The sequence below is a fragment of the Manihot esculenta genome, chromosome 15 (genome assembly GCF_001659605.2).
Source record: "Manihot esculenta cultivar AM560-2 chromosome 15, M.esculenta_v8, whole genome shotgun sequence".
NCBI classification, from domain to species: Eukaryota; Viridiplantae; Streptophyta; class Magnoliopsida; order Malpighiales; family Euphorbiaceae; genus Manihot; species Manihot esculenta.
In genome coordinates, this window is record NC_035175.2 from 2,401,260 (window position 1) to 2,521,443 (window position 120,184).

Consider the following 120,184-nt stretch of genomic DNA (forward strand, 5'->3'; position numbering starts at 1 on the left):
GACCCCTGACCATTTTTCCTGTAATACCCGGCTAGACTCCGGTATCGGAATCCCTACCGTCCGGTGGGATCTCGATCGTCGGAAATCTCTAGAAGGGTAAGAACATGTTTTATTAAAATGTTTTCATGTATTTTAATGTTTTAAGTATGAAAGAAAATGAGTTTTTTGCATGAAAATAGCATTGGAGGAAAACCCAGGTTCGGCCGCCGAAAGGCAAGTTCGGCCGCCGAACATGCATGCGTTTTGGAGGCACGTTAGGCCCCCGAAAGCATGAGTGAGGGAAGTCAAGGTTCGGCCGCCGAAAGTCAAGTTCGGCCGCCGAACATTGCATGGATGCGGAGGCACATTCGGCCCCCGAACGTGGCCTGGCCAGCCACCTATAAAAGGGTCCCTTAGCCGAAATGGGCGAGCTTTTTCTCTCCATTTCGGCCAAGGTGAGCATTCCGCCATCTTTCCCCAATCTTGAGTTTTTCCTTCCTTTTTCCATGATCTTTACAAGTTTATAACTTTGGTTTTGAAGATCTTTGAGCTTAGAACGAGTTTTGGAGCTTGGAGACCAAAAGTTGGAACTTCTCCCATCTCCAAGTTTAGATCTCCTCAACCCTTGATCTTCAAGAGGTAAGGGCCGATCTTAAACTCCTTATATGTTTTAAAGAAGTTTTAAGAAGTTTTATGGGATAGAAATGCATGTTTAAGTTAGTTGAGCTATGTTAGGTTTTATGTGATTTTTGAGCAATGTAGCTTGTTTATGTGTTATTGAAATTGTTGTAGTTGGGGTATATGCTTGTTTAAGGCCCCTAGGAGCTTGTATGCATGTTTTGGTTGAGTGGTATGCATGATTTATGGGTTTGGAGGCGAAAATGCACAAAGGAGCCAAGTTTCTGCCCTTTTGGCAGAAACCAGGTTCGGCAGCCGAAGGCACTTTCGGCCGCCGAACATGGCTGGGGAGGCAGGCCTTTCGGTTGCCGAAGTTGCCCCCGAAAAGAGACTTTCGTCTCTGTCTGGGACTTTCGGCCGCCGAAGGTGCCGCCGAACCTACCTGAGTTTCGTCTCTGTCCAGGACTTTCGGCCGCCGAAGGTGCCGCCGAAAGTGCACTGTTCAGCCATTTCTTGCATATTTCTATGTGATATTTTCATGGTGTTCTAGGGGGTTTTTGGGGAGTTTATTAGAGTTATGTTTATGTATGTTTGGTCCCTCATTGGAGTCCACCTGTGTAGGTTCGGACCCGAGGAACCGAGGACCTCAGCAGTGAGATAGCTGCTTCAGAGTCTGTAGAGCTTCAGCCAGAGGTGAGTGGAATGAACCTTAAGTTTTTAAATAAATGAAACATAACTTTTTGGAGCATGTTCATGCATCATATATGCCATGTGATATTCTAGGTTGTTTACATTAGTATTCACGAATATGTTGCATTGCATAATATGATGTGGATGCGGATTGGCTATTGGATGATCCTCTAGTCCTCCTATGGTATGATATGATGATGATGATACGGTATGGATTGCCAGTGAGGCCCATTCTACGCCCCTGGACTATGTTAAGAGAAAGACCAGTGAGGCCCATTCTACGCCCCTGGCATATTGGAATGTTATGTTATGTTATGTATGTAAGAGAAAGACCAGTGAGGCCCATTCTACGCCCCTGGCACGACTGGACTATGTTGAGGACTATAGGTGACAATACCATCCTTATGTGATATGTTTGTGATGTGTTGCATTTCATGGAAGCATGAAATATTTTAATATATGTTTTTTTCTATTCTGCTCACTGGGCTTTATAGCTCACCCCTCTCCCCTAACCCCAGATGTGCAGGTACAGGGTAGACCAGGAGGTTAGCCAGAGTATGAAGTGATGTTATGTAATAGTTAGATTGTGGACATGACAATTGTATTATGATGTAATGTAAAGTGTTTTAAGTTATGTTATGTAATTCGAATATTGAGGATAGAGTTGTGCTTGACCAATACAGAATGTTAATCCCTCTTGTATGTACATGGTCTTTATGATATGAGGTTATGTTTCCACCAAGCTTATGTATGATGAGTTACCCCATTGGAGCTTTTGATGAGGGCTCCAGTGGAGGTTTATGATATGTTTATGTTTATGTACAGGTTGAGCTTGGTTGTTATATGAGAATGTTTACAGGTTTATAAGTTTTGTTGATCATGTATGGGATTTACAGGAGATATGTCAGGCTTGCTACGGGTCCCGGCGGCCTTACGCCGATCTGGATCCTAGCGCCGGTAGCGGTCCGAATTTTCGGGCTGTTACATTTCCTTATTTTGCAGGTCTCATCATCAAACAGAACATTGAGAGGCCCATTTGATGGACTCATATGATGGACCAAAAAGATAACCAGATGTATCATGGAGCCGGAGGAGAAAAAGATTTATCAATTGGCGCCGTCTGTGGGAAACGAAGGAGATCTTTTCATCACCGGAGTCCCTAAATCCACCCATTGAGATCCACATGAAGGTATGAAAGTTTATGCGAAAAGAAAGTTGGAGATTTACAATAACCCAGCTGAAAAGAAAGATCCAGCTGGTTCAAGAATATTTTGATAGTCTTTTAGATAGTTTATTTTAATATTTATTGAATTTTATTACTACTAACTTTTTCTTTGAGATCGGACGAGGTGAAACTTCAGATCGAAATACTTATATATGAGTATAGAATTTTAATCTTTTCTATAAAAAAAAAGAGATTCGGGAGGAAAAATAAAGCATGTCGGATAAATTAGACAGCTCTGGACAACAAACAAGTAAGGTCGGACTGCAAAACAAATGATGAAAAATAGGTGAGCTCGGTCGGACTCCTTAACAAATCTGAGGAAGAACCAGACCTGGCAACCTTTGACAGGTCAGGAGAAAGGCTCAAACTAAAGATCGGTGAAAGAGCTCGGGCTAGTCACTTTTTGAAGATCAGTGAAAAGAATCGAGCATGACGACCTCGATGGACCAACAGAGCGAGTCGGCAAAGGAACTCACCAGGTCGGCTAGCTCGCGAGCTCAACTAGAGCAGGTCCCAATTAACCATGGTCGGCATTAGTTCGTCTGACCGTTGAGAGGACGACTGATCAAGCACCACTGGTAGGACCACCAATGGTTTCGCTGGTCGAAGTATCGAAAGGATGCTCGATTAGAGCATCGAGGGATCTGCATGGTCAAGTCTGCAGGTCGGACACTCAAGAGCTGGACAGGTCGATTAGGTTACCAGGTCGGCAAGCCTTCAACCTCTGATTGAATAGACCAGCTCTAGCATTGGGCGCTTAATCGGATGATGGAGGCCTGTAGCTGTATAGTGGTGGTTTCTTTTTTGTCGGTGGCCGGTGTATTGCGTCCTCTATATCAATTACAAGAGGGTGTCCAGACTTGTGTGGAGGAGTCACTCCCTTGCGTTTTCATGGCCTGTCTTTATCAGGGAATGCCTTCTCTGGATGATCACCAACTCCTATTGATCCATCTAACCCCGACGAAAGACTGCATTCTTTTGCTAAGCCTCAGGATTATCTCTGAAAACCTAGTCTTTACCTTCAAGCTTTTCTCTTCAATTCAGGTCTGCTTCTTTCTCTTTTTCACTTGCTTTTCTTAATTCAATGCGTGCTATTCTTGTCTCCCGATAACCCGGAGGAAATAAAATATAAATTAAAAAAAAAAAACTTTTCCCCCTTGAATTATGTGTTTAGTTGTAATTTTTATATTATTGAAGAGAAGAGAACCAAAATAGGTTGTGTTTGTGATTTGCTTTGGAGTTCAATGCGTGGTTGGTTTTGATTATCGTGTTCACTGAAGTTTTTGGTTTACTGTATACACTTTTGCTTTTGATTTATCTGTTCTTTAATTGAACTTTGAAGCAGTAAATTAAACCTTTGCATTTGTAACCTCATAAGACGAGCTGTTTGAACGTCTCATGTTAATTTGCAAATCTGTTTATAGCCAAAATGGGTTGGAAGAGAAAAATGAACTTTGCAACAGCAAAAAGGATGTTTACTTAATTTCTCTCCATTATGTCTGGTCAAATATCTTGCCACAAATTTCTCTTATGATGTGCCAGTGAATTTTAAAATGAGAAATTATGTTTTCTATGATCTTACCATGAATTGCAGACTATTCTTGCAAGTCTAATGCATTAAAAACATAAACTTGTATGAGTTTTGAAAAATCTTCAGTTATGATAGGAATCGAGTGAAATTTATTATGAGAATTTATGTTGTCCAGTCTAGCTCTAATTTGGAGGCTGTTTTTGTAAGTCATGTCCACTTCAATTGGCGAGTTCTGCTCATTTCGGATTTTACTGATAATGTTTTCATTGCAAGTAGTTAATCGTATATTGCTGAAAAATTATTGTAACTGATTCATTGATATTTGCATGAAAAAGTGTTGAAACACTTGATAACTGTCTTAATTATATGCTTGACGAACATATAAAATGACATTGTAATTCTTCTCTCACAGTGGGAGGAATAAAGTGCTAAATTTTTTAAATTAATTTGTGTAGTTTTTCTCTTAGATCTGTACATCTAAGGTCTGTTATTAACTGAATTTTGGCAATAAAGGCTTTCTGCAAGTGTTCTTAACAAAGCATTAAATTAACGAGAAGGCTCAAAATGAATCAAATGGCCGCCTGGCGTGGAGAGGGGGTCTGACACGTCCGTACGTACGAGTCTGAGTGACATAGACAGGTAGCATAATGGCAGGAACATGGGCAGGTAAAAAAGGGGGGTCTTCTCTTTCAAAAGGGTCTCCTTCTCTTCTCCTTGAGGAACTCCATTTTTTATTTTTCTCTCGGCAACTCTTACCCAAATATACTACTCTAATTCATAAAAACTGACTTGAACGTCGGAGGGTCTCCACCGGAGCATCCCCGGTAGACTCCTTACCATTTTTCCTTATTTTGCAGGTCTCATCATCAAACAGAACATTGAGAGGCCCATTTGATGGACTCATATGATGGACTCATATGATGAATCAAGAAAATAACCAGATCTATCATAGAGTCGGAGGAGAAAAAGATTTATCAGCTCCGTTTTTTCAAGGAGAATAAAGATGGTGTGCTCTGGTTTCAACCCTTTTCAAAACAGAGCTTTTAACGTTTATTTTAATTTAATTTTATTTTTATTTATTTATTTATTTTTAATTTTATTGTAATAATAATTTTTTTATATATATAAATTTATGAATTTTTTTTTTCTTTTTAATGGGCCAGGTATGATAAATTTAGCCTCGGCCCTTCCCAACAACATAGCCACAGGAAGAACAATTAGACCTGTACTGTAGGTTCCCCTTGAGGCGCAGCTGGATAGTGAAGATGATTCTTGGAAATATTGCAGAATATAGTTACTTGGATTGTGGTTTTCTTAAGTCATAGTATCAACTAATGGAATAATGTTTATATAGTTAAATATATAATTAATAATTGATAATATTTTTATTTTTTTAAAATACTTTAAGATTTAACTAATAAAATAATAATCTATATGGCCAAATACCAATATTTAAATTTAGTGAATACTTTTAAAATATATTTTCTTCTTTATATTTCTTCTTTTTTATTTTTTTTTATCTATTTATTTCTTATAAAAAACTCTATTTTAATGACTTAAATCGTGTCCCACGATAAAATTGAAACACAAAAATATTTTATTTCGGTACTCAAAATTGGCGGTTCTTAGTTGGTGAGGGAATTTAATAACTATCACCATATTTGAATGGAAAGAAAATAAAAAAAAAAAAAGAAAATAAGAGCGGAGGATATAAAAATTTTCTTAAAAAAAAAATCATAAGGTCTACAGAATTATGCAGTAATAGACTGATTGTGTGAAGTTTAGTGAAAGGAGGGGATGGTTATGAAATAACTTCCAAATTGATCATATCTTCTGATATGGAGTTGCAATTCGTACACGAAAGATTTTCTTAAATTTGTCAAAATTAAGAAGCTCATCTCAAACAGGAAATTAATACCATTGGATGAATTTGAAACCCCTACAATGATATTAAGTTTAAACTTCTCTGATATGAGCATCTGTCTTCTTTTAAAATCTTTCTTCTTCCGGAATGACTTGACTACTTGAAATACAGCATTCTTAAAGAATACTAGACTTTTTAACGGTACTGTACATGGTTATTGGCAAAGAAAATAGGGACGGTAAGAGATATCTAGATGAGATGATTCTTATTAGCTGAGGTCATAATCATGATATGAATGAAAGGCCACCTGGTCCGAAAGATAATCCACGTAGCTCACCCAAACGACATTGTTACAAACTGGTTAGTTAAGGTTGTTGAGCTTCGAAACCAACAAATCTACCCACGTTTACTTTCACTTCCATACGAAAACTCCTATAAATTCCCTATCTCTCTCCCTCCCAATCCAGTCATCTTCAATTCTTTCTTCAGATTCCACAACTCCTAGCTTACCAAGAAAACCCTCAACCTAAACGCTCTTTTCAATCCCATATGGCCCTTCTCGTGTCTTTCTCAAGAATGGCTCCATTTTTAGCAATAGCTTTGATAGGCTTGATCTACCCTGCTCATGGCCAAATCAATACCCCATGCACGCCTTCGTCGCTTTCCAGCATCTCCCCTTGTATGAATTTTCTTACAAATAGCAGCGGCAATGGCACTTCCCCAAGTCAAAATTGTTGCAATTCACTAAAGAACCTTACAAGTAATGGCATGGGCTGCCTATGTCTCATTGTTACAGGAAGTGTTCCCTTCCAGATTCCAATCAATAGATCTTTAGCCATCTCTCTCCCTCGTGCTTGTAACATGCCGGGCGTCCAAGTTCAATGCAAAGGTAATGAATTTTACGAGTTATTAGCATGAAAGATTCCTTTAGGTCGTCCTTGCATCAAAATACTAATATATTATTGTCTTGCAGCCTCTGTTTCACCAACTCCTGCTCCAGGTATAATTCACTATTCTGAATTTTATCATGATCTTTGAGTTCTGTTTAATTACAACCTATAATGCCAGACAAGTAAAAAAGAATAATTTTCTTTTGAGTCGAGCTGATTACATATACTTTGTCTTCTGCAGGTCCTGCCTCACCTCGTGTTTCTCCCTCTGCTAGTCCTCAAGGTAACTTGCTTCAATCTTGTTTTAGTCGCGTCTATTTCTTTTAAGTTTCAAGACTTCTGATGCTAATACTGAAATTTATATTCCTTGAGCAGCTTCTGTTGTTCCTGAGCCCACTCCATCTACTCTTCCACCAGAATCCAGCACAACTCCATCAGTGCCTACGGTGGATACTGGAGCCCCGACTTCGTCTACCGGGAACCGCCCAGTTGTAAATCCTCCGTCATCGGCTGCTGTCTCCTCTTATAGCTTTTCACCTTCTCTTCTACTATTTGCAATTGGATTTGTATTTGTGAAATACGATTAGATTCTTCTAGCTCCATTTCTGTCATTGTGTTAAGAAATATTCTATTGATTTAGGATTATTCCCATTATAATTCAGACCCATATTGGGTTATCATTTATTAAATAAATATGATATTTCTTTACAATATTATTTTGTAAATTTAAGTTAATTATTATGACTAGATTTCAAAAAGAAAGTTAAATTATTATGACTAAAGAAAACCATAGAAAGTAGAAAAATTAAGACATTTGTGAAAGACTAAGACATGATGTGGGAACTCTCCAAATTTTTAAGTATATGAAAATTTGTAATACTATATAATAGTTGGTAAAAAAATTATTAAATAATTAATTATTTTTTATTAAATAAAAATAGATTAAATAATTATTTAAATCAGTTTAATCCAAATAATTACACACAAAATGGAATTATGCTCTAACTGAAACACGTGGATTATAAAATTATTTTTTGAATGGAAAAAAAGAAGAAGTTATTTTTAAAAATAAATAAACAAAACGAAAGGCCCAAGTACAGGTTCATTTGTGAGCTTGAAAACGGGCCCACACCGTAATTTTCAGCCAGCAGCCAAAGTTAATTTTTTATTAGCCAGCGCAACCATGGTTGAAATTAATTAAAAAATAATTTTTTTCATAAAAAAAAGTTAAATCTCTGATTTTTTTACAGGAAGACTTTTCAAAAGCTTTAAATGAAATATTAAAGGGCGAGAGGCAAAACAACAGATGAGGAAGAAGGATTTGTAAACAGTAAAAAAGGAGATAGAGATAAGAGTTTTTCTTTTTTTATTTTTGTTTTTCAAAATTTAATTATTGGTTTGCATTTTATTTATTTTGATCTCTGCGTTCACTGTTATGAAAGCGTTTCGATAGTTATTTAGATCTGGCGAACGTTTCAGCGCAGTGCAGTCGACACATAATGCTCTGTGAGCATTGATAAAAAAAATTATAATTAGAAAAATATAGATTTTAAAATTTTTTAAACTTAAATATAAAAAGTTATAATTTTTTTTTATATATAAATTCAATTATTTTAAATATTAAAAGACTCTAATTACCTTAAAAAATACTTTCCCACTGTAGAGCTATAAAAAATTGTTAATCCAACCATTGATCTTTCTTTAAAAATAACAATAATACAAATAAAAAAAATAATAGAAAAGTTTATTAAACTCGATCAATTATTAAAAATTTTGATTAAAACATGCTATTATTCGTTCTAGTATTCCTTCTCTAAAAAATAAATAAATAACAATATAAATAAAAATAAAAAATTTAATTAAAACCAATTAAAATAAAAATACATTAACAAGTAAGCATATAATAATAATAATAATAGAAAATCACTTTTAAAAAAGCCAATTCTTGAATATAAAATCTCTTGATTTATAAAAATTTAATTTAGGATACTTTATTCTTGTTTTGAAATTTTTTTAAGAAAATGTATCATTTTAATTGTTATTGATGAAAATAATTTGAAAAAATTATTTTTTTATTTTGACATTTCTTTAAATAAATTTTAGCAAAAATAATTTTAAGTCAAATTTTAACAATTATATTTTTAAAAAAATATATTTTTCTCGATAGTAACTCAATCAACACTGTCAACAAGGCTCCTAAACCAAACCTAATTGGTAATTTCAGCAACCAATTAAAGAAAGATTTTTGGAAATATTTCATTTTTATTATTTCTGAGTTATTTAAGCTGGTTTTGTATTAAGAATTAGCCGTAGAAAAAGTATTTTTCAAAATGTTTAAAAATTATTTTATTATTTTGAATTCTTTACCGTTAAAATATACGGAATTCATTTTAAATTGATTTTAACATTTTAACTAATATATTTAAATTTCATAAATAGTAATTCTAACCATAATAGTTTAGTCAGATAGTTTTAATGTTAGTCAACCTGTGGCTGCTTTGAAATTTCTTTGTTTAATAATGAATTAAGATTAATTCTCCTATTTTATTTTTTTATTTTGTCTCAACCACCTCTCTATATTTTTTAAAATATTAGAGTTTCAATATGTTCTCTTAATTCTATTGTGCATTTTTATTATTTTTTTCAGTTAAATTTCCCGTTCGACTAATCTTATGATTAATAAATTAATAAAATGGAGACTTCCACATCAAACATCTTTTTTACATGTTTTCAGAGTTTTATCTAATTATTTTTAGCTTAATTTTCCTATTTATTATCGTATTTTTACAAAAAAAAAAAGAATAAACTATAATTTAGTCCCTCTGGTTTAGTGAAATGTAACATTTCGTCCCTCTGTTTTAAAAAACCTTCAATTTAGTCACTGTGATTTTTAAAAAACTATACAATTAGTCCCTCCCGTTAGATTTTCAGTTAAATCACCGTTAATTTTAGTTAAAAAGACTAAAATACCCATTTTCTCTCCTTCTCCTTCCCCTTCCTCTTCTTCTTCTTCTCCTTCCCGATCTCCTTCTTCTGCTTTTCTTCTTCTCTTTTCCGATCTTCTTCTTCTTCTTCACTTGTTCCTTTGCCTTTCTTTCCTCTCTTCTTCAACATGTTAATGGTCTCATGCTCAACACAAGCACCGTACTTCTTCTCCAGAAACAATGCAGCCTTGGTAACAAGACAATTAGAAAATGGAGATTTGTCATTGTTCATGACTATTGGCAAAGCTGCTTGTCGTTCTTCTTGAACCGTGTTTCTAGTTTGTTGAGTCTCATGGAATCGTAGCTTTAACCATTGGATAATAGACTCTTTCAGTTCTCTTTCCATTTGGTCATTATCTCCCAACCAACCAATAAGCTCTTCAAACTCTTAATCAGTTTCATATGAAACCCATGGTGAGCATGTAGGAATACTATCATTTGGATTAAACATGAATGGAAAACAAGCTCTTGACCCTTCCGAATCCAAAAAAGTGTTCATGCCAAGTGAAGCAGAATGCTTGAAAATTGAAACATTGTCTGATAGGCCCTTATGATCTGATATTTTCCTGAGCCGCAAAGTCAAACTCCCATCAGCAACAACCCGAGCATGCCCAGCAGGTGTAGCAGAAGCCCAATACAAACGACCTATAGAATCACTGCCCAGAAACTCCCTCCGCGTAGCTTGCTTTAGAAGTTGTGATTCTATGCTGGTAATCAGATTCTGCAGATGAAGAATGTCATCCTTAATGGTGCTCAACTCAGGACAATATGCTTGTGACTCTTTCAAAGCAACAGAAGGCACATTCTCCACATCCTGAATATTTATGTCTGATGAGAGAGAAGGTCCTGGATGATCTAAAGGAGTTGAAGAGTTTTTCCCAACATGTTCTTGCATGTTATTATGGTGGCAAATTTCACCCGTGTGCTCAGTTACTTGTTGCAGCCAGAAATTCTTCCCTACACTTAAGATTTTTCAATTCCATTGATAATGACCGCAATTTCTGCTGCAATTCAGTTGTAGTTTCCACGCACTGCTCAAGGTGCTGACGAACAAGAGCAGAGTTGAGTAATTCATCACAAAGGAACTTAAGAAGAAAGGAGATCGGAAAAGAGAAGAAGAAGGAGATCGGAAAAGAGAAGAAGAAGAAGAAGAAGAAGAGGAAGAAGAAGAAGGAGATCGGAAAGGAGAAGAAGAAGAAGAAGAAAAGGAAGAAGAAAAAGGAGATCGGAAAAGAGAAGAAGATCGGAAAAGAGAAGAAGAAAAATAAGCAGAAGAAGGAGATCGGGAAGGAGAAGAAGAAGAAGAAGAGGAAGGGGAAGGAGAAGGAGAGAGAATGGATATTTTAGTCTTTTTAACTAAAATTAACGGTGATTTAACTGAAAATCTAACGGGAGGGACTAATGGCATAGTTTTTAAAAATCACAGTGACTAAATTGAAGGTTTTTTAAAATAGAGGGACGAAAGGTTACATTTCACTAAACCAGAGGGACTAAATTATAGTTTACCCAAAAAAAAAATCTATAAGTATCCTACCAATTATCATGTACAATAGTTGAATGATTAATTTGGTGATGAAAAATAGGGGTGAGCATTCGGTCGGTTTGGTTTAAAATCGAACCGAACCGAATAAACTGAAAATCGAAATTTTAGTATTTATAAAAATCAAACCGAATCGATTTTAGTCAGAAACCGAACCGAACCGAACCGGTCTGATTCGGTTCGATTCGGTTCGGTTTGATCGGTTTCGATTTTTAATAACTTTTTTATTTTTTACACTTTATTTTTAATATTTTAAAATTTAATTAAAATATTTTAATCTTAATATGATTTAATGTCTCTATATTATTGAAAAAGTATATTATTATCACTAATCGGTTCGGTTCAGTTTTTTCAATTTTTTTCTGATCAAAACTGAACCGAACCGAAATAACCAAAATATCTGAAATTAAAAATCAAACCGAATCGAAATATATAAAAAATCGAACCAAATTTTTAAATCAATTCGGTTCGATCGATTTTTTCAATTTGAACCGAATACGGCGCACCAAAATTACTACTAAATTCATCGACATGACGAAGATTATCTGCTATATAAGGTCAACTTTTGCATAACCAAAAATAGTTGTGGTAATGCGTTTAATAATTTAAAACTTTTTATTTATAGGGTTAGGATTATAATTTTATTTAGATTATTTAAATTTAATATATTTTTTTAGTTATAATTTTTTTTTTTTTTTTAGAAAAAGTATCGTGTGTAAAAAAATGCAACGAGAATCGAATTTATAAATAAAAAAATATCATCACATAGTGTTATTTTTTATTATTGAGAGTGGATTTCATTATAATACATAAGCAAATCTTAATTAATTAAAAATATGTGGTTAGATTGTATTTTAATAAGTTAGATAAAAAATAATAACCATAATTAAAAATGATATAATCCCAATCTCATATGAATTAATGCTTCCAATTATAAAAGTATTTCCTTTTAGAGTGTTAATTTTATTTTCTTTTACAAGTAACTCTCAATCTCATAATGTAAACAATGGAAACATTTAGTGGGTCATCGACTTTAAAGGAATGGATGAATATATATATATATAGAGAATAAAAAATAATTAGGATAATAAGGGCTGGACATAAGTAGGAACAATTTGGCAAGTGGCCACCAATAAAAAAAATATCAACGTTAGCATGGATAAGTGATAAAGCTTAGAAGAAATAAGATAACGTAGTTTTCATTTTTGTCTTTTTTTTTTTTTTTTAATCTAAAGAGTTAACATTGTATATATATATATATATATGTTGTTACGTATATTTAATCCCATATATACATACAGAGATTGGTTAGTTTCGTGTTGGATAAGAAAGGGAAAGTTTGATTGGTGTCTCGCGTGAATTCTCCTGTCCTTAAATTAAGCTGCAATAACATACCATGCAAGGCCTTCAGATTAAATAATTATATTATTTTAATTTTAAATAATTAATTTTTTTAGTGTTATCAGTTAAAAATAATTATTAAATTAGTTTGAAAATACAACTTATTGAAATAAAAATAAACACGTAATAAACTTTCAACACAAACTGCCAGTCCTACTTTGTACATTAAGATAAGAAAATTTTCAAATTTGATAATGTTTTTTTTTCCTCCCCTTTACGTGTGAGATGTTGCGTGCGTAAGTTAGCAAGTGGATATTCAGAGTAGAAAAAATGCAAGTGAATGTATATCCAAATCCACAATTTCAACTGAATGACATGGATAGCTTAGCTACTCTTTATTTTTGACCTACAATTTCAACTAGAAAAAAATGCCCTTTGGCCTCACCGTCAACATTCAACATTGCACTGATGACTTGCTCCCAATTTTTATTTAAAAATAAATTTATATATTTTTATTCTTTTTTTTTTAAAAAAAATTTATATTTTAATTTAATAGTTAAATAAAGTTATTATCTAATATAATATATATTTTTATTTTAAAAGATTTAATAGTTAGAAAAAAGAGCTTTTTGTCATATCCGTTGTTGTCTATTTTGTCCTGACTCGCTAGAGTCCAACCTCATTTGGGGTTGACTCTGCTCCTTTTATAACATCCTCTGTACAGTCTGTACTCAGACTTCTTTCCTGCAATTCTCCAGTCCCGTTTCCGAAATTAATCGGAAAAACTTTTTAAAAGGAGGGAGGGAGAGAGAGTTAATGGCCGGTGGAGGATTTGCAGATGGCGGAACCCTCAAAAGGGCTCATCTCTACGAATATAAGATCACCGGTTACTTCATATTCGCTTGCATGGTTGCAGCTCTTGGAGGATCCCTGTTTGGATATGATCTTGGTGTTTCTGGTTAGTTTTCTTCACTTTGTACCGTCAAAGCTTTTGAATAATGATGATTTTTATTTATGAATTTCATCTGAAGCTATGCTTCTTATTCACCTTTGCAAGCTCCTTAATCAATACTTTGAACGATGCCTCAACTTCTCTTCATATAAACGTCTGCTTCATGATATCATAGATCGGCTATTTATGCGATTAGATCACAATGAGAATATTTTCTTTTATTTAAGTTATCAAACAGGAAATTTTCTAACGCTTTGATTTTTATTTCATTACTACGAGAAGAAAGAGAGAGAAAATTACGGCTTCTTCAATGGAAGATAAATCTTTTGTTGAATTTAAGATTACACATGTTGCGTGCTTATTTCAGGAGGCGTCACTTCCATGGATGATTTCTTGAAGGACTTCTTCCCGAAAGTGTATAGAAGGAAGCAAGAACATCTCCATGAGACAGATTATTGCAAATACGACAGCCAAATCCTCACACTCTTTACATCTTCATTGTACTTTGCTGCTCTTGTATCCACGTTTGGAGCCTCCCATGTTACTAGAAACAAAGGACGAAGAGCCAGCATTATTGTTGGATCAATAAGCTTCTTTCTAGGAGCAGTCCTCAATGCAGCTGCAGTGAACATTTCAATGTTGATCATAGGAAGAATCCTGCTTGGTGTAGGCATTGGATTTGGCAACCAAGTGAGTCCAATTATTTCAAACAAAACAAAAATCCTATGGTAACTTCATTTGTTATGCTGATTCTTTTATTGATGTGATGTTGCAGGCAGTTCCCTTGTATCTTTCAGAAATGGCTCCTGCAAAAGTGCGAGGAGCAGTTAACCAACTGTTCCAACTGACAACCTGTTTGGGAATCCTGATTGCCAACCTCATAAATTATGGAACTGAAAAAATTCATCCATGGGGATGGAGGTTATCTCTTGGTTTAGCCACAGTTCCTGCGACTCTAATGTTTGTTGGGGGAGTTTTCCTCCCTGAGACTCCCAACAGTCTCGTAGAACAAGGCAGATTAGAAGAAGGAAGAAAAGTATTGGAGAAAGTTAGAGGTACAACAAAAGTTGATGCTGAATTTGCTGATCTTATTGATGCAAGCAATGCAGCAAGAGCAATAGAGCACCCATTCAAGAACCTTCTCAAGCGAAAGAATCGCCCTCAATTGATAATAGGGGCTCTAGGAATCCCTGCATTCCAACAACTCACTGGCATGAATTCCATACTCTTCTACGCTCCTGTAATATTTCAGAGTCTGGGTTTTGGTTCTGGAGCATCACTATATTCATCGGTCATAACCAGTGGAGCACTCGTATTTGGCGCCCTCATTTCAATGGCTTTGGTGGACAAATTTGGAAGAAGAGCTTTCTTTCTGGAGGCTGGAACCGAGATGTTCTGCTTCATGGTAACTGCTAAATACTCTATGTGAAGCAATTAAATACTAAATACTGATTAGTCATTATTTCACTGCTTGTTTTCCAGGTGGCTGTGGCTATAACTTTGGCCTTGAAGTTCGGACAAGGGGTAACACTTCCAAAAGGAATCGGCATCTTCCTTGTGGTAATCATTTGCTTGTTTGTCTTGGCGTACGGAAGATCTTGGGGGCCTCTTGGTTGGCTAGTTCCAAGCGAGATCTTCCCACTGGAGACGAGATCAGCTGGGCAGAGTATGGTGGTCTGTGTCAACATGCTCTTCACAGCTCTAATAGCACAGTGTTTCCTGGTGTCCCTCTGCCACCTACGATACGGAATCTTCTTGCTGTTTGCTGGCTTGATTGTGATAATGAGTAGCTTCATATTCTTCCTCCTGCCAGAAACGAAGCAAGTGCCAATTGAGGAGGTATATCTGCTCTGGCAAAATCACTGGTTCTGGAAGCGCATAGTGGGAGATGGGGACCAATTTGAACCAGATGGCAAGACGGGCTCACAGGTTTAAATTATCTTCTCAAACAGGGAAAAGAAAAAAAAAATTTCTGTTTGTGAATTAAAGAGATTACTCAATAGACCAAATCCTTACATAGTTGAAATTTGGCTACAGCAATTATTATTTAGAAATACATTTCTTTCTAGCAGATATTTTCATCAAAATTAATGTTAAGATTCAGATTAAACTTAATAGTAACACCCAGCTTATTACAGTGCCAGCAAATTGCTTGATACATTTCCAATGGCAGGAATTCAGGATTTTAGGCTTTCTTGATACAGCGCATTTCTTATCATATATTTTTCCTTGGAACTGAAAAAAAATCTCCAAATACTAGTTATCGCTTCTCATCCGCATTCTGATTTTATCTGGGAAGATAACCCAGTTCTGCAGCATAAGAAAATTTCTCATAGCAGAATGCACTACCAAAATTTTCGTTTAAGAAATCATACCCAGTCATCTGTATCGAATTAAGTAATTCTTAAATTTAATACACTTCCTGCTTCGGGGTATGGGAAGATCATAAGGTTGTATGGACATTCCAAATCATAAACTCTCAAGAAAATAAGCAATAATATTTAATGGCAAGTACCAAACGCATTAAACTAGTTCTGGGCAGTCGACTACTCGAATGTAGCATTACTGTTGACAACTCAAATTAAACATAAACATGAAACGCTAGTCCAAAGCCAGAAACATTCAGGCTGCTACATCATTTTTGACAGATTCACGCCAGGCATACTCCCTTGCACCATCCTTGTCAACAATCTTGATCAAAAAGTTTGGTGGTGCCACAACCAACCTGGATCGGATCTCCAATATACACTTATCAACCAAATCAATTGCTTCTTCCACAGACATGCCACTGTGGAAGTGTCTGTCCATCATGGAGAGAGCAAAATAGGACCCATACCCAAATGCTCCCTTTTCAACCTTGTGCATGGTAGCAATATAGTCAATGTAATAGAGTGAAGGACCAGTCTCTTTGTCATAGCCAGCCAAAAGAATGTTCACAAAGTATGGGTTCTGAAAAGCCAAACATTGCAATTATATGTTAATAATGAATATGTTATAGTTACTTCAAAGAAGCTTGGTGAATATAGTAATAGCACATGAAAATATGCTAAAGAATGCATTTCAAAATAGACCTGGTGATCCAACAGGCTGAACTGGTTTCTGGTTGGGTCCAATCAATCTGTTTGCCTTGGCCCAATCTCAACCTGTTTGGACCTAGTTAATTTGCTGGGACTGGCCCAGACTAGAACCAGATATATAAAAAAGTTTTATAATTTTATTAATCGTGCTGGCTGCTTCAAGTGAGAATCAAATAAATACAACTACAAATCCTGGCCAATCTCAACAGCCGACCTTACTTGGAATGAGGTATTGGACAAAAACCACTATCCAAGCCAACTTCAATATGACCAATCCTCAGGCTCAATCAGTAGGTCACTTCACAAGCTAGTGACTGTGAACGAGCATGACATAAAATGAGGAACAAGAAACCAAAAACACAAGGGATAACAAGGAAGAAAAGCAACATACATAGTTAAGAATTGGTGCACTAGTCATATTTTTCTTTATTTACTCTCAAAAAAAAAAAAAAAGAAAAAAAAACACAGATTAACATTCATGTGTATTAAGAATCGGTGCACTGCTCATGCATTTAGACTATCTTGCAACAAGGAAGTCACTCATTAAGGAATTTCCCAATATAAAAGAGTTTTTCAGGATTTATAGGGCAGTGATGAAAGTTGAAATGCTTCAACAAGCCTTGGGTTCAATCGAATCCTGATATCTGTAATCAGGCATGCCTCTGCCACAGTACCAAGCCGCTTATGCCTTCTCAAGCCTATATAATATCATCCAAGTGGGCAGATGCAAAGATCCTTGCACATCTGGACAAAGTTGCAAACTCGAAACAGGAAAACCTAGTATATTATCTGAACATATAGGGAACTAGAAAAGCCTAGCCCTTATAGAGCAAAAATGACAAGAACATGCAAGTAGTAGATCTCAGGCTCCATAAAATGCCAAACAGGCATGCCCAAACTTGAGATTCAACCAAAAAGGCTACGCAAGTCTGAATTGAGCAGAAGAGTACAAGCAGTCAGATAATCCACATGAGAAATGTGCATCCAACCATCCTCTAAAGACAAAATTGCAAAGTAGATGTTTCGCCAAGTTGCCTAATAGGGAAATCATGGGAAACTAGTATATGCCTGATGGGGACATAACCCTTGACACAAAAGAAAGATTATCTATTCATTGGAGAAGACAATCCTTTACTAGAAAGCACCTCACTAGAAAACACCTCCCAATTTCCTACAGCTTCTATCCTGGAATCTAAAGTACACTTGTGATTATGTCTAACCGATTTGACATGGCTAGGCAATTACGTCCAAACTATTCACAATAAGCATACAAGCAATAAAACTTAAAAGGAAGTACCTAGGAAAGTTAGTGGTGTTTTGACACCACTGGTTCTAAGGCTTGTTCAGCAGCAAGGCGAGAGAGGCTGCTTTGCCAAAAGCAGAGACATTAAACCAGTTGTTTACAAAGCTGATCAACGAATACACACATTTACTTTTATGTGCTCTCACAGCATTGAAGACTCCTACTTTTTACCAGGCCTCTCAACCAGTTTATGATAGCCACAGATCCAATTCATCAAAATCATGCTTTCAGACAAATCCCAGCAAATGCAAGGTCACAGTGTGTTTCATTGCAAATCTCACAATCCTTAGGCAATGGAAAACACTTTGATGAAAGCAAATGAAAGAAAGAATATAAAACGGCATGAGGGACAGAATTCAATCGCATGATGGGAACTAGTTACTGTCCAAACAATGCGACATTCTTAATATTGTGAACTAGGCCTTCAGTATTATGCCGTGTAAAAACAGCTTACTTCAGAGGAAACACTACCATCGTTAAAAAGAAATGAAGACAAACTATTCTTATCAGACAACCAGGATGCCTAAGCCAAGGAAAAACGAGTCAGCACATGTCAGCATTTCATTTTAATCACCACCCAAAGCAATGTACCACAAAATTCAATCTCTTCAATTCGCATCAATGCACAAATAAAGCAAAAAACCTAACATCGTCTCACTGAAAGCAACGAAAACCCTTAAATTTACCTAACGAATCAAGCATGGTGCGAAACCCTAAACCCCTAAAATCTGCAGCACAAAAGAAAAGCAACAAAATTACCTTCCTCAAAGCGGTAGCGAGCTCGCCTCGAGTAAAGTTGGCAGCAGCTGCAGTGGTCAAAGGAATTCCATTACGGAACTGATATAACGCCACGTTCTTCTGTATGTACTCCGTGAATTGAACTCTGCAACAAATCCAAAAATTTCAATTGATAAAATAGAGTATGAGACTGTTTATAAATGTATACTGTGGTAGTGATTGAGAGACCTGTCGCCAGGCTCGCCGCTAGCGGCGATGAGCTTGTGGGAATCGAGGATCATGATCTTGTCTTCGTTGGACTTGTGTACGAGGATGCTATGTACGGCCGATGTATCAGCCGCTACTATCGCGAAACCATTGCCTACTAGTCCAAACACGCACTCCATTCTTGTTGATCTATTTGCTTCCCTAGCGTGCTTTGATTTTTATTGATTGTATTAACCCTTCTCAGTATTGATTTTGCTCTGGTAATCGAAGAAGATGGCAACGGATGGATGTCTTCTTGAGGAACAAGCATAAGAAATTTTGGACTATGGAGAGGGTAATTTGGTCATTCAATTTCTTCCATTGGGGAATATTTGGTGGATCAAGCCCATATGTCATCTGTAAAAACTATCCGGCCCCGTAAGGCATAGATACTTGTTAAGTATGAAATTTTCATTTTTTAAATAAAAAATTCATTATTTCAAAAAAAAAAATTCCATTATATATTATATATTTAATTTATAATAAAAGGAATTTAAATAAAGATTTTTTTACATGAATTAACTTGTAATAATCTAGGATATGTATCTGTCTAAACAAGAGAACACGTTTTTGTCTATAAAATAATATTACATATTAATTTTTATATATTATAATATTTTCAATTCGATTAAAAATGCAGCCATAAATTACGTCAATCTTGCTATCGTAAATATAGATAGGTCCATTCATATTTCTTGTTATTTATGAAGGATTTTACCAATTAATTAAATTAGTTTAATTATCCAAGCGTAAACACTTGTAAAATGAAAAGTTTGAGGTTTAGTAATTACGGTAAATACTGTTAATTTATGAGTACCAAAGAATTTTTCTGGGAAAATTACAAAAAAGAAAAGAAAAGAAAGGTTAATGTAAAAAATAAATAGAATTCAAAATGAAGTAGCTATCACAGTTCTCCTAAACATAGCTTTATTCTTTCTCATCTCTGAGAAAATTACATAATCTGCCAAACTTTTTTCTTCCCCATTTTTTTATTTTCTCTTTTATTTTTTTGTGATGAGTACAGACAGAGCAGATGCTAAATTAATGAGTAACCGTAAAACTAACATACTGTAGCAGTTTTTTTAAATACAACAAGTCTCAGTATAGTAAATTAGAATATTTTATTTTGATTTTCATGAATAAGTAATAATAGCTTTTTAAAAAAATTAAATAATTTTGGCTGAAATTTAAACTTTATTATTAGGTAAGATTTATTAATTAAAAGTACATGATAATTTCAAATTATCAGCCTTTTTTCTGTTTCATTATACCAAGTATACGGGAAATTGATAAACACGAATGTCAGTTAGGGGGGAGGCTGGTGTGATTGCTGGAGGCTGCAGGAGGAGGCCAAAGTCTGGGGCACCGCGGCGGAGGTAATGGCGGACACGGAGCATTATTGTGAAATGCACAGCGGCATTCCCAGTAAGGAAAAGGTCCATCTGGTCCAACGCAGTAGGCAACGACATGACCGACACCTCTGAAACAAGGCCGGCATGTTTCCAGGCACTGACTTTTGTCTGGGCATCCACCGCCAATGGTGGAGACGTACTGGCACTCACCCTTCGTTTTCCCTGCATGCATGCAACTATTCAGGAAATCACACAACTATATACATCATACACACAAAATAATCACATCGGTAAATGATAAAAAGTGACCTGAGACTGAGAGGAACAGAAGGAAGAACAGAGGCAAGAAGAATAAAGATGCTGAACCCTTTGCCATGGAGGTGGTCATCGGCAAAACTGATCGGTGGTCGGTAATTTTGCAGTGGTCTTTGTGGGTATTTATAAAGCCCACGATTAGTTGTAATTTTTTGTTTTTTCTTGAAATGGTTACGTCATGAAAAAATTATCACATTTATTATTTAGACGGTTTATTTTGGAAGGATCCATATATGGAAGTTAAAACCTTGGTGATATATATCTTTTTTATTTTATTGAGTTTTGATAAAATTGAAGTTGTACGTATAACCATTTTTTTTTCACCTGCCATATATATAATAAAATTTAATAATATTATGATAATTATACAATTTAATAAAGATTTATTCATTTATCAAATATATTAATTATTAATATTTTATATATACTATGGAAATACATTAAAATTTGAAGAGTGAAGCTACAGTTTCCACCCTTAGTTAGATTTTTTCTAATATAGGAATATGTGCATGTTTTAATTTTCGATTAACTTCTTTAGTGATTTTTTCCAATTATAGAATGTATAATAATATAATAGGAAAAAAAAAAAAAAAAGAAAACAACGATACTTTAATCCCACTGTTTCCTGTTCAACAAAACTGAAGTAGTTTTGAGCAGTTTTTGCATATCTGTAAAATAATAATATTTATAAAAAAAATTATAAATATTTAAAATAGGAATAGTGTTACCATAATTTAATATTTTTTAAATATTTAAATAGTTTTAAAAACATCATGAAAGCATTAAATAAAAAATAATAATATTTTAAAATTCCATCACCAATTTTAATTAATAAAAATAGTGTGAATATATTTAAGCTTTATTTAAACAAGAAAAAATATATGAAGATATATATTTCATTTATTTTATTTTATTATATCTTTGAGGTAAAAAAAAAAAAAACTTATGAGCAGAGATTGTATTAAGGCTTCATTTTACGGTATTTATTTATTATATATTTTACAATAAAAAGTCATTAATGAAAGAAGTTATAAAAAAAAATGAAAACCTTAGAATATCCATATTTTAAAAGAGTTAGCCGCATATTTTCAGTATATATATAGAAAGCTTGTTATGAATATGTGCTTTCTGTGGTCTCATCTAAATTTAAAGTTGGGAATTAAGACCCTGTGAGTGGTGAGAGAGAGAGGAGAGCAGACTCGGCATCCGTGTCTGTTAATAATGATACAGTCGATCGAGATATTGTAAATGAAATAGTAGATTATAACACCTTTATTTTTCATTTTCATTTTTTAAACTTTGTTTTGTAGATTGGATTTGGACTATTTATTTTATCATTTCTTTTAATAACTATATTTGTACTAGCATACTAGCCATGATAAAATGCATAATTTTTATATTGGAAAAAAATATAAATTTAAAGTAAGTTTATTTTATTAAAAAAATTCAATTCAAACAAGTTAAGTAAAAAAAAAATTGTACCATAAAAATATAATTATTTCTTAAAATATAAATAATGGATATATTCTACTACATCAAAAATTATTATCATTGTTACTATTATTCTGTTAAACGGAGAGAACGAAGCCATCTCCAATCGAGATTGCATCTTAATAGGCCGAATTTAAAGCCCATTAGCTGAATTGATTTATGGATCTAGCTACATCAGAACCACCACCAAACCAAGTCTCTCTTCTCCACCTTCACTGCCAGGGTCCGATCCAGCACCACTGCGACCCATAGACGCGGCTAGACCCGACCGCTCGTCCAGCACAGCAATTGTAGCGTTCCTAATGGCGGAACTAAAATCGCCGATGGATTGTGCCCTCCTTTCTTGTGTAGAAGCTCTGGTGGATCATCTTGTAAACCAAACATAATAAAGATTCTGACGTTGATTCAAATGCCACACTAAGATAACACAATCCCAAGATGCGAATCACGTCCTTTTAGGGATCCATATCCTATAATAACCTATTTAGTCGCCAACTAATCAAATCCAAACTAAATCAAACTTCCAAAGATCTCTCAAACCTCCCTAAACCCTCATCGTCATTAATATTCATCATCAATTACCCTAACCAAGAATTCTTTTCCCTTCCTCAACAATACTGTTTTAATTTCACTCCCCCAAGATTTAGTATACAAGACAAATCCTAAATGCTAGCTTTTAATTGTCTTCTCTTACCACATTAATCACAAAACCCTAATTAAAACCCAATTAATACTTAATCTATAACGTTCTTCATCAATGTCTTCCAAACGTTCTCGTGATGTTCGGTCGTCCAGTCAGGGAGAGATTGGGATTTTCAATCATATTCAGCCGATTGAATCTCCAGTATCTTTTTTGGAGAGGAAACGCCCTGCTCCCATCACTATCTCCAACTCTACGACGGTTAAAGACTCTTGGCCTCCACTATCGGCAGATAAGCAGCAGTGTCGCATGTTCACGTTTGGATCGCCTGCTACGGAGAAGAATGATGCACTGCCCAAGAACAAGAAGCCTGGTGAAGGGTTTGGAGAGTTTCTAAACGCTTGTTTCTTGTGCAAGAAGAAACTACAAGTTGGCCAGAATCTTTACATGTATGGGTGAGTCTTGATTTCTTTTCTTTCCCTATATATATATATATTTATATATATGCTTCTTTCTTCTCTGTTAGGAGGTGACAGTACCCGTATATAAGATCCAATAGCTTGATCTGCAATCAAGCAGAAATGGGAGAGGATAATCTAAGATCTATACGCCTAAAAACCTCAAATGGTAATCTATTACAGAATTGAAGAATATCTGCTAATTAATTATTTGACTAGCTGATCTATACCTTTTCTTCTCTCCATAGTTTTTCAAATTTTCAGTATCTGCTAGTTAAGAGATGTAGTTTTCTTGGCTGTTGCAATTTCCTTTTCGTCTTCTGGTTACTGGTTAATTCTTTAGTTTTTACACTCAGATTTGGCCTCTGGAGGTCATTTTACCCTTATATGATTTTTCCCTCTTACCCTGGAGGCTGGAAGTCCTCCAACTGATTATAATAGTTCTCTGCAATATATAAAAACCGTATCTTTATTCATTCATTTGATCATTTTGCCTTCAACGTGATGATTTTTATTTTATTTTATTTTTGTGGAGGGGAGATGACTTAATAGCACTGAGCTAAAGCCAATTAGTTCAATATTATTTCTTTGATTGCTGCAGTTACCTAGGTGCATTTTGCTCGCCCGAATGCAGAGAAGATCAGATGGACTTGGATGGGTTTGAGAAAGAAATTGCTAGAGAATCATCAACAAGGTTGAAAACAGCAGGAAAGCTCTTCATAAAATGATGTGTCCAAACTGGGTTTTCGCCGTTAATTAGTAGTTTTAAAGTAATGGAATGAAAGTCCATTTGTTAGTTGCAGAAGTGCATAGCTGTCAGGTTTTTGTGTCCAGCTTTCACTTTTGTTTAGCAAAAGAGCTCTGGGAATATAATTTTCCTAGTAGCTGACATGTAAATTTTTTCAATTTCCTTTTTACGTCACAGACAGATTCTTTTAGGCTCTTCGAGTGGGATTGTACTCAATTTCAAAATACCGCAGATGAATTTTCTTGTTCTTTTAATTTCAACATGGTATTTTAAGTTCTAATAATAACTTCTATAATATCCTTTGCTTGAAATTCTAAGGTTTTTCATTTTCATGTGCATAGTGATTGTATGCAGATGTCATTTTAAAAGAAAAGGAGATGCCTTTTGTCAAGAATCTACTGAAAACAAATAATATTCCTGCTGTTCGTTTGCTTGCCAAATATCATAAAGAAACTAGTTGACAGAGTGAGTTGTTACTGATTTAAGTAGCAGAGAAACAACGCCAATCCTTTGGCATGTTCTGTCTGCAAAGACAAACAGAAAGACTCGTGCTTTTGCCTTTAGTTCTCTATATTTAGCCAATGTTGCTTTCACCTTCCACTGATGAAAAGGGTACAGATGATGTAGACACCCCAACTTTTGTATGCAAATTTATCAGCCCTCAGGTTGTCTAATGCTCATATAGGGATTATTCTAATCATCAAAAACAAAACCATGGTCCAAAATTTGTGGTTAAGATGTGCAGATCTAGTTGGTTATCAGAATATTATATAAGTATTTTTGTTGTGATTTTACCATGTTTCAGTTTACAAAAAGAATTGTCCTTGTTTAACTGAAACAAAGAAACATGTTTAAAAGGCAAGAGATGAAAGTAGAAGTAGCATACATGATGACTTTCCAATTTGTCAGGTTTGTAACCTGTGTTTTACGCTTTTGAAGAACATTTATCACCATTACCTTGCAGATAAAGAAAAGAGAAGAATGCTCCCTTTTTCAGTAAACCACAAGCACAGACAGAGTAAGCATGGGACTGCAGATGTTTATCATAAACTTCAATACATTTTTATGTCCCTCCTGTTGCTTCTGCAATGAGTACAAGTTAAAGCATTTGTGCAGGACTAGCACATTCCATAGAGATGTCAATTCATTTTGCAGAGCCTGATTAAATCAATTTGGTAAGGCAGGAATCAGCTGAATTATGTGGTTATAAACCAAAATGTCATGTGAGAGGTAATCGATTATCCAACAAACTTACTTGAATTCTGCAACCAAAGGATTTGATTTTAGATAATACCAGACATCTAAAAGAAATTGGCAATATATATATATATATATATCACGTGCCAGGGAAAAGCAGAAAAGAGAGAGAGAGATAAAACAGAGGGCATATTCTTCATCAGTTGGTTCATGATAGAAACATGACTGGAACATGACAAAATATTACCCTCAAATGGGGACCATTTGCAATTGACCAGTGAAATAAGGGACCTGCCTGTAATGCAATAGATTCAATTGCCTCTTTTTACTATTTTTGTGAAACATTAATTAAGTTCCATAGTCGTTTCATTTTCTGAGGAATATCCTTGCTTTTTTCTTGTTGTATTCAAATGGGAAGATTGGATTTCTTTTTATTCATAACTATGAGAATGAAATTTGAAAATGATTGGTGACTATCTGATAAAACTCACAGTTGCCGCCCTGTAGTTGGAGACCTGTCTGTTTTTGTGAAGTGAAAGAAATCTATATCCTTGTTCTGGTGTTAATTTTGAGTTTACATATCTGAAACTTAATGAGCTGAGTCTTAAAAACTGATGATTAATTATTTTTCCTATAAAATTATGCTAAGAAAATTGGCTGAAATGATCAATCCAAGGCGTGGCTGAGATGATGACTTACAAAATCTGGATGATTCTGTCACATGACTGACTAAATCAACCAAATTTAGAACTTGCAATATCAGTTAATTAGGCTAATCACATGAAGCTAATAGAGCAGCAGATTTTATAGCTAAAACTCTGTTTAAAAACCAATGTTGTTGGTAATTGGCTGTTTGTTCCTCCTCTAGAATCAGAGGATATTTTGTACACTGGAGGCTAGTTTTGTTTAATGCATTATCAGCATTTCAAAAGAAAAATAAAAAATAAAAAAAGGCTAATCACATGAAGGTAACTAACTGTATAAAAATAATTTATTTTAAAAAATATTTCCCCATAAAATAATTTATTTTTTATTATTTAATTTTAATTTAAAAATAAAATTTATTAACAAATTTACATATAAAAATTTTAATAAAGATCTTTATATATGAAAAAAAAAATCATTCTCTTTAGAATGACTTACGTTTTTATTTAACTATGAAAATATTTTTCATACTAAATTTTTCAAATGTTCTAAATGCCAAAAAATACAAAAAATATTTTCCTAAGTTTGCCGTACTTTGACAGAAAATGTTCTTTCTCCAGTTACTTTCTATAATAGTTATTTCAATGACAGAGATTGCTCCATTATTTTCCATCTTGAAGAAAATAATATGCATTACTTTAAAAAATTCATCCAAGCAGACAGCAGTTCATTTGGAAGCTGCAAGGAGATTTCTACTTTTACAATATCGCTTTGAACATACAATATGAGATCTAAGTTCCACTCTTCTTTTCTTGTGGACTATATTTCAACAGCTGTCTGTGCACAATCTTTCAAATGCAATATGAGATCTGAGAGGCCTCTAGATAAGTCGATATTAGGAAAAAGATGGTGGAATAAACTCATGATCTAGATCAAAATCCAAAAGCATTCTTTAAATCATGGCTCTCAATAAGCCTGCCAAAGCTGTAAAACTGTCTTTTGCTTTTCTAGTTCGTTATTAACACTACAGCGAAAGAAGAAAAAGTAAAGCAGCAGTGAAGCTGTAGATTATCAATACAAACGCCTTTTTCAGTAAAATCATGATCATTGGCAACAACACAGGGCAAAGAGGCATTCTGGAATCTGTCATAAATTTCAATACTTCATATTTCTTCTTTCCATTTTTCTCACTTTAGTAATGAATGTCCATCAAATCTTTACTTGACTTCTCATTTAAATAAAACAAAAAGAAAAATACCCAAATGATTATATTGACCATCATCTCTCTTCTTCTTTCAATCATCAAAAAACCAAAAAGTTCCCTAAACTAAGAAAGAATTTAGTAACTTATTCCCTGGACACCCACTTGGCAGTTCCTGACAGTTACATTCATCCTGCAAAACATATAAATATGTTGTTCACTATGGCTCGGTTAAGCTTCAGTTAAAGAACAAAAGTGAAGACTAATTAATAAGAATACAGTACCTAATCATATCATTGAAGGACTGTGAAATACAGCAGCAAACTTTGCCAGAAAGTCGGGTGTTCATTAATTGGGTTAGTGAATCATGCACCAAACAGAAACTGGTTTGTTAGTGCTAACTACATTTGATTTTTGAAGTTACAATGATTTGATGATGTATGGAGTTGATTGACTGACCAAATTACAAAAATTTACACCTGAGAAGAAGAAAGTGGAGAGAAGTTAGAAAAAGAAACAAAAATGTACTGCAAAGCCCAAGAAAAGTTAAAGAGAGAACACCAACCTTTTTCGGTTAGTGGGCAACAGAATGCCTTTATCACCCTTCAAGGAAAATTTTTCTTCAAAGTGATTACCGCCTGCAATTGGGGACCAAATTAAACATTAGAATAGGAAGAAAGCAAAACATTATCTCAAGAACATTTACCAAGGGAAAGAGAATATCAATGAATCTTATGCAACATAACACTTTAATAATATGCCAAAAAAAATTCTATTTCTAGAGTTGCATTTTCATATAGGTTTATATAAATAAAATCCATGTGTCCAATTACCAAAAGCAGAAATATTAAGTTTCTAGTGAGATATTCCTTTGGCGTCACCTTAATGTTCTTATGGGCTATAATAAAGGACCATTAAAATGATGGACCCTTGCTTGCTAATTCATGTTTTGGTATTCCCCATCTATCAGAGAGGGAAAAGATGGTGAAAAGAGAAAAACATTTTACAGATGAAAAGGTCAATGGGAATTTCCCTGATGGATTATAGACTTGCAGAAAACCACTGGAATCTTCTGAAATGTTCTATTGACATGGTTATAGTGCATGTGAATCAATCAGTCATGGAAAATAGGAATGAATATGCCAATTATATGTTTGAATAATTCTTCTGTGAACTGTTCGAAGAAAAGAGGATGGGGGCACAGGCAAAGCATCTCCAGGCCTAACTAATTAGTCCATGGAAAAAATCTGTGTGTGGCTGCATGAAGGAGCAAGTTTTTACTACATTTGAGTGATAACATGCAAATATAACAGGAAGAGAGAGCATACCTAATGTGGGTCATAGCTATCTCCTTATCCATCAGAAAAAGTTTAGTTCTGTGTACCCATGTGAGTATGGCAAGAGCTCCTCTACCTCAATTCTGGAACTGGAGTAGCTCGTACTTTTCTTTAATTGGCCATGGCTAGACTCAACCTCTGCCCAAAATATGCCATAAACTGGCCTATGATCTGAGAACCTAGATTCCCCACGTACATAAGATAATTGTTGGATGCCTTCTCCATACCATAAAATTCTATCACACCTTCACATAAAATTAGCCAATCAGAAATACAAATTATTATAACTGTCTGACTCCTACATATAACACCATTTAATCACATCCTTCATTTTCTCTTTTTTAACTTCCATTGTTCATTCAAGATTCATAGTAGTAGATGCTCTTACCAAGCTGGAGTTCGACGCTTCTCCTTTGGGTGCATATCATCTCCTGCATATCTGTCTGAATTAGTTGAATATTTATATGTGGGTGGGAAATAAATCTTCCCTTCATTCCACCCTACAAAAACACGACCTCTTCTCTGCTCTATCCTCAACTGTAAAATGACCATCACCAGATCAGATGAAAGCAATATTTCTAACTAATAGAAAATGACATTCAAGGAAGGCGAAATGACGGGTGAAGTTACGTAAACATGCCTGGTCATTCTCCAACAATGCCCTCCAGTTTTGCATCTCAACTAGCGCCTTAGCAGATCGATAAGAAAGGGCAATGCGATAATTCAAATCCCCAAGCCAAATAACTCGGCTACATCAATGTACATCAAATTAGATAAAAGAAAAGAACAAAGGAATAGTGAAGATAAACAGAGGATTAACCATTAAAAGGGTGTTTAGAATTCTCATGCAGATCTTTGGAAAACAAATATATCATTACCAGTGGCCATAAAAAGCACAACATGGTCACTTCATATGCATGAATTAGATCAATTTTCATGTGAAGGGAGACCACTTCTTTTCCATGTCCTTTAGATCCCCATAATTTTCTCATTTATTTTATTATTGGCCACTTTTGCTGGTTGAATATTCTCAACTGAACTTTTGCTGGTTGCAAGTATTTAACAGTTGATAAGAAAAGAATCTTACTCGTGCTGAAGAATTGTTTCTGGGGACTTCTCATCAGCTGCACTGTTAACACGTGGAAATCTTGTCTTCTTCAGAATCTCCATCACATCCGCATTCCTTCTTAGCTCATCACCTTCCTTCTGTCCAGAGGTTAGGTGACTACAGATGAAACAAAAGGTTGTTTCATGCAAGGACATGCTGACGGAAATAGATCCCTGCAATACCGAGCAGAAGGAAAGGTATAATTCTCTTAGTTATCATTAGATCTGAATAACTTGGAGAGCCAACTAATAAAGAAAATGCTAGAACTAAATATTTCACTTGAAAGTTACCTTATTTCCAAGATAACCCATCAAGCCCCTGCCAACACAAGAAACTTTCATGTTGCGAACATGATCTCTCAATTCACTCCGGACCCATATTGTGAGGAATATGCCAACCATTTGCTTACTTGCCACTAAACAGTACCTTGAATACCCTGGCCTCCTATATCCATCTTCCATAGATGTAGACCCACTGCAGGAACCACCATATGACATTGGTGAGTACAATACAGTACTGGGTGAATCCCCTGGGCCATTATCATCATCTGATGAACCCCATCTTGAGTAATCACTAGGTCTGGAGTAGTCACTAGGTCTTGAATAATCACTAGGTCTGTGACCCCATCTATAACTGGGATCGTAGTCACTCGGTCTGTGACCAAATATAACTCGGTCACAAACACTGAATCGCCGATCAAGTCTTGGTTGTGGAATTGAAGGGTCATTGTCCATTCTCCAGCTGTGAGGTGTCTGGAATGATCGCCTATGAAAGAACGACGAGTTCTTCTGCCTAGATGATCCCTCAAAATCTGCATCCATTTCTACAATTGGTTCAGGAATTGGAGATGGCGTATAACACCCACCACTGCCACTAGTTCCTGGAAGATTGTTTAGAGTCTTTCTAATAAGGGCCAGCCATTTTTTGGCCGGGCCATTATCTTCTGCACCAAGAACATTACCGGCATTCAGAGGAACTATCTCTTGAAATCTGAAATGCAAAGGGAACAGACATTTTCCCATTATTGATCATCTATGAGCTAAAGAATTAAGCAACAAAATACGAGAAGATTATAGATGTGGAATCATACCCAAGAACATATATGTCCGCAGGAGGTGAGGCATGAAGCCAGTCATCGAGACTCAAATTACGTGGTGGGGATCTTCCTGCCACATTCCATGTAGCTACAAAAATGCTGCGCCATATTGCAAACAGAATTTCCATTAGTACCTATGAAAGATTTGGGGAAAAAAATAATTTTACGACGAAACACCTGTAGTTTTGCACGTCTATGATTCGAGGATGGTCAAGATTCATTCTTCCCAGCCGGACCTGCTCAGGATTCTTGCTAAATTTCTCTGCATCAAAGTCGGTGTAAATATTAGGAAAATATGCATGAAGGAACTTCAAACTTAAATTGGGGCATATCCTATGACGAAGTTCTCCAATTCGCTGCTGCACCTGTTTTACTTTTCTTGATAGTGCACGGCTCCCTTTCAGAGAAGCTAGTCCTGTATTCCACTTCAACGCCTGAAGAAAGAGAATCAACGCTAAGCGTCAATCTACTGAGACTCAAAAATATGAACATGGGAAACTAAATTAGTACTAAAAAATAAAGAAACAAAACAGCAAGAGAGATGGCATTCGCTAATTTGTTACAAGAGAAAATAAAATTGAGTAAAATAAAATAAGCCCATTGTTAAGAATATGTGGGGATCAAGAAACCAGATTTATGGAAAATCTTATTTTCTTTTACTGGTTGGATGCTTCATGCCTGCAGTTAACTCAGGCTAGCTCTACTACTTCGCAAAAAAGATAAGTGATTGATACTTGAGAATCACAAGATCATTGAGCACCAAGTTCAAAAGCATATTCCTCTTCTTTACTCTATTTTTTCAGCAACCAACCAGGCGTTCAGAAATCTTTAGGTGTATCACATAGAAATAAAATTTGAGCCTTTGATTCTAACAAATCCCAAAAGAAAAAGGCCAACCTCCACAAACATCATCTGCTTGGAAGTCCTCAGTTTTACTCTTGATATTGAACCACTTTCTGACCATTTTTTTGGACCATGAGAGCTTCAGCAAACAAAAAAGAAAACAAAACCCAATTAACACCATCCAAAAATATCACAATTGCTCAATTAAAAAAAAGGAAACAAATTCCATTGATTTACAGGCAAACAAAGTGAAAAGAAAAAAAAACCTTGCTTTTCTTGGAGTTCCCATCTCTCATTTTTCAGCACGACTTCATATAGCACTTCTTGCACTTTCCGCGACTCCCCAGTTTATGGGTTTTATCTAATAATCACCAAAAATTTTCAGAAACTTTAGGAGTAGAATCCCATATCAGAAATTCTCCTTCCCCAATTCCTGGTCTTTGCTACAACAAGTTCTGAAACGAGAAGAGGCCAATAAGCACAGCTCTTTGCTCTATATAGACTCAAGAAACCACCCAATGCAACCAAAACAACAACTCAACCAAGAGACCAATCAACAAATGGGTGTCTTGCTAACGACTGAAAACTCTTGAACCAACCAAAGAAAGCTCTAATAGACCAAAGGAACCAAACAGCCGACTGGTTTTCCCGATTTCCACTTCTAATGCTTATTATGCATACGAAACACTAGGAAGAGCAAAGAAGCAAAAACCCACAAACTATGAGTGTGCAATTAGTCAAGGGAGGCAAACACTTTAATGCGTGGAAGTGAGATGAGATTCCTGAAGTAGAACAAGACAATGTAGCAGACATGGAAAGAGAGAGAGAAAAAAGAAAAAAGGAAAGCAAGTTTTAGACGGAGAAAGCACAGAGACGGAAAGCTTATAAGCCTCTCTCTATCTCTCTATGATCCCCCTTCGAAACAAGGAGCCTTCATTCTCAGAGAACAGCAAAGTATCGAATTTGAACAGAATAAAGTGCAGCGAGAGAGGAGAGAGACACAAGACTCGGTCATAACTCTTTTTTTCCAAATTTCTTTTCAGGATTTTAAGTACCCTTCTTCAGATCTCAAGGCGGGCCCCGCATGCTGGAGCAAACGGGCAGGTCGTTTAGTACTGACACCTTCGCATAAAACGGCAAGGGTCAGATAAGGAAAGCCTGCCCGTGGTCAAGAAAATGCAGGAGATGAGGTCTAATGAGAGATGGTGAGTTGCGTAGCTATGCCCTTGCTCTTGGGCCTTGCCGTCAATTTCCACCCATTCTGGTCTTCCATCAAAGTGAAAAAGCAGTTAAAGAAGGAAAAAGATAAAGGGAATGTATAATAATACTGCTATATTTGTTTCTGTTTCCATCTGTCTCTTTCTCTTTCTCTTTATAATTTCCATGATTTTAATCTTTCTCTTTTGGGTTTTTGTGTTTCTTCTTTTCTTTGGTAAGGAATGTTTTGCACAAGGGTATTGTGTATTTGAGTATTGACAAAGGGATGCCTCTCCTGCATGGACTTTTGGGATTTTGTATTTGTTTAAGCCTTGCTCCTATATTTTGTTTATTATTTAACTCTGCTTTGTAGAGCATTTTGTAGAATTGATTGCATGTGTTGGCAAGGAATGTAGGGAATGTTGTTAACAAATTTGGATGTTCTTTTGGCTCAGCCTAAGAATTGTCCTAGAAAACAAGGGCACTTGTCCCAATTTTAAGGTCTATCTGCCCTGTTGTCCTTAAAGTCTAGCACTATTTTATGGCTCTTGGTTATGTGCGGTTTTGGGTTAGCGTTCTTTTTCAGTAATGAGGAGCTTCATTTTATAGGTGGCGGATCTTTGTTCTGCATAAATAGCATAAAAATGGTTGAGCTTAAATGAGAAAAAAGAAAGAAAAAGAGAGAGAGAGAGATGAGCTCCGCCGCCCGCCGCCAATGCTTCCTCCTTTATGGGTGGCTCCTCCTTAGAGACAGTCAACTCTAATGGCTCCTAAATTAAAAACCATTATAAAAATGTAAACCAAAGAAAGAAAATTAATTGAAATTATTATTGACTAGTCTTATCAATCCAAGTGGGGATGATCTTATATTCGGGTTGTTGCTTATCTCATGATTGTCCTTGATTAAAAGGAAATAAATTAAAAAATCTTGACGGCGGAGCCATTAGCAGTTGCGGTATTATAAGCCAGAAATTGGAACCTCCATATTGCAAATGGAAATACTTTTTATGATCACTAAACCACATCTAAGTATAGTTTTTGGTTGGCATTATTGCCATTTGGTCCCAATTAAAGGTCAGAGGCCCTATAAAGATGTTTTCAATTTCTATTTCATGAAAAAACAAAATATTTCATAAATTTCTATTTAAAATCAATTGGATTTATAAATAAATTTAACAATTATAAGGAGTGGACATTCCAAAACGTTCAAATCAAGGTAATCTAATCAGCAGGAAAGACGAAGATGTTGGGTTAATGTGGGTTTGCTTTTGTATGAAATTAAGAAAGACAAAGAGAAATGGGGTTTTTGATTCATCTAATGTGGGGCTTTAGAAATCATTTCAAGCAATAAGGTGCAAAAAAGTGAAGATTGAATAATACAAAGAAACTTGTAAAGTGGAGACTAGTCTTGTATCAAACCCCAAACACCCACTGGGCCCATCTTCACTTTTATTTATTTATTTTTTTTTTATTACCATTTGACAGGCTTGATGCAGCTGAATGGTACCAAGAGAAACCAATTGTTTCTGGATTCAATTAGGACATTATGAAAAAGTTGAGTTTGGATACTTAATTTCTTCATGCCTCATTGTAAGGAGAGGAAAAAAGAAGCCCATTTCTATGGATTCTGCTGAATGTTCCCTTTTTTTTTATACCGTTAGAGAAAGAAAAAGAAAAAAAAAATACCGGTTTTGAATTTTAAAACTATTTATTATTAATTACAACAAAAAATATTTATTTTTGGATCTATCAACTATATTAAATCTAATTGAATCTTTAATAATTTTTTGGGAGTTTTACAACAGTAAAAGAGAGAGAGAGAGTTGATTTTGTGTAAATGATGACAAAAACTCTATATATCTCCAAAATTTGACTGTTATTAATATTTTGAAAAAAAGTTGGAGTTTGAACTTTTGTGGAGAAATTAGAAGCTGCGAAATGATGGAGCGTTGGTTAACAATAAATTGAGGGCCTACATCTATCTATCTATCTATGAATGAATGAATGAAGGGTAAAGGATTGTCTATTTCTCGGAAACTTTGGTACCCCCATTTCCCATCAACTGCTATCTAATCTCAGGGAACACCACCTTCATCAATTCAACTCCCAAATCATGAATTTCCCTTCTTTTTTTTTTTATTTTTTTTTACCCTTTCTTTCTTAATTTCCATTTCAGTTTCTCCTAAAAAAGGAAAAAATTTTGAGAGAAGGGAAAATCCCAAGTCTAGCTAGTTGAAGCATGATGTGTGTTAATATTCAACGTTGGGCACCTCCTTTCTCATGCAATATGGACCATAGAGCGTTCCATGTCACTTTCAATATCGTGCCCATTTGCAATATAAAGATTTAAAAATATTTATTTAAACCGTATTTAATATATAAAATTTATATAGACTCCATCATATATTTATAATATATGTTAATGTAAATTTGATCTAAATAATAATTATATACAACATCCATGCACATATGCTATTTTATACATGTACACATATACATGACATATACGTGCATGCATGTATACGTGTATGTAAATTAATAATTATTCTTTAAAGATTTTTAATAAATCAATGTGAAAATAAAAATTTGAACATTTATTCAAGAAGTGTAATTGGGTCAGATAGATGATCGCTATTCTTCACCAACAACTATGTACAACTGTATATATAATTATTCAGTGGTCTAGACTTTGGGAGAATGTCTCTAATTAGGACTGTAGCTATAAATATGATCAACAAGGACACCAAGCAAAATCAACCATACCTATTGATTCCCACAAAAATTGCTTCATTTTCATTTGTATATACTTTCATTTTTATTTTGAATGATATAATTAATATTAATGGAGATGGGATAGGATTATTACAGCTGGTTCATACAGCACAAAGGGAACAATCAGAAAATGGGACATAAGAGACGTTCACCACTCACTTACATTGATATCTACTTGTGGTGGTTGATCCTGATTTATTTTTGTAAGGGCATGATATAACCTTTTATATTGGCTATCAAATCATCAAGGTTTTATTTTTTTTTTTGAGTTATTGTCCTCCATGAAGGTGTGCTGAAGCAAGCTTTCTCCTCCAGTTAGCATCTATTGACAACTGATTGATGAAACAGATTTTCAATGGTGGCCATCTCACTATACAGCATAGCCGACTTTTAAAGTTGCCGTGCATCCACATCAGCTGTCTGGGCCAGATGGTAGTTAATTGAGGCTTCTTTGTCATTCTCATGTCAATTTCACAATAATCAAGATCTTGATAATCTTATTTAACTTATCCTTAGGAAACTTTGATTAACTAGAAGATTAATGGTAGGAAAACTCAAACATAAATCTATCAAGCGTGTGAAATGTCTATGGGATCAAATCAAACCAGGTAATAGTAGAATTGATTTTGATATTAATTTTAAAAATAAAATATTAAATTTACAGATTTTAAAACACGAGTCTTTTAATATTTTAAAGTTTAATATTCATATATGTGGAGATTGGGCTTTAATAGATATTTGGTTATGTTTGCACAAGCAGGTTTTAAACGACAATCAATCGAGTATCGTTTTCTCGCGGCTTTGAGAGAAAGTAATCTAAAGGAGGCCCAATTCTGGAAATGGGCTTTGACCTTGGGTCAATCTCACGCCCACACGAACCATCAGTACAGTAAACTATTAATTTCAAGAAAACCTAAAATTTAGGCGCAATTTCTCGGTGCACCTCTTGGCTTGCGCTTTGCCCCGCCTTCAGTTCTTCTGTCTGTGCGTCTGCCTGCCAAGCTGTGGCCTGTACGTTCCTCTCTCTCTCTCTCTCTCTCTCTCTCTCTCTCTCTCTTCCAACTGGCAGATTGGATAATTGTCTCACAAAATTTGGCATGTCTAAATACTATGTAGGCTATAACACAGAAACATCATACCAGCTATATAGGAATTGGTTATTTCAGTTTTTTTTTTCCCTTTCCTTTTTACCAAATTTGCAGACGACGGGATTTCGTTTCAAGTAATTAGGTTGAAGAATTGCATTTAAGAAGTGAAATGATAAAGGTCGAATGATTTTATGGTGATAATGTAAGTGTCTTTATTCCTTCCCTTCTTCATTTGTTCCTTCAAACTAATCCTTTCCTGTTTGAGTTTTAAAGGACTAGTGTGCCAAATAGTTTACTAGTGTGCCATATAGTTTACATTCCATTCATTTGCATAGGAAAAGAATTCAAATAAATTTAATAGGAATGATTTTATCTTCTTTAAAATAATAATTTTTGAATTAAAAAATTAATTTTTTTCATTTTCAATGTGAATTTTGATTGAATGCGAAGTGAAATCATAAAGCTTGAATGATTGTACTGTGACATTTAAGTGTCTTTATTCATGCCCCTCTTCATTTGTTCCTTCAAATCAATCCTTTCATTTTGAGTTCCAAAGGACTAGCGTCCCAAATGGTTTAGGGATTTATTTTGTAAGAAGAAAGTCATATGCATTGAATCATATATGAGTTCATTTCTTTTAAAATAAATGTCTTTTTTTATTTAAATTCTTTGGAATTGATTAAAAAAACTGAATTGAATTCTGGTAAAAATCTTTTCAAAATTCTCTTTTATTTTCTTTCGTATGCACAACTTTTCAAGGAAAACAAAGTAGAAATTTGTTTGAAAGAGTAGGATTCTGTGAAGTGATTTTGTGCAAGATGAAAACAGAAAGGAAATGGCGGTCAAAAAAGTGCTTTTTTTTCATCAGCTCTCTACTATATATACACGATATAAGGAAGAAGAAATGCAAAACTCGTAACTATTTTTCCCGCCTATTGTAACAGCTATACAAACAATAAAACGCCCCTTATGACTTATTGTTTTAACCAACTATTCTTTTTAATATAAAACGCACCGTTTTACTAAAGAATGATGCGCACCATATTACTAATCTCTACAGATTTTTTACCATTAATAAGTGTTGGATAGCAATTCTTTTAAGAATGTCATCCGTTAGTATTAATACAGATGTTCTAACTCTTTTTCCCGTCATGTTATTTGCATTGTCATGATGTGATCAATGTCTTTTAACTTTACCATATGTATTTGATTGCTTGCTACCCGAACTTGTTTTGATGTGGAACAGGGAGTCTGCAGGGTTAAATTGTATGTTCCATGAAGAGAACAATGCCAGGGATTGAGCCGATTGATGTTATATCATCAGATGAATCTTCTTCCTTAGATGGAGATACGAAGATTAATGATGGAGCTGATGCGCAGCAACTGTCTCTTGATAGTACACTTGGTCAACCTATAAAGGAAATGACATTCGAGGGTATACTAGTAATTCCAATTTGGATTTGGATCCTTGTTGTGTCTTATTTTGGATAACACTGTTGTTTGTTCGTTCCCTGGGAAAGCAACTTGGTCAGTGGTCACAGTTTCTTTTAGTAGCTTTAAGGAATTTCTGATCTAGTTGAAAATGTTACAATGTTATGCTCTCTTTCTGGCGTTTCAGCATCTTATCAGTGAAGGGATGGGAACATCATACACTTCCATTTTATATTTGTTTGTGCCCAAATATTCCTCTAGTGCTTTTTAATCTCATAGCATATGTGCTTTACATTCCAGGTGGAGTGATCAGAAGAGCAGAAATGTATCAAGAATATATGAGGCAGCTCCCTATCCCAGCATGTCGTGGCTCTCTCATTCCATTTTCATCATGGGTGGGGTTAGGCCAATCAATTAAGCAATTATATGGCCAACCCTTGCATTACCTCACTAACGTTCTTCTAAGGCAGTGGGATCATCTGAGAATGGGCGGTGAGGATGAACAAAAGCCCTTGGATATCGTGATTCATCCTTCTAAGGCTGAAGCCACCATTTGGCTGGTTGAAGAAGTCCACAGGCGTACCTCATCTCCCCATCATGTAGCTAAACTCTGGCTGTTGGACCCAATGTACCGCCGTTTTATCGACTCCATTTTCCCACAACTTTGACGCAGTATTCCGATGCTCAACCCCCCTTCCCCCCTTCTCCGCAAAAGAAAAAAAGGTATGGGTTTGGAAATGTAGAATCAGTATCAGGAACAATTTGAAACTCTTTGATGGTTGGAAGTCTTGCTCAGATGGTTGTGGTTAATGTAGAAAAACATTGATGTTTTGGAATCAGGAGGTCATTGTATTTATAAGTTTAATTGACATGTTAAATTTGTGATTAATGATTTCTAATTAGAGTAGAATATCTATTTCTCAATGGGTGGTGGCTTTGGATTTCTTAAATTGAATGAGTTTCTTAATTAGATTATGATCGAAATAATTTAATATTTTAAATAGAAATATAATAAAGAAATTATTTGATTTTATCCAATTATAAATACTGATTTTTATTTATTGTAGTGAAGGGTTTTTTTTGTCTATTACAGTGCGAGATTTTTACTTAATTAGAATGGCTTTTGTCTTTTACCTAATGCAGTATAGTTCCATGAGCGAGAAACGTATTTCAGTCTAAAGTGAAGAAAGATTTTGCCAAAGAATTGATTACACATTGTGATGCATAATGTTATCAGTTATTATAAAAAGTTAATTGAATGTATTTAAATTAATAGATAGATCATTTTATGCGTTAAATGCATAAAGATGCAATCTGATATTGAAAGAATGAATGATAAAATTTTACTGTTTGCTTTTATTATTTGTGTATAATTATTAAAATACGGCTTAACTATAATATATATTCGAGACAACATGTACCTATAATATATATTTGATTATGCATTGTCATGTCAGCCTAAACAAAAGCTATTTCTTCACCTTCTTCAATAAGTGATTCACCCAGCAAAATTTCCTCTACTTTCTTGATTTCTCAACATCTCAACCTTCGAAAAGAAAGCAGAAATTCTTATTTCATTTATAAGAGTACAGGACTAAGTTGCATCCACTTGGAGGGACTTCAAAACAGAGATGGCATTGGATTACAAGGCTATTGTTGATTAAAAGACTGATCTCATCAGATCCTCAGACTCGGTTTCATATCATTCAAATCTCCAGTTTAGCTCTTAAAAGGGGATGAGGATTTATTGGAGAGAACTCCGGATATAGCTCTGATAGTATTTGGAGTAGTCCTACAGCATCCACCAAAAAGAGAAGCTCCTGCCTCGTGCCACTTGCCTATGTATGAAACAAAGTCTTCATCTGATACTCCACTTGATTTCTGCAGCAGCAAAATTAGCCCATCGAAACTATATAAATGTTGATCCAAATAAAGGGCATATAGGATTTTCTGAAAAGAACATGTTTCTGGTCTCAATAGCAAATGCTATTGCTCAACTGGACACGACACACAGTAGACACCAAGAAAGAGTCGTAATCATATGAAGGACACAAGGAATCAAGGCAGGAATCTCACCACCCACTCCTTGAGCTGGGCATCGTAAGTTTCACCGCTATTTGGATATATGACAATTGGCTTACTTGTAACCTGCGAGATCAATTTGCCAAGAAGCATTTGTTTTCTTTTAGCTAAGGAGAAGAGGAATAAAGCTGTTGGATGTGAAGGAGGGATTATATACCTTTCTGATGGAGAGAATAAGTCCATGGATAAATCTAGGAGGCGTACAGTTGATCCCAACAGCGGCAACTTGCCTGCAAGAATCTGCAATGGATGCACATTCCAATATCGAATCACCACTAACCACATTTATTCCATCCTTGGAATTGAAAGAAAACCATGCTGGAATATTTATGGCTTCCTCTTCAAGCAGCTCAGCGTATGCCTAACAACAAATTAACATTATCCAATTGGGTCATAGAATCATAAAGTAATTGTTCAACTAATCAATAATGACCGAAAGGAACAAAGAATTTAATTACAGTTAGCTAGTTTCATACCTTTGCTTCAAGCTTATTTGGAATCGTCTCAAATGCAATCAAGTCAGCTCCTGCTTCGGCCAGAATCTGTAATCTTCTCCTGTGAAAATCCTTCAACTTTTGGAGAGTAACCGCATCGCCGTAGTCGCCACTGTAATTTGTAAAAAGACGCAGAAGTTGGACAGTAAATCTCTACCTAGAATAAAGACATTGATCTATGCAACCATGGACAAATAACATAGTTGGAGCTTGACTTTAATTTTACCTATACTCTGAGCCATCAGCCAAATAAGCCCCATAGCTGCCAATGGAAGCAGCAACCAGAACTGGACGCCTTGTTGTATTTCCGTTTTCCACAAGATCCCAAGAACCTTTGGTACAATTGTCATAATAAATTTCCCTTGCCTCACAGGCAATCTCGACACTTCTCCTAAGTAATGATTCCGCTTCTTCTGTAGCCAACCCCTTGGCCTCAAAACCCTGAATGGTAGCCTGTAACGTCGTTTTGAACTAGTTAAATACTATATATTAAAATGGAGACCATATAGGTGTGATTTAAATATCAACATAATAATTAAAAAAAAAATACCTGGTAGGATGCTGTTAATATGATATTTGCCCCAGCGTCTAGATAATCCAGGTGTACCTATCACATGTAAATAAAGTCTAATTTAGTGTGTTAATGAAATCAAAAATTAATTAATTATTATTTCTTCTCCATCTTTTTTTTTATATATATTAAAAAATATAAATTTTTTACTTAATACTATATTTTTACTTAAGACCTTAGTATGATAATCTCTTTCTCCTTGATGGCTGAAATAAAATCTTATTTTAAGATAAGATTTGTTTCACGAAAAATCTTTGCTAGAAAAACATATTCTTTAATTATTTACGTTTGAGGCATTCCTAAAATATAACCAACAAAAAATATTTTTTATATTTTTTAAATCAAAGAAAATATATTTTCTAGCAATAAAATTTATGTATATATTTTATATTTTAAAATTAAAATTAAAATAAAAAATAAATTATTTTATGGAAAATATTTATCATACAAAGCATTTCTTATAAAAAATATTTTCTACACAAAATAATCTAAGGCATGTAAAAAGTATATTTATACATTATACATAAAAAAATTACACAATAAATACAGTATATTATTTTTAAAAATTCACTTTCTATATTTTATAATATTTTAATTGCATGAAAAAGACAAGTGTCGCAAAAACCCCGCATGATACCATAAAAAAAGGGCATAAGCTAGACAAGATAGGCTTTGCCCACGTATTTGTCAGAAGATAACAACGTTCACTTTGCTTACAATACCTGGATTCATCAGTAACTTGTGTTTCGGTTATAATACGACGCAACTTTCGGCATCTTGTATGTATCGGGGGAAAAAAACATACGGAAATTTAGAAAATAGAAAATTTCAATAACCTGAAATATCTACTTCAAATTTATTTTCAAACTCATCAAAAGCTAGAAAAAAAGTTGAAATAAAAAGTAGAATAATACAATAACGCTATGAGCTCATGTTTAAAACTTAATAAACATGAATAAGATGATAAAAGATATGAAAAAAGAGAGAGAGTACCCTTCGGACGAGGTGAGGAGAACTAATAAGGCATTTGGCGCTCCATAGGGGGTCGTTGAGGTTAGCACCGTGTCTCTCGAGTTCAGTGGCAAAGCCGCCGTCGACTACGGCGTAGCCACCGTACTTTTGCACGAAATCTGAAATAAAACAAGACATGTCGGAGCTTTCCAGTCCCATATGTTTGAAGCACAGGTTGAGGTTGGGAAAAGCAGAGAGAAGAGACTTGCTAGTTAGATATACGTCACCGTTACAATTATTTCACACAAAATGTTTTCGGTTTTGAAACTGAAAACACCAAACTGCACTTGCCAAACTTCACCCAAGCATTTTTGGTTTTATAGAGGGAAGGGAAAGGGAGGGACCACCACTCCCAATTTCAACTTGCCAATTTTACCCCCTCAATGTTATTGGGTTAAGGGAAAAGGGTATTAATTATTTAATATTAGGGCTAAACTGGTGAGGTACCTACACTGTGAAACTGGGGGCCACGTAGGATATGAAATGAAGTGAAAGAAAAGAAATTAGGCTATGGATGAAGCAATTGACAATATATAATTATTCTTGGAGACATCTAGGAGTGATAAGATATAGATGGTTAGCTTATTGTAGATGCCATCCCTTTGCCGTGCACAAAATTCCAATCCAATTTCCGAATTCTCGTATGTCACGTAAGTTTCCATTATCTGCTACGAGTTGGCCAATTCAGTTTAGTATTCATTCTCGTAGGGCAAAGATCAATGCTGACTCGAAAACATGCTTTTTCACCTATGTTATAATTTTGAATTAAAAGTATATATACGCAAGAATTTCTTAATTTATATCATTAAAAGAAAAGAAAAAGGGAAATATTAGTGTAAGAAAAAAGGTGGAAGGGAAGACAGAACTCCACTCCATTAAATTGGACCAAAAAATTATCTGAAATAGAAAGCAAATGGGGATAATAAGAAAGGTTAAATTCAGGGATGATGTTATTATTTGGATAGAAACGGGAGAGCAGTGAGCATAATGTCCAAAGCACCGCCGGCTCATATCATTGTCAAGTGATTGAATGTGGCGTGGATAACGTCTAGGTTCTGTCTGTTTATTATTGGATAAGTTGAAAAGTAAATAAGGTTTTATTTACTTTAATTTTCTTTCAAGCTTTTGGACCAAACACCAACAGAGCACCAAGTCCTTACTTTATAGGTGTTATGTTTTGTTTTGTTGTGACCTGCAAAATAAGGAGGGGATTGCGACACCACCATTACTTTCACTCTTAGGAGAATTCAAACAACATTAAATTACTAGGGCTAATTTTTACCCATCAAGTTGTTACACTTTAATTTTTTTTTTATCTACTTTATTATTTTATATATATATATATATATATATATATATGATGACCGCTAGATTTTTTCACCCCAGAACAGGGGCTTGACCACAGCCAAAGGCCCACGACACAGAGGCCCACGTACTTGATACCCCCAACAAGCTTGGCTCATTCCAGCTTTCGGGCCGGGCTCGACCAAGCTTCCTCACTCAGTCCAGCCTGATCCCTGACCAGCAGACCCCTCTCAGGCCCAGCGTCCAGCCCAACTCTCGGCACAGCCCGGGGTCCAGAACAGTACTCACCAGACAGCCTGGCAGATCCGCTCGAACGTACGCATGAGGAGAATCAGAGGCCGTTACGCATGTAACAGGCAGCTGATACCCTAGTACACCCGAATCTGTATGACAGAGACGCGTGGCCCAATCCTGGAGAGACCTTTACACGTCACCAGCAAGCAAGACAATGTATAAAAGAGGAGTCCCCTCCTCAGAAAGTTTTAAGCCTTATTCTGTAACACAAAACCCTTGAAAAACCCTATTCTATTGGATCTCAGATCATCAATATATATAAAATTATAGAATTTTTTCATTTTCTCTCATGGTTCTTTTTTTTATTTGCTCAATTTTTTTTTCAATACTTAAATTAGCCATGATTAAAATAGAATGATAAAAATAATTTTTAAGATTTTGTAAAGTGTTGAAAGTGCATCAATTTGAAAATATAAAATTTCATATAATTCACAATATTACAGTTTAATTGATCTAAATTAGTGTAGGTTGTTTAGTAATTTTTTTACATATTTCATTTCGTTTTTATTCTTATTTTATGAAATTATTATACTTATAATTAATATTTTATATTTTAATACCATTGTAATGCTTGATATTCTATTTATTTCCTTTGGAATTTTATTTTTTTAATTATTTTTATGAATAATTCTTTTATATTTTATAGGTTACTTTATTTTATAGTATATATATATACTTACAATAAAATTAAATATTTAAGATATTAGTTGATAAAACAACACTGAATTAATAATTTAAGAAATATTTCACTTAAAAAAATTTATCTTTTATTAAAAATTTAAATTTTAAAATTTATATCAATATTTATATTGTATATAAAAGTGGAAATATTGGATGCCTAAAATTTTCTTAAACTTTTAATTATTTAAAATAGTATTTAATTTTAAAATATTTGATAATTTTATTATTTGAAATTATTTTAAAATTAGTTAAAAAAATTATAAAGAATATATAAAATATAATAAAATTAAAATTTCTTAAATAATAATATAAATTAGATAGCAATTTTATTATTTAAATTAATTTTAAAGTTTGCTAAAAATCTGAAACTAGATTGGAAAATAAGAATTATTAAAATAATATATTTAAATATTAAAAAGATTATTAAAATAATTATTTTATATTTTTAAGCACAAAATAAAAATAAAAAATTTAAATTTAATTAATTGACATTAAAATATTAATGAAATAAAAATTTTAAATAATTAATTATACTATTAAAATAGATTATTTATAATTTTATTTAAATTTAAAATGAATAATATTTCTATTTATTAGATTAAATATAAAATATAAAGATAATATTAATAATTTATAGTAATTAATTTTAAATTTAGAAGAATTAAATTACTTATTATATTATTATTACTGAATTTGAATAATTTTTAATATTTAAAATTTTAATTATAAATAATATTATGTAATTTACATGTATCTAATTATTTACAAGTATATAACTAAACATAAATTTTAAAATAAATAAGGATTTTATTATTTAAATTAATTTAAAGTTAATAAAATTTTAGTTTTATATATTTAAATTTCTAAGTGGGTAATGGTTTTATATTAAATTTAAATTTAAAGCTATAATAAATTTATAATATAAACTTATTAAAATAATACATTTAAATATTAAAAAATAAAAGTATAAAATAAATATAACGAGATTAAAAACCTGCCACGCATATCAAATATGCAGTAACAAATTGTAATAATTGAGAGGTTGAAAGTGCAAAGACAGGAAGAAAAGTGGGGTAGGAGAAACGACATAAATCTGATCCATCCGACTATAAATCCACTTAGGAGGATGGAGGCCACAATAATACATTAAAGTGGTACATGGCATGGCTTGCTACATCATAACATGCTTATGCTTATGCTTATGCTTATCTTATGGACCAACTTTTTATTTGTGGCATCAACTATTCTCTTACTTGGTGTCATCTCCATTACACTGTTGGTTTTCTTATTTGAGAATAATTATTAAAAAAATTAAATTTTATAAATAAAGTGCTTCACTAAAGATAATTTATCATTATTTGGTACTTTTTTTTCTCTGACATTGTTTGGTAACTCATCTACATCTTTCTTATTCAGCTAGTGGATAGGATTAAATAAAAATTGTAATAATGAATCGATATAACAAAATTTTGTCTTAGGGACATGGGCCAATCCTAACTGTTCATGGGAAGATCCAAAAGTTAGAACCCGCCCTGTTCCTCGGTTTATATCTTTGACAGAGGATGAGGGGAAAAAGTGGTTAAGATCGCCGGCCAATAGCTTTGATAGAGGTTGAGGGTGAGTTTCATGAATTTTTCGGCCAACGACAAATCTCACCTGCAACCTGAAGACATTCATAAAGCATTGCATAAAATATATTTATTGTCCACAACTGGAAGGTAATGTAACAAAGACATCTGAAATTGATAAAATCAGATTTTCCTTTTTATGATAATTCATCGATACTATGTATAAACCATCAATCAAAACAATTCAAAACCTAAGACCGGTTTTATGTTACAAAATATTTCTATTAGGGATATATAACTCCCAGAAAAATTTGTTCCTAGGTTGGAAGTTCAATTTTGGCTAGGAAAAGAAGAAGACTTGTGGCTTGTGTAAAGAACTCTTCCTGCTTTTCTTCTTCAGAATGCACCCATGTAATGGTTCATTCACAATTCCCACGTAAAACCATGCGTTGCATCACTACTTTGCCGTCTTATGAGAGGCTTGAACATAATTTGAGATGCACAAAGAGGTGAACTTTATGAATTCATAACCGTGAGAAAATGACAGGCAGAAAAAGATCCTACAGCCACTTGACAAGATTCCATCTGTGCTTTCAAAGGAAATGAAAACGGAGAGAACTCAAGGGCCCCGAACAAGGGCAAAACAGAAACAGCTGGGTGCCCGGTCATCAGGAATCATCCCTCCTCCCTTGCTTGTATCAATCTTTTCTAACATTCTCACCACCTCAGCCATTTCAGGACGTTTTTCTGCATTTGCATCCCAGCACTTCCGCATGATGGTTGCTAAAGAACTTGGACAGCATCTTGGGATCTCTGGTCTTAGATTCTGCCCACAAAATTATGCACAATTGAACTCCCAATACAATTGAATTTTAACATTATATCAAATTTAAGCAGTGTAAGACAGCCAGACATAAAATATGTACTAAGAAACATATTAGCATCTCCTGCAAGCAATATTGACAAATTGTTGATCCTTTGTGGTATACATCAGAACTGTATACGATGCATTGCATTAGGTCTCCTCAGGTCATAACGGTGCAGATTGAAACACCAACATCTAATAAATAGCAAAGACTATGCAAGTGCACATACATGATTTCTGGTTTGTGAACTAACCTGTCGAACAACAGCAGATGACACCTCAGCAAAACTAAGATTAGGGTAAGGCATATCACAGCAATAAGTTTCCCACAAACATATGCCAAAGCTGTAGACATCACAGCTTCTATTATATGGTTTGCCATCAAGAACCTGCATAAATTATCTCGTTAGAACTTAGACAGCATCCAACTACAGCCAAAATGCAAGCATTTTCATTTTTCTGTCCACTAGTTTACCAATGAAGGCAACCACATGCACCCACATAGGAGACTTCAGAATTTCTTTTCCTCTTTATTTTCTTCGCACTTCTTGAAATAGCCATTCATTTTGAAACTTTTATTAGGTGAATATAACACACACAAATATGGTTAATAAATATTTCCTCACTAGAACCATATCAAATTTTGTGCAAGGAATGAATACCTCAGGGGCCATGTATCCAAGGGTACCAGTTTCACCGGTCATGTCCCGGGGATTCTGAGCTTCAACACGGGCAACACCAAAATCAGCAATTTTAAGAGTTCGATGAGCATCTAATAACATGTTTTCAGTTTTGACATCACGATGTACAATCTTCTTTGAATGTAGATAGCTTAGTCTGCAAATAAGCAAATAGACAAAGTAGAATCCTAATTGATGATCATCTTATTTTTTTTAAAAAAAATTCTAGCCAAAAATGACAACCAGAACTCACCCCCTAGCTAGATCCAAAGCCAGTTGTATCACAATCTTAAAAGCAAGCTTTTTTCGCCTATTTCTTATCAAGTACTGTTTTAGTGTCCCACCAGGGAGATACTCAACAACAACACAACATGCCCTAGAAGGGATGGAAGTTTGACCATCAAACATGTCTTTTGCAGGGATCTGGAGATTTGAAGTTCCCATTGATGCTCCAACAAACTGTTAACAAAATTGTAACCCAAAGGATTAAGAATAAGAAGAAAAGAAAACCTACTTTAACAGCCAAAATGGCAGATACTTTTTTAAGTACGAAATCCAAGTTCCAACTGATAGGACTGGCTCAAGCATGCACAAAAAATGTTAGTTGTTGAAATATCAATGCCATAACAATTGAGAAAACATCACAACAAAATCACACATATATCAAAAGGCATCGAGAAATCCAATGTTTTAAAGTAGAAGTTTGTGTAACTGTAATACAATTGCACAGCTCATAATGCCAACTTATTATATGTTAAAATTGTGTTGGTGTCATGACAAAGAAAGGAATAAAAATATGAGAATAAGTTTGTACCTTTGTGACATTAGGATGGTCAAGCTTGTGCCAAACAGCAACCTCTTGCCGAAATGATGCCCGCAGAGCAATGGTTTCAGCAGTTCTGGCAATACCATCCTCACCCCAGTCCAATAGCTTCACTATAATGTCCAACAAAAAATTGCAGTAAGCATTTTACATTAACAAACACAGTGATTTAGCTTTGTAATCCTGTCATGCATTACACATCAAATAAACAAATTCAAGCAAGCTATGTGAATCTTAATGGAAATATTTTCTGGATAAGCGTATATACATCCAATACAACGTGATCACTATATTCATTATACCAATTTCAAAAGTCTCACATTAAAAAACCAAAAAAAGATTTATTATCTAATGCCAGGAAGATCACAAGTATATATATATTTTTTCTTAAAAAGGAACGCCCACCTCTTCCATGCAATCCCAAAATCAAAAGGTCCGCCAAGGCCCCAACTGACCAACAAGGTGGCTTTTTCTTATAAGGACACTAATCCACTCAGGGTTTCCATATATACGTTGTTACCTCAAATACTAAACAAGATTAATCGTTAATCTGGTTGAACTTTTAAATGGGTTGGTTTTAGTATATGTTGTATCAGGAGAAATGTCACATGATCCAAAGCTTGGGTTTTCCAGGATCACTATAATTTCCATTCATTTAAATACATACCGAACAAGGTTTGAAAAATAGACCAACTAATAAATTAGAGGTAATAATAACAAGATTTTTCAGCTCCTAAAATGTATAAATTCCCAACAAGACCTCTACAAAAACCTAAAGTAACCCGGAGGTCTACGAGAAAATTGCAAAAATAAACAAAATGGGGAAAAGGGAAAGAGAAAAAATTCACCTGCAACATCTTGGTTATCGTAGACACCACGATACACAGTCCCGTAAGTGCCGTGGGCTATCACATGCCTTATATCCAATTTGGACAAATCGATCTCCCACTCTTCTCTAGGCCTTTGGGTCTCAATATTCATTGACCATACCCTGCTCAGGTGCTTCTCCAGTTGTACATCCAAGCTCTTAAGATCAATTTTATCTGCCCGAAAAATCATATCTTTGCAGCTAATACTTCCTGTACCTTTCGCCTTTGAATTATAAGACTTCCCTCCCGCTACGATAACCCCGGCATCTCCACTTGCACTTGTTTTTGAATCCATTATAAAGAACCAAACACAAACACAACTCCTTAAGTACCAAAGAGAGCCTTAAACCCCAGACAGTGATAAAAGAAATGACAAAACTCAGAAATGATAAAGTTATTTACTATCCTAGAAGGAACTGATCGCTATAGTCAATTTTTTATTACGCTGGTCGAATTCAAACAAACCCAGCAATTTGCAGTCAGCAATGAAATTTCAAAAAACAAATTTCACCTACAATAAAATTACCAATCAAAAACTGTAGTGAAAATTTTGAGCAAATAGAAATTCAATTCACCAACCCAAAATCCTTACCTCCAATATGACCTTATATGATAGATTGCTCACCAATCAGAAAATGAGTAAGCAAAATACTTTCTCTACTCTGAAGAAATTGAACTGTGGAATTCCCAAAATCCCTATCACCAAATCAATGTTTTTATTCCATCCACTAATTTAAATAAATCCAAAAAAAAAAGAGTAAACCCTAAGAAAACGACCCAATTGACCGAATAACTTTAAAAATAAATAAAATTCAAAATAAACCCCCAAAAAATTTCAGTGAACAAACCTCTAAACAGAATGAAAAGCAACAAGCATGTAAGCAAAACCCATAAACCCAAATCTCACCTTTCTCTCTCTCTCTCTCAAAGAAACAAGTTCGTTAGAGAGAGAGAGAAGAGACTATGCAAAAAAAGTTGACTTTGAATTCTTAAAGTGGAGGAGGGGGAGCAGGAGGAGAAAAAGAAAGAGACAAAATACAGAATCGGTGGTGGCTCATATATGTCATCGTCATCGCCCCCTTTTTTTACTTTAGCACTCCATTGAAATGGAAAGAAGAGAGATTTTGCGGCTACAACACACAAAATATAGAGATGCTTAATTGGGATTGTGATTTGCAAGCCACCAAAAAGCCAAACAAAGACGAAGAGAGACGAATGCGGGATTTGTATCTATAATAAGAATCTGGTTAGAGCGACTGCTTCAAACTCGAAAACGAGAGGGCATACAAGCCCAAGGAACTTAGAATTTTGAGCCAATGAGTTCAATCATCCCAGAAGAAAGCCACCTGCCACCCCTTTCCCTCGTGTGCCTTCTATTCTTGATTTCTTTCCTTAACGAAATTACCTGTATTCTTTGCTTGGACTATTTTGCCCTCGTTTTTACTTTTTTTTTTTCAATTTAATGTAAAATAAAATGTCAAATTCCATTAAAAAGTTATCAAATCAGGATAACTATTATTTATCATGAAATTTTATTGACATATTACATTTTAAATTATTTCAATCTTAATTTTTTAATATTGAATTTAAATATTAGATAAGATGTCTACAATGTCTACCTAATTAAAATCTAAAATTGTGTACATCAATTTTTTTTCAAAAAAAATATAAAGTTGATAGAATTTTAATCTTTTTTCAAAAAAGGTTTGATTAAGATTGTGGTGAAAGGATATGATTGAAGATTCTAAGGAGCTTGCAAATTCCTTTCAATTGGTAGGTTTCTCTTGGATTAAGAGAGATCGTTAACAAAATTACTTATGCTATAGCCTATAGGTAAAAAGTTCATTGAGATGTAATTCTGTATCTCAAATCAATTTTTATTCCACATGCTGACACTTCCATGACTTTCATTTCTTTTTTCTTAAAAGTTATTTTAGCATGTTTCTCGCCTAACTCAATAAGAATGTTTAAAATGTCGTCACGTGATAACTCCTTTTTTTTTTTTTATCTACTCAATTTTGGTGCTTTAAATAAAAATTAGGTTAGCTGATTAAATATTAATTATATCTAAATTCAAATTTAAAGTAAAAATCTGATTAAGTATTGGTCGATCTCATTTAAAAAAAAATAAAGCTTATTCGCACCGAAGTTAAATGGACTTCCATATCAGTGCGAGAATATTTATTTATGTTTGGCAGGGATCGATAAAATTATTAAATAAATGGAGGCTAAAACTAACACCTAGGGACGGAAGGAAGGTATAGTAAGGGGGTACGTGCCGTACCGGTAACCGAAAAATATTTTAAAGGGGATGAAAGTGCCGCAACGACGCAGTCGGTGTCGTACCAAAAGGAAACTTCGGTTTCCGCCACTGCTAACACCACACTGCAATTCTCATTATTTTCTTTTAACTTTAATTTCTATTTCGTTCAGAACGTAATCCCAAACTAAAAATTACTTTTAAATAAGCTGCTGTGGCAGTTGGTCAACTAAACTACAATTTTCTATTGCTCTCCAATCTGACACAAACTACATTACAAACTAAATCTGTAACATCAATCTACCCATATACAGCTTATTTGTAGCTAATTACTCTTTGATTTTTTATTTTTTATATGTTGAATTACCGAGGAGTTTCGAGTAACATTGTCAAAGTGTCAGTTGTTTTTTTTATTTATATATTTTATCTCTTAAAGGTCAAAGTGTCAGTTAAGTGTGAAAAGAAATGAGGGTTTGTGTGGTTACGTTTGGCGCATGTTATTAAGGACAGTCGACACTATGATTTGGGCATCAACTTCATACTCCAGAGAATGTGGGGACTTGGGAAAGCCCATAAAGAACTTTTTTTTTTTTTTTTTTTTAAAATTTATATCATTATTTCTAGAGTTGCTACTTGCTTGCTTTCATTCACTCTATCTAATGTAAGGCACGGTGTCTCACGTGACAACCCGGCCTTTATGCTTAAGGGACCACTTGTCCTCTTCCATTGGACACCCTCCGCTGTGTTTATCCCACATTATCTACCTTAATTAATGGGTAGTAGTATTCCCAACAGTTAGCCCATTTAGAAATAATTAATTTTATCTTTAGAAATATCTTTGATTTTCTATTATTAAATTAAAATATATGAACTTTTGAAATACTACATAAAGAATTAAAGAAATATCCTTAAAAGGTTGAATAATTAATTACAAAAACTTAAAAGTGATACCAAACTTGCCCTAAGAGGACAAAAGAATAGGTGATGTAGACATAAAGGGTTTTTAAACTTTGATGTGAATGCCCAACAAACGCATATTCATCTATTACTTGATGTTGGTTTCCTTATAGCTAGGGAATTTAATTACTGGCATTATTCCCTGATGCATTTGGTTGGTTTGATGTTAATCAGAAGGTTAAAAAGTTTTCATACTGTTGACTACAGGTACGGCGTTAGTTGAGGTCCATCGGTTTTGGTGGTCCTCACACCTACTATATAACCTACCTTTTGAAAATTTTGCGCGCCAAAATTGAAATCGCTACACGTCACCCACAATGTAATTATTTATTTATATTTTGGAACGTTTCGGTTGTTTTGTCTAAAATAGCCTCGTGGGTTGAAAAATTCAGATAGCCAAATGAGGGACATAAAGGTAAATAGTAGAAAAATATGAAACATTAAAATGCAAGGGGATAAGCGTGGATATTATTATATTTTGTGTTTAAGGGTCACGGGTAACCCATGAAATCACCTTTGTCCTAAAATTATTGGCGTGGCATGACACATTCATTACCTGAACATGTCATGCACATATTGCCATGTCCAAAAATCTAAATCAATTAGCTGTGATTATGATTACTATTAGAGTGATATGATAATAATAACAGTTGAATTGGTACAATTATGATGATATGATACAATGTTTCAAATTAAAAAAAAAATCCTATTTAAATTTTTTTTTTGTTTGTCAAATTTATTAAAGAAAAAAAATAATTTCTTTAATTTAATTGTGAAAAAAATTTGCATGATTTTTGTAGTAAATGTAAAATCAAAGATTTGCTCTGTATCTGTAAAATCAAAAAAATTTGCTCTGTACCTGTAAACTGTAAAAGGAAATGAGGGAGGGAGAGAGTAAAAGAAAGGAAAATGAAGAGTACGTTACTTTTTTAAAAGCAAAAGGTGAGCGGTAGTTTTAATGGAGGAGAGGATACGCAGATCACAAATGGGATTATATAATACAGTTGCTGAGTGTGGGGCTGGCGATGGTGGGTCATTTGGGGTTATCCTCACGAGAAAATCCACATCCTCTCGCCTTCCCGCTTCTTCTTCTTCTTCTTACATCTCTATCTTCTTTCTTCTATACTTCCTTTGGAGAGAGAATCTCACCTCTATCTTTAGATTGTGGCATTCCAAGAAAGTCTATCCTAAACACTCCTGTGGACTGTGATTGTTCTCTGAGTTAATAGTTTGCTCGCTAGCTATGTGTTGCTGCTTCTTCACTGGCCATGGACACCCCTGAGAAGACCCAGATCACCACTTCCCTTTCTAAATTCGAGGTTGTGGTGATGCTATTTTTCTTTTCTTCTTCTGATCTCTTTCCTACATTTCGGTGAATTAATTGGATTTTCTTTGCTGTTTATCGCTGGTGGATTTGATGTTTGACTTGAGTTTTATCTTGTTTTATTTGCATGTGCTTGATTTTGGTTCTGAGTGGGTTCACTTACTGGGTTTCTCGGGTCAAGATGCTGTTTCCTGAATTAGATGTGTGCTTCGTAGTTTCCCGAACTTAGTTTTCTGCGTAAATTCAGTCCAAAAAGGAACAGATCCGTAGTTGAAGTTCAATCTTTGCGTTCTGGCTTTTCTGGGTTCTTGTGCTTTTAAATCTCTGAATGCGTTTTCGGTGTTTGCTGAATTATCTATGCCCAGGTCCCTTTCAACTTCTGGTTGACTGAAAATTGGAACCAAATTTTCATGTTTGAGATCTTAGATTATAATGTTTCCGTGAAAAATATTTTTCTTCTCGCAAGCATTTAACTGAATTCATTTGTTATTTGCTCATGCTGATCAATGCAAAAGGATACGTTTATTTTTTTATTTTTATTTTTTTGTGGTTTATCTTTTGATTCATCAATACATTATTTTTTTCCAACCTAAAGTGAAAAATTATGCTGTACACACTGAAGCTACCTTTGAGCACATTTAGATTGCCTTACGTTTTATACTTCTCTTTTTCCTAATTATGGTCTTCTTTCAGTTTCGAGGGGCTGTACAACGTTTACTAGTTGTCGAACTGCTGCTTCGCTGTTTTGCTTAATTTTGAATGTAAAATTTATAATCTTTTGCCATAAATTTATAGGAAGCTGGTGCTTTGAGAATATATACAATCTCTATATTTGTAAGTGAAATTGTATGCATGTTAGCTCAGGTATAGTATTTGAGATTATATTTTTTCTCAATTGAGTTGCTTCTTTTTGTTCCATCATCTAAGAAGAATCTCTATTGCTCTTGCAGGATTCCCCGGTCTTCAACTACATCAATAGTCTTTCTCCTATCAAGCCAGTGAAGTCCTTACACATTACTCAGGCATTCCATTCACTTAGTTTTGCATCTCTTCCATCAATTTTTACTTCTCCCCATGTTAGCTCTAACAAGGAATCTAGGTTTTTAAGAAGGTAATAGACTGTCTTTGTTGATTAATTCAGATCAGATGTAGTGTAAGCTATTCCAAAAACTTCATTCCCTTTAATTTTCAGGCATCAGTACTCAGATCCCTCAAAATCAGGGTTCTCATCTGAAAATGGAAATAAAGTCAGCAGTGAGGAAGAGGCAGATCTGGATGTTGCTCAGCTGTATGATAACTCAGATGAGCTACAGGAAAATTTTGATCCAGGAGTGTCTATAGGAGAAGTTTCTGTCGAACCTCCTAGTGAAGATTTGAAATTTGCAGTTGAGCTGCCACGGAGGTTAAGATATGATTGTGGTAGCCCGGAATATGAGGCAACAGGAACAACACCTAGTTGTGGTCCACAAACTGATCAAACATCAGAATTGCCTGGCATCTCTCGAAAGTGTTCCCCTGAACATGAACTGCATCTACAGGGGATACACCAGACTGAGCAGAAGAAAGAAGCTACAGATTGTGTCTGGGAGAATTTGATGTCAGATGATACTGACCTATTAATTTTTCATTCTCCAATTGATACGGAGGCTTTTAAAGGGTTAATGCAGAAATCACTGGATCTTGATGCAAGCTTTTCGCCTTCTCTTGATGAGGTGCAAAAAGTGCGAATAGATCCTTCAACCCAGCCTGGAGAAACTGGTGTACCAATGGAAATAAACCAGACTCAGGAAAACCTTAATGAACATGTGGACGTGGATAATGAGGTGGGAATGTCCGCTAAGGTTCTTTCCAAGGTAAAAATGTAACTTGTTCACAATTGGATGAAGTTCATTGATGTGGCCTGATTTTTGGGTTACTTTTTCAAATGTTAGAACATCCAAAGTAAGCCCCCATACTTTGCTACCAACTAGAGGAGCTGGGAAAGCATAAACTAGTCATTTATTTGGCACACTAATGATGGATTGTCAGTTAGGTTCTCTCCTAACTGCAGGAAATGTTAGGGGAATAGAGTCCTTTACCATCTGTTATTTTTAGTTGTATGTATATCCTTCCAGCTCATATTCAATGTTAGGCTAACATAACTTTTAATTGAATTCACCTTGTCCAAGCAGTTACTATATATATATAACTTGGAAGGTACATGGGTTTACAATATAAACTGTAGAATAGAGACTAGTAGCAGTGGGGACTGTGGAAGACACTCAAATATGCTTTGTCTTACAATCAGCATAGGTAATTACTCCATGGTTAAGAAAAAATTCCACCAAGATTTGGTGTTTGTATAGGATAGCTGCATGATTATCATATGTTGTACTGCATATATCATTGAATTTTCAATTTCATAGTTCATAAAAGCTCCATCCAACTCCAGCTAAAATTCTGATATGTATTGATTCTTTGGTTATTATATTTTTGTAATTTTATATACTTTTTTACATGTGGAGAATTCTTATGTTTGCTTCCTATTTTTAATATAGGACAAATTCTTCTATTTGGATGGTCTAATAACATTTTCTTTGGCTTGCTGTTTGTAGGGTATCTCTGTTTTGTATCGAGGCATGCGAAGGCGTTGTCTAGATTTTGAGACAGTAGGAGCTCATAGGAAGGACTTAGATGATAGTTCAAATTCAAGTACTTCTGGAGGAGGGCAATCTGAAGAGAAGGTTGCCCCCAAAGATAAGCAATTGGTTCTTTTTAAGCCTGGCCGTGATTCTTCAAGGTGTGTTTTACCTGGAATTGGTTTGCACTTAAATGCTCTGGCAATTTCTTGCAAGGATAGCAAAAATGTGAAGCACGAAACTTTGTCTTCTGGAAAAAGTTTGTCTAGCTTTGTTGCTTCCTCTCACTCCCAAAATAATGGTCAAGAACCTAATGAATCATTGTCTTTAGTCTCCACTGAAATTGACATAGATCCAACTGAAAATGAAGTTCCACTTGTGGAAGACGTTCCTCAGGCATCTGCTTGTTTAGTTACTGAAGAGTTCAATCCCAGTAGCCCCAAAAAGAAGAGGTATATACATTAACAAAACTCACATATGGTTATCAGTAGATATTCTTAATCACTTAAAAGTGTTTTTAGATTATTATTATTATATTCCATTCTCACAATTAATTGTGGTTTTGAATTTTATTTTCAGGCGTAAGTTGGAAGGAGAAAGTGAAGCCTGCAAGCGTTGTAACTGTAAGAAGTCAAAGTGTTTGAAACTGTAAGTTGTTCTTTTAAAAGTTTAAATTTGACCAGGAACTGTAGATTTTATGAACTGGCAGCCTGATTGCCTGTAGACATGTACTTCAACTAGTGAGCATAACATGCATATGCTACTCCTTAGGGTAGATTTCAGTGGGTCGACCTTTTTTAACATCAATCTTTAACACTTAATTAAGCACATCCAAGTTGCAAATACTGCATGTCTATATTGTCTTTGAATGCTTTGTTTGGCTGCTCTTCTCTGTTCAGCCCTTAAAAAGAAATTGCACACTCTAGGTAATGACCATATTTTGACATTTAATGGTTTCCTTACAGTTACTGTGAATGTTTTGCTGCTGGTGTCTACTGCATAGAACCATGTTCTTGTCAAGAATGCTTTAACAAGCCTATTCATGAAGATACTGTTCTTGCAACTCGCAAACAAATTGAATCTCGCAACCCACTTGCATTTGCTCCGAAAGTGATTAGGAGTTCTGAAACTGCAAACGAAGTTGGGGTTAGAATTTTAAGTTTTATCTTGCCTGGTTCCCTTGTCAACTGTGTTAGACTTCTTTTTTAATTTGTTGCTTTTGTAAACCAGGATGAGTCCAGCAAAACTCCTGCTTCAGCCAGGCATAAAAGAGGATGCAACTGCAAGAAATCTAGTTGCCTGAAGAAATACTGTGAATGCTACCAGGTTTTTCTCTACCCTAATCTCTATGCTTTTTGTTTTTCATATAGATCAATTAATTATCATGGTTTTCTCGTGAAGGGTGGCGTTGGATGCTCCATTAACTGCAGATGTGAAGGGTGTAAGAATGCCTTTGGTAGAAAGGATGGTGAGTTTTCATGATTGCTTTAGGGAGACTTGGAACCATCACTAATTTACCTCAATAGTTTTCTAATCTAAAATAGTCTAGTTGTTAATGCTGATATTATGAGGAAAAAAGGATTTTTAAGCCTTCGTACATTTTTGGAGTTCAGGATCTGCTCCTACAGAAACAGAAACAGAACCAGAAGATGATACTGAACGATGTGAAAATAATGGAGTAGACAAAATTTCAGAGAAAACTGAAATCCAGAATAAGGAAGAGCAACATCCAAATTCTGCTCTTCCTATCACACCATTAGCAATTTGCAGGTTTTTTTTTTCCTGAGCTATTTTTTGTCTTGTAAAGTTTACTTCTTTCGTTTTAGATCCTTATGGTGTTTTTCATGCAGACCACTGCTTCAACTGCCATTTTCATCAAAGAGCAAACCACCAAGATCTTTTCTCAGTATTGGATCATCTTCTGGATTGTGTACTGGCCAAAAGTACGGTAAACCAAATATTCTCAAACCTCAAACGAAGTTTGAGACACAAGCACAAACCATCTATGATGATGATATGCCTGAGATCCTCAGAGGCAACTACTCTCCAAGCACCGGCATCAAGACTTCTCCAAACAGCAAGAGGGTCTCTCCTCCTCACAGTATTTTAGGGTCATCAACTGGTCAGAGGACTGGCAGGAAGTTGATATTGCAATCCATACCTTCATTTCCTTCTCTCACTCCCCAGCATTGAAATGAAACCTTCCCCATAAAGTTTAGATGATATTCTTTAAACCTTAGTTATGTTGAGATGATGTAGTAGTTGAAGGTTAGTTCAGCTCTTGTACAATAATATCCTTTCTCGCTCTCGTAATGTCCAAGCACTTCAAATCATTGTATAATATGGCAATACACTTTTCCTGATTATTATTATTATTTTTAATTTATCTTCATTTTTAAAGATCAATAGCATCATTATTATTTCCCAATCTTGTGTTAGACTACGCACATAAACAGTAATCTTTTGAACATGGTGCTTATTACAGAGATTTTATTTGGTTTAAGTATCATATCAAGCGTAGGTTAGTTCAACATGCAAGTGTTTGATTGCAAGCCAACTGATGCGAAATCATATTCAAGGAAGCTGATGAGTGAATATAGTCCATCAGTTTTTCGCTTTTATCTGAAAATTTTTTATTTTGATTTGCACACTGCTGGGCCGGCCTCCGTTAGTAGGAAGAGGGCGGGTGTACGTTTTGGCTTTTGCCTGAGATGGACGAAACTCAGATTCGCACAACCACATTAAATATGAAACTATTATATGCTGATTTTGTATTCATTTTCATCTCTCAAGATGAGAAGTACAGTGCCTTGTTCACACCTTTCGGCTTCAATTACAATTTGGCAGCAAGAAAATTCCTGCATTCCGGATAGATATCCAAGAAATTGATGCTACATCGATACTGTTCAACTGAATTAACACGATTAAAACATGCTGACAGAAACAGCTTATTACTGCTAGACAAGGCTAGTTCTTACTGTTCTCCTAGGCTAGGCTAAAAGGGACATCAAACAAACTATTACAAGAAATGTTCTCTTAAACATCATGAAATTTTGAAGAAATTTTAGTTAACAAAATCAATCGCTTCTCCTTGAGCGGTCGCCTCAATCTTCATAGGAAGACGGCCTTGCACAACCGCAGAAACGAGCCTTCTTCCTCTTTCTGATACTTTTCTTACTACCACTGTAGAAGAAGTCCCTCAAGAGGATACCTGTTTTACTTCCAGGAAACCTGAGTTTACTTCTGTTTTTCTTCGCGTCCTCCAGTTTCAATAGACTGTACTGGATGCCCTGTATCTCAAATTGTAGCCGTCCAATCTGCTCTGATGCTTTCCGTGCTTTTTCTGTCAGTCTTTTTCTGTGGGCATTGCCATTCTCTTCTGATGCTATTGAAGTGCTTCCTTCTGAAGATGAGGGACATTCTTCAATGTCTTTTGTCAATTGATCGTTAGCATCTACCAGTTGCGAGACAGCCTCCTCGACTTCTTGTAACTGTCTTTTCACTCTCTCCAATTCAGCATCATTAGCTTTCTTTCTCCTTTTCATCTCCAGTTTCTTCTTCAATTCTGATACAGTTGTTTGAAGAGACGTTAATTTCTGGGCATCAGAAGCAAGTCGCTCCACTATCTTTCTTCTCTTGCCTTCTTGATTTGGCTCTTTATTGATTCTTGTGGACACCTCTAGCTTATCAATTCCCACTTCCCTCTCAACCTGTAACTCTAATGTGGGATTCTTATTCTTCTCATTGGCGTCTTGGAACTGACGATGTGCATAGACAGTCTCCAACTGTGCAGCTGCCTGCTTTTGTGCGACTCGAGCCACTGGATCAGGTTTACGGTCTTGCTCAGCAGATTCCCATAGCTTGAGCATTTGATTATCAGGCTCAGAACTCTCCATCTTGCTTCTCCTATACAATGAACAATCTGAAACCTGATCAAGTGGAATGTCTTTCATCGAAATCCCAATCTTCACTTCAGAAATTTCAGCTTTACTAGGTTCATTTTCAAGCTCCATCTCTTCCTTCTGTACCCTAAATTCCAACTGTTGAGCTCCTTTCATGGAAGATTCTAGCTTGACATCGGTAGTTTCTCTTCCCTGTATTACAAGCCTATCCATTTCTTTGACTACTGCCTTCTCAACCGCCTTAATTCTATTTTGTATGTAGAGCAAATCCGAAATTCCATCTGGCACTCTTTCATCGCATATGAGTTCTTGTTTGCTGATTTCCTGAAGTTGAATAGAATCCACATTCTGATGACACAACAAGAAAATATAACATATTAGTAATGCACACTTCTGTATAGAACAACACTAGGCCTGATGGCGCAACTCGCTTGGAATTCTGAAATACATATATTTCTGCCATAGTGAAATTTGCAAAGCATAAGAGCACTAACCCATTAAAATCCTCATCATTCACGTGGCATTTTAAAAATATGTAAATTAGTAAAGCAATCGCTAGTAGAAATTTAAATCTTAAAGCTGTCAAATCAGATAAGCAAGTTTCTCTAAGTAGAACGTAAATTGGATGGTTAGGCGCAAAAAAACTTATGTCATGTCCTATAAAATCAGTTTCTTCTTTTTGAGCTATCCATTGAAAAGAGAGGAAAACAAGGACTCTGATCTACGAAATTGCTTCAAGGTTAATCCTTAAGGGGCGCAAGAACTATACCATCTGCCTTTGATTGCAAGCCGCCATAAATCTTGTACAAAGAAGGGCATTGCGCTCAAGGGATTCTATATTATCTCTTAGAGAAGCTATGACTGGAGCATATGCAGACAACTGAGCCTTCATTTCTCCAATTTCAGTTTCCAGGAAGCCAAATCTTTCTTTCATCTCTTCAATTTTGATATCCTTGGTTGCATTTTCACCTTCAAGATTCTCACAAACTTCAGTCAGTTCATGAACCTTATTTTCAAGAAAAACCTCACGTATGGAGGATATCTGAAGATCAAAATAGAATGAGGAAGCCTCAGCTTCAAAGAGCTCAAACTCGTTGCTCCTGTCTTGTAACTCCAAACTCAAGTTCTCTTCCCTAGTTCTTCGTTCTGCAACTTCCTTGCATAACATACTTGCTTCTGACTCCAGATTTTCATTTGCTTCTTTAAGACATTCAATTTCCACATTCTGAATTATGCTACAATTGGAAAACTCAATAATCTGCTTCTCTATATTCTCCCTGGCCATTTTTGATTCTTCACATTCCCTCTTCAGTTCCTCAACAGTTATGCACAATTCCACATTCAAGTTATGCGCAGCCTTAAGCTTTCGTTCCACTTCTAAAAGCTCAGCAGCTTTTTGTTGGAGAAAATCCTGCCCAATTAATATTTGATAGTTCAATTGATGAGTTAAGTCTTTCCCTTCTTGAAGCTCCTGGTGCAATTTCTCAATCGTTTCATTAAGATGGAGGCTTTCGGTTTCTTTTGCTTCCAGCTTCTGCCCCAACATCTCGACCTTCTTCTTGAGGTCATTGTTAAGCACATGGAGACATTTGATATCTTCAGTAAGTGCTCCAAGTTCCTCAACTTTCTCACTCCCAAAGCTCTTGAAAACTGATGATATGCTATTGAGAGCCAGTACTTCCCGGAGAGATTCACTGTTTTCCTCCTCAAGTGTATGCACTTCCTCTTTCAGATATGAAATTTTCTCAAGTAAAGATCTGTTTTCTTCAAGTGCCTTGAAGTTTTCTTCTTGCAATGCCCGGTAAGAACCCTGAAAACTCTCAAGATTCCAATGTTGAGTTTCCAATTCAGCCTTTAATACTTCTTGCTGCTTCTCTCCTTTACTTATTTCCAACCTCTGTTGCTTGTTCATCTCCAGCAGTTCATGCTTATCCTTTTGCAGAAGATTACAGTGCTCCAACATCATGTCAATCTCCCTCTTAAGGAGTTTCTTCTCAGACTCGAGTTCAGTACCCTCTGATCTTAGTTCTCCAAGTAAAGTTAAGAGAACTAAGTTCTCAACCGCCAGTTGTTGCTTCTCATCCTCATTTCTCTGAAGTGTACCTTTTAGGTCCTTGATGTTATCCAAAATCTGGAGAAGAGGAATCTGCTCTTCTTCAATCCCATCTTCATGCTCATTGAATGGATCAAATTGAAGAGCCCTGAACACTTGATGTATTCCCATCCTCAGCTTTTCAATTTCGTCCAATAAGAATTCTACTTCCACTTGCTGCTCAAGATTCTCAGACTCCAACTCTGATATTAGTTTGTTCGACAATTTGGATGCCTCAATATGTTTCTTGCATTCAACCAGCACAGACAAATTCTTCTCTTCCAAATCTTGAATAAACTTCTGCAAGATGAAGATCTCAACCTGAGCATTTGCAGCCTTGTCTAGTTCTTCTTCAAATTCTTTCTTACTTGACTTACTTTCTTCTATGAGGAGAAGGACCTGGCTCTCCAGATCTGTCAATCGGGATTCACTAGACTGTATATAACTCGCACGCTCTTGTTTTTCTACACCCAGGTAACTCTGCAATTCTCTTACTTCACAAAGTGCTAATTCTTTCTCCTTCTCCAGATCAGTATATTTATCTTCCAATCTTGTAAACCTCCTTTCTAGGTTTCCCAGTCTCTGTTCAACATTTTCAAGCTGACTCAAGAGGATGCTTCTTTCATTTTGAAGATTGGATTTCTCATCTTTGAGCATCTGACAGAATTCTCCCAAACCTTTTGACTTTTCCCTTAAACCTTCAAGTTCAACATTTGCATGAGAGAGTGAATTCTCCAGCATGGCATCTTTGTCCAAGAGCTTTTGCATATTCTCTGTCATAGTTTGCAGCTGAGAAAGCAGGATGGCTTTTTCAGCCACAAGACTGGATTTTTCTCCTTGAAGAAACTGGCAGGACTCCTGAAATTCTTTAACCCTCTCTATTGATCCTTGCAACTTGCCATTCAGTTCTGATAGGGATCTCTCCAGAGCAACATTCCTCTGCAGAAGCTCATTCATGTCCCTCAACTTCCCATAGAGATCTTCTTTTTCATCTCTGTCCTTTTTGCAAACTTCTTTCAGCTTCAAGTTCTCATCTTGCAAGTCCTTGATGTCCTTGATGGCTGAATTCAGGCACTGAGGATCCAGACCTAATGAGCACAATTGTCCTATTAAATCTTGATATCTCTGATTCAAACCCTCAATCTCCTCCTTCAAATGTTGGATCTCTTCCTGCAGAAAATTACTTTGGGCCACTTGCTGGGTCAGATCCATTTCCAGTTTTTCTTTCACTTCCTTCAGGCTTAGAATTTCATTTTGTAAATTCATTATTGAAGTTCTTGAAGAACTGTTCAATGCACCAAGACTCTGGTTCTCTTCCTTGAACCATTGGAGATCTTCCTGCAGGTCATTGTTGCATATCTCCAAGTCCTTCAACAACTGAAGCTTCCTCTGAAGTTCTTGCGCCAATGCTCCCTGCTCCTCTTGAGACTGAGAGTGCAACTTCTGCAAAGTTTGCAATGCAGTTTCAATTTGAACAAACCGTGAGTGCTCATATTGCAGTGAAGTTTGAAGTTTCTCCAATTCATTTTCTTTCTCCAAAAGTTCTTGATCCTTTGTTGCTATCTTCTCTGCCAGACTATCTGCCTCCAAGTGCAGAGACTGATTTGATCTCTCTAACAGTAAAAACTGCTCGTCTGCATCTTTCAATTTTGCAGCCCCAGTCAGAACTTCACTGTTGAGTCTTTTGACATCATCTTGGGCATGAGAAAGTTCAGACTCCATTTTAGCCATTCTCTCCAAACACTGCTCATACCGAATTTCCATAGCTTCTTTCTCTTTGTTCAACCTAGCAAGAGCTTCCTTCAATGCTTTAACTTCAGATTCTGCTCTTTCAGTTTGCTCATTAAGGATTTTTGCCTTTGCCTCTGCAAGAGAGATTTTATTCTCCAAAGTTGATATCAAGTCAAGACACTGGTTGTACTGAAGAAGACCAACTTCCTTGTCAGTTTCCAGCGCAGAAAGTTCTTGCTTGAGATTTTGAGCTTCTATTTCTGCTTTAATTGCTCTCTCAGTAAGTCCCTTTGCATCCTCCTGTGTCAGAGAGATCATATTCTCCATACTAGAAATTCTTTCCAAACATTTGTTGTACTGAAGAAGACCAACATCCCTCTCAGATTCTAATTTCACAAGGGTTTCCTTCAGGATTTTAACTTCAATTTCAGCTCTGCTTGCTCTTTCTTCAAGTCCTCCAGCTTCCTTAAGTTCTTTTTCCAGGCCAGATAACTTCTGCAAGCTCTGCTGATACTGAAGAAGAACAGCTTCCTTTTCAGCTTGAATCTCTGCAAGAGTTTTCTTCAAGTTCTGAACTTCAGTTTCATCTTCCACCATTTCATGGATGTTTGGGCTTTTTTTCATTTTTCCTTCTGAAACTTTTGAAATCATTACTCCTGACCCAAACATATCATTGAGCTGTTTTAATCCCTTTCTGCTAATTCCAGAATCTGATCCTTCTGAATATCCTCCATTGCTTTTCATTGTGTGTAGGTTGGCCGAAGAGAGTCCTAGGGCATCCTTATGCAAGTCATCTGGGTCGAGTAATGCACGAATTGGATGTGGCATTTCTGGTGTGTGAGGCTCACCTTCAGGACCTGAAGAGCTTGATGGGGAATCATCAGCCAGCACAAAAGGTACTTGGTTTGGAAATGCTTCTGCCATGGTTCGATGGGCTTGCCGAAGCTCCACGGTTGCATGATCATACCTCTCTGCTAGTGCACGATAAGCACGGTAGAACTCCTCAACCAACTTCATCAGCTCTGGACGTTTTTTATAGTACATTTCTGCTCTCCTTGCAAATGAATCTGCATCCTCTTCAATAAGCTTGATCATTGCTTTTACTTTGGCATCCATATCTGTTTAAACAGATTTATTTGTTCATTGAGAGAATGGCCCATGAATTGCAAAAATATATGTAAATAACAGTTCAATTTCTTACTAAGAGCTAACCAGTGAAAACTTAGCATAGCTCTACTACCTCTTGCAAATTATAGCAAATAAGATTAAGAGCTTTTATAATTTTCATGATGTACAATGAGAGGGTGATATTCTATTGAACTATCCACATCTATTTCTCTATTGAAAGAACGTGTACTAAGGAACCAATAAAATATATTTGCAGAACTCTAATCCAAAAATTAGTTAAAAGAGAAAAAGATTTCATTTAAGTTGGTCTCAACCAGCAGCGAGATGTGAAGGATAACTCAAAAGTGCACTCACACACATGAAAATTTTATATAACTTGATCAAGAAGAAGCTACATGGCCCATATGTATATGCTGCACAAATGCATTGTTTAAGGTCTTTAACTGTGATGTTCTGCATAAATGTCACAATAACAAAAAGAAAAGAACATATGAAATTTCAGGAAAATTGTATTAGCATCTATGGATCAGTATGCAAAACTGTTGAAATCCTGCATATGCTGTTACAATCTGTAAATAGATAAAAGTTTCATGGTTTTTTACACTACTGCTGAATGCCAGCCACTACTATTACAAAGACATTTTTTTAAACTTTACAAGATAATAGCTCCTTCCAATCAATTAAAATACCAGGATTTTATAAAAGAATGATGAATTTTTTTGTGGTTTTCTTTTATCACAGGGGTGAAACTTTAAGTTCAGGAAATTATTTAGTTAATCCGGTCCTTAAATTGATAATATACATAGGAAGTTCAGGATTGATATTATCTTATAACTATTATGCAAGGAAAACTCATCATTTGAAATTATCAGGTTGGAAATCTTAAAACCCATCAATTAAGTGTTTTGTAGATAAAAAATTCAAGAGCAGTTGTTTTGAACCAAGGTTTTCATGGTTTGATACTGCAAAAGGTTCATCTCATAAAACTAAAGCTCCAGGGTTAGCTTAATCTATATCTTATTGTTTCCTGAACAAACATTCAGTACTACCATTATCAAACGTTTGAGCCCATTATCAATTATGACAACCTAAGCTTCTCTGAAATATGATTCCATACTACCAAATCTACCAAATGTCAAGTCAGAACACTAGTAGACAGGAAAATTTCATTTATTCATTCCCCTTTTTCCTTTGTCGTATTCTTCATTTCTTTTTTTCAGAAGGGCTCACCTATCGATTTTATATTAAAGCCAGTAACATTGATACTGCTGTTAACTAATTTTAGTAGTGAAGTCTTTGGAAGACCAGCTCTTAGTAACACATATAAATATATAATCTTACATTTTCTAGAATACAATGCACTAAAGACCAGCTCTTAGTAACACATGTAAATATATAATCTTACATTTTCTAGAATACAATGCACTAAAGACCAGCTCATTACACAACAAGACAATTCACCAAGATCTAGGAAGAGAACAGAGACCTGTGAGATTTTCCTGAAGCCATTTCGAATTCTTGGGGCTATTGTGGCTATCCCACCACCAGGAATACAATCGCCTGGATTCAGAATGTGACAAGGTTGCCATGATTCCAGCTAGCAACAAAGCTACTGGTATGGACTTTGCAAAGGTCGGGTCCTTGCACCAGTAATAGAAACCCAAGTATTGGATCCAGGCCAGACTTATACTGGTACTTAACTGCTTCCAGCTGCTCACTTAAAACTCTTGTAGAGCCTGCAAGATCTTTGTTTCACTTCTTGCACGCCTAGAACATCGAGAATCATAAAATTACTAACATTTCAAGTAGATATGCTCCAAATTTACAGAATTCTATGCAGACTACCTGCTCAATTGAACAACAGACCACTATTTCTCCAGCCAAAGGAACTCACTCGCTTCAGTCAATTTAAAATTGTAAATTGAAGGGAAATGAAAAGTAAGATCATCAAACCTGTAAGTTGTCAAAAAACAGTGAAGATATAGTCAAACAATGTGAAAACAAAACCAAATACAAATCAATCAAAGAGAAACCAGGGGGCTATATATTGAAGAATCATGTATTCTTTAGATCTCCCAAGTCCATTAGGCAAGAAGCAGTAATATGCATCATTAAAAATGACTGCCTGTATGACTCCAGAGAAGTCCTTTTGCAGATAAAGAAAGGAACATTAAAACACCTAGACACAGTGACTAATTTTTTTTCCAAAAAAAAATTCAGCGAAATCAAATCTAGTAGTCGATGATCCAAAGGAGTATAAAAACGCAATCTTTGTGGAAACACCTATGGAAAAAATAATAATCTCGAATGAACTACCACGACTATGAACAAAAACTGATCTCGTATGCATCCGCTAGTAGCGACTAACATCCAAAACAAGTAAACAACAAAATAAAAAAGATGAAACTTCAACCAAATGGGTACCCACAGAACTGCAAAAAAAAAAAAAAAGGGCTTACTCTTTGGCCACTGCGGATCAAAAACCTACCCAAAGAACGGAACCCAGTAATGGGTAGTGATTAGCAGCTGCGATGCTAAACTCCCAGCTGCACATCGTTCTAGTCACCCCATTTTCTCTCTCTAACAAACTCAGAAACGTTCACTCATAGCGTCCTCCTTTCTCTCTCCACAATGAGGCATCAGCATTATATTCTGAAAACCGGTGAGTTTTACTGTGAAAAGGCTGACAAAAGGAAGATAAAAGTGAGAAATTTTTGGTAGAAGAGGATATTTTACAGCATATACACATGTGGGTTCATATCAGGAGCATGGGATTAATGAGTCTTATAATTTGATTAATGTGGAGATACTGATAAACGGTCACACTCTTCAGTTTTTGAGTATTTCTTGTCGTTGCCATTGAAATTGGGACAGGCAGAGGACCATGAAAAAGCAAGTCAAATGACTAATCTGCCATTGCTTAAGATCTCAATTATGTTCCTTCTTGGGTTCCCAATTCTGACTTCTCTTTCTCTGCAACCGATTCTACATTTTTTTTTTTTTCAAAAATGGAATTCTCAACTTAATCCTCACTAAAAGGAAAATGGAAATTCAATCTTTGAACAATTCTTCCTGATTCATGATATATCTAATACTATATGAATTTCAAATTTAATCATTTTATTGATTTATAAAAAAAATTTGAAATTATCCAAAATAAAATATTGTTCATTAGTTATTTTATAGAATTATGTATTTATTAAATTTAAAATATTTAATTTATTATAATAAAATTCTAGTCATAAAATTTATATAAAAATTAAATAAAATACATCTAATTATTAATTTTATTGGCATGAGAATATCAACTGCCACATTAGCAAGTTGTTGACTGTTGACTTTATTGTCCTAATAGATCAGCATGCAATTTAATTTCCAGCACATTCACATATTAAATATTTCTTTATAAGAAATATAATTTTGATTCTGATTCCATGTCCCTGCTTGATTTTATCACAATTTTTTTAGTAAAATAATTTCTTAAATTAATTATTTAATCATGCCATCACATGCCCTTTACAAAACACAAAGGAAGCTTCTATATGATTTCTTTTTTCCTTAAAAAAAAAAATTCAGATCTTGGGTTTATTTTTCTTCCTATTTTTATTTAGATTATTTATAAAATTAAGGTTATAAATTAATAATTAAGATGGTAGCATCTCTTAATCAGATAAATTGAGGCTCACATTAATTCATAAAAGTTCCTTCCAAGTTTCTCCATCTTGGTAGAGGACGTGTCGGCACCAACCATGATTAAATGGACACATGCTGGAAAATAATTTTACTCTATTTAACTTTTCCGAGTACTATTTTATTTTAAAATTTTTACACAATAATAATGAAATTATTATTTCACATACAAATTTAAATAATTTACTTCCGTTAATTTATTAATAAAACATAAATAATTAAAAAAATATGAAATTTTAGAAATTATAGAATAATTAAATTTTAATTAATAATATGCACTATGTGTCAATATACAATAAACTAGTTGGCGTAAATTATATATTTTATTAATTCTTTATTTTGGAAAATAGAAAGAAATGATCCGTTACAATTTCATTCTATATTAAATATAATTCACTTCCATTTTTGTTTTTCCTTGTTAATGTATTAAATTTATTAATTATTAATTAAATGGCCATCATGACTTCTTTTTCAAATTTTCTCTTGCAATCATTATTCAATCAATTCAGAAAAAAATTATTCAATAATTTAATTATTAGGAAACATTTTTAGGATTGAATTCAACTTTTTGAATCAAATTACTAGCATTAACGAGAATTTATTCAGCAATATTCTTAAATATATAATACACATACTAAACTCTTATAAAAAGAAAGAAAAAAATTATAATATTCTTTTTTCCAATTGATTAAATAAGGGTTGCATGAGAAAATTTGTAAAGAAGCATGGTGGCCCTTCTTTAACAATTAATAATTTATAATACGTAAAGATAAAAATGGAAGAGAACTTTGTTTAATATGGAAGGAAAATCATAATGGATCCTTTTCTCATGCTTTCCAAGACAAAGAATTAAAAAAAAAAAATCTATAATCTTATGCTAAATTTCAAAGTAAAGAGATTTGTGGTATAGGGCAGATTGAAAATATATATAAAAAAAAAACTATTTTAAATTTAGAGACTATTTTAAATTTTATTTATTAATGGTTGGTCAAAAATCTTATTGTTTTTCATTTATTTTTCGATATTATTACGTTGTATAGTATTCCTACAATTCGATAGAGGATGCAAATATTTAAAGATTCTTCTTCTTTCTATACGTACATTTACCGAGATTAAAAAAAAAAAAGGGCAACTTTTTCCATTTTTAACTTTGCTAATCAATGCCAAAAATGGTAATGAGGTGATAAGAGCCATGGTTAACCATCCCAAAAAGAAGAAAGATAAGTGATTAAAGGGCCATAATTATGATTACATCATCAATGTCTATTGGCTAATCATATGAAACTAACTGTATTAAGTTAACTAGGGATTAGTTCCAGAAAGAAACTTGTTTTTTTTTTCTTGTACAGTAACGTAATATGAGATTCCAACATGGGTGGCCTTTGTATCTGCACCGTTGATTTGATGAGTTGAGCATGGACCCAGGGTTCACATGGGGTAATTCGCCGAGCCTTGTTAAAAACCTCAAAACCTTGTCTGGTCTGTGAGCACTGAGCACATTGATCCATGGTTCTTAATTAGATCATTAGCTAGGTTGGTAATCATTTAGCTAAATTTGGAAAGAAAAACTCTTTTATTTATTTTTTTATCGTAGAGAGTTATAAAGAAATTGAAGATTAGGTTTTGAGATCTCGTATTTATTAAAAAAATATATTTATTGAATGCAACTCTTCAACCTACTTTTTATATATAAAATATAAAGTTCAGTATTATGCACTCACTTACTGTTCCCACGTGAATCTCAGGATTTCTTCATCTTCTAATAACTAGATAACCAAGACTAATGAAGCTTAATGTGTGAAATAGAGATTTAAGAATGAAGGGTTTGAAGAAGATGAAGGCTAGTTAATGTTGGCAGGAACTGTATTGCCATTTTCACATTTCTTTGTCGAACTAGAATTTGATGGTTACTGCATACCAAGCTATTGTGCCCCAAGCTATTGTGCTTTAAAGGCACTATAGCAGGAAAATCACCGACCGAAAGTGATGTGATTTCCTTGTCTCTCTCTCTCTTAAATTATTGTGGAAGGAAAGTAGATAAAGCAATATGTATGTGAATGGATGTTTATGTTATGGTGGAAGAGGAAGACTTATGTATGATACGTCTACCACTCTTAATTCGCACCAACCATGAAGGACAAGTTGTCTTTGAAAATCCTGAAAAGCAATGGACCAGCAATTCAAAAGAGATAAAGATCCATATTTTGTTTCTGTTTTTTAGTGTAGTAGCCAGCTATGCGCCAATGCTACCCCTTCCCTTCAAAGATTCTGAAAAGTTGATGGAAAGAATTACAAAAATTTGTTGGGTTTTGTCCTAGCAAGTGAAGTGTGGGCAGCCACTTGACCCACATAATTATGTCACACTGAAAAGGAAGTGCCATGGTATTTTCTCTCTCTCCCATGTGCGGCCTTTTTACCTCTACATGGCTGGTATGAGAATACAAATTGGACAATCGCTCTTCATTATGGCTTTTTTTCTAGAGTAATTATTTAGCAGATCAGGAGTTGGCTGGGGCCGCAACCCCTGAATACTACAGTACGCTATGCAATTTACTCATGGCCTAACAGATTACTTTTCCACTTCACCGGAACTACTACTTAGAATTTTATTTATTGGCCCAGCTAGGACAACTTAAAAATATTTAGCCCTAGTATCCATGGTTTTTTTTTTTCTTCCAAAAGTATCCATGGGTTTGATCACCTTCTGAATGGAGTTAAATCCCATTCTGACCATTAGATTTTGGTCGATTTCACTACTTTCAGAAAAGTTCTGCAATGTGGATCTGGCATTTGATTACTTCACCAAAAGACAGGGTACCATGACCTAGGGTAGCTTATTCCATGTAACTCCCTAGAGGGATGCATGTTCTTATCCCATACATCAATCTCTCTTAGTAACACGTAAATTTTTCATTTTTTTTTGGGAAGAGAATCTGTAGAATATATTAGAAACTCGAGTCAACAGCAAGAATTAACCCACACAGACGGAGAGCCAAAAGAGGGGGAAGCTCTATCTAGAGAGTGGGCAACTACGAGTAACCTTCCTACTAACCCACTTCAGGGAGAGAGAATTAGAGTGTAAAATATAATGTTTACAATCATTAATGATAGCTCCAACTCTGAGAAGTCGCCATCAGAGGAATTAACAGCCTTAAACACCTCCATGGAATACAATCTCAATGGAAACAGATGGAAGCTGAAGAGGAGGGACCTATTATTTGCCCTCATGGAGGCCCAATGTTTCTGCTTCCACGGGTTTCCAATGCCCCGCAGGCGTCCTAGAAATGCGAGTAATAAAAGAATAAGATCCTCTGGTCACAGCACCAAAACTTGCAGAGACAAAATTAGGAAAGATGATCGGACGCATCGATATTGCATTCGAAGGAGCCCACTTGGGTGTTGCAACCCATCTAACTGTCGCCAGTCCTCCATTAGCCACAACACACTGCATATCAGAATCTTTACCCCGTCAAAGCAGGTGATTTCAAAGCTGACGAGCAACAATACTGCCTTCCGATATCAACTGACCATCTCTGCCTAGAGCAATGAGGAGAAGAACTCAACAAAGTAATCAATTGGCTCGTCAATCTAAATCCCAGCAGAAACCAGAAAGAACGATCCTCGGGGGAGAGGCAAAGAAAATGGAATAGCGATCCCATAGAACCAGACTATATAAGCACTGATTACTAATATCAATAGACTTTTGAGCAAGCATAGCACTAGTAGGGAGGATGTCCCCAAGGCACCTCCACATGAAAGTGAAGAAATTATCAAATGCTAAAGAAAAACTTTTTGCCAAATTAAACAGACAGTTTCATCATCTCCATTTACAAATTCAAAATATATTGCTTAAAATTTATCTAGCATATTACTGCTCTTGAAAAATTGAAAATTCCAACAATTGAAAAAAAAAGCAAGAGAATGCTTGAACACCGATGTTTTATCCACACATCCGCGATTTTGCATCACAGATGGAATCCATAAATTCCCTAATCGACAAAAGTGAAAAGTCCTAGTCACCTCCAAATCAAATAATGGGAAATATGTAAATGTGTATAATTTTGGGCAACAAGTAGCCAACTATTTGATAAAAGTGCAAAAACATGTCCTAGAAAGAACCATTCTGAATCTCATTTAAATGAAAGACGCGCTAAACAAAAACGTGCAGCAACTTAAAGCATTGTCTGCAATTTAGAAAAAAGGGAGATCAACAGTAACTCAAAAAATAGCAAAAACAAAATCATTTCAAGCTCATGCGGCAGCTTCAGCAGGAGCCTCAGCCATTGTTTCATCAGCAGGCCTTTCCAACTTCACACCTACATCCTCTGAATAATCACCATGAACCTGCATTATTTACATGGCAAAATCATCAGAAGCAGCACACATTATCAAAACACATTCAACTCATGATCCAAAAAAGTAAATATTGGAGCAAACGGAAGTGCAGAAGACATGCCTCCATCAGTTTTCCGAGATCAAATTTTGGAGCTTTCAAAATCTTTACTTTCCGAATGAAGACATTTTGTAAAGGATAGATGCTTGAAGTTGCCTTCTCAATTTCTTTGCCAATGATCTCAGGAATGAACTTGCGAACCAAATCCTTGAGATCAGAAGACGACGCTTGGGCTATCATGATCTCCCTCATTTTCCTACGAATCTGGTAAATAAAAGAAGAATTTTGTCAATTGTCATTTACAAGCAAACCAAAATAAAAACACTCAGAAAAGAAGATTCATCTTCTAAGGCAATGTCATGCTTCACCTGTCTTATCTGGCTGGATTGAGCATAGCAAGTCCTCTTGACCTGGTTTGGTCTTCTCTTGGTAAACCCAATGCAGAACATCCTCAAGGTGTAATTATCAGTTGTCTTCACATCCACATGAGCTTCAATCAAAGTTTGCCATTTCCGCACCAAAGACCTCAACTTGTCTGTTGTAAAATCCATTCCCTATATCATGCACCAGCAGAAAATAAGAAAAAGGAACGGACAAGAACAAGACTCTTTAAATTCTCAAACAACACCGTAACAAAGAGGCATAAAAATTCTACAATCTGTCGTACCCAGAAATTTGTCAGAACATTCCTTCCTTGAACATCTTCAGCTCTCAACCGAATTTTTCTGTAAGCATGATCCTCATCACCCTGAAGGTCAGCTAGAGAGATCTCAAACACACGATGTTTCAGTCCTTCAGAAGCAATCTGTTAGAAACCAGAAGAGATGTAACGTTTACAAAAGAATGTGGATTAGTGATATATATATATACATATATATATATCATGGAAGCAGTAATTATATAGTGCATTTCATTACACACTGAACACAAACCTATACCATGTAGCACAAAGAATAAACTTGAAAGATAAGGAAAGAGTCGTTATGGCAGGCTAATACACAATTAAAAGCACCATAACAAAAATATAACACAGAACAAGTTAAAAACAGGGCTGCAAACAGAAAAAGGGAGAGAGGTACAGAAAAGGAGAATGTGCACTGCAATTGTAAGAAAATACATCAGAAAAAGGAAATTCAATATTGAGCAAAAAGTATATCAGAAAACATTATATCTATCGTACTTGTTCTTTACCATGAACAATTAGATAAACTTCTGTTGATACTATCAATGAAATTCAATATTTACAACAAAACAAAATTAAAGTATATAATGGTTGCACTGAAGATTTAATCTGTCTCATACTGACTGAAACTAACACGTACACCACATATCATCCATAACACAAATCTAATTCAGCCATAAAAAAAGACATGAAAAGAAAGCTGATTCTAAACAATTTCATCCATCACCACACTTCTCTCATAAATCCGAGAATAAACTAACACAAAGAGTAGCCACTATTAGACCCATGGCTAATTTCAAGTTCAACTACTTCAATAGCAGACATAAGCATCTAACAAACAGAGCAAATTGACGTCACAGCTAGGAACAACCAAAGTGGTAAAAATAGTACTAATACTAAATAGTCGTTGAATTTTAACCAGCAGACTCAATTATACAAAACTTAGATTCAATATAACAATGGCAACCTTCCTCTTTTTTCTTTCAACGACCAAATAAAATAAGGAGGTGATAAATATCAAAATGTAGATGTAAGGCATACAAACCTTAGTACCCTGCGTACGGGTAACAAGAGTCTTGCCCACATTCTTCACTTGGAAAACAGAAGGAGCTTTTATATCGTACCAGTCTTTCTTTGCAAATGGATCCGCTCTATCCAACAAAACAAAAATGAAATAAGATATCAAAATGCCATTAAAATTGGAATTTCTGAGACCTTCATATTGATGAATAACAGAGAGGAAACTCATAGAAATACTCACGCCTTCTTCTTGCCTCCTTTCTTTCCCTTTGAAATCCTCTTGTTCTTCCTGCATAAAAACAGCAAAACCAAATTACAGATCAACTAGTTTGACGAGAGAGAGAGAGAGAGAGAGAGAGAGAGAGAGAGAGGGTTGTACCCGACGGCCATGGTTGATGGGGGTGAGAAGCTAAGGGCTCAGCTTTAGCTGTAGAAGCCTAGAAGGGAAGTGAAAAGAAGACGGCTCTCGCGCAAAAACCTTCGGAGAATCAAAACCCTATTTTCGGTATTGTGTTAAATAGGTATCACTGATCGTGTGACATCTTTTTTCTGTAAATTGATTGAGGTTATTTGGTCCTTTTTTATGGAGTTTGAGGGCAAATTTGTCATTTGAGTTTTTCCGAGAAGAAAGTGAACTACGTCGTTTCCATAAACCCCACTGGGCCATTTTAGCCTCGTCCGAAGTCTAAACTTCAAACTCAGCCCAAGCAGGTCCAAAGATGAGTCCTCGCATCTAAATATTGGGGTGGCCATTGGCCGCGGTTCAGGACCATCGGTTTTGGTTTTTGAACTATCGATCAAACTGTCATACGACTAGGGGTGAGCAGTATTCGGTTTAAACCAAAAAAACCGATTGAACCGAACCGATTTAAAATTTTGGTTCAGTTTTTTATATATTTCGGTTCGGTTCGGTTTTTAATTTCAGAAATTTCAGTTCGATTCGGTTTTGATCAGATGAAATCGAACCGAACCGATTAGTGATAATAATATATTTTTTTAATAATATAGAGAAATTAAATCATATTAAGATTAAAATATTTTATTAAATTTTAAATATTAAAAATAAAGTGTAAAAAATAAAAAAATTATTAAAAATCGAAACCGATCAAACCGAACCGAACCGAACCGGTTCGGTTCGGTTTCTGACCAAAATCGGTTCGGTTCGATTTTCATAAACACTAAAATTTCGGTTTTCGGTTTATTCGGTTCGGTTCAAAACCGAACCGACCGAATGCTCACCCCTACATACGACCGTCGGAAAGATGGTTTCGAGACTACCGATTTCAGTTTGAACCCCTTTTTGAAGCGGTTCAGAGTGGTTCATGGTAAGGTGATTTGAAACGAGTTATCTGCATTTTTTTTTTTTTGAAAAAAAAAATAAAATTACTTATATTTTATAAGAATTTATTTAAATTATTTTTTTTAATGAAATGATTGCATGCATTTATACATAGTTAGAGCTGGATTGGGAAAGACAGAGACATATTAAACAGGGTTAACTAAATAATGGAATACAGTTTCATCGGTCAATTACACGAATTTTACAAAGTATGGTATTACAGTACTTGCACAAAAAAGAAAGGAAGTAATGAGTTTTTAATAAAAATTTTACTTTGATCATTAGTTGAAAAACCAATGAAGTGATCCACCAATAGCAATGCCAGTTGTGCCGAGTGAATGATGTATAGCTGGTGATTGCAGGTGGGGTTCTAGCTGCGTGAGCACGTAATGGCACCACAATTAATAGGATTGGCGTAAAAGGACCTGCATTCTTCAGGAGATCGCTGCAAAGGTCTACTTGGAATACAATTACTTCTATCATCTTTCGCTGGCGACATGATGCACACAGGTGGCTCACCGGCGATGTAATTGAACGAGTAAGTGAAATTCTGCAAGTTACGCAAGGAACATATGCTCTTAGGAACCTGACCAGACAACTTGTTATGAGCCACATTTAGCTGCTCCAAGTTCCTCATTTCTCCTATAGACTCTGGCAATGGTCCACATAGCTGGTTAAAGCTCAAATCAAGAACTTTCAAACCTTTCAACATCCCTATATCTTGACGTAAAGAATCTGTCAATCCCAAATTTGAGAGAATAAGTTCTTCCAGGGTCCCTCCCATTTTTGCCAAACTTGGAGGGATGCAACCCCTGATGTTATTATTGGCCACGACAAACACAGAGAGCGGAGAGTTGCCTAAATTTTGAGGCAAAGATGACTCAAATTTGTTATTGTTAAGGAAAAGTGCATCGAGTTCCAGCTCAAACAGTTGTTCTGGGATATCCCCATTGAACTCATTGAATCTAATGTCTAGATATTTGAGTGAAGGTAGATAAAGAACAACGCAAGGAAATGGACCACTAAATTGATTGTTACTAACGTCAAGCTCATAAAGAAGGTGAAGATTAATAAAGCTAGCAGGGATAGTACCAGAGAAGCGGTTAGAATTTAAGTGAAAGAGAGAAAGGTCCGTGAGGAGGCCGAGCTCATCCGGCAAACATCCAGCAATGTTGGCGTGATTCAGGTCTATTCCGGCGACCGTTAAGGTATGGGAGCCATCTGGAGCTGTTGCACAATAAACGCCATTATAATGACAGACGTCAGGACCATTCCAATTGGCAGTAAAGTTGTTGGGATCAGAAGTGATTGCTTGTTTCCAAGCTTGGAGAGCGAAGTAAGCATTCATTAATCTGGGATTTGGAATGGATATCGGAGGGGGAAAGTGTTGGTGAGATTGGTTAAAGAATAGCATGATGGTGAAGACAACCCAAAGAACTTGGCTGAGACATGACGATGATTTCTTCATTTTGGATAATGATGTTGATGGACAAAGCTGTTCATCGAAGGCTTATATAATCGTTCGGATAATTTCATATTTTCATGAGACTTATGTAATAAATAATTAATTAATTTTATGTAGACATTTTATTTAAAATAAAAATTAAAAAAGTAAAATATGAGATTTCACATATTTAGTTAAATTAAAATAGAAATTGAGAGAATAAAATCTGACTTCAATGCGAAACGCATCGAACTAACATATAAACTTTACATAAAATCTTTAACAATATTCAATTTTCATATTTTATAATTGCTTAAGAGGAAATAACTGGATTAGTGGAGGATTAATGGGCATTGAAAATTGTTGACTTCCATTAATCAAGGGTGACCGAAATGTTAAGTCTTTTATAATATATTTTTATATATTATTTTATTGGTCTTACCAATTTTTTTTTCTTTTATTCTTCATGCAAAATCATGCGTTTAGTATAAAATTAGATATTGCTCCTATTATTAGGATTGAAATCTCAAATTATATATTGATAAAAAAATTAATAAACGATTGATAATTCAATAGTTAATAAAAAAATTGATAATTTATTTTACCAACTAATTTTTTTTTATAAATTCATTGCTTTTTTTTTTCTTTTTATTATAGTAAAATTGAAATAATAAAAATTACATCTTCAACCGTTAAAACTAATTTTAATACATATGAACATTAATACTTAAAAATTATATATAATCTATAAAATTTTTAGGATATATAAGAGTTTTTGACATTTGAAAAATATGGGACTAGCCATATCAATAACATATATTAATTATTATTTAAATACTATAGTAGCCATTGATTAATTATTTTTTAAATAAAAATCTGAAAGTTAATTTAAAAAAAATTAAAAATAGATAAACGATAAAATATGGTAGTATCACAAATGTGTAATTGAGTTTTCATACAATTTCAGCGTGACAAAACAGTATAAGTGTAGGGGTGCATGGATTTTATTTTTTTATTTTTATAATTATAAATATTATTTTATTCACCGAATTAATTTATTAAAAAATAAAAAAATATTTTATTTATAAAGGTTAAACTAGGAAGTAGCAGGCATGGATTTTAAAACTATATATGGTTAGTATCACATGAGTTAGCATCTAGAACGAAGGCAATAAATCTTGGTAGTTGGAAATTTAAAGACAAATAAAGTAATGAGGTCAGCCATTGTCGGCTAACGTTCAATAACGTATATGTATATATTTAGTTATAAGCAATAATGGATGTGTTATTGGCTTTTAGGTCTCATATGTTTCATTAATTTCTTTTGGTGCGAACTTAAAAAATGAAAAAAAAAAGTTAATGGTAAAAAAATTATATATTTTTTATTTTATTATAATTATATTTTATTTTTTAATTAAATTTTAATTTTTTAAAATTATTCTGATTATCTCTTATCAAATAACATATTAAAAACTAATAAAATTATTATATCACTCACGTTAATAAATTTTAAAATAAAATTAATAATAATTTAAAATTTTAAAATAAAATTATAAGTATAAATTTTTTTATAATTATCTATTTTATTAATAATTTTTTAAGAGATAAAGGAATTGAGATTCAAATCTATAATTTCATAAAAATTATATTTTTTTAACTATTTAATCAAATCAGATTAGAAAATAAAATACTTAATTCATATATTATTAATATTTTTAAAATTAAATCTAAATATTAATATAATTTAGAAATAAGTGACGCATTAGCATTATACTTAAAAGATAAAAAAAAATAATTAAAAAATATCATAAAAAATTAGTTTATTATTTTTAATATTTTTAAATTATATTATATTAAATATTATTTTAAATTATTTTTTAATATTTATAACTAATATATTTAATAAAATTATTTTCTTGTAGATAATTTTAAAAATAATACTAAATAATAAATATATTAAATAAAGTCAAAAAAAGGTAGTTGATAATGATTTTAATTAAAATAAAATTAAGATAATTCACTATTATAAAATTATTGATAAAAAATAAATAGTAATATAAATAATAATAATTAAATATATTTCATAATTTTATAAATCTTCAACTATATAATGATAGAGTATATTTATTTAAATATTAAAAAATAAAATTTTATTAAAAAAATATAGAATGAAATTATAATAAAAGTAAAATATAAATTTTTTAATAATTAATTATAAATTTTTATACATAATAACGTGATAATTTGTTAATTTCTAACCAAATAAATAACAATCGGATATATTTAAAATAATTTTAATATGTTAAGATTTAATTAAAAAATATAAAACATAATTACAATAAAATTAAAAATATATATTTTTTATTAATTAAAAAAATATTGTAACAGCCCGGAAACCGAACTGCCACCGGCACTAGGATTCAGATCGACTTAAGGTCGCCGGGACCCATAGTAAGCCTGCTATCCTGTCTATATACCTGTGAAATCCCATACATGATCATACAGTTTCTGTAAAAACATCAAACTTTTCTTCATTCCAAGGCTTAACCTGTGCATGCACTCTCTCTGTTCTCTACTAATCCCTACTAGAGCTCCTCATGGCTCTAGGCGGATCAAACTCATAATGTTAAGTCTGGTTTTGCTCATAAACATACAACAATAAAGAAACATACATAAACTGATCATGTGACTCCACAAAGGGATTACAAGTCTTATAAGTCAAGCACCATTCTATACACTATACATTTACATTTACATGTCCACACTAGCTATTACACTACTCTGTACTCTTCCTGTACCCTGCTGAGTTCTCTCTGACCTCTGAACCTGCACAACTGGAGTTAGGGGAGAGGGATGAGCTACTATAGCCCAGTGAGTAGAATAGAAAGAAAATCACAGGTGCTAAAACATGCTCTCATGGAATGCAACACATAATCACATCACCTCGGCCGGACGGATCAAAACTCCCTCTATCTCATCTGGGGTACCGGAGTACCATGTGCCTGGTCCCCGTAGGGCTGTTCCAGGTCTTTCCTCTGAGGGCTAATGAATCCTCACGAAGTCCGTGCCGTCTCATAGAAACAATGTACAAGGAGCAGTGCCAAGTACAAGGATAAATGCAATGCATCATCTTTGTGTACACTAATGCACTCACCCTATAGCATATGCATGATGCATGAAGCATGATAAAAGATTCAGTTCTCATATTAAAACATTAAGTTAAGTTCCACTCACCTTTAGTTATCTCTGAACTGACTCTGCAGGTTCTGACACTGGACTCACTGCTGACTTCCCTGATTCCTCTGGTCCGTACCTACACAGGTGGACTCAAATGAGGGACCAAACTCACTCAAGAACATCTCTAAGAAACTCCCCAAAACCCCTCTAAACAATCCTAATGTAATACCCGGCTAGACTCCGGTATCGAAATTCCTACCGTCCGGTGGAATCTCGGATGTCGGAGACCTCTAGAAGGGTAGAACCATGCTTTCATAAAATGTTTTCATGTTTTTAATGGTTTTAAAGTATGAAACTAAATGAGTTTTTGCATGAAAATAGCATTGGAGGGAAACCCAGGTTCGGCCGCCGAAAGTCAAGTTCGGCCGCCGAACATGCATGCGTTTTGGAGGCACGTTAGGCCCCCGAAAGCATGAGTTAGGGAAGTTCAGGTTCGGCCGCCGAAAGTTAAGTTCGGCCGCCGAACATTGCATGGATGCGGAGGCACATTCGGCCCCCGAACGTGGCCTGGCCAGCCACCTATAAATGGGGCACTTAGCCGAAATGGGCTAGCTTTCTCCCATTTCCGGCCACAGCAAGTTTCCGACCTTCCCTTTGCAACTCTTGTGCTCTTCCTCCAAATCTCTTCCATTTTCTTAAGTTTTAAACTCACATTTGCAAGTTTTGAACATTTAAACCAAGTTTTGGAGCTTTGGGAACTCAGGAGCTCATTTTCGTGGATCTCCAAGTTTAGGTCGTCTCCCTCTCGATCTTCAAGAGGTAAGGGCCGATCTTAAGCTCCTTATATGTTTTAAGTAAGTTTTATGCTAGATCTACGAGTAGAAATGCATGTTAGGTTATATTTTGAGTTATGGGTTAATATTGATGTTTTGGTCAATGTGTGTTGATTGTGGGTGTTTGAAGTGTTGTAGTTGGGGTATTTGATGTTTTGAGGCCCCTAGGAACTGGTATGCTTGATTTGGTTGAGATATATGCATGATTGGTGAGTTTGGAGGCGAAAATGCACAGAGGAGCCAAGTTTCTGCCCTTTGGCAGAAACCAGGTTCGGCAGCCGAAGGCACTTTCGGCCGCCGAACATGGCTGGGGAGGCAGGCCTTTCGGCTGCCGAAGTTGCCCCCGAAAAGAGACTTTCGTCTCTGTCTGGGACTTTCGGCCGCCGAAGGTGCCGCCGAACCTACCTGAGTTTCGTCTCTGTCCAGGACTTTCGGCCGCCGAAAGTGCCCTGTTCAGCCACTTCATGCATATCTCTTTGTGATATTTTCAGGATGTTTTAGGGGGTTTTTGGGGAATATATTAGAGTTATGTTTATGTATGTTTGGTCCCTCATTGGAGTCCACCTGTGTAGGTTCGGACCTGAGGAACCAAGGACCCCAGCAGTGAGCCAGCTGCTACAGAGTTTGTCAGAGTCAGCCAGAGGTGAGTGGAACTAAGCTTAACCTTTTAAATTAAGAAATGAAATGCTTTTATCATGCTTCATGCATCATGATCATATTATAGGTTGTTTGCATTAGCATTCACGATTATGCCGCATTGTATTGTTGTGATAGATGATAGTGGATGGACATTAGGATGATTCATTAGCCTTCTAAATACGAAGTCCTGTGGTGCCCATAATAGGGCCGGGCAATACGAAGACCTGTGGTGCCCATAATAGGGCCGGGCAATAACTCCGAGTACGAAGTCCTGTGGTGCCCATAATAGGGCCGGGCAATACGAAGTCCTGTGGTGCCCATAATAGGGCCGGGCATGGAGTTGAGGGATTTTTGAATCAGTCCATCCGTGGTGTGATTTGTTTGTGCAGTGACGCATTTCATGATAGCATGTTTTAAATATTCTTTTTTTTCAGTTCTACTCACTGGGCATCTAGCTCACCCCTCTCCCCTAACCCCAGGTTTGCAGGTACGGGATAGATAGAGAAGGCAAGACGAGAAAAAGTCATATGTATGTAATAGTTAGTTTGTGGACATGACAATTGTATTATGATGAAATGTAAAAATATTCAGGATGTTATGTAATGAGGTTGTTGAGGATAGAGTTGTGCTTGACCATAATATATTGTTAATCCCTTTTGTATATACATGATCTTATGTTATGATGTTTATGTAAACTAACTCAACACAGGTTGTTTTGCCTTTAAGGCTTGATGAGATCCCACAGAGGGACTATGTTATGTATATGATCAGAGTATGCACAGGTTGAGTTAGTTGATGACAGTATGTATGAAGAAAAGTTTTAATTTTTATGCATGTTGTTGATCATGTATGGGATTTATACAGGTTTACAGGTTTTATGTCAGGCTTGCTACGGGTCCCGGCGGCCTTAAGTCGACCCGGATCCTAGCGCCGGTAGCGGTCCGGATTTCCGGGGCGTTACACCTAAAACCATCACATAAAACATGCAAAAGAAAGCTGGACAGGGCACTTTCGGCGGCAGGTTCGGCGGCCGAAACCCCACTCCAGAGACGAAACTCATGCATGTTCGGCGGCACCTTCGGCGGCCGAAGGTCTCGTTCAGAGACGAAACTCACACACTTTCGGCGGCCGAACTCCCTCTTTCGGCGGCCGAAAGTCTCTTTCTAAACCGAAAGCCTAGCTTTCGGGGGCAACCTTTGGCAGCCGAAACTACCTCCACAAGGGGTTCGGCGGCCGAACCTTCCTTCGGCGGCCGAACCTGGTTTTGCCCGAAGGGCAGAACCCTGCTCTGTTTCATGCAAACTTTGCCCAAAAACCTACAAACATGTATATCAACTACTCCCAACTAGCATATACACATATATATGCACAAAGGGGTCTAAACCTACCCTAAAACCCCAAACAAACATAGCACATAACATGTTGGAACACCACAAATCATCAAAACCCTCACCTCCTAAACATGCATACTACCCATACAAACTTCATAAAACCTTTCAAAATCATCAAAGAAGCTCAGGATCTTCACTTACCTCGTACACAACTTGAGGATGAAGGATCCTAACGTGGAGATATGAAGAAAAGCTCTTCCAAAGCTCCAAGCTTCAAAACTTGGTTCTTTTGCTCAAAACCTTCATAAGTCACCAAAACTCTTAAAACTCTTGAAAGCTTTGATGAAAATCATGGAAAACATGAAAGTCAACGTGGGAGAGGCTGAAACTCACCTCTGGCTGCAAGTGGAGGAGAAATAACCTCCTTCCACCGACCCTTGACCCTTTTATAGGTGGCTGGCCAGACCACCTTCGGCAGCCGAACGTGAAGCCGCAACCATGCAATGTTCGGCGGCCGAAAGTGACCTTCGGCGGCCGAACCTTTGCAGTTCTCCCTTGTTACTTTTCTTTCAAAACTCAAGTCTTTTAACACTTCAAAACATGAAAACAAGTGAAAATACCTTGGAAAACCTATGCATTACCCTTCTCGAGGGTTCCGACACCCGAGATTCCACCGGACGACAGGAATGCCGATACCGGACTCGAGCCGGGTATTACAAATACTTTCACATAAACATTATTTTTTTTATTATTGATTTCTCTCGCATCATCCTTATTCATCTTTTTTTTTAATTATTTTAATATTATTATTATTTTATATTATAATATATAAATTAATTATTATAATTTTAATTTATTTTATTTAAAAAATTTCTCAAAAATTCTCTTAATATTTAATTAAATTTAATAATTTAAGATAAATATAATTAAAAATAATAAAAAAATTATTTTTCTTAATCCCTTCATTTGGTATGAATAATTTTGTAAAACAAATTTAAATAAATTCTTATAAAATTATCCATAATTTCATTTTTATATATAATAATAAAATTTCAAAGTTAAAAAAGTTTAAAATTTTCTATTTTAAACAAGAATTTAAAAAAAAGTCAATTGAATTAATTTTTTTATACGATGAAAATATGTATGAAAAAAGAAATACGAAAAAATTATAATATAAACAGTAATTTTTTATCTGAATTAAAAAACTATGTCCTCATAGCAGTATTATTTTTTTTTAATTATTGATTATATATGTAAATGGAGATAAATATGCATAATAATGAATAAGATAAGATCAACATGAATGGAATAGCTTCTTCTGCAGTATATTTAATGCAACCACGTGAATTTTTTAATGGTAAAATATCATTTTTATATGGATTAAATTTTAAAAAAACAATCAATGTTTAAATTTAATTTTACGTGTTGTTTAAAAAAAACTATATGTGGTTTATTTTATGTCATTTTTCTCACTAACAGATTTTTTTTTTCTTTTTCATAAGTTATTTCCTAGAATATATATTTTTTAATGAGATATTTTATGTAAAATTTTATATTTAATATATTATTTTTTTAGAAATAGAGATTTAGAAATAGAAGAATAGAATATGAAATCTCTTAGATTTACTTGAATGCACTTATTATCATACTAAATTTGTGAATGCTATATTTAATATATTATGTAAGGTCATATTATCTATGATTTGCATGTTTTATACTTTGTAGTCATGATTTGTTGGAATATTCCTTCTACGGCAAGGTGTTTACTTTATATATTTATCCAGCATTAGCAACTTAATTTTTTTTTTTTCCAACTCACAAACTAAATGATAAATTTGTGAGCACGAGCATGACCACCATAAAAATTATGGTATAAAAGAATATGGGATGTCGAGAATCGCATGAATCCGAGTAATGAAATCTTGGAAAGTTTTCGCCCAAGAAGAAAAAAAAATTAAAAAGTTATGAATTGAAATTCAATGACGTCTAAACAGTAGATTGGTTTGATGCGTTGATCATTGGTACGATTGGTTTACACTCTGCTTTTGAGATTTCATATAGGTCTCTTCATATTCATTTTAAGAAAATGGATTTGTAAAATATGAGAAGACGGTTAGGGGTCTACCGAGAATACCCCGGTGAAGACCTAAGTCAAATCTAGAATTTTTTTAAGAAATGCATTAACGCAAAAAGAAAATAAAAATATAGTGAAGAGAAAGAGGAAATTTAAGAGAATATGCGTAAGAGTATGAGAAAAACTAACTTTTTTTTGGATTGGTTTTGGGTATATATATCCTGATTATTCTAACGACATCCACTACCAAGTTTCATAAGATTGAACATGAGCACCCTTTGGCAGGTGTATTAGGCGGCTCATAAATGGTGGTAAGTAGGCTATTAAATACTAAATACGGAGCCAATTAGTTCATATCTTGTCCATTCATTCACATCACATTAGTCAGATGTACAATATGCACATTAAAGACTTCGAAAAGGCTAGAGGGGTCGATCATCATACTGGTGATTTTATATAGGTTCCTCCATACAGTCTACCGAAAATATCTTGCTAGAGACCCTACAATCTTCAAATCAGATTTAGAATTTTTTTAGAAAATGCGTTAACGCAAAGAGAGAATGGAAATAGAGTAGTGAAGAGAAAGAGAAAATTTTAAAGAGTATGCATGAGGGTATGAATAAAAGCTAACTTTTTTTGGTTGGTTCTAAAGTATATATACCCCGACTATTTTGACGACCTCAAGTTCTAAGTTCCATAAGATTGTATGTGGATACTCTTTGATATGTGTGTCAAGCGACTCATAAATAGTGATCTGTCAATTAATAAATACTAAATGCGGGAGTCGATTAGTCCATACTCTATCTATTCATTCGCGTTATATCAGTCGGATGTATAATATGCGCATTAAAAATTTCGAAGGGGCTAGAGAGCAGACCATTATGCTGACAACTTGTATCTATTCCTTGATCGTATCATGCAACCTGCTCGACTTTTGCCAAAATTGTTTTGTTAAAATTGATTTTCTTTATTAGCTTTAAATATGATCGGATTATCTTGATTCTAGCGGTCTGTTATTACATAGTTTATCAGGAAGCAAAGCCACAATGCCTCTTGCAAACAGTAGTTTACAACAGCACACGATTAAAGTTGGAGCCCGAAATTAATACAACATTTTGGGTTAATATTGTCACAGGCATCGGCATGTGGGATTTAAAACCTTATGCGGGGCATATATGGTCCTATCTTTTATTTATTTTATGATATATTTATTATTTTGGTTTGCTAGCTAGGGACTATGTACTCTCCTTGGCGATAATATTTATTTCTCTTCGTATTTAATATAATGTTTTTTATAATTTAGCTATATAATTTGTGACATTTTTTAAGTCGATTTGTTCATTTTATTTTAGCAATTCAAAATGCCAAGCCTGCATTATATATGTGAACCATATCAACAAGAAAGCAACCATTCTTGGACTGATCGAAACTACTCAACAAAAATATCAATTTTCTAGCCAACTTGTATCGAAGAAGAAACATTATTTCATTAAATCCACAAGTATCTACAAACATACAAATGATAAAAGTCAAGCAATTTTCTTCTCCGGACAAAATGTTGAATATAGAATACAAACAATCTAATTCACAATGTATATTTTTCCTGTCATGAAAGGGACTGGAATTGAAAGAAAAATCAATTTGTTTATTAATATAAATCTCTTTACTAGTCAAGGATACTGATGATAATAATGCACTGGCGGAGGAGGCGGCGGCAAAGGTGGTGGACTAGATGAGCACCCAAATGCATCACACTTAACAGGATAATCATAGAATGCTTTGCATTCCTCAGGTGATCGCTGCAAAGGTCTATCAGGTATGCAGTTTTTCCGGTCGTCGTTGGCTGACAACTCAAGACAAACGGACGGCTCACTACAGAAATAATTATAAGCGTATGTGAAGTTCTCCAACCTTGGCAATGAGCATATACTCTCTGGAACCTCACCAGATAGATTGTTGTGCGCCACATTTAGCTGCTCCAAGCTTTTCATTTCTCCCATAGAATCTGGCAATGAGCCCACAAGGTTGTTGAAGCTTACATCAAAAACTTTCACTTGGTTCAGCAACCCTATATCCGACTTTAGACAACCAGTCAATCCCATATTCACGAGGATTATCTGGGTAAGATTCCCTGCCATTTTCGTCAAGCTCGAAGGAAAGCAACCACTAATGTTATTGTTGGCCAATACAACAACTGATACTGGAGAATTGCCAAAGTTTTCAGGCAAAGATGAATTGAATCTGTTGTTGTTGATGAAAAGTGCATCAAGTTGCATGTCGAATAGTTTAGAAGGGACCTTTCCATGGAAAGCATTGAATCTAATATCAAGAAATTTGAGTGAAGGCAGATAAAGAACAACAGAAGGAAATTCACCACTGAATTGGTTGTTGCTGATGTCCAGCTCATAAAGGAGGCGAAGATGGCGAAAACTATCAGGGATGGAACCATAGAAGCGGTTGGAATTAAGGTGGAATAGAGCTAAGTCAGTGAGGAGGCCAAGCTCTTCTGGCAGAGAACCAGATATGTTGGCGTGATTCAAGTCTATACCAGCAACTGTTATGGTACGAGGGTCATCTGGGGGTGGTGCACAGTAGACTCCGGTGTAGTTGCAGACATTTGGGCCACACCAGTTTGACGTAAAGTTTTTAGGGTCAGAGATGATTGAATGTTTCCAAGCTTGGAAAGCTATAAACGCATCCAGGAGTCTAGGGTTGAGGATGGGTGGAACTGAAGAATTAGAAGCTTGCTGATGAGACGGTTTAATGAAGACGAAGAGGATGCCGCAAAGGGCTAGTGTGAGATATGGGTTCATCATGTAATTTGGAGAAGAAAATCCCATGACAAATTATATATACTAATTAAGATGTTGTAGTTTGATGTTTACGGAAAGTGAGGTTGACAATTACTTATATCTACATTATCCGAAGAAGGTCGGATGGTCCAATCAGTGATTTAGTATAAAAATAATTTGTATATATATGTAAAGAATTATGACTCCTGACACTGATGACTACTACTCGTAGATATATTTCGTTTTTGCTTTTCCTTCTTTCAATTTAATTAATTTATAGCTGAGATAGCTTTCATAGTTTAATAATTTGAGTTGATCAATCAAGAAATTAACGAGATCTCTCCCTTCTCCGGCAGGTGAGTTTCTTATTGTATGGAGAGAATTTGGTGCCTTGATTTGAAAAAAAGAGGTTTTTGGATTCTCTGGCTTTTGCATGCAAGAGGGTTATGATCATCATGTATATAAGAAATAAGTAAAAAGTTTTTCTTATGATACTGTCTATGTAAGGTTTCTGTTTCTGCGATTTGAATATGTCAAAATCGCATTGGAGTTTTCGTGTGTTTGCTGTGGAACCACAGGATGGACAAATCCGTTTTAGTAAATGTTTGGTTATCCACAAATCTTACCATCTAAAGATTATGAAAATCAAGGTGGTTAGAAATTTTTTAATATTTCAATTATCACAAATCACGAATGTTTTCTAATTCAAACAATACGTATTTAGTCCAAGTTGACAAAGTAAATGAAGAATAAATTAAGCAATTCATCTTCCGTTAATCACTTTTTGAATATGAATTTGGTTTGGAGAGCTGGTTATTCTTTTTTCATTTTTTCATATGGTAGCCAAATAAGCCAAGAGTGTTAACACAATGCATGGGATACGGCATGGGGGACAATACATTATTTAAAGCCCGCATAATAAAGTTAGCTGCAATTGAAACCTTCATCAAACATTAAATCTACAAAAAAAAAAAAAAAATATTTCCTTGAGAGAGAAAGGATAGGTAGATGCTTGGATGGAGGGAAAATCTATCGAAAACCCACAAAGAAGAAAGAAAATTTCAGTGAAGCAAGCAACCACTCATATATATATATGAATAGAAATGGGAGGAAAGAAGACGAAGAAGGCAAAGGAGGAAGCAATGGAGAAGAAAGGATCAACCGGATATATATATTTACATTATCTTAAACTAGTTAGAACAAACATCGTATCATCATTAAACCAATCTTAATTTTAACGATTCCAAAAGAAAAACTTCAAAAAGCAAACACTTGAAACTAATTTATTAAAAAATTAAATAAAGAGGGTACGAAGTTGGGTGGGGTGAATTTTAAAGTTAAGAGTGATGCACCAAACTCTTAAGATGAAATCATGATAAGACAGTATCAAGCTGTCATGAAAGACTTGCAAGTCTTAATAATACTTCCAACTGGTATTCTTTTTTCTTAATCATTTTAAAGACGTGAGAAGTGTTTACCAAGTAAATGAATTGAAGGAGAAGAAGAACTTCTCAAAGAATTAGAATATACAGTTAAGTTAGTGCATAAATGGTGTCTTTGTAAGTGTTTTTCTGGAATGCCAAACTCTAGTAAGGATGATTCTATTTGTTGTCTGCTTTATATGCATATGGCAAAGTAGTTGGAGATTTATAATTGAAGTAAGATTTTGGGCCATTTTTTTCTTTTAAAGTTTAATTTTTCATTTTAAGCCACTATTCCACATTTTCTTTTCAAAGCTAGAGATCATTTCATTACTTAGAAAAGCCATGGCCCAATTACTAGCAGCTCTTACTCAAACTCCCTGTTTTTTTATTTTATTTTTAAATTAATATATAATGTATGAATTTTTAATTGTCTTTCCTAATAGTTAATAGTTAATAGTTGATGATCTGAAATCTAGAAAATAGTGTTTTACAAGGGTCCTGTAAACCTAGTCCAAAAGTCCTTTGAGAAGAGAATGTTTCTTTTTTTTATCTATTTTCATTGTCTGTCAGTGATGTGTAACGGTCTGACTTCCATTGGGCCACTGTCTCTGCCACACTGATATGATCATACGAGGATATTAGATTTCTGCCCCATACGTAACAGCCCCTGATTTTCTCTTGGGTGCGCATGCAAATGGTCCCATAAGGCGAATGAGCTGAACTCCTTCCTGATGTTGAACTGGACCTGAAGATAGAATTAAAGCTGAGGCCAAATAGGATTTGTTTAATGGGCCGTATGGACTGGATCGATCCGATTAAAGAAGATAACTGGAGCCCAGCCTTAAAACTGAGCGGACCGGATCTGGTTCATGCGGGATACTTGAAGGCCTCCAAATAATAGGCTGATACCTGGATCTGGCCTTAGACAGAGGTGAAAAAGTCCAGCGATCATCAATAGTTATTAATTATTATTATAATATATAGTTTATAGAAATCATTTATATATTTTTAAGTTGATTGAATAATGAACATATATGTGTAGCTTAATGATTGGCTGGTATAATGAGGTTATACAAACACATTTCATATTGAAGAAATAGCTTAAACTTGATTGGATTATTGGTTTGATGGTTAATCGTCCGGTTTAAATTTATTCATGCTATTTCTTATAATTTGAAATTTAATAGGTTAATCAAACTGTATAAATATAATAATCCATTTTCATTAACGATTGATTGGTTTAAAATTAAAAATAAAGTTTTTTTAAAAAAGATAACTTTTTAATGTTAACAAATAAATTTAATTATCTTAAAAATTGTGATGATTAAAATTGGTTTTAATATTTTTTTTTGTTAATATATAGAATAGTTTTCTTATTCTATTAATAATTATATTCTAAAAACAACAAATACAATAATTATAAATTTTTTATTCACAATTTGCAGTTAAACGGTCAGGATTGCACATTGAGCATCCGGGAACGGGCTGCCTGATTAACTCGGTGCCTTCTGTGATTTTGTTGCTTAACCTCAAAACGACACAACCCAAAAACCCCTAACGAGATCTCTCGCAAACCCTAGCAAGTGGCAGGAGCAATTATATTCCGGAGGAACACTAAGCGGTCACGAGGATCATCTTCTCTATTGAATAACAATGGCAGGATCAGCTGCGGCCTCCATGGAAGGCAATGGCGGGGAGGAGGTATCATTGAAAGATAAGGGTAATGAATTCTTCAAAGCAGGGAACTATCTTAAAGCCGCTGCTCTTTACACTCAGGCCATCAAGCTCGACCCTTCAAATCCCACTCTATATAGGTAAGTGAACCAAATTAGGGTTTTTTTAATAGCATTTTCATGTTCTTAAAAATAAAATATTGATAGGTTATTGAAATAGTTCGATTGAGTGTTTGAATTGTGCGTTCTCTTGTTTTAGATTAGCCTTCTATTTGTTCATCTTTTTTTTTTTTTTTTCCTTCTCTTCTTCTGGATTACCTCTCATTAGGAATTGCTTGATGCTTTGCACTTGTGGAATTGGCCTTAGTTATTTTAAACTGTTTGTGCGCCTAATACTGTATCTTTTCGGAAATTGTATACGTCTTAACATAACTGACGCAAGAGTTTCGGACTTGACCTGAGCTAAGAGTTGCGACAGAATGGCATATGTATGATGAAGAAATGCACTTTCTAGTTCCAAACATTTATGGTACAGGCATGAAAGTTAGGCTATTAAGTGTCAACTTTGGCCTTTTTTCTCACTTTTTTTATAATTAGATCAACTGTTGTAACATTTTTTTTTCCCATTTAATACGAGAATCAAAGTCATCTATCTTTAAAAATGCAAAGAAAATGTACTACAGTTTATATCTACTTAACCACAAAAGTACGTAGAGTCAATAACAGCGTGAAAGTTCCATTTATGAGGTTAGTTCATCTCTAGCATGTCGCGATAGGTATGGAAATTTTAGTTTTCCAGGCAGCAGAAAGTGGTGTGACAGTTGAAAAGACATCGTTACTTTTGAACTAACATAAGCAAGTCTGTTTCTCCATGTTAAGTCCTAAGACATTTTAGTGTGCATTTTACTTTATCTATGTTTGCTTGGCAGCCTGCTACCAATAAAGGTTTTGCAGATACTTTAACTACCTTTTCAAAAAATTTAGGTATATTGGCTAACAAATTATTTTTGTGTCTAACGCTGCATAATGTTAATTATTTCCCAGCAATCGTGCTGCTGCATTTCTGCAATTGGTTAAGCTTAATAAAGCACTTGCTGACGCAGAGACAACAATCACATTAAACCCCCAATGGGAAAAGGTAAGCAAACATAGATGTTCCCTTTTGCATGAGTTCTACTTAAGTTTGCTAAGTTGTTCTTACATATTGCCATGTGCTTACCTCCAGGGTTATTTCAGGAAAGGATGTGTATTAGAGGCCATGGAACAGTATGATGATGTATGTCTGAAGATCTTATTCTCTTATCAGATTATTTGGTTTTTTCTATGCTAGAGCATATGATTATGGTTTAGTTCTGCTGACGTTTACTATTAATATACGTACAGGCCTTGGCTGCTTTTCAAACGTCTTTACAGTACAATCCACAGAGCACTGAGGTGTCAAGAAAGATTAAGAGGATATCCCAGTTGGCAAAAGAAAAAAAACGAGCTCAAGAAATGGAGAGCAAACGATCCAATGTCGACATGGCAAAGCACTTGGATACATTGAAATCTGAAATGGTGTGTGTCTAAGCAATGAACCATGGTTGTGACAAGATGTGTATGAATGCAAGATGCATTTTTGGGAGGGGCTCTTTTCTTTCTCCTTTTTTTTTTTTAATTTTTATTTTTCTTTAAACTCTTATATTCGACGAGTTACCTTAAATGTCAATTTCTCTATCTAGTATCTTTGTCTTTCCACTTCATACAGAAGGTTAATTTCCTGAACTATGTCAGATTGGTTTCTGTTTAATATCTCGGTGATTCAGGACTAATTTGGCTGTCTCCCTTTGCAGTCTGAGAAGATTGCGTCTGAAGAATGTTGGAAAGAAATGTTCTCTTTCCTTGTTGAGACAATGGAGACTGCTGTAAAATCATGGCATGAAACTTCTAAAGTTGATCCTAGAGTATACTTTCTTCTCGATAAGGAAAAGACACAGACTGATAAATATGCTCCAGTTGTCAATATTGATAAGGTTTGGCTCCTTTTAAGTGCTTGATTTCTGATGGACATGTTCATTCTTTTGCATCTTATCTTGTCTGTTTTACATATTGAAAATTTATTGGTGGTTTTTTATGATGATCTCTGACTTGCTTGGTTTCTCAGGCCTTTGAATCACCCCACACACACAGCAGCTGTGTCACATTTCTTAGACAGTATGCTGAGGAGTCGTTCTCAAAAGAAGCTTGCTTAGTTGTGCCAAAAAGTATCATATCTTACCCACAGGTAATGTTTGACTTCTGCATAAGAATAGGTGATATGTCTTCTTGAGAGGACAAATATTTTCTTTTTAGGGGCATAAGATGCACATATAGAGAGAAAGATGCACATATAGAGAGAAACTTTTTAACTGAGTTGTTGGCAAGGTCTGTTAGGAGACTTACAATTGGAGTTTAGGTGTGAACTCAACCAGAGCCTTGCTCTCCATCTGTCTTCACCTGGTGACATAATTGTTTGTCTATTGGAAACCAATTGCCCCTAGGTTTTCCATTTGTGAATGAAAATTTTGTGAAATATTGGCATTTGGATAGACAAGAATTGGAGATCTTCTGATGGGTTTGCTTTGAATACCTTGATGCAGTGGCTATGAGGTTTAGCAGTTTGTTTGTGCGAGGAGAAGCAACTTTGTTTGTACTGCTCACTGGGTGCTACTTTGTTTTGTCTTGCCACATATTGTCCTTTTCATGGTTTCACATTCTTACATTATAATATCTATATATGTCTTGGGTTTGTAAAAGATCCTTGATTTCATATAAATAGGTGTATTCGGTCAAAGTTGAATGGATCTTCATGAAATCAGGATGATGTTGCTTTAGTTTACCCTTTAGTGGCAAATTTGGAAGATATAACAGTAAGTGTCATTCTTTGTAATCAACGTTTTTAAAATGATGAAAAAACATATAAGTAGCAAACTAATTTAATGGCTTCCAGACCAAAGATGGTCCTGACTTATAATTAAGTTGCATATTGATCGCTTATCTGTTTAAGGTTGTTCACATTATGAGTTTACATGATTTGGTCTGGTTTAGGTTTTGCTTGATGTAGCTGGTTGCTGTTATATAGATAGTCATTGGTATGCAATGACATAAAAATCTGGGGTAGTTCATTTAATTCAGTTTTGATATGCATATGCTCAACATTGACAATTTCTTATTGATTGCATGCATTTTGCAGGTGTGGAAAGGTCAAGGATCAAGGAAATGGAAGCATGGGCAACACGATGGCTTCTTTGTTCAATTGGAATCACCTTTCTTACGAAAATTATGGTTTATTCCTAGTACCAGTGAGAAGGGTCAAACGCTCTGCAGGTTCTCTCTCTCTGTAGCTTTTCCCTTTAATTTCTCCTTGTTCATGTGTGTGCTTGCATTTTTGTCCATTAGAAAAGCATTGGTTATATTAAATAAAGGCACAGGTACTATTGACGGCTAAACAGTAGTATTAATGATAGACTAATTTCAGCTGTAGTACTCAGAATGTGTGGTTGCTGTAATTGCAAAAAAAATCAAATGAAAAATGTAATACGACTTTCTAATGGGCAAAATCATGGAATACTTTGGTATAGCAGAAAGATATTTTTGTTGTTTAAAACTGATCATTCTTCATGAATTGGAATTGGCTTTTACTTTAAGGAGTTGCACTTTTCATGAAACTCATGCAATTACCATGCTGGTTTTCAATGTAGATACAAAACGTTGCGTTTTGACTTCTGAACTATCACCACATAACAACCACAATGTTTTTCTTTTCTATCATACTCAATTTTCAATCCTTTACCCAGGGATCCAGAGCCTCTAGACATCAGCTCACATGAAGTGCTTCCACGCGTGTTCAAAGAGAAGCTGCCCAACTCTTAGCGGATTCACGCGTCTGTAGTATGGTATCAACCTGGGGAAACAGAATGTGCATTTTGACAGAGTTGCATATCAAGAAGACAAACCAGTCCCATGAAAGAATTTTCTATGATGTTGGAGATCATGGTTAGATATAAGCAATTTCAAGGTGCTTTTTGTTAGCCAAAGTACGCATGTATTCAATTTTTTATCACTCTTGATATTAGGCTTGTTATTTAAGTTATTGCATTTTTTTAATGTATGATTTGCTTGTCCATTATTGTATTTCCGAGAAGGGCTTTGGTTTGGCCCCTATGTTGGGTAGGTTTTCCCCCGTCCCAATTATAAAATGCTAGCATCTGTGTCGCTGAAGCTTACAGCGTCTCGATGTACAATGTTACTGTTGGCTTGTATTTTTTGGCCTTGCTACATACCTTTTGGGGGATGCTGATGATAATTCTGGTCTACATGCATATCAGTGTGTTTTTTGCTTAATACTTGCTGGTAAGATCACTGTAAAAGATTATTTCGCACTAAAATTCTAGGCATATCATACGTAAAAAAATAGTCAAATTGAAGAAGACACGATCTAAATCTAATTAGAATCAAACAGGGACAAATGCATTTTAGTAGATGATTTTAATAGTAGTGTTAGGTCTTTCTGCATTGAATCTATTTATTGAATTAGGAAATAGCAGTGTGGTAGGTTTTGGCAATTCCTTGTAGCAGTTGATTGATTTGATGCAATTCAACACCTTGGTTGACAGATTCAACAATCCCACTCATGGTTGCATCAGGCGCTCATCATAATTTTTATTTATTTTTTCCACCATGTTTTTTTAGAATGTATTTTTATATATGCTGCTAGAGGTACAAAATATGATGAATGGGCAAATATTCTTGTCCTGAAACAAAGAAATTCCAAGCAAACGTGATGTATAGATTGTTGAAATCACAAATGATAGTCAACAGATGCAGATAGAAATGTGGATAGTATTTCATTGTTCAATGAATCGGCCCATATCTGTCATCATATCTACAACGACACACGTAAAAGAAATATAGAAGCCACCTCGTACTCATTTTTTTTGTCGTTTTTGTTAAAATTATGAGAATTTATTTTCTCCATTTTACCGTCATTGAGGTCGTTTGTTTTTAGAGAATCAATGTGTTATTTGCGTGCTAGAGACAGAATGTCATCTGGTGTCATTTCAAATTACTGTCAGAAAACAAAGCATGCTTTTGGATTTGGTGCTGTTCATTTGATAATGCGTAGAGAAACCACCGAAAACTGAAGCACTCAACTCTATATATTATATTTCATATATGAAATTACATACAAAAGTTGATTCAAAGGGACATTGATTGCGCCCCAAAAAATCATCTTTTATGTTCTACTTGTGTGGTCTAGCTAGATTGAATGCTGCTTAACTGGGGGGAAAACATCACCACCACTTAGCTGTGATTGGACCCAGTGAGCATCAAAATTAAACTTGCCACTCCTTTCTCCATTTTACTATTACACATTTTCTTGTGCATCGGATTCTTGAACTGAAGCTCTCTTGGATTTGCAGGTGTGTAGCATGAAGTTGCATGATGCTACGGCCTCTCCCACCGTAAGATAGATCCATTCCTGACCAACTGTTTCAATGAACTTTGTTTTCTCCAGCTTCTTAATCACCTCACTTCGTGGGTTTGCCAGAACCAGCTACATTAATAAGCACACGAGTTAAGTTGCAGAGAAACAATGGAAAAGGATGGATGAGTTTCTCTCTCTTTTTTTTTTTTTTGGATATACCTTTAGACCTCTTCTGTCAGTGTGCTTCTTAACTTCTTCGAGCATGCTGATCCCACTCGTATCAATGCTGCCAATAGCTGTGATTGGACGAGATGAAACATTAGGGAAAATAGTTAAACGTATATCTTTACAGTAAATTTGTGCTAAAATGTTCACGCATTAAGACACCTACCACTCATATCTAGTATCACATACTGTAAAGTGGGTCCTCCTGTAGATTTTAGCCTGTCTTCTTCGTCACAAATCCATCTTGAAATCCTAAAATAAAAGAAAGAAGCCAATTTGTTGCAGGTTTCTTATTGGGGTTGTAAAAAATTGGATTTGTTGTTTCGCATACCTTTCCCTCAAGTAGTTTGCATTGGCAAAGTAGATGGGTGCATCAATCTGAAGAATGAGAACTCCAGGAACACTGTTAGCAGTTGGGTATTGATCCATACTTCTATAAATCATGGAATTGGAAATGTTGCCTAGCCGGAAAGTCCTTGGCCTTGCTACAAACAGAAGCATCCTTAGCAAGGAAATTGTCACCTGCATTTGAAAAATTCTGGCCGTCATCAGTAATGTTCAACTTATCAATTATCTCTGTTTCGGATATGACACATGTAGGTGAGTTCCTTACAGCAACGACTAGGCCAATTTCGACGCTTCCAAAGACAACACCGACGTAGGCACTAATGCAAACAAAGAAGTCGAATTTGTCGACTTCCCACAGGTGAATAGCAGCTTCGTAGTCAATAAGGCCGAGCATAGCAGCTGTGATGATAGAGGAAAGCACCACCAGGGGAGTGTAATAGAACAATGGAGTTAGAAATAACAACGTAATCATCACAGCTGTTGCCATGACTATGTTGGACACTGCAGTCTTGCATCCTGCATTGAAGTTCACTGCTGTTCGAGAGAATGGTCCTGAATCACAGTTATTAAGATTATGTGTTAATTACAGAAGGCGAAAGCCTGTTTTTCCAAAGCCCAAAAGTTAGATTGGGGTTTAAATTAATCCAATGGGTTTGGGATTGGGACTCGAGCACTACGTAGTACCTGTGGTTAGGTAACAGGATGTGCATGAGCCCGCAATATTCATCATCCCGAAAGCGATCATCTCTTTGTTGCCATCGATGTGATAATTCTTGAACATGGCAAAGCTCCTCCCAACAGCTACTCCTTCCTGTACATCCATCTCTGTGTTAATCTTTTTTCTCTTCCTTTTTTTTTAAAAAAAGTTAACTACAGTATATCCTTTTTTAATCCATATTCCCTCTATACGTCTTTATATGTGAAAATTTCGAGCCACAGAATTTCTATTTACTCATGATGTCCCTTTTCCATTTATTTACTCTATTATTATTAATAATACATATACTATAATAATTGTGAGACATGATCTAAGAGTGTTACGTTATAAATATATGGATCACGTGTGATGTTGTCATGATCGATATATTTTTAATTTTACTTAAAATTTATTCAAAATAGAAAGGTTTGAATAATTAGTAAAATGATTAAAATATTTAAATAAAATTATAAATTAACACACACACACATATATATATATTTGTTATCCTAGTGGTGAGTGTTTAAGAGCATATTGGGGAGCATGTGAGAGGAGTATGATGTGAGAAGTAGAAGACTTACAGCGAGAGCAATAACACCGATTATGATTCCAGTTTTAACAGCTGTCATCAGATGTGGAGACCCAAATGCCAACTCAGACACTGATGGTGGGTTCAACCCTTTCTTGAGGTGCCCAATCTAATTAACAACAAAATTTTCATAAATTAATTAACATAATTATAATAAGATCATTACATAAACTTAATTAGCTGGATGAAAATAATGCTTCATCTAATATGATCATGATGGGGTAGGTAGGTAGGTATTTGGAGGCTTCCTCCACAGTAACCCTAATTGATAATGCATCCAACACATATAATTGTGTGGTGTAATTAATAATGATTTTTAAAAAAATATAAATATATATTATTTTCATTTTTTTTAACTCACCACTTGAACGCCATGTTTCTCAGCGTGGGTCAGATAGACAAGAACACTTCCTAGAACAACAGACGTCAGAGGTGCCATAGCATTTATCCAGAAGAAGCATGGCTTTCTCTTGCTCTACGTATCACAACCAAAGATTAATTCATGTTAAAAAAGATTAAAAAGAAAAAGTTCGAAAAACTAAGTACGTCTCAAATCAGGAACAACAAAACAATGATTTTTTTACTCAATTCATATTATATTCTTCAACTTGTGATTTCATATATGTGATCATCTAGTTAATTAGCCACGTGTTTAATTACTTTGAATTTATGAAATAATAAAAAACCACCTTAACTTTATTGGGTAGATAGTCACATCTGTTTGAAGCAAAAGCTCACTACCCATGGCTGCCGTTTCGTTAAAAGACATTTTTCAGTTGCCATTTTGATGGGCGTATATACATTTCAGCTGCAAAAACCTTTATGCTTTTGGAGACAATAAATGTCGAAAAATTATTATTAACTATTAAAAAAGTTAACGGTTACAAATATAGATGTTATAGTTTGGAGTACACCCTTTTAATTAATTTTATTTATATTTGATAAATGAAAAAAAAAAAAAAACCCTTATCTGTGCATGTGGTGGGTGGTAATTAATGGCATCATTATCATTTACATGAAATTAGAAATTCTTAATTATTTTATGATTTTCAAAATAAAACCTTATTTTTAAAGAAACCTGTTCCACAGTCTCATATATAATTGTAGTTATTGGTGCAGATATTGACATGTTCCTTAAATTCTGATAGCAATAGGTAGGCAGATGACATGTAATAAGTTTCCTTTTTCCTAAAATGTTTGAATTTCTTCATTAATCAATGATAACAGTCCAAGCTTGTACGAGAAATGATAAGGATTCCCATTTACTTACAAAGTATCTAATGAGGAGTAGGAAGAAAAGAAAACAAGCACCCAAGGCTCCACTTTCCCATCTCCACTGCAAACCGCCACAACCATTAATAAACAGCAATATTATAATATTAGATATCTAATAAGATAAATAGAAAATGCTATATATGTCTGGCAAATTAATATGAAAATTAATTACCTGGTGCATTTGGCTAAACACTGATTGCATAACTGATATAAGATCGGTTCCCTGAGTGAAATGAACCAACCCAAGAATCCCTTTCAATTGCTGAAGACAGACAACCGTGGCTGCTCCACCCATGAAACCCACTATTGTTGCATGAGATAAAAAGTCCACGATGAACCCTAGCCTGTATTTCATTACATAAAAATTATTATAAAAGAAATCGCAACTCTTAATAACTGCGTAACATATGAACGGTTTTTGTTGCAAAATCTTTATGCATTAATTAATTAATAACGTCAAACTGACCTTAATATGCCAAGAGCAGATTGGAAAACTCCAGCGAAGAAAGTGGCTGTTAAGGCCAGCTGAATATAGTGTTTAGGGTCCTCATGAGGGTTAACCACCTTCCCTAACATGGAAGATATGAGAAGTGATGGCACTGCAACAGTTCCCACTGCCAAATCCCTTGAGCTGCCCAACATGGCATATACTAATGGCGGCACAAAGCTTGAATCTGCATTCGCCAAACCATATGTTCCCATTTCATTAAAAAAAAAAAAACTGAAGAATAGAATAAGTAAATAAGAAGCAGCTACTCACATAGCCCAATAACTGGAGGCAAGTTGGCGAGATTTGCATAACTTATCCCTTGAGGAACAGCGAGACTGGCAATAGTAATTCCAGCGATAACATCAGCTTTGAAGAAGGAGAAGGTGTAACGGGGAGCCCATTCTAGTATTGGCACAAAGTACTGCAGTCCTAAAATGAACTTCTTAGATGCAGACTGGTTCTTAAATTGCCTGAAAGGATCATCAGGCAAAAGAGTCTCCTTGAGACCTGACTTTAGAGAGTGGAGAAATGATTTTGCAGGAGGAATTACAACAGGATGTGGACGTTCAAAATCGGCGTTGCCCATCTAACTTCTGGTAAATCAGATTATGGCGTTAACTATAAGCTAGAATTGAAACTCAAGATTAAAATTGCGTATAGGAGGTGGCAAGGGTAAGAGATTGTGGTAGTTTATGCAGGAGGACTGAGTTACTAGTGAGCAAAGCTCTGTGGGATAGGTAGCTACCTGTATAATGCAAAGTAATGGGCTGAACTTGCTAGTATTAATAGCAACTTGATGGTTGTGAGAAGCTAGCTTGCTTGCTGCCTTATATAAAGAGGTGGGTGAGGATTATGCTTGTTGGGACCCACATGTAACCTCACATGTGATATTTCATCAACTTAATTAACCTTCGTCTAATCAGATATTAATTTCTTTATTTGGCAAAATTACTTCCATGATATTCACAATAAATAATTAATAGCTATAATATAATAATTATATGCAATAATTATATTATAAAAATTCTTTAGGTGAAATAAAAAATATATATATATGTTTATATAAAAATTAATATTTCAGTTATTGATTATGCATGGGGTGACTTCTGGCGGAAAACTAAAGCTGATATGAACACGTATATTACTTAATCTCTCCTAATTTCTTCTTTATTTTTGGATTATTAAAATATTTTCTTTTTATATATATCTAATTAACCTACCTAAATAAATTAATGAAGGAATTAATATCATGCTGCCTCAGTGCCAACATGGCATTTTGAATTAACACGTGGTAATTTCTTGTTGGCCCAGGGCATCAAAACCAGAAGATATATCAAACGGACCCCACAAAATTCTAGGAATTTGAAGAAGATATGCAGAATCTTGACACCGAGTATTAATGTACAATTTATGAGATCATATGGGCTCAACAACTTCTCATAAGTAGGATCCAGATAATTCCTGAGTTCCAATCCATGGAAAGGAACACTCAGAAAACAAAAGGAATTATCCTAGTCTTCCTTCTAAGTCTTAAAGCAAATAATATTTTATGTTTATTTTTTTATTCTGAAAACAGACAAGTTAAATCTTGATATTCACTACTTTCAGACTTGTTAAAAAAAATTTTATGTTTGCATATACATATACTAGATCACGAAATTCACTTTTTTTTTTATATTAAATTATTAACTTGCTGAAGTTAGAAGATTTACTGAAAATTCAAGAATGGAGTGTTGAAGAACAGAAAAGATAGTGGGAAATTTTAAAAGAGATACACTTGTCATGAAGCCAGATCATGCCGACTCCAATTCAATTGCTATTCCCATTATTTTTCTATGGCTCCACAACTCGACCCATTTTCTCGTCGCTTTCATTTTATGGGTCAAAAAGCTGAAAAGGCGTATCCTTCCAGCTTTGCCATCTAATTGAATTGTTACACCGAATTATTAATAAAAAAAACCATTAATCAGCAGTCTTTCAAAAAAAAATAAAGAAAATTAATAAAATGAAATAAATCTCATTCAAATTTTCCCAAACTAACATTTTGAAGAAAACTACCATATTAAACTCAATTAAGTTTCATTATGGAGTCTAACTCTTCCACCAATATAAATTTAGACCGAGTCTAATTTTATTAAATAATCGATGGATAAAAATAAGCTATTGATATTTGACAAACACGCCCACAAAGATAGAATAGACATTTTTTTTTTATCCATTAAATTTGTGTAACATTTACAGCAGGAACTGTCAAACAGGTGAAAGGATTTAACTAGGATCCATGTTTCATGGAAATACATGAGATGGTGGAATTGTGTTTCATGTGAGCACACATCAACAAAATGCACAATCAGTAGACAGCAGTAGTAGTGGTGGTTGAAAAGGATATCTAATTTGACTTGGTAAAAAAGCAATAAAAAAAAGCGATAAAGTGTCTATGCTTTTTTTTGGTTTCTTCCATTCTTTCCCCTTTGCTCATCACTGCAAAAGCATCCACAATGACAAATATTCCTCTTCTAGACCCACTTCATTGCTTACTCATTAATATCTTTTTTATTCTTTTGCAATAATATGAATTGGTCTATTGTATATATTTTGGCATGGAAGTTCTCAAAATCTCACTACTTTATGCCTAACAACACTAGTTAGGCTTAAGCAGCATAGTGAACAGTTAGATATTTTTATTTTATAACAATTTAATCCCTAAGAGATTTTTACAATAACTGGAAAAGCTTTCTCTTTAATTAGTTATCCAACAGCTGGAAATTATTTATATTAATAGTGACAAAATTAAAAACTATAAAGTTAAATTCAAATCTTAGTTAAAGTTAATTATAATAAAAAAAAAATCTGACGAGAATATTTCAAAACATTAAGTTATTATTATTGATTTCTGTGCTCCATTATCTCAGATATCACTATATATTAGATTCTTTATATCTAACGTTTGGATAATATATAGGATAGGCATATAATTCCTTGTGCTTAATTGCATTATTCGACAGTAATAATGCTCATCAAGAAAGAATTAAGCTAATCCAACCAACAGCAACGTATTTAGATCGAATAGAGAATTGCAAAAGAGTAGTTGATGACACGGTGGATGATTATTAAAATCTGCATACTGACTTCCTAGCTATTCAATTCCTTGATATTTAATTTTTTTTTTCTTAAATATACGTTAAATTGGTAGTGCCATGGCAGTTATCATTTGCGAAAGTGTCAGCAAATCACCAGACATGATTGAAGACATGCTCATAATTACAGGATTGAAAATAATCTGAAAAAGCAAGAAAGTAAATAAAAGTGAAGCATATTATGCAATAATGCATCTCTCTTCAACTAATTCTCTTGGACAGAAAGGGTTGGAAAGTTTTCATGTTAATGATGTTGAATTCACTCATCACCATTTCTGGATCATTTCCTGAAAAAAGATGGCAAAGCTAGGCACTTTACTAGACAAAATAGGGAGGGTTGAAAATATTTCGTGGTAATGATGTAGCTACGAGGTGCAATTTGGATCAGTTGAGCATTTCACCAGATGAAACTTCTAACTTCTACTTGTAGATTGAATTATTGGATTAAGGTAAAGATTATATATCATTAATCCACTAGTATTCACTAATTATATCACTAAGACAACAACTCATCATTACTAATGAATGAGGAAGCAAATACTTTACTTGGTGCTGGGTGACAATGAGCCTTCATCATCCCAAATTAAGATTCCCAGGGGAGAGGAATATTAAGGATTTTTTGCATGTTAATGGAAGTACTAGTAGCTAATTGAAAGTGCTGAAATTGCTGTCACACGTTAAGGAACAATAAGAGCTTGAGCTTGGCACGGCCAGATGAGAGTTCTCAGGGCTTTCCTACACAGACAACTTTAATTTTAAGACAGAATGGTTGGTGTGAAATTTAATATAGTTAACAAATACAGCACGTATGTGAGAACATAAGTGCCTGTAACGCAGCCCATGTTATTCTTTTTTTTTTCCCAAGATGTTGTCTTTGTGCTGAGAAACAGAATATTCTTTCCACAAATAATGCAGTCCCTCCATTATTATGGATCGATAAAGCTGGATGCAATCTTGCCACTAATATTTCGTACATTATCCATATATAATATACATGTATTGGCAAGTGTTCTGAACCAGAGACTAAGGATCAGGCATTCCTCCTCCATTTACATCGTCAAATAATATCTTAACGAGTTGAATGATTTTGTGGTGGTAATGAATTTGTGATATGCATATATATCATCAAGATCTCAAATTGGATCCCCTTAATTCAATTAGTGGCTATATATCCTCTATTCTGCATCATCAAGATTCAAGACTCAGATCTGTTGGGCATTACATTTATGTATTATATGTGTTTTGTTCACGTACTTTGTTAATATAGCTCGATTTCTCTTTCATATAGCATGGTTTGATGGGGCTTGAAGGGACTATCCACTTGCAAATCCATTGATTTGGATTATGAACGAGAGAGACAACCCACGAGTAATGTGAAAGATTCTTTCCATTGGATTGTGGGAAGCACTGTTGTAAGCATCATCGTAAATAATAATAAGTTTTAGTTGGAAGCAAAAGATGGTAACTCATGGCTGCCCTATATAAGACATGATGAATTTTTGAATAATATAAAGATTTAGGACTGTACAGAATACTTCATGAGCATATCCTGTGATGTATAACCTCGAATCAAACAGCAGAGCCATGAAAAGTGATTAAGGTGGTATAGAATGTTGACCACCTATCATTATATAAGTTGTACAGGATACCTAAATCAATTTTTGCTCATGCTATGAGATTTTTATTATTCTGTTAAAAACCGTTGCAGGTTCAACTCAAACCGGTATTTTGAGAGTAAGATTACATAACTAAAAAAAAAATGATGGGCTGATTCAATTTTAACACCATATTTTACAACTATTCTGTATCGAAAGCATTAATCAGAAATGAGAACATTCTCTAAAATGCATCAAAATAAAATTTAGTATTCTATAAATGGTTGCTCACTGAAATAATAATCAGTAGTTGAGACCAAAACAACTGACATTTTCTAGGTAAAGGGAAGGCAGGAAGAAGAATGGTATTGGAATGTCCTTTTCTTTTTCTGTTTTCCTCTCTTTCGTCAACTGCCGACAATCCACTCAAACCAACTTCCTTGACACGTATACCATATTTTTCTTGTTTTGTTCTTTCACAATCATCAAATATTCCTTTCAAATTGATATTACGTCTCCACCCATGATTTCTCTCCTCTCCTGCAACACTTGTGATCCTACACTCAATTTTGGAATTTTCTTAATTGCACTAGATTATATAAACGTTTAATCAATAAAAAAATTAAACCACTCCAGCTCCATTTGAAATTTCTTTTTTTTTTAAGAACCGATATCGCTGGACTTCATCCACCTGAATCAGGACCAAGGAAATAGAGCCCACATAGTCCTTTAAACCTAACAGCCCGACTCCTCAAGCCTCAACTCAGAAATACAGGACAGACCGTGTCACATGTAAACCGAAGTCCAATGAAAAGAAACCCAACTCGGTGAAGATAGCTAAATAATTGTTTGGTATGGAAAGGAGTTTGACACTTCCGTATATAACGTATCTTATCTTTGTGAGAGAAAAAGGTGGCACTATAGCACAGAAACTGTTAGGCGTCACTGATAGACAAATGGAAAATAATAAAATGAGAGAAATACCTCCACTCCATCTAAACTCACCTAACTACCGTAAATCCTATTATTCTGGATATAAGAACATCAAAAACTATGATCAGCAACAAGAACTACTATTGAGGTGCAGTATGCAGTTGACTTGTTCAAATAATTGAAGGGAAAGTGGGATTTGGAAATGGACTGGCCTTTGACTTTTATTTCGTGCTTCTCTTTTTTTTCATTTCATTCGTTTTCCAAGAAAGAAAGCACCAACGACGACGAGGTTATCTTTTGCCCTCCAAGACCCATCAACAGCTCCTAATAGTCTTTTTTTTTTTTTTCAATTTATTTTCTGTCTCTTCATTTTAGTTTTCATCCAAAAGTATAGATTTTCAGTTAGCAACTCATAATCTATTGTACTCTTTTTTATACGATTTTTCTTTCCTGAACGAAAAGTCAGATTATATTAACTACAATACAGAATAAACATCATTTGCCAAAATGCCTCCGACCAAGCAGTTTCTAATCTAGCTTCTAGCAGTGAAAACTCCTGTTTGGACGAGCTGTTGGGTTGGGCTCGATTGATAATCCAATCCGCTACTTCAACATCTGTAATGGACCAACTTGGAGAAAATACAGTAAAAACTAAGTGATAAATTTGGTGGGCCGAGTTTTGCCATCCATAGGACCATAGCCAGTGAGAGACTTAGAGCTGGGCAATGCGTCACAGGGCTTCTAGTTGTATTCTTCCTTCATTTCGAGTAACTTTTGTTTCTACTCTTTTTCGCGTTATCCGAAGTCCAAAATTATATCGAAATATCCAGAACTAGCCATTTCTTGCCTGCATAGTGAAAATGGTAAAATTTATGCCTTTTGAATAATATGGAAATTAATACTTATGCCATTCATTTTTAAAAATAAATACTTTAACTTTTATATTTTAATTTTATCAAATTAAAAAAATTATTTTGACGAAAAAATTTTCAATTTTACAAAATCAAAATATAAAAATATTAAGTTATAAAAATAATAAGATATACTTATTAATTTTTACATAAACCAACAACATAAAAGTAAATTATTCTAATTAAAAATGTTAGAAAAAGCTGGGCAACTCTTCTAATCTCTTTTATCTGCTCTGGGAAATATGATCCTTATTTTTCAGCACATTGCAGAGATTTGATTCTAGGATCCCTTGGTAGGTAGGTTATGGTAGAAACTGGATTCTGGTTCTAAAGAAGCACACTTTAGAAGATTTTCATGAAAGTTGCAGGATTAACAAGAAATCAAAGATTAAAGGAGTGACAATATGAGAAAAATTTACACCCAAATGAATTTATATTGATAGAGACAAAAAGTAATGTGCATTCCTCAACTTTCTTGGTCATTCATGAGGTTAATTCTCTTAGCATAATGCTTCCATCAGGAACATAGTTGTCCAAATCATTAAAAAGAAGTAAAAAATAAATAATCTACAATTACGGCTTGCAATACTCCGCTTCCTTGCAATGAGTAACAGAGTGAGGATTAAGAAGTTGTCGGCAGCTCTTTATTGTTGAACGTTTTAATAGCTATCAGTGCAATACATTGCTTCCTTGAATAAGATGAGACACCAAATATCCATTGCAGTGATGGAGAGTTGTGCACTGTTAGTACCTATATCCTTGAACCTGCAGGGTCAAAACATACAACTCAATTAAGTTCGGATTGACAAGTTCTGTTAATCAGATCATCTTATATGATCAGTTACATATAATACTCTTTCAGTATTTTTTTTTTTCTGTCAAATCAAATCAACTTAAAGTTGATTCATACTCACATCAAAGCCAACAAGAGTTCTGCAGTAACTGGTGTTTGTGAGCGCTGTGCTGATGGATCCGCACTCACTGTCTTTGAGGGATACTGTTGATCTGTCAAGTTTGATTGACCACGGGTATTGGTAATTCTGAGTTGTTGCTCCCAGATGTGAGGACGAGCGCTGCATCCGATTGGATCTTGGGATATTCCTTCCTTCCACTGACGCCCTCCTCCTGCTCGGTTGCCTCTCGAATGAGTCTGGCCTTTGTTTCGGTGCACTCTGTGACCGAACCTTGGCTCTGGAAGACTCTGTATTCGCCATGTAGTTTGGAAATGGGTAATCATAGGACAATGATTCTGCATACTCTGGTCGAGGAAAACAGAATGGAATTCTTGATGGATCAGGTTTTGATACTGCAGAGTAGTACTGGGGGCTGCTCTGTGTAGTGTTGAAGGAGTAGTCCTCGAAATGCCCACTGCAAGCTCTGGGGCTCATGTCTGTAAGAACTGATGGAGCTGGAGAGACTTGGCAGTAGTCTGGCTTTGAGTATGCACGATTTGATGATGCATAACGTGTGGAAAATCTATGCTCCACTCTTTCTGCTTGTGGTTGGTGTGAGTAGCTATTTCTGCTCTTTGTGTTTCCCTTCGGTTGTCCAAGATCCATCTCCACAATCTTGATGTTATCCTCCATTCCTCTATCAATATCCTCCAGAGTCCATGCAGCAAATTCGTATCAAGTCTCAGTCGCTTAGGATTTAAATTACATAGTTTTCCAGCTTGATAAGAGAATGTATCTTGAACTGGAAATTTCAATGGAGTCAGAAATTGCTTACATAATTTGTGTGCCTGAATCTGTTCTCCTGTGTTGATTTTATGTGGATCGATTGTCTCTGACTAGTTGGCTTTGTTTCTTCAGTCATCCGGATTCTCTGAGCCCGAGCTCTAGCCTGTGCAGTCACCAATGCCTGCATGCACCGGAGTGTAGTAGTTGCCTGTTTCCTCACCAGGTGACCCCTCACGAGGGCCTGCAACTTCACCAGTCCTTTTAATGCACATAATGCTTTTCTTGCCTGTTAACAAGACCAACAAAACAATTCACATTATCATATTCTTAGAATAGTTTTTTCGTAAGATCAAGCTTGCATCTTGGACAAGCTGGGCTAATTGGCTTATTACAGATGGAAAATTCAATTCCATTACCAAATAAGAACGGAAGACAGACTGAATCTTTATGGCAGCAGCCTCTTCAATGGAACTTGTTCTCCCAGGGGCAGTAGCAGTTAGCCGGATCACAGCTGCTGCAGCCTGTGCAGCTGCCACAGCTGCATCAGCAGCAGCAGCTGTAGCAACTGCCATTGCCATGGCATGCTTCTTCTGCTCATTTTCTGATTCCAATGTAGCCTGAACCTCTGATTGTGGCAAGGCGGTTGCTTCTGTAATTTTCATGTCCCTGCTGGGAGCTGCTGCTGCAGCTGAAGACCTGCGAAAACTCCATCTTCTTTTTTCTTTTGGAGTAGTTGGTGGGATCGAAATTGGGGTGAGCGGATTCTCAATATTAGTTGCTGAATTCTGATCAATTCTACATTTTTCTTTCTCCTTCTCCTTGTCTTTCTTTCCTGCCAAGAAACTTCGAAGCCATTTGCCTGTCTTCCCCATCTCTACCTGGCCCTTCTAATTAAGCAGTGATAGTATCACGGCAAGCGCATGTAAAGATAGAAACAAACGAGATGCGAATGACTTGTTGTCTATATTTCATAAGTGGCTTTCAACACTACAGTTCTCCATCCACAATCTAATTGCTTTCTTTATTTTTGACTGCCTAATCTTACTGTTATATGCCCACCATTTCCAAAAGGATGATATAGGTTCTGAGTTATCTTTATTAGGTACGTCCTGCAAGAAAACAAATAAGTTGAGAGGAAGCTCCCAGTGAGCCACTTGCCATCTTATTGGGAGAGATTCTTTGCCTTTGATGTAATTTTTCGTAGCTACCAATTTTGTCGTTTCATTTAAGCTGCTTCTCATGTGGGCTAGCAAGGGAGTTAAAAGTAATTGAAAGCTCTATGATCTTCTGTTTATTAATGAGTTGATGGTGAGATGGGGGAGGCTCAGAAACCATGTGAAAATGGGTCACGAACATGCAGAATCCGTGTAAAATACTCATGTCAATACTTGGGATAGGGGGGTGCTTGTCCACTTGAGGTCTATTCTGGGGTCATGGATTTTAGACCTCATGTCATCTTGTGGGGTCCTTAGAGGAGTGTACTTGTAAGGGAGTGCACGTGCTTATCCTATCCTAGCCGGTGGATTCTTCTTCACTGTCTTTTAAGTTAAGTTTCTTGTTCATGATCCGAAGTGAAGGTCGCCTTTGACAGTCGATAATAACAAGAAAATATCAGTTTTTATTTTCTCTTATTGGACTGACGGAAAATAATAATAAACTTATTTTTTTCCTATTTGAAAAGAAAAAAGTGATAAAAAATATTATTATTTTTCTGAAATTACAACTTTACAGTTTATTCTAAATAAAATTTAAAAAATTAAAGGATATATATGTAATTTTAAATTGAAATAATGATTTTACTTTATTTTCTCGTTAATTTGAATAGAAAATAACCAAGGTAAAACAATTTTATTTTCTTTAACTTTTCAAATGAAGGAAAATGTTACTTTTTTCTTAATTTATTTTCCTTCTTTTCAACTTTTTTGTATCCAAACATACTGCAAGGGAAGTTCCTTTCCATCATTTTCCATCTCCAAAAGGGTAGGGGTCAAGATGCTTTGATAATCCTGTACTACAGTCTACAGACAATGCCATACATGATGATGCTGATGAGATTGTAGAGAAGTTGTTGGGGTGACAACACAATTTATATCACAGTTACTATCTGGCTTTAGCCTGAGCTTATATTGGAAGGGCCACTGCCAGCACACATCAAATCCTGGAAACTCTGGCATCTTCAGGGAAGGAAAACAATATTGAATTTTGTTTGGAATAACTATTTATTTTATAATAAATAAATTCTCATGAAATTATATATTATTTTTTAACTTTTTGAAAAAATAAATTTTTAAATTAAAAAATAAACATTTCACTTTAAATAAAAATTATTATAAAAAACCAATTAAATTAAATTTCTATCAAAATCTTTTATTACTTAGCACTGACTGCAGTAATGGTATTGGACCTAGTGGTGAAGGAGTATTAATGGTAATGGTTTTGGGACATTATTAAAAATATCGCAGATGATGAAAAGATTAGTTGGCAGTCACGTGGTGTGTGTGTGTGTGCATGCTTCCCATTTGACGTGGTGGTTTGATTGTCCATTTTCCTTTTCTATAAGAGCTCTAATCTCTCAATTAAAGATACTGTCAACATGTTGGCATTGCACATTCAACCAAAATTAGGTGTCCAGGAATAATACATCATACATATATAATCACGTTAGCTTAAGTATTTTTTTTTTCAAATGATGCAATTAATTTTTATTGATATACATTTCTGGCGCATCGAAGGTGGTGATGATCTCTATGTTTTGTCGCAGGTGAATGTTAATCATGTGATAATGGTCTTCATATACTTTCAAAGACATTCTGTAAATGACTGATACAGTCTGGTTAATCTATCACTGACACTTACAATACCAGACATGTTAATTATGTGATTAATTATTGTTTGTTGAGAAAATGGTATGGAATTGGAAATTTCTCTCTAAGGTCTCATGCCACGTGGAATACATATATATTTTTTAAGATTGATTTTCCCTCTTTTTGTTTGTACTAGTCATTGGTCTTATCGAAGAAAATGATATTCAAAATCAAATAATCAGCGAGCTTAGAAGAATAGGATTTTCGATCTCCTACATTTTGAAAGAAGTAATTTTTATTTTTAAAAAAATTAACCTCTGTGTATCTCATTTTCGAAGAAAAAAATTTAAATAAATTTTTATAAAATTATTAGTCATACATGATTTCATTTTTAAAAAAATTAATTAAATTCTTATAAAAATTTTTATTTTAAATAAAGTTAAATGATTTTATTATAAAATTAGATTGTTTTCTAATAAAGATTGTTATAAAAAAGGAACATTAAAAATAGTTTTTGCAACGAAAGAAACATATAAAACGACTAAAATTTAAGTAGCTATATAATTATTTTCAGAAATTATAAGTTACACCTATTAGATGATAATAATAAAATTTTTTTTGTTAAATGTTAGTAAAGAAATAAATTCAAGTTCTTAACAACAAATTTATATTTTGAGACTTTAAAATAATAAATAATTTTAAATTTTCATTTATTATTATAATAATAAAATAGCTCAATAGAGATAACAATAAATAGAAAATTACAAAAAAAAAATCCATTTCTACAATATTTAATTTTAAAATTAAATTGGTAAAATTCTTAGTTCTAAATTTAGATAAATGTTTTTAGAGATAAATTAACAAAGTGAATCACTAAAATTTAAGATTTATAATAACTTGAATAAATTAAAACTTTAAATTAATTTTTTAGAAAATAAAAGGGGTCAATTTAAAAAGAAGGTTAGATCAATTTATTAAAAGAAAAAAAAAATGGTTTTGGGAAGGCCCCAAGCCCAAGGTGGTCCATCGCTGAGTTTTTGTAGAAAGTAAGAGGACCACATAGTCCTTGAGCAACAAAGTGTCCTCCAAGAAGGTCATTATAAGCCGATGCTCTTGGATCATGTCGGTCAGGTTTTGACCACTTTGTTTTTCTTTTACATTCACTAGACGCGGTAAAACAGCTATTTTCACTCCCCGACATGAATAATTTCGAAATTGTTCATATTTCCTTTACTGAGTACTTTGGGCTGCAAACACGTGATATGAATATTGGTATTGGGCTTTCATGTTCAGCTCAATCTGCGATAGAAAAAGAAAATGATGTTTTGTCGATAATGCGAAAATTCCAAACTGGAAGACATGGGGATTGACTTTCCCTTCCACTTGGACATGACCCAACACAAATTCCATCCTTCCTAATTTCTAATATCTGAATTCTTCAATTTTTCATTATTTCAAATCATGACATCCACCAAAACGGTGCCTAATTTTTGTGTCATAATTCGTTAAAAGGATTCAGGATTTAATTTTATTTAAAAAATAATTGCTATTATAAATAATATTCCCTGTCTCAGCATATATATATATAATTAACAATAAATTATTTTATTTTAAATAATAGTTTACTTATTAAGTTATTATAATACGTATTAATTTAATTTAATTAATTAGTTAATTTTCAATGAGGAAAATGAACAAAGTAGATATTAAATATAAATGAAATTTGTTTTTTCAATTATATGATAATAAAATAAATGTATTTTTTAAAATATGAATATAGTTTAAGTTAATTTAAATATTTTAAATAATTTTTGTTACAAAAATAAGAGATATGTATAGGAAAATAAAATATCCCTTGATTTTTTTTTAATCATAAATATCCCTTGGTCGAGTCCCAATTAAGAAGGTAGGTGTCGACTTTAGAAAATGGAAACTAGAAAGAGATGAATCGGCGTTAGTTGTCCGCCGCCCAGTTTAGAAACTGAACATCGCCACAACCATCATCAGCTGCATTTATGAAGATGCATTCCGTCAACCATTGTATTTAATCCACTGAAGGTGAAGTGTGAATGAATTCATACCCAATTTGCCTAAGCCTCTATTTTAGATCCTGGCTTCACGTGGTGAGATATATTTATCTCTGATTTTAGATACGCCCAAATAAAAATTATCTAATTAATGAAGATAGGAGAGTCGTGCGTGGATTATTAAAAATGTGAGGGGGCATTGGAGAGGATCCGACTCCCAGAGCAAATTGCCAACGACCCCGTTCAAACGATATGTCATTTTTTCAAGTCAGCCACGTTAACCTTTGAACTTCCATGTCTCAACAGTGGAGTAGCTTCCATTTTTAACGATCGTCCCCAATTTTCAAACTCCTAAAAATACAGCTACTCCACTCATCATCTCTCTCTCTCTCTCTCTCTCTCTCCTTTGTTGTTTGTTCCAGAGATGGCTCATGCTTGTGCCCTTGCAGCTCTTCTTCTTTTGCAACCTATGATTGCAAGGAGTGACTTCTTATCTCCAATTCTTTCTCCTGTGTTTGGTTTGTTCTTCAATCCTTCAATGACCTAGCCTGTTCTGATTTGCCTCCATAAATTTATTTATTTTGTTCCTTCACTTGACCTTTTCTTTTTTCTATTATTGACTTAAAGGTTAAAGTCTCTCTTCCTTGATCTGGTTTTTTGCCTGCAGAAGATGTGTGCAAGAAAGTGGAATGTGGAAAAGGAACCTGCAAGCCATCCCATAACAGCACTTTGTTTTATGAATGTGAATGTGATTCTGGCTGGAAGCAGACTCGCTCAGACCATGATGATAATCTCAAGTTTCTTCCTTGCATAGTACCCAATTGTGAGCTCTCTCTCTCTGTTTACTCCTTATATTTAGAATTAAATCACATGGATCCTCTAGATGTACGCACTTTACCAAGTCTGTTTTCACTTGCTCATGCTAGTGATTCTATCTATAAAGCATTTGTCCTCCTTTTTGTTTTTGAGTTTTAGCATTTTTAGATTGGTTAAAGCTGACTAGAGCCAAGTGTATCATTTGGGAATTCCTATTGTTTGAGAAAATTAAGAGGATTATGTGTGAGAATAGAGATGGTAAATTTACCAGAAGATTCTAAGTTTCGTGGTCAGCAAAAGAATATGAAGGATGAAAAAATATATATATTATGTATTTAAATATAATATCTGGAGTCAAAAGTGTATATGACCATATCATATCTGCACCCCCCTGTGCCTTACTCAGGTGATAATTTTTTCTTTTTCTTTCAAAAATAATATAATATTTTCTATTTAGGTTGTCAATGCAAGTTATCACTGTCTTATCAAGGAACCCTGTCGTGATAAACTTCTATTTCATTAAGAAACACAAACAAATACACTTGTCAGAATTAGATGGTGATATTTTACCCATATCAAGTTAAAGATTAGGTTGTGTGATTATCCTCACCAACTCTGGACAATGGACTGGTTTTCCTTATATAATTAAGTCATTTTTAAGCAATAGTTCTTCTGCATTGCTGATTGATTGTGTTGCTTTAGGTACACTGGACTACACATGTCAGGCAGCTCCCTCGCCGGTTCAAGATAAATCAACCAAATCTAATGCATCAATTGTTGATCGTAAGCCTGACATAGCCAAAACGCTGTGTTTCCATTTGGTAATTTCATTAATAAATGATTGAAGTTTATGTTCTTTCTGTTATGTAGCCTGTTTCTGGACTGATTGTGGAGGCGGTTCCTGTAACAAGACATCTACTTTCACTTATAGATGCGAATGTACAGAGGGTTACTATAACCTTCTCAATGTCTCTGCCTTTCCATGCTTCAGAGAATGTAAGAGACTCTAGTTTGCTAATGCTTGTTTAAATGTTAAGTTGATTTGTCAAGGATATTAGAGTACTGACATAGGTGTTGATGCTAATAAAAGGCTCGATCGGAATGGACTGTTCAAGACTTGGGATTTCACTTTCAAATAGGTCAGCTGCACCAGCACCTGTATTAACTGATAGCAGTCAGAATCAAGGTGAGGTCGTCAATTTAAGCTTTGATACTGCCTGCAAATTTCTGCTTTTACGTTTAACATTCTTGTGCCACATCTTTGCTTTGCAGGTGGTTCAAGTCTTAAACAAAGTTTCCCTTGGTTGATGGTATTAATCATGTCTCTGGCTATGATTCAGTGGACATAGAACTGGAGGTGCCACATTCCAGTTAGATTGATCATCTGCTTTTGATTTAGTGTTTGATGCCTCATTTTAGTTAAATAATTGCATTTCCGTATGTAGATTTCCATATTATATGAATACGAATTCCTATTGCAGGAATTAGGATAGCACATGATGCAGAGAGGTGTTTTTTTCACAGAGGTGTACAGAACATGCTATCACATATATATGCCAGATGCTGTTTGTGTTTATACCTGTAGCTTATAGTTATATGGAGTTCTGAATCCAATAAAATTGAATAAACTGCACAATCGAACTGTGAGGCTGTTAAATTTCCCATCGCAAGCCCATCCAGGACTCGAACATGTTGGGCCAAGTCCATCTAGGACTCAAATGTCTTGGCCCATATCTGCTGTTTTCGGCGAGGTCCAGGCTTTACACGGCAGCTATTATCCAAAATGGCTAGGTTTTTATTGTAAACCCAATTGTCACTGGATTTGGTTTTCCTTTGAGAAAATTTTGGCGTCCTGAACCCTGATTGATAGAAATGATTGATCCAGCTGACAGGATACCCACCTCCAATCTGTCTCTAATACTAATTACTAATTACACTATGAGTCTATGACTCTGCATCAGGTCGCGCACACACGTCCACCAATCGATCCCTCGTCAAAAACCTCCTTAAAAGAAAGCTCCTGCACATAAAATGCCCTAAAAAGCTAATCTAGAGAGCTAAAATGTCCCATCCTATACCCTCCAGTACACATCACTTCCCACTCAAACCCCCCCCGGCTTTCAGTACGGCGCCTCTTTCCGGCTGCGTACGGCCCAGATTTTGGGCATTGTTTCTGTAGGCATGTATAGCTCCACGATTGAACGGTCCGTCGAGAACTTTTTCTTTTATATGTTTTATTTCTTAATTAAAAATAAGACCAACCCGAAGTTTCCTATTTATTACTCTCTATTAACAGTGACTTTAGAAGTTTATTTTTTCTCTAAATAAGTGTTGTCTTTCTTTTTTTTTTCTACCTTTAATATAGCCCTTTATTTATTTTTTATATTGAATGAGAGTGTTTAATTTTTTTTAATAAATTTATTCGATGTGAATTTAAATTAGTTAAATAAGTAAATTTAAATAAGTTTTATTAATAATATAATCTCGAATTTATTCATTCGAATTTAAATTTATCAAATATTTAAATTTTAAATATTTTTTACTAATAATTTTTTGGTAATGTGTTAGTAACGTGATTAGTTTGGTTTACTTTATGGTAAGATTAGGCAGTTCTCTCTTAAGCACCCATTAAACTCTCATAGATAGAAAGGTGGAGGCAGGAGTTATTAGTAGCAGAGAACCAGGGAGAGTGGCTATTGTGATCTTTGGGTTTTGCGTATGAATTATTGCTGCTTTTGCCCTTTCCAGTTGCATCTTTCACTTTCTCGTTTATCGATGTTCGTTTCTCGCAAAAAGCTTCCCCTTCCTTGTTTCAAAGTTGCCACAAATGGGCGCATCCAGTTCAGCCCTGCTTTGGCTTTCTTTATGCCCTAAAGTGGTGCCCTATGGTCCATCAGGTCTCCCATTTTTCTTTTCTTTTTGTGCTCCTGTTGTGTGTAGATTTGCCCTTGTGTGACGAAGACTCATGAGTAGATGCCTATCACACTCATAGACTGAAATATAAAATATATTGGATTCTGATCCATTTTTGAGCCTTTGGAACTTGGAGCTGCATCTAAAATGTTCATGTTTTTTAGCTCATTTATGTCAACAATGAACAGCGAGAGAAGTCACATTCTTTGATGGTGCCTATCACCAAACGCAAACGCATGGGGACTCTGTCGGTAACCCAACTCCTGTTTTTGTAATTATAGCTTAATGTCATGATCCCATATCCTCTCATAATTGCCTACTAAGCCAAATTTAATCTCTTAAACTAATTTGCTGTAGAATAGCCGTAATTTATACATAGAACAGGGACAAAGATGATATCAATTATCAGATGGGATAATTGATAATAAGGGAGCGGAGTTTCTTTTAAAAACTGAAATAAGATTCAGCTGATGTTCCCCAGATTGGGTCAGAATCTAATCTTTTGATGGGCCTAATCTAAATACACGATAACACAGTGTGAAATGAGCAGAATGGACAACCAAGGAGCTGTCATCTCAAGGTCATTTTAAGCCAACACATTGAGAATTAATGGTTGCTGACCTGAAATTAGATTGGTGGGAGGTCATGGTGGTGCTGTTGATATAAATCAAAGATTCCACTGATATTGAAATTGAAATCTTAATGAGGATAGTGAAATCTTCAACAAGTGGGTTGAGATCCTATTATTTTTTGAAAAATTGGAAATGAAATAGGATGATTGATTTGATAAATTAGGAAGCATAGAGGGAGGTTAGGGTCAGAAAGGGAACACGTAGAATCTGAGATTAATGATGATGGTGAGATACTTGTGTCCTACCAACTGAGGCAACCCCAGTCTTTAAATCTCTTTCCTTATGCACAGGCACAGGCACAGGCTTCAGCCCTAATTAGATACCATCATTTATTTTTAAAATTAAATTGAGTTTTATATTTATATTTTTATAATCTCAAAAATAAATTTAGTATTGCCAATATTTTATAAATCAATAGTATAATTAAAAAACTTCATAATAATCAATCTAATTACTGATGAACCCCTTAATTTTACATAATTGTGAATTTTTACTCCTATTTTCTAAAAACAATATCGACTTTTCCAAAAATTTAAATCCGACTTTAGGAAAACTAATTCAATAACAAAATCATCGTATAATTACATTATAATATTTAATAATTTAAATTTTTATTAAACATAAAACAATTTTATTATCTATTCAATTAAAAACAAAAATTGTAAAAGAGAAAGAGCAAATAAATACTGTAGTTTATATAAAAATAAAATAATATACCAAAAGTTTTTTTTTTAAAATATATTGAATAAGGTTATAAAAATATTAAAATATTTTCTCCTAGAACATTTCTGTCCTCTCAAATGAAGATGAAATCTTTATTTCATTCACATAAAATTTATTTTTGAAGAAAATAATAATAAATATAAATTATTTTTTATTTTGCAGTTTCTACTCTCCCTGGCTCATTTAGGGTCCACGTGAATGAAATAAGGTATTATTTATATGAATAATTGAATTAGTAAGTGTATGTGAATTAATGGCTTGCGTTTAGGTGAGTTGTAGATGTCAAATAATTACTACTATTTTTTTATATATATAATTTCAGGTCTTCTGAGTGATACATTTAATTACATTTACAAGTTTGACCCTCCCTCTAAATTTTTATTTTCTTTATTTATATTTTACATTTTCTTTATTTGTATTTTAAATTTTGAGAACTTAGATTTATATTAAATTTTAATGTATTTTACTATCCGAAAGAATTCGGAGGAAGGGTTATTTTCAGTTATTAAGAATACCTATCATTTATCATAATCCAATCATATTTATCTTGATTGTTAGTTCAGTTTATGCACGGAGAAAAAGAGTATTAGAATAGTTTTAGCTTAGCTTTTGAATATTCTGAAAAAAAATAATGAAAAAAAATAAAATTACTAATCACTTAAAAAAGTTATGAATTGTCATTACGCGACAATGATCTAATCTAATAAACTAATATGCGATTCCACTCATGACAAGGAATATCCGAATCCTGTAACACTTGATTTTTTATCAATACTTATTCTTCTTTGAGTAGGTCGATAATTCATGAAAAGTTGCCGTTAGTTAATCTAGCAGATTTTTATTACACCTATAATTACTGAATCTCTTATGCACTGGTTGGTAGGGGTGAGTATTTGGTTAGTTTAATTCAAAATTGAATCGAACTAAATAAATTAAAAATCAAAATCAAAATTTTAGTATTTATAAAAATTAAACTGAATCGATTTTAGATATAAATCAAATCAAATCGATTTTAGACATAAATCAAATCAAATCGATTTGATTCAATTTTATTTAATCGGTTTGAATTTTTAATAAACTTTTTATTTTTTACACTTTATTTTTAATATTTTAAAATTTAATTAAAATAATTCAACCTGATTTAATGTTTATATATTATTAAAAATAATATATTATTATTACTAATTGATTCGATTTTTAAAATTTTTTTTATTAAAATCGAACTAAATTAAACTAATTAAAATTTTTTAAATTAAAAATTGAATTAAACCGAAATGAATA

At 34.6% G+C, this 120,184-nt stretch overlaps 17 protein-coding genes across 25 annotated transcripts; 7 read left to right on the plus strand and 10 right to left on the minus strand.

Annotated features, from left to right (window-relative positions):
• The first annotated feature begins 5,795 nt into the window (after nucleotides 1-5,795).
• Nucleotides 5,796-7,490, plus strand: LOC110602433 (non-specific lipid transfer protein GPI-anchored 20). Its single transcript, XM_021739960.2, has 4 exons — nucleotides 5,796-6,796; nucleotides 6,881-6,907; nucleotides 7,039-7,080; nucleotides 7,173-7,490. The coding sequence occupies exons 1-4, from the start codon at nucleotides 6,457-6,459 to the stop codon at nucleotides 7,382-7,384; spliced, it is 621 nt and encodes a 206-aa protein (XP_021595652.1). The 5' UTR covers nucleotides 5,796-6,456; the 3' UTR covers nucleotides 7,385-7,490.
• A 5,879-nt stretch (nucleotides 7,491-13,369) lies between these two features.
• On the plus strand, nucleotides 13,370-15,960 carry LOC110601934 (sugar transport protein 14). Its single transcript, XM_021739347.2, has 4 exons — nucleotides 13,370-13,620; nucleotides 13,982-14,304; nucleotides 14,390-15,019; nucleotides 15,097-15,960. Exons 1-4 carry the CDS (start codon nucleotides 13,479-13,481, stop codon nucleotides 15,547-15,549), a joined length of 1,548 nt encoding a protein of 515 aa, XP_021595039.1. The 5' UTR covers nucleotides 13,370-13,478; the 3' UTR covers nucleotides 15,550-15,960.
• A 126-nt stretch (nucleotides 15,961-16,086) lies between these two features.
• LOC110601935 (proteasome subunit beta type-2-A) lies at nucleotides 16,087-19,287 on the minus strand. Its single transcript, XM_021739348.2, has 3 exons — nucleotides 18,961-19,287; nucleotides 18,754-18,877; nucleotides 16,087-16,563 (listed from the first exon to the last, which is right to left on the minus strand). Exons 1-3 carry the CDS (start codon nucleotides 19,116-19,118, stop codon nucleotides 16,237-16,239), a joined length of 609 nt encoding a protein of 202 aa, XP_021595040.1. The 5' UTR covers nucleotides 19,119-19,287; the 3' UTR covers nucleotides 16,087-16,236.
• Nucleotides 19,288-22,346: 3,059 nt separating this feature from the next.
• Nucleotides 22,347-24,262, plus strand: LOC110601299 (FCS-Like Zinc finger 2). Of its 2 annotated transcripts, none has more exons than XM_021738384.2 (2): nucleotides 22,347-23,225; nucleotides 23,836-24,262. In XM_021738384.2, exons 1-2 carry the CDS (start codon nucleotides 22,894-22,896, stop codon nucleotides 23,960-23,962), a joined length of 459 nt encoding a protein of 152 aa, XP_021594076.1. In that variant the 5' UTR covers nucleotides 22,347-22,893; the 3' UTR covers nucleotides 23,963-24,262. The 2 variants fall into 2 exon arrangements, with proteins under 2 accessions (XP_021594076.1, XP_021594075.1); XM_021738383.2 differs by having other exon boundaries at nucleotides 22,351-23,231.
• A 2,696-nt stretch (nucleotides 24,263-26,958) lies between these two features.
• Nucleotides 26,959-32,451, minus strand: LOC110602469 (type IV inositol polyphosphate 5-phosphatase 7). The gene is made up of 13 exons (XM_021740004.2): nucleotides 31,676-32,451; nucleotides 31,464-31,548; nucleotides 30,932-31,000; nucleotides 30,744-30,828; nucleotides 30,561-30,665; nucleotides 29,761-30,460; nucleotides 29,450-29,643; nucleotides 29,003-29,111; nucleotides 28,751-28,899; nucleotides 28,354-28,607; nucleotides 27,591-27,663; nucleotides 27,310-27,504; nucleotides 26,959-27,218 (listed from the first exon to the last, which is right to left on the minus strand). Exons 1-10 carry the CDS (start codon nucleotides 31,703-31,705, stop codon nucleotides 28,385-28,387), a joined length of 1,749 nt encoding a protein of 582 aa, XP_021595696.1. The 5' UTR covers nucleotides 31,706-32,451; the 3' UTR covers nucleotides 26,959-27,218; nucleotides 27,310-27,504; nucleotides 27,591-27,663; nucleotides 28,354-28,384.
• Nucleotides 32,452-36,251: 3,800 nt separating this feature from the next.
• Nucleotides 36,252-38,821, plus strand: LOC110601101 (protein RDM1). 2 transcript variants are annotated; one of them, XM_021738114.2, is made up of 4 exons: nucleotides 36,254-36,389; nucleotides 36,581-36,668; nucleotides 37,713-37,901; nucleotides 38,198-38,821. In XM_021738114.2, exons 3-4 carry the CDS (start codon nucleotides 37,742-37,744, stop codon nucleotides 38,563-38,565), a joined length of 528 nt encoding a protein of 175 aa, XP_021593806.1. In that variant the 5' UTR covers nucleotides 36,254-36,389; nucleotides 36,581-36,668; nucleotides 37,713-37,741; the 3' UTR covers nucleotides 38,566-38,821. The 2 variants fall into 2 exon arrangements, with proteins under 2 accessions (XP_021593807.1, XP_021593806.1); XM_021738115.2 differs by lacking the exon at nucleotides 36,581-36,668 and having other exon boundaries at nucleotides 36,252-36,389.
• Nucleotides 38,822-39,444: 623 nt separating this feature from the next.
• On the minus strand, nucleotides 39,445-42,356 carry LOC110602523 (homocysteine S-methyltransferase 3). Of its 2 annotated transcripts, XM_021740060.2 has the most exons (7): nucleotides 42,038-42,355; nucleotides 41,024-41,080; nucleotides 40,700-40,926; nucleotides 40,456-40,585; nucleotides 40,137-40,340; nucleotides 39,974-40,045; nucleotides 39,445-39,778 (listed from the first exon to the last, which is right to left on the minus strand). In XM_021740060.2, the coding sequence occupies exons 1-7, from the start codon at nucleotides 42,212-42,214 to the stop codon at nucleotides 39,617-39,619; spliced, it is 1,029 nt and encodes a 342-aa protein (XP_021595752.1). In that variant the 5' UTR covers nucleotides 42,215-42,355; the 3' UTR covers nucleotides 39,445-39,616. The 2 variants fall into 2 exon arrangements, with proteins under 2 accessions (XP_021595752.1, XP_021595753.1); XM_021740061.2 differs by lacking the exon at nucleotides 39,974-40,045 and having other exon boundaries at nucleotides 42,038-42,356.
• Nucleotides 42,357-46,077: 3,721 nt separating this feature from the next.
• LOC110602261 (serine/threonine-protein kinase STY13) lies at nucleotides 46,078-50,531 on the minus strand. Of its 3 annotated transcripts, none has more exons than XM_021739742.2 (7): nucleotides 50,048-50,495; nucleotides 49,120-49,418; nucleotides 48,263-48,384; nucleotides 47,702-47,907; nucleotides 47,431-47,605; nucleotides 47,023-47,157; nucleotides 46,078-46,729 (listed from the first exon to the last, which is right to left on the minus strand). In XM_021739742.2, the coding sequence occupies exons 2-7, from the start codon at nucleotides 49,328-49,330 to the stop codon at nucleotides 46,523-46,525; spliced, it is 1,056 nt and encodes a 351-aa protein (XP_021595434.1). In that variant the 5' UTR covers nucleotides 49,331-49,418; nucleotides 50,048-50,495; the 3' UTR covers nucleotides 46,078-46,522. The 3 variants fall into 3 exon arrangements, with proteins under 3 accessions (XP_021595434.1, XP_021595433.1, XP_021595430.1); XM_021739741.2 differs by having other exon boundaries at nucleotides 49,733-50,495; XM_021739738.2 differs by having other exon boundaries at nucleotides 49,120-50,531.
• Nucleotides 50,532-53,344: 2,813 nt separating this feature from the next.
• On the plus strand, nucleotides 53,345-58,705 carry LOC110600888 (protein tesmin/TSO1-like CXC 2). 2 transcript variants are annotated; one of them, XM_021737801.2, is made up of 10 exons: nucleotides 53,345-53,676; nucleotides 54,632-54,792; nucleotides 54,874-55,534; nucleotides 56,276-56,751; nucleotides 56,879-56,947; nucleotides 57,265-57,445; nucleotides 57,530-57,625; nucleotides 57,701-57,767; nucleotides 57,913-58,069; nucleotides 58,150-58,705. In XM_021737801.2, exons 1-10 carry the CDS (start codon nucleotides 53,626-53,628, stop codon nucleotides 58,490-58,492), a joined length of 2,262 nt encoding a protein of 753 aa, XP_021593493.1. In that variant the 5' UTR covers nucleotides 53,345-53,625; the 3' UTR covers nucleotides 58,493-58,705. The 2 variants fall into 2 exon arrangements, with proteins under 2 accessions (XP_021593493.1, XP_021593492.1); XM_021737800.2 differs by having other exon boundaries at nucleotides 57,530-57,767.
• Nucleotides 58,706-59,138: 433 nt separating this feature from the next.
• On the minus strand, nucleotides 59,139-68,050 carry LOC110601678 (protein NETWORKED 1A). 2 transcript variants are annotated; one of them, XM_021738904.2, is made up of 5 exons: nucleotides 67,641-68,050; nucleotides 66,998-67,105; nucleotides 66,639-66,919; nucleotides 60,971-65,142; nucleotides 59,139-60,549 (listed from the first exon to the last, which is right to left on the minus strand). In XM_021738904.2, exons 3-5 carry the CDS (start codon nucleotides 66,739-66,741, stop codon nucleotides 59,404-59,406), a joined length of 5,421 nt encoding a protein of 1,806 aa, XP_021594596.1. In that variant the 5' UTR covers nucleotides 66,742-66,919; nucleotides 66,998-67,105; nucleotides 67,641-68,050; the 3' UTR covers nucleotides 59,139-59,403. The 2 variants fall into 2 exon arrangements, with proteins under 2 accessions (XP_021594596.1, XP_021594597.1); XM_021738905.2 differs by having other exon boundaries at nucleotides 67,612-68,050.
• Nucleotides 68,051-72,874: 4,824 nt separating this feature from the next.
• LOC110600761 (40S ribosomal protein S3a) lies at nucleotides 72,875-75,472 on the minus strand. The gene is made up of 7 exons (XM_021737625.2): nucleotides 75,317-75,472; nucleotides 75,179-75,226; nucleotides 74,963-75,068; nucleotides 73,903-74,040; nucleotides 73,604-73,789; nucleotides 73,299-73,499; nucleotides 72,875-73,186 (listed from the first exon to the last, which is right to left on the minus strand). The coding sequence occupies exons 1-7, from the start codon at nucleotides 75,325-75,327 to the stop codon at nucleotides 73,094-73,096; spliced, it is 783 nt and encodes a 260-aa protein (XP_021593317.1). The 5' UTR covers nucleotides 75,328-75,472; the 3' UTR covers nucleotides 72,875-73,093.
• Nucleotides 75,473-76,395: 923 nt separating this feature from the next.
• LOC110602573 (leucine-rich repeat extensin-like protein 6) lies at nucleotides 76,396-77,779 on the minus strand. Its single transcript, XM_021740123.2, has one exon. It carries the CDS (start codon nucleotides 77,742-77,744, stop codon nucleotides 76,647-76,649), a length of 1,098 nt encoding a protein of 365 aa, XP_021595815.1. The 5' UTR covers nucleotides 77,745-77,779; the 3' UTR covers nucleotides 76,396-76,646.
• A 9,390-nt stretch (nucleotides 77,780-87,169) lies between these two features.
• On the minus strand, nucleotides 87,170-88,633 carry LOC110602612 (leucine-rich repeat extensin-like protein 6). Its single transcript, XM_021740175.2, has one exon. It carries the CDS (start codon nucleotides 88,612-88,614, stop codon nucleotides 87,445-87,447), a length of 1,170 nt encoding a protein of 389 aa, XP_021595867.2. The 5' UTR covers nucleotides 88,615-88,633; the 3' UTR covers nucleotides 87,170-87,444.
• A 2,823-nt stretch (nucleotides 88,634-91,456) lies between these two features.
• Nucleotides 91,457-96,025, plus strand: LOC110602190 (stress-induced-phosphoprotein 1). Its single transcript, XM_021739645.2, has 8 exons — nucleotides 91,457-91,804; nucleotides 92,708-92,801; nucleotides 92,889-92,939; nucleotides 93,047-93,220; nucleotides 93,496-93,675; nucleotides 93,807-93,926; nucleotides 94,875-95,008; nucleotides 95,479-96,025. The coding sequence occupies exons 1-8, from the start codon at nucleotides 91,644-91,646 to the stop codon at nucleotides 95,552-95,554; spliced, it is 990 nt and encodes a 329-aa protein (XP_021595337.1). The 5' UTR covers nucleotides 91,457-91,643; the 3' UTR covers nucleotides 95,555-96,025.
• A 784-nt stretch (nucleotides 96,026-96,809) lies between these two features.
• Nucleotides 96,810-101,543, minus strand: LOC110602189 (sulfate transporter 3.1). The gene is made up of 12 exons (XM_021739644.1): nucleotides 101,004-101,543; nucleotides 100,710-100,917; nucleotides 100,416-100,587; nucleotides 100,239-100,304; nucleotides 99,330-99,443; nucleotides 98,961-99,077; nucleotides 98,367-98,493; nucleotides 97,948-98,234; nucleotides 97,666-97,856; nucleotides 97,501-97,586; nucleotides 97,329-97,405; nucleotides 96,810-97,238 (listed from the first exon to the last, which is right to left on the minus strand). Exons 1-12 carry the CDS (start codon nucleotides 101,317-101,319, stop codon nucleotides 97,050-97,052), a joined length of 1,950 nt encoding a protein of 649 aa, XP_021595336.1. The 5' UTR covers nucleotides 101,320-101,543; the 3' UTR covers nucleotides 96,810-97,049.
• Nucleotides 101,544-107,714: 6,171 nt separating this feature from the next.
• LOC110601423 (protein IQ-DOMAIN 19) lies at nucleotides 107,715-110,226 on the minus strand. Its single transcript, XM_021738545.2, has 4 exons — nucleotides 109,405-110,226; nucleotides 109,038-109,274; nucleotides 108,224-108,910; nucleotides 107,715-108,074 (listed from the first exon to the last, which is right to left on the minus strand). Exons 1-4 carry the CDS (start codon nucleotides 109,858-109,860, stop codon nucleotides 108,054-108,056), a joined length of 1,401 nt encoding a protein of 466 aa, XP_021594237.1. The 5' UTR covers nucleotides 109,861-110,226; the 3' UTR covers nucleotides 107,715-108,053.
• Nucleotides 110,227-113,931: 3,705 nt separating this feature from the next.
• LOC110601099 (slit homolog 1 protein) lies at nucleotides 113,932-116,211 on the plus strand. 2 transcript variants are annotated; one of them, XM_021738113.2, is made up of 6 exons: nucleotides 113,932-114,337; nucleotides 114,490-114,642; nucleotides 115,338-115,418; nucleotides 115,506-115,631; nucleotides 115,726-115,821; nucleotides 115,908-116,211. In XM_021738113.2, exons 1-6 carry the CDS (start codon nucleotides 114,244-114,246, stop codon nucleotides 115,982-115,984), a joined length of 627 nt encoding a protein of 208 aa, XP_021593805.1. In that variant the 5' UTR covers nucleotides 113,932-114,243; the 3' UTR covers nucleotides 115,985-116,211. The 2 variants fall into 2 exon arrangements, with proteins under 2 accessions (XP_021593805.1, XP_021593804.1); XM_021738112.2 differs by having other exon boundaries at nucleotides 113,935-114,337; nucleotides 114,487-114,642.
• Nucleotides 116,212-120,184: the final 3,973 nt, after the last annotated feature.

What these genes read in the sequence shown, in the direction of transcription:
- LOC110602469 (XM_021740004.2), bottom strand. Translation starts at nt 31,705, where the DNA reads ATGAGAGATGGGAACTCCAAGAAAAGCAAG. An exon ending in AGCAGATGATGTTTGTGGAG is followed by an intron (nt 31,001 to 31,463) that starts GTTGGCCTTTTT and finishes CTCTTTCTTCAG; the next exon opens with GCGTTGAAGTGGAATACAGG. An exon ending in TGGGTTATCTTGGAAATAAG is followed by an intron (nt 29,644 to 29,760) that starts GTAACTTTCAAG and finishes TCGGTATTGCAG; the next exon opens with GGATCTATTTCCGTCAGCAT.
- LOC110602189 (XM_021739644.1), bottom strand. Translation starts at nt 101,319, where the DNA reads ATGGGCAACGCCGATTTTGAACGTCCACATCCTGTTGTAATTCCTCCT. An exon ending in TACTCCTCATTAGATACTTT is followed by an intron (nt 99,444 to 100,238) that starts GTAAGTAAATGG and finishes TGTGATACGTAG; the next exon opens with AGCAAGAGAAAGCCATGCTT. An exon ending in ATCCTGTTACCTAACCACAG is followed by an intron (nt 98,235 to 98,366) that starts GTACTACGTAGT and finishes ACTGTGATTCAG; the next exon opens with GACCATTCTCTCGAACAGCA.
- LOC110601299 (XM_021738383.2), top strand. Translation starts at nt 22,894, where the DNA reads ATGTCTTCCAAACGTTCTCGTGATGTTCGGTCGTCCAGTCAGGGAGAG. An exon ending in CAGAATCTTTACATGTATGG is followed by an intron (nt 23,232 to 23,835) that starts GTGAGTCTTGAT and finishes TGATTGCTGCAG; the next exon opens with TTACCTAGGTGCATTTTGCT.
- LOC110602261 (XM_021739738.2), bottom strand. Translation starts at nt 49,435, where the DNA reads ATGGATTCAAAAACAAGTGCAAGTGGAGATGCCGGGGTTATCGTAGCG. An exon ending in TTGGATACATGGCCCCTGAG is followed by an intron (nt 47,158 to 47,430) that starts GTATTCATTCCT and finishes TAATTTATGCAG; the next exon opens with GTTCTTGATGGCAAACCATA. An exon ending in CATCTGCTGTTGTTCGACAG is followed by an intron (nt 46,730 to 47,022) that starts GTTAGTTCACAA and finishes TTTTGTGGGCAG; the next exon opens with AATCTAAGACCAGAGATCCC.
- LOC110602190 (XM_021739645.2), top strand. Translation starts at nt 91,644, where the DNA reads ATGGCAGGATCAGCTGCGGCCTCCATGGAAGGCAATGGCGGGGAGGAG. An exon ending in TCAAATCCCACTCTATATAG is followed by an intron (nt 91,805 to 92,707) that starts GTAAGTGAACCA and finishes ATTATTTCCCAG; the next exon opens with CAATCGTGCTGCTGCATTTC. An exon ending in AAGGGTCAAACGCTCTGCAG is followed by an intron (nt 95,009 to 95,478) that starts GTTCTCTCTCTC and finishes TCCTTTACCCAG; the next exon opens with GGATCCAGAGCCTCTAGACA.
- LOC110602433 (XM_021739960.2), top strand. Translation starts at nt 6,457, where the DNA reads ATGGCCCTTCTCGTGTCTTTCTCAAGAATGGCTCCATTTTTAGCAATA. An exon ending in CGTCCAAGTTCAATGCAAAG is followed by an intron (nt 6,797 to 6,880) that starts GTAATGAATTTT and finishes ATTGTCTTGCAG; the next exon opens with CCTCTGTTTCACCAACTCCT. An exon ending in TTCACCAACTCCTGCTCCAG is followed by an intron (nt 6,908 to 7,038) that starts GTATAATTCACT and finishes TGTCTTCTGCAG; the next exon opens with GTCCTGCCTCACCTCGTGTT.
- LOC110601099 (XM_021738112.2), top strand. Translation starts at nt 114,244, where the DNA reads ATGGCTCATGCTTGTGCCCTTGCAGCTCTTCTTCTTTTGCAACCTATG. An exon ending in TAATGCATCAATTGTTGATC is followed by an intron (nt 115,419 to 115,505) that starts GTAAGCCTGACA and finishes TCTGTTATGTAG; the next exon opens with CCTGTTTCTGGACTGATTGT. An exon ending in TGATAGCAGTCAGAATCAAG is followed by an intron (nt 115,822 to 115,907) that starts GTGAGGTCGTCA and finishes TTTGCTTTGCAG; the next exon opens with GTGGTTCAAGTCTTAAACAA.
- LOC110601678 (XM_021738904.2), bottom strand. Translation starts at nt 66,741, where the DNA reads ATGGCAACCTTGTCACATTCTGAATCCAGGCGATTGTATTCCTGGTGG. An exon ending in GCTTCAGGAAAATCTCACAG is followed by an intron (nt 65,143 to 66,638) that starts GTCTCTGTTCTC and finishes CTGTTTAAACAG; the next exon opens with ATATGGATGCCAAAGTAAAA. An exon ending in CTTGCAATCAAAGGCAGATG is followed by an intron (nt 60,550 to 60,970) that starts GTATAGTTCTTG and finishes TTGTGTCATCAG; the next exon opens with AATGTGGATTCTATTCAACT.
- LOC110601423 (XM_021738545.2), bottom strand. Translation starts at nt 109,860, where the DNA reads ATGGGGAAGACAGGCAAATGGCTTCGAAGTTTCTTGGCAGGAAAGAAA. An exon ending in CTGTCTTCCGTTCTTATTTG is followed by an intron (nt 109,275 to 109,404) that starts GTAATGGAATTG and finishes TCTTGTTAACAG; the next exon opens with GCAAGAAAAGCATTATGTGC. An exon ending in GAACTCTTGTTGGCTTTGAT is followed by an intron (nt 108,075 to 108,223) that starts GTGAGTATGAAT and finishes TTGACCCTGCAG; the next exon opens with GTTCAAGGATATAGGTACTA.
- LOC110602612 (XM_021740175.2), bottom strand. Translation starts at nt 88,614, where the DNA reads ATGGGATTTTCTTCTCCAAATTACATGATGAACCCATATCTCACACTA.
- LOC110600761 (XM_021737625.2), bottom strand. An exon ending in AAAGGAGGCAAGAAGAAGGC is followed by an intron (nt 75,069 to 75,178) that starts GTGAGTATTTCT and finishes TTTGTTGGATAG; the next exon opens with AGCGGATCCATTTGCAAAGA. An exon ending in ATCTCGGAAAACTGATGGAG is followed by an intron (nt 73,187 to 73,298) that starts GCATGTCTTCTG and finishes TAAATAATGCAG; the next exon opens with GTTCATGGTGATTATTCAGA.
- LOC110602523 (XM_021740060.2), bottom strand. Translation starts at nt 42,214, where the DNA reads ATGGGACTGGAAAGCTCCGACATGTCTTGTTTTATTTCAGATTTCGTG. An exon ending in TATTAACAGCATCCTACCAG is followed by an intron (nt 40,927 to 41,023) that starts GTATTTTTTTTT and finishes ACGACGTTACAG; the next exon opens with GCTACCATTCAGGGTTTTGA. An exon ending in GCTGATGGCTCAGAGTATAG is followed by an intron (nt 40,586 to 40,699) that starts GTAAAATTAAAG and finishes TACAAATTACAG; the next exon opens with TGGCGACTACGGCGATGCGG.
- LOC110600888 (XM_021737800.2), top strand. Translation starts at nt 53,626, where the DNA reads ATGGACACCCCTGAGAAGACCCAGATCACCACTTCCCTTTCTAAATTC. An exon ending in GAATCTAGGTTTTTAAGAAG is followed by an intron (nt 54,793 to 54,873) that starts GTAATAGACTGT and finishes TTTAATTTTCAG; the next exon opens with GCATCAGTACTCAGATCCCT. An exon ending in AGTAGCCCCAAAAAGAAGAG is followed by an intron (nt 56,752 to 56,878) that starts GTATATACATTA and finishes TTTTATTTTCAG; the next exon opens with GCGTAAGTTGGAAGGAGAAA.
- LOC110601101 (XM_021738115.2), top strand. Translation starts at nt 37,742, where the DNA reads ATGAAGAGAACAATGCCAGGGATTGAGCCGATTGATGTTATATCATCA. An exon ending in AAAGGAAATGACATTCGAGG is followed by an intron (nt 37,902 to 38,197) that starts GTATACTAGTAA and finishes TTTACATTCCAG; the next exon opens with GTGGAGTGATCAGAAGAGCA.
- LOC110602573 (XM_021740123.2), bottom strand. Translation starts at nt 77,744, where the DNA reads ATGAAGAAATCATCGTCATGTCTCAGCCAAGTTCTTTGGGTTGTCTTC.
- LOC110601934 (XM_021739347.2), top strand. Translation starts at nt 13,479, where the DNA reads ATGGCCGGTGGAGGATTTGCAGATGGCGGAACCCTCAAAAGGGCTCAT. An exon ending in GCATTGGATTTGGCAACCAA is followed by an intron (nt 14,305 to 14,389) that starts GTGAGTCCAATT and finishes GTGATGTTGCAG; the next exon opens with GCAGTTCCCTTGTATCTTTC. An exon ending in CCGAGATGTTCTGCTTCATG is followed by an intron (nt 15,020 to 15,096) that starts GTAACTGCTAAA and finishes CTTGTTTTCCAG; the next exon opens with GTGGCTGTGGCTATAACTTT.
- LOC110601935 (XM_021739348.2), bottom strand. Translation starts at nt 19,118, where the DNA reads ATGGAGTGCGTGTTTGGACTAGTAGGCAATGGTTTCGCGATAGTAGCG. An exon ending in AGCGGCGAGCCTGGCGACAG is followed by an intron (nt 18,878 to 18,960) that starts GTCTCTCAATCA and finishes GATTTGTTGCAG; the next exon opens with AGTTCAATTCACGGAGTACA. An exon ending in TCGCTACCGCTTTGAGGAAG is followed by an intron (nt 16,564 to 18,753) that starts GTAATTTTGTTG and finishes TTGGCTTTTCAG; the next exon opens with AACCCATACTTTGTGAACAT.